Consider the following 144179-nt stretch of genomic DNA (forward strand, 5'->3'; position numbering starts at 1 on the left):
AAAGAAGAAGAAGAAGTATTATAGAAAATTTAATTACGCAACTTTTATGTCAGCACAACTTTTCTCTGAACTGAATACTTTTAAAGTTATAATAAAAAAACCAAGAAAATAATCGAATTTTTCCTTAATTTTTTGACATTTTGATTATTTAAACAATGTTCCGGACCTTTTTGGGAGGGAGGATAACTCAAATATTATTATTTGAGATATTTTCAAGCAATTTCTGCAAAAAAATTTGAGTCACCTCTCAACGTCCAAATGTACTAATATTTTTACAGATGCGCCCTGGTCTAATAGTAATTATTAAAGTAGGGACAGATAAGAAGGGACAAAAGGGACCTGTGCAATTTGTTTTGTTTAGAATTTGAATGCACAGATGTTTCCACTCTGATCCAATTCAAATTTCAAAAACAGCCGATTTTATTTATGGGTTTTTAGTCATTAAACTTATCATAGCTACTGCACGATTTAGTTATATTTTAATTTTATATAGTGCAGCGCTTAGGTAAACGTCTGTTGAAATAAATTTTGGTTTGTGAAAATACTTTTCTATAATTGATAAATGGTAAAATTAAAAAATAAAGCTATTATAGTCGGTTCGCTTAACTCAGACAAAAGTGGCTACTGATTTTAGTAGGTATTTTTTTTGTTTTTTGCCAATTTTGCCAGACTTGGCAAAATTACTAACTATTTAGTAATTATTAACTGTTTAGTAATTATTTTTTTCTTGCCAATTTTACCAAATTGGCAAAATTACTTCTGGTTACGCCTATGAGCGTATCTTTTCGTGACAAATCGGATCTTTTTCGAACAATCCTCGGATAATCTAGAGAAATGCGGTTGGCAACACTGTTTAGTTCTTATCTTATTGTAGCGGAAAAGAAATCTTGGCCGATCCCCGTATAACAGTAAACACCTCGAGAATGACGTAATCGGATGTGCTAGGCCTCGCCGGAGAATTCTGGAAGGTACGTCACGTAGGCGGAACAAGCCGATAGCTCGATATGGGAGTCGATTGTTCCAGAATAACAACTGGGTATAAATACGGGCATATTTTGTGAATAAGTTTAGTGTATAAGATAAATTCGTCTGTAACTTATATAAATAAAGTCGTATATAAATTACGAACCGCTAGTTTTATTGTAATTAGAAGTAATTACACTAATCACGTTACAGTTGGTGTCGGTGTTCGGTAAACTTAGTGCGATATAAATAAGTGAATTACAGAGAGACTTTAAAAGACTTTTGGACTTTATTCGTCGGGAATAGTTAAAGTGCGTTGATTGTTCGGTATTCGGAAAGACTTTTAAAAGACATTTTGGAAAGTACGTGTGTGCCGACCAAAGATGTTGCTACGAGAACTTACAGTAAAACAGCTCCGTGAACAGCTAGAGGAACGGGATCTGGACAGCAGTGGGCTCAAGATAGTCCTACAAGAACGACTCGAGGAAGTCCTAACGAAGAACGGAGATGATCCAGAGACGTTCCACTTCCAGTCAGCAGAACAAGCAATCTTATCGAAATTAAAAACTGTTTCTGAAACGATTGATGATACTTCTAAGATAAGCAACGAGAAATTTGAAAGTGTTTCTCAAAAGATCGATGAAACTTCTAGACAGAACAACGAGAAATTTGAAAGTGTTTCTCAAAAGATCGATGAAACTTCTAGAAAAAGCGACGAAAAACTTGAAGAAGTTAGTAAAAAAAACAATGAGAAATTCGAAACCATTTCTCAAAAGATCGATGAAACTTCTAAAAAAAGCGATGAGAAATTTGAAAGTGTTTCTCAAGTAATAAAAGACGTTTGTAGACAGACCGACGAGAAATTTGAAGAAGTTTCCAGAACATTCGATAAGATACAGAAAAGTGTAGACGACAATAAAGAAATGCTAGAAGAGAAGATCAAACAACTAGAGAGCATGATAACTGATACAAAAGTACAACCATCAGTTAATGCAGTAGCTTTAGATCTTGTAGTGAAGGATGAAACACCGAGAGACGAAACATCGCATCATATGAGATTTAAATTACCACCATTCGATGGGAAGTCCTCTTGGTCCATATACCTTAGACAATTCGAAGCTATTGCGACCGCCAACCATTGGACCGAACAAGAAAAGGCTGTTTCCTTGACTGCTGCTTTGCGAGGTGATGCTGCAGATATATTAAGATCAATTCCTAAGGGTCAAGAAAATTGTTACCAGACCTTGTTCACTCGTCTAGAAAAACGCTATGGAGATGCCCATCTACAACAAGTATACAAAGCACAACTGCGAAGTAGAAGTCAACGAGCAAGTGAGAATCTGCAAGAATTTGAAGCAGATGTGGCTCGTGTGGTGCGGTTGGCTTATCCAGAGATGCCAGACAGCGTTTTAGAAGAAATTGCAGTAGATACCTTCGTCAATGGGCTGAAAGATAATGAACTACAGAAAGCTTTACGACTAGCAAGACCGAAAGTTTTAGATGAAGCACTTGCTATTGCCTTGGAACACGAAGCAGCTAGCCAAGCTTCACGAAACAATCGAGTAATAACCGTGGAAAAAGGCGATAAGAGAAAAGATGAACGTTTGGTGGAAATGGTACGGAGGGTGATTCGTGACACGATGCCGAAGAGACGCATGAAGAGGGCTGGAAGAGTTGGTTCAAATACAGATGCTTCCTCGATACGGCCATGCAGTGAAAGTTGTAATCACCGGCTTAAACTAGATGAACAGCTTTGCCCTGTGAGACGAACTACCGTCGTTAATGAGCAATGGCAGCCCCAACAGTTACAAGACGCCCAAGAAGATGATCCATGTATAAAAAGAGTATTGGATTGGATGCGGCAAGGTGAGAGACCTAGTTGGCAGAACATTAGTGCATGTAGTCCAGAAGTCAAGGCCTACTGGAGCCAATGGAATTGCCTGGTACTAAAAGATGATCTTCTGTACAGAACCTTTGAGAACGATGATGGTACAGAATCTAAGCTTCAGTTAATTGTACCTAAAAGTAAAGTGTCAGAAGTATTGCGTCAGTTGCATGACGGTACATCAGGTGGACACTTTGGTATTACGAAGACTCTGCAAAAGGTTCGAGAACGGTTCTATTGGGTGAACTGTAAAGATGATGTAAGAAGATGGTGCCGAAAATGTGAACTGTGTGCATCCGGTAATGGTCCGGTTGGTAAAAAGAGAGCACCCATGAGACAGTACAATGTTGGAAGTCCTATGGAAAGAGTAGCTATCGACATTGCAGGTCCATTTCCAGAAACCGATGCTGGAAATAAATACATCCTGGTAGCCATGGATTATTTTACAAAATGGACTGAGGCCTATGCATTACCAAATCAAGAAGCTGCTACCGTTGCAGAGGTACTTGTTAAAGAATTCTTTAGCCGATTTGGTGTTCCCTTGGAGATCCACTCCGACCAAGGGCGAAACTTTGAGTCAGCTCTTTTCCAAAACGTTTGTAAATTGATTGGTGCCAATAAGACCAGAACAACACCCCTGCATCCTCAATCAGATGGGATGGTCGAGAGGATGAACCGAACGATGGGTAAACACTTGTCCAAAGTTGTATCTGAACATCAGCGAGATTGGGACCAACACATTCATTTATTCCTGATGGCCTACCGCTCGGCCGTAAATGAAACTACAGGTCAAACACCAACCTGCCTGATGTTGGGTCGTGAAGTTCGGTTGCCCTGCGACCTAGAGTTTGGCTGCGGACCTTCCGAGGAACATGTTGCAGGCGAAGACTACGTTGACCGCCTGAAATTACGAATGAACAACATTCATGAACTTGCCCGACAACACATCCAGATAGCCAGTGACAGAATGAAAGATCAATATGATTCTCGATGCAAGAATGAAAGCTTCGAAGTAGGTGATCTTGTCTGGCTTTATAATCCGCAACGTCATCGAGGCTTATGTCCTAAACTGCAAAGACAATGGGAAGGTCCATATGAAGTTAAGAAGAAAATAAATGACGTAATATATAGAATTAAGAAGTTGCCAAACGGTAAACCAAAAGTTATTCACATAAATCGTCTTGCACCATATGCTGGCTCAAATGAAACAGAAGAAGCACGAGTCCTCCAACAGGAGATGAAAGATGTCGCACAGCCAAGTTTTAATCAATTTATGTCAAATTACGCAGCGAGAAAGAGTGCTAGATTCGGCGTGACCACAGAAGTTCAGCAAGATCTGTTTGGTGTTCCAGAAAACGTCTCTCTGGCCCACTGTGTTGCCCAAGACCTCGAGATAACTAAAGGAATATCGTCCGTATTCAATAGAAAGTTCGGCCGCCTGGACGAGTTAAGAAATCAGCAGCCTAAAATTGGAAGAGTACTGCGATTGGAAGATGGTCCTCGATCTTTGCTGTATATGGTGACCAGAAAGTCTTATACGGACACGCCAAGCTACGAGAACATATGGCGTGCTCTAACTAATTTGAAGAAAATCGTGTGTAATTATGACATCAAAAATTTGGCTTTACCAAAAATAGGCCATGCAGTAGAAAATCTGGATTGGAAGATTGTGAGAAGCATGCTTGAAGTGGTCTTCAGAGGAACTGGTGTACAAATCACTGTGTGTTGCATGAATCCGAAGATGTCGTACCCTTCAAAGACAGTAGACTGTTATTTCTTCTTGAAGGGTGTATGCAGAGCTGGAGAGTCGTGTAGATTCCGCCATCCTGGGCCTTCATTTAGAGTTGCTGATCGAGACGCTCAGATCTTAAGAGGGGAGCAGTGTAGCGGAAAAGAAATCTTGGCCGATCCCCGTATAACAGTAAACACCTCGAGAATGACGTAATCGGATGTGCTCGGCCTCGCCGGAGAATTCTGGAAGGTACGTCACGTAGGCGGAACAAGCCGATAGCTCGAGATGGGAGTCGATTGTTCCAGAATAACAACTGGGTATAAATACAGGCATATTTTGTGAATAAGTTTAGTGTATAAGATAAATTCGTCTGTAACTTATATAAATAAAGTCGTATATAAATTACGAACCGCTAGTTTTATTGTAATTAGAAGTAATTACACTAATCACGCTACATTATCTTTATTTATCTTAGTTGTTATATTTAATTGTTTAGAACTGTGAGAAACGATTATATATTATTGATTTTATTGACTAAAGCCAGTCATTTGATATTTGATACAAGGTGTGTAGGTACCTACATCAGTTTTATTATTTTCTCGGTAAGTTAACAATAAATTTTATTTTAATAAATTAGCAAAATCATATTATAACAGCATATAGGCCTGGGTCCCGCGTACCAAAAAAATATGAATAATAGCAAGGTGAAAATTTGTTAATAGCTTAACGGTGTCTAGTCGGACAAACTTTGGTGTATGTGAACGGGAACACTGGAACAGGGGAAGTTTTAATTATGGAACTTGCATATATTTTTAAATATTAAAATAATATTAAAAAATATAAGGTAAAAGGTAACATGATCATAAAACGCATGCATGCAAAAAAAAAACAAATATTGTTAACCCATAGGCTTATTACGAGACATTGAAAAAGCTATAAAATTTAAATTTCTTCAGATAGCCCAATAAATGACCGGTTTGGAGTGTAATTTTCAGGGGCAACTCCGAATTGCATGAAAATTTGGATTAAGGTTCTACTTACCCTCCACTTCAAAGTTGAAATTGTGCCGTTGGTTGCTTTTACTTGGGGGGTGAGAGTCGCCCCTTCTCGGGGGGTGAAAAACGCTTGTTTAAAATAACCCCGGAAATAGATAAATTGACATATTATAAGCAACTTTAGTTCTATAAAGTTTTTTACGTAAGTCAATACTTTTCGAGATATTCGCGATTGAAAATGTTGATTTTTCGACAAAAAAACTACGTTTTCAGACTGTTTTTCGCAAATAACTCAAAAAGTAAATATTTTATCGAAAAAAATATTCCCAGTAAAAGTGTACCTTATAAAAAATAGAAAAAAATGATGGTATCAGTAAAGTCTATAAATTGAGTAAATGCAAAGTTGTAGCTTATGAAAAATTCGTTCTTATTCGTCTAATTCCAAATCGAATAATTCAACGCAAAATCGCCGAAAAATCAAGCACTTTTCGGGAAAAGCCTATTAACATTTTTAAAGTATCGAAAAAAGCTTTATATTATTTGTTTTTTTACAAAAGTTTCTAGCATCAAAAATAAACGAGTTACACTGAAAAAAATAAGTTGGCCCATTTTTTTTGGTAAAAAAATCGTGAAAACCTGCCTCTATTTAGCAGCCTAAATAAAATTAATCGTTACCGCTTTACCATTTATTTTAACTCTATGTGGATTGTTAATATGATCTGTAAGTTTTATTGGTTTGAAGTACTTATTTTAGAAAAAATTTGGTTTTATAGTAAAAAAAAAATTTTCTAAAAATTTTTGAAAAATTTCATTTTTTCAAAATAACTTAAAAACTATTAGTGGTAAGAAAAATCTTAACGAGTAAGAAAATGTAGGTTTTGTTATTGTTAATATGCTTGTTTCATTTTGTTTGTCCGTAAGCCAAAAATTGGTTAAGATATGGCTGTTCTAAATTTGCATACTCTCGTGATTAGTGACCCGTTCAAACTTTTTCACCTATAACCCTTTCAAAAATAAGCACTTTAAAACGGTGAGACCGACAGGTCATATAAAAAATAGATAAGTAAGTAAATTGTTTGTAAAGCGGTAGCGATTAATTTCATTTGGGGAGCTAAACACGGGGAGATTTTGATAATTTTTTTACCAAAAAAAGAGGGCCAACTTAATTTTGAGCGTAACTCGCTTATTTTTAATGCTAGAAACTTGTATAAACAATTAAAATAAAGCTTTTTATAAACACTTTAAAAAAGTTTGACTGCGTTTTTCCCGAAAAGTGCTTAATTTTTCGGTGATTTCACCTTGAAATATTGAATTTGGAATTAGACGAATAAGAACGTGTTTTCCATGAGCTACAACTTTGTTTTTACTAGATTGATGGACTTTACTTATACACCTTTTTTTCAGTTTTTTATAAGCTACACTTTTGCTAGGTATATTTTTTTCGATCAAATATTTACTTTTTGAGTTATTTGCGAAAAACCGTCTGAAAACGTAGTTTTTTTGTCGAAAAATAAACATTTTCAATCGCAAATAATTCAAAAATTATTGACTTACTTAAAAAACTCTATAGAACAAAAGTTGCTTAAAATCAGTCAATTTATAAATTTCCGGTCTTATCTTGAACGTATGTTTTCTCACCCCCGATAAGGGGTGACTGTCACCCCCCAAGTAAAAGCAACCAACGGCACAATTTCAACTTTGAAGTGGAGGGTAAGTAGAACCTAAATCGAAATTTTCATGCAAATCGGAGTTGCCCCTGAAAATTACACGGTATCGTCGTATCTCCCGTTCATTTACTGGGCTAAGAGGCGCGTAAACGGGTCTGACGTCACGACTCACGTCTACCTGCTAGATTTCTATGAGTCGACAACAAAGCCGCTAGGATATTTCGAAATTATTTACAAATCCATTCACATTTACTTAAAACTCTCATGTAGAAGTTGATTGTAAATAAAAGTTCAAAAAAAGGTTGTTTTGGGGATTAGTCCTGTCGCCAGGGGGGGTACAACGGCCTCGTTAATTCAGATGGACTTACCCAAGTTTTTTTTATGTATTTTGACCCGTAGAACCCGAATTTTTTGGGTAACAGTTGATCCGGATGTCGATAAGATTGTTATAGACCAAGAACTTGAGGAATCAAATAACAGCGATTTTTGGCAAAACAAAACAATATTTTGTATTTTTTGGGTCATTTTAAGCAAAAAATATTTCTACAAGTTTTTTAGTAGGATGCACAGTTTTCGAGATAAACGCGGTTGAACTTTCAAAAAATCGAAAAACTGCAATTTTTAAACCCGAATAACTTTTGATTAAAAAATAAAATAGCAATTCTGCTTAGCGCCTTTGAAAGTTCAAGTCAAATTATGTCGGTTTTGATTATTTGCATTGCTAAAAATTTATTGTGTTATTGTTAAACAAAGCTACAAACAACTAGTGCGTGAGTGATGTTTCTATGATTTCTCATTTAAAATCGAACGAGTAGGTAGAATAGGTACTAGTGCAATCAAGACTATTTCTACGTTACATGCGTTAAAACGCATGTAAAAGCACGGGAAACCCTACGTGTTTATAGCTTTGTTAAACAATAAAAAAATAAATTTTTACCAACGCAAATAATCAAAACCGATATAATTTGACTTAAACTTTCAAATGCGGTAAGCAGACTTGCTATTTTATTTTTTAATCAAAAGTTATTCGGGTTCAAAAATTGCAATTTTTCGATTTTTTTAAAGTTCAACCGCGTTTATCTCGAAAACTGTGCATCCTACGAAAAAACTTGTAGAAATATTTTTTACTTAAAATGGCCCAAAAAATACAAAATATTGTTTTGTTTTGCCAAAAATCGCTGTTATTTGATTCCTCAAGTTCTTGGTCTATAACAATCTTATCGACATCCGGATCAACAGTTACCCAAAAAATTCGTGTTCTACGGGTCAAAATACATAAAAAAAACTTGAGTAAGTCCATCTGAATTAACGAGGCCGTTGTACCCCCCCTGGCGACAGGACTAGATTGTATTAATTCCATTTTAATCATATTATTTAATTGGAAATTCCAAGGTATTTGTGTTCTTGTATAGTTCCATAATGAGTATATTTAGTTTTAGTTTCAAACTGAAATTGATCATTTTGAGGGCTACTTTATAAAGTAGTGTTTTTAAATGTATAATATGACTGACTAAGGTTTTTCAAAAAGTTAATCTGACAATCTACAGTAGTTGATTTCTTCATGGTGGCAAATTTTATAAAAAGCAGTGAAAGTTATTCTATTGGAGAAACGCGAGAAGGCAAATAAGTAGGTACCTATTATAAGTATTATTAATAAACACGTTTAAATTGTTTATAACAATAGTTTTTAGTTACTCTGACTTTTATTACTTTGTTTATTTTTAAGTTATTTTTATTTTCTTCTTTGTTATGAATTTAAAATATTTTTAAATTATAGGTTTTAGTTTTGTTGAAATAGGTTCAGATGCGGTCGTTGCATATGCGGTCAAGGTAATTTTCGTTGCAAAAGCGGTCAATCCAAAATATTTTGGCAGGTAACGTTGCACTTGCGATCAGACATTTTACTAAAAGCTAGAAATTTAAGAAGGTCGTAAATTAGTAACCACCCGAGTTATTAGCAGGCCAGGTCGACCCTATTGAAATATTTTAATCCGCTTATCTATATTTCGAACAATAGGTAATGAAAACAGTAATGACTAAACCACAATAATCCCCTCATTACGGATTTTTGGAAAGTTTGTATTTGCATAATTATAAAGGTTGGGGGAGAATTACCAAAATCTAAATATAAAAACAAATGCATATTATTTGTATATTGTTAGTTTGAGAGATTGTTTATTGCAGTAAGTAACAACTTTTAATAATTGAAAATTTTGAAGTGATTGAAACCACCAAGGGAAAACCTTCTGCTCTTCACGCTGGATATCCACTTTTAAATTTTTAATACTTTTTAACATTTGACACAAACAGTAAGGAATTTATATAGAAATAATCAACAATTCGCTAATATTTTATTTATGTGACACTAAGGTTTAGTAAATCAACTATCTTCATTTTTTTTAATTAGTGCAGATAATCTCACTAAACTCTCAAAAGAAGCAAGTTTTTCTATATCAAAATACTTTTTGCCGTAATAAAATTATTAGTAAGCATTTTCTCCTCTTATCAACGTCTATGATAAATATTATTTAAATCATACAAAAATTTGGTTATAGAATTATTCATGTGATAGTGGTAGAAAAAGGTAAAAATATTATTTGTTTATTAGGCAATGACCGCACATGCAACGATACAATCAACATATTTTTGTATGACCGCAAATGCAACGATAATAGCCGTGATCGCAAATGCTACGACCGCATCTGCAACGACACCAGTTTTGTTTATTACAAAATATTACGACCAGAAGTACATATATTTTGGAACATTTAATAACCAATAGACAACCAAATAACCAATGTTACAATGTACAATGCAAAAACACAGTTGCAAATAATGTTTCTATTTAAAAAAAGTGTTGATTTTGCGTATCAGATACACACTTTAAAAATAACTTTAAATAAAATTTACTTATATTTGGATAGAATAGGACGCAGATCTTATCGACAGTTTGATTAGTATAGCACAAGACTTTTGGAGTGTAAATATTTTCCCGCATCTATTTGGATCTGATAATTATTAAAAATAAATGGAATAAAACTTTGATAAAATAAAGTTTCATCCATAAAATATTTTTTATTTCTTTATGTGAGAATGAAATTCATATTTTAAACTAAATTTATATTTATATATTATAATAAAACATTCTTTCTTTTTCTTTTTATAAGTAATTTTTTAGTAGTATCTATGTACTTACATTTTTTAAGAAATATGATATTAATGTAGGTATTTAATTTTGTTCAAACTTTATAATATAATTTGACATTTGAGATACTATGTTGTAAAATAAAAATTTATTTCCCTAAATTAAAAATAATATTATGAATGCATGAAAATCTTTACCAAGATATTATCTGCAGAGTGCACGTCTGGCACTAGGCAGTAGCCAAACGAGAACAGTGGTAAATATCATGGTTGGTGACGTCAGACCCAAGCGCGCGCTTTTAAAGTTGTTTAAAAACGGTAATTTCGGGCGCGGAATTATAATCAGTTGTACGTACACTATTAATTGTTAAGAAGTAACATTTTGCATTTATCATTTTTAAACATAAATTAACAATTTTATGCAAAAATATTTTTATGTGTAAGTTCCCTATTATGGAACGTGTCATCCTGACCTGACAAGTATATGATTATGAAAATTAGCAGGTTGTTTTTAAGTTTATTCAATAGCAAACTTTAATAATACATATAAAAATATGAAAAAATGTTTGTTCGACAAATATGCTGGGTATTCTAGTAAGTCATGACAGAAATTATATTGGTGGTAAATAGCAGTTTGATTTTTGCATAAGAGTTTAATAAAAGATAACAAATCAACTGAAAATTCTTTCCGACAAAATAAGTGGGATGTTTTCGTAGTCTGACAATCTAACCTGTAACCTGTTCCACAATTAAAACCTCCATTGTTCCAGTGTTCCCGTACATCACAGTTTGTCCGACTAGACGCCGTTAAGCTGTTAAGGGGATAGGCTCACAATATCGCCTGTCAAAATTTTCAATGTTTTAAATGTATTAATTTTTTTCCAATCCTGAGAAAACAAATAAGTAGGTACTTTTGAAAAATTTAAACGTAGAAAGAAAGACTACATTATTACCGAGGTCAGAAAGTTCCTTAGAATAAATACAAATTTTCTTTTGAATGAAATATTTGCAATTAAAAATCACACTAAATTTTCTCTTTTATTTTCACCCCTGTATCTTATTAAAATAAACATTATATGTATAAGTTTTCAGGGACTTTCGGCCCTCAGTAATAATGTAATCTTTCATTCTGCGTTTAAAATTTTTAAAAATATTTATTTTTTCTCAGGATTCGAAAAAAATGAATACCTTTAAAACACATTGAACATTTTGACAGGCTACTTCTGCGCCTCTCCCCAGGATCCAGTGGTGGATCTAGACATTTGTCTTACTATGGATAATAGATAGGAGGACATAAATAATAACTTATATGCATTTATTTCCCTTAATTTTCCTTACTAGCATGATTATTGGGTTGAATTTGTCTGTCTTTGATTTAAGTTTCATGTCAGGTAATAAATTTTTATGATTCAACGCTATTTTTCTTTAATTTTGGACCTTTTAGGGGGAAAATTTCCCCCTTTTCCCTCCCCGTAGATCCGCCACTGGCAGGAACCAGGTCTAATGTTGCAGAGAATGTGCTGACAAAATTTGATTTCCTACCGGTATTTTATGTATGGACTTTTTTAACAATGTTGTCTAATAATAATAATTATTACAATGCGATTTTAGCTTTTAAACTGTAATATTTACTTGGGGGTTACCTTTTCTTATTTCGTTAACTAGAAATAAAATCAAAGGTAAATATTTTTACGTAAAAGAGTAGACCTTGAAAATGCCGATTTTTTTTGGGCTTAGCCTTAATAGTGAAAAAAACTCAAATTTTACTGTTTTCTTTGGGGGAAACTACATAGTAAAATTGTTCAAAAATCAAGAAATACAAGAAAAAAAATCTAAAAATGTAATAATAACCAAGGCTACAAAACTATAATATGTCTTAAAAAAACGTAACTGAAACATAATAAATATCACTGATTTTTACAATTAAATTATGAAATCATTCCTATTTCAGAAGTCAACGAGTAAAGTTCGCTTAGCTTATCGCTTCTACTAATAGTATTTTATATAAAAACTAGTTAGTTAATGTGTTGTGTTTACCAAATAAAAATACTGGTAAGTCGATTTTAATTAACAGCGACTATCGACAACCAAAAAATTAGGCCAGTTCTTACTGGCCATACATATTTAATATTTTGGCATCCAGAATATTAAAATTAAATTATGGCATCATCATCATCATCACAAACAGTACAACCTAGCTTCGCTGCAGTAACCAAAATCACACCGAAAAAATCTACAATAGCACCATCTTGTCCCAGTAGAAATCTCGCCATCGTAATGAACGCTCTTCCAGACGTCGTGCTATTTGATTATATCAAGGCAATTGGCGAAATTGTTACCCCTAAAGAAATAACTTTTGTTTCACGAATTTCTAACCAGAGTATATGCATCTATCTCTCGTCCGTATCCGTAGTTGATAATCTTCTGCAAAATTATCCGACCATTACTGTTAGAAATCAAATAATACCTATTCGCAGACTTATTACACCTGCAAAGAGGCTACTACTGTCCAACGTATGCCCTTCGATCCCGAATTCACTCATAGAGCAAGCACATAAAGACGAACTTAGATTACAACTTGCTTCTCCTATCTCTTTTATCAGATGCGGTACACCTGACGACGAATACTCTCACATTTTCAGTTTTCGACGCTCTATCTATATTATAACCGGATAAAGAAAACTTTGAGTTAAATACCTCAATTGTAATATCGCATGAAAATACTAATAATAGAATCTTTATCACTTCGGATAAACTTGAATGTTTTTTATGTAAACAATCTGGACACACTGCAGACTCCTGTCCTCACCCTCAAGAAATTTCTAGCAATCCCTCTCAAAATACAACTTCTAGCATAATCCCATTTGAATCTCCTTCTACTATATCTCCTCCTTCCTCCTCCTCAAAAGCAGAAATCAATAAAACTAATACCGACCTAACAAATCCAAACGAACTCTCTAATGTCAGTGTCCTTGCCTTCAAATCCTTGCATCAAAAGAACTTACTCTACTGACACAACTCTCGAATCACCCACTTTGTCGGTTACTTCTAACCCCCCAGACTTAAACCCTATAAATTCTCAATCTACCACAGCCTTTGCAGCTCCTAAAAAGAAATTAAAAACTGATGACAAAGAACTTGGTAAAATTACTCCCTCAGCTCAATCAACTATTGAACAATTAATTAGTGCTAATCCAGAAATATTTTCGTTGACAGCATTACAACTTATTGCCTTCCTAGAAAATTCCTTTGGTAGCAGTGATCCTCTTAATGAAGCTCATAACTTTACCACCAACATTAAGTCTCTTCTAGAAGATCTTACGCAAATATATCAAACTGTATCTGATAGATCGCTTAAAAATCGCATTACAAAAAAAGCTAAAAATCGCATCTAAAAAGCTAAAAAACACATTAAATCCCGCAGACGCTGACGAAAAGCCGATTGCCTTGCCAAAAAAGCTGCATCATCGATGGATACCATACTTAATGTACAAATCTGCAATGACCTAAAAGCCAGACTGAAGAAGCACAATCTATCCACCTGGCAAATTCACTGGAATAAAATTACTTCAGCGCTGCATGAAATTAAGCCCTCAGTGAACCTATTTACCTGCCCTAGTTTATCTCGGAAAAACATGGCAATCGTACGGAGACTGCGTATAGGACATACCCGTTTAACACATGGCTATTTGATGACATCATCTCCACTACCAAAATGTCAACACTGCAATACTACTCTCCGAATCAGACATATACTAATTGACTGTCCTTTTTATGCCAAAGAACGCCAACAGCTTGGTATCAGTCCTAACTTCAAAGATGTCCTCAACAGCACAGACCAAATCAACAAGGTTATCAAATTTCTCGAGAAGAATCAACTGTTAAACAAAATATAATTATTGTTAACCTTTTTTCTTTACTTATGTTAAAAAATGTTAACTATACTATTTGTAATTTATAATAATATATATTACCATGTAAACTGTAACTCGTGCTAATGACCATAGATGTCACATTCACGTTAATTTAAATAAAAAAAAATTATGAAACAGTACGCAATAGGTATTGGTTAAATTAATCAAGTTTTATAGGTATTTCAAAACAATATGGAGGAATGGAGGACATGTGCTAAGAAGTTAAATTTCCGTTACATTTATCATTTAACAGTGTTGCCAGTTTCAATCTTTAAGGCCGATGCCGCAGTGCAGGAAGTTTGCTAGGATGGTGGATGGTAGATACCCGCCTGGCGACCATCCAGCTACTTATACCACGAATAATACAACGACGGTAGCCGCAGTGGCCTCCCACTGCCATCTACCCACCCGGTGGTCCGCCAGGCGTCTATCCACCCATATCAGTCGTGTTTGATAATCCATCCGGGTAGCCTCGCTATGGATGTAAGCGTAATAAGTGCTGTGTATAAAAGAAGGGCAATTTGGGACCCAGCAGACCCACTAGGTGACGAATCATGGCTTAAAATATCTGTTTTATTTATTCTTTGCAGTTGCATTAAAAAAAAATCCAATATTCAAGTCAGGTGAATTTAAAAAACAATGTTTGCCTTTAAGTCGATTTTTATCCACTTTCTGAAAAGTTTAGTGAGTGAGTTTTACCTCTAATATGACGATATGCTAAAAAACAAACCAAATGTAACGTAACAAATAAAACAAACGATTCCTCAGCAGTCAGTTGGATACTGACTTCTGACTTCATTTCACTCTTTCACTGCGTCCAGGATGCAGCGACCCTCCACCATCCACCTTTAAAATCCACCCTCCAAGTCACCATCTAGCATCCTGCAGTGCGGCATCGGCTTAAGGCCGATGCCGCAGTGCAGGAAGTTTGCTAGGATGGTGGATGGTAGATACCCGCCTGGCGACCATCCAGCTACTTATACCACGAATAATACAACGACGGTAGCCGCAGTGGCCTCCCACTACCATCTACCCACCCGGCGGTCCGCCAGGCGTCTATCCACCCATATCAGTCGTGTTTGATAATCCATCCGGGTAGCCTCGCTATGGACGAAAGCGTAATAAGTGCTGTGTATAAAAAAGGGCAATTTGGGACCCAGCAGACCCACTATGTGACGAAACATGGCTTAAAATATCTGTTTTATCTATTCTTTGCATTTGCATTAAAAAAATCCAATATTCAAGTCAGGTGAATTTAAAAAGCAATTTTTGCCTTTAAGTCGATTTTTCTCCATTTTCTGAAAAGTTTAGTGAGTGAGTTTTACCTCTAATATGACGATATGCTAAAAAACAAACCAAATGTAACGTAACAAATGAAACAAACGATTCTTCAGCAGTCAGTTGGATACTGACTTCTGACTTGATTTCACTCTTTCGCTGTGTCCAGGATGCAGCGACCCTCCACCATCCACCTTTAAAATCCACCCTCCAAGCCACCATCTAGCCTCCTGCAGTGCGGCATTGGCTTATAAGTTCTAAAAATTCATAATTCCAAATAAAAATTCGAGAAATTTTATGAATTTTTATATGCTTGTATATTTCTAAAATATTGAATATTACAATTAAATTGAAACAGTAGACGCTACTATTTATTATAGAAATACACAACGAATAGACAGTTTAAGACAATTTAATTCATTTTTATTATTTTTTTTTTGAATTGTTTCATGTTGGTTTTCATAAGCCTCACCCGTGTGTTTGTGTAATTTTATTTTTCCCGTCCGTAGGGGGTTTATTTGTACTATTATAAATTTATATTATTATTTATGGTAGTGGAGCAAAGTATGCTAAATTTGCAGTCACTCGAGCGTTATGGGGACCTATTGGGTTGTGAACAGTAGGTCCTTGAACCAAAAAGAGTTAGGTAAAATTTTCCATTTTAGTCGGGACTTTCCATTTTTTAATTGAATTTTCCATTTCCAACAATCGTTTTTTCCGATTATAGCGCCATCTACCCATATTTCCAAAAAATATCTCGAATAAAAGTTGCTTATTTTTACGTAAAGAATCCAAATCTGCAATAAAATTTTTGGGGGTCCCATATAAGCTTTTAAGGTAACCTCCACCCCACCTCCGTGGGGGGTCGTGTTTGGTACCTTTCGATAGATTTTTCAAAAAAATTTTGAAAGTGTATTTTGCAGTTTTTCGATCTGATGTTCATTTTGCGAAATATCGCAGGGTTTGTACTTAAAATTTTAAATTTACCCCCCACCCCTCTCCGTGGGGGGGTCATGTTTAGTACCATTCGATAGATTTTTGAAAAATATTAAAGACATAAATTTTAGTTTTTCTATCTGACGTTCGTTTCGCGAAATATTGGCTTTTTTGTGAATCTTTTTGACTCACCCATTTCCTTACGCCTCGCTCAAATCGTCAGATTTTTAAAATATGTATATGTTACAGTTCAAGTTGATTCTCAGTTAGAGTTGACTCCAACTAGTTGGAGTCAACTCCAACTGAAACGAGCAGTAAAAGTTGATTTTAAAAATTTAAATCAACTTTTACTAGTTGGAGTTGACTCTTCCTGGATCGATTCAGTAAATGTTGATTATACGAGAATCTCAAGTGCATTTTTGATGAGTGTGCGTTTCTTTGTTTTGATCGTTTCAACTACTTATTAGTATAGTCAGTAACGTCGCCCTCGTTAGGTAAATTATTCTGATTCGATTTTTTGCACAAACTTACTCAAAGAAATACATCCGTATAACAATCCCTATAACAAATACACAGGGTGTCACGCGGTACCGCGGTCAAAAAATTGGTTAACCAATTTCAGTAAAGTCAGTCAGTAAAGTGACTCTTTATCGAACGAGTCTGATATTACGAGCAGAGGAACAGACGCGTTCGATAAAGAATATTGAGGTGGTGCGTACAAAATTGTATCGTTAATCATAAAAAACATTAACACTTACAACTTTGAGGAAATTTTTTAAATTTTAGACGAAATAAAAAATTCGTATGACAGTAATGACAGATGACTTTTGCATGATGGCCGTTTTTGATGTTTAATCGATAGTTATCAATATTGTACACCTACCTAATTACTAAATCTGTAAAGTTTTGATTTATTTTGTATGAATATAATTGCGAAACACTACAGAATTTTACTTTTTTGACATAAATTTTATTAATAATAAGATAAATTTTGTAAAATATTTTTAATAAATAAAGTAAATAAATTTTAATTTCACTCAAATAAATAATCGATTGCTGCCATTGACCACTTACATTCAATCTCGGTTAATTTGATTAATTATCGCCGCAGGTAAAGTAACATTCTTCTTTCAATACAACAAAGTGTTACTTTACTGCCGAAAATGATGGCAAATGAGTACAATAATGAATGATTTTAGTGAAGTTTGGCTATAAACAATGATTTTAAACAAATTCGCAAAAATACATAGTCTTTTCACTTCGTACAATTTTTTTTAGATCCGTTGGGCCTTTTTTCTCTCTAAAATTGACTGTTGTCGAGTTATTAGCGACTTAAAATTTGAAAAACGCCATAATAACCATTTTCAAGGTTTAATAACTCGGTTAAAGATAATTATTGTGAAAGTCGAGCGAGCGGCCGTGGAGTAACGGCATAATCGCTGGCCTCATACGCCCGTGAACGTGGGTTCGAGCCCTGCTAAAGACAAACCATTTTTATTTTCAATAATAACACGAGCCGTCTCACCGTGCCTCGGAGAGCACGTTAAACAGTCGGTCCCCCTGGGCTAGTGTACATCGACACTAGTTACTTGAAACAGTGTTAAAGATGTCCGAAAGGCAAAAATGCCATACGATATTATATATTATGAAAGTCAGAAACTACAAAAAATCTAAGATTAAAGCTACCTCTAAAAGATCCTGAAGAAATTTTTGTCATTATTTCATTAATAAGATATTATTTTTAATCATCAACAATGAGCGCTAACCGTGTATTGAGGCGGCCGTCAATGTGAGTGTGAGTGAGATTCACCATTGGATGGCTGGAATGGTGCATCTCTTTAGCACTCACCATAGTCACCATTGACGGCCGCCTAATACGCACTTAGCGCTCATTGTTAATAATTAAAGATAAAGCTTAGTAATAAAATAATGACAAAAATTTCTGCTGGATCTTGTAGAGGGGCTATAAACTTTGATTTGGTCACTTTCTGACTTTCATAATAATGGATTTTAACCGAGTGATTAAGCCTTGAAAATGTCTATTTTCGCATTTTTCAAATTTTAAATCGCGTATAACTCGACAACAATCAATTTTAGAGAAAAATCACAAAATACCTTTTTTGCTCAGAATAACCCAAATGATCTAAAAAAAAATTGATCGAAGTGAAAAAATTATTTTTGTGAATTTGTCTAAAAAAAATTGTTTAAAAAACAATTTATCGATCAAGGTACTGCCTGGCACCCAGTAGATTTGTTATAAGGACCTCTTTTTGAGTAAGTTTGTGCAAAAAATTCGAATGGGAGTAATTTACCTAACGGGGGCGACGATACAGCCCAGACTAATTTGAACATATTCAGTAACATTTAATTTCTAGAATCGGCTGTTTGTGTGAATCAGAATCAACTTTTACTAAATGGCATTGGGAAGAGTATACTTTTCCTAGTTGGAGTCTACTTTTACTAGTAAATGTTGAATATAAATCTTCATTTTATATTTATAATCAACTTTTACTGAAACCAGCCGTTAGAGTTGACTCCAACTAGTTGGAGTCAACTCCAACTGGATAATCAACTTGAACTGTAACATATACACTCTTTTGCATGTATGTACTTAACTTACCTTATCTTAATCTGACAATTTCGAGTGTTTTTAAGGATAGATTTTTTTCGGGCCCCCTTCACGAACTCCCCTGTGTTAAGAGCCAATATATTATGGTAGAGTTACATCTGCAGAGTACCAGGTTTTTTCCCATATTATGATAATCTGACGCGATCGAGTAACTGCAAAAATCACCGCTTGGGCTCTACTACCATTATACTACATAATCTAATCTAATCTATGGTCAATAATTTGATCTATTGAGTGTCTGAGAAAGAGAATGGATTATACCACAAAATTTTTGAAGTTATACTTCTTTAGGCGCGATTGAGAGTAAAATTTCATAATACTGCGCGCATGCGCACACAGACAGTATGGCGTTTAGTTGCTAAATCTTTCTAGATATGTATAAATATATCAGTGCAAGAAAAGGTGTAAAAAGAATATATTAGTGTTTTTAGTAAATATATTGATTATAATTTTTGTGTCTTTGGATTTGTCTTCCTCAGGAGTAAGATGAGTATTATTAAAACATTTTATTGTATATTTATTCACCTTGTCTGTTTGTTACCGTGAATTGTCATTAGGTACGTCCGAACCGATACAGACACAATCTCCGTAGCGTATTTGGTATAGCATTCGGCCAGAGATCGAAAGGTCTTGAGTTCGAATCCAGTCCAATCCTATTGGGACCGTGCAAGTTCGGCAAAGCGACCCCTATTTCTACGCTCTGTACTTTTATTCGCACTTTTAATTATATTGGCCAATTATATTAGTCCTGGTCACTGGATAATTGTCAAGGCCATAGTCCAAAAAAATAATAAGAAGAAAAAATAAGATTCAGGTTATGTTATGAAAACGTAAACAATTGTAAGTAGTAAATAAAATTAGTTAATAAAATGCAGTACCGCAAGCAAAATAGTCCTGTCGCCAGGGGGGGTACAACGGCCTCGTTAATTCAGATGGACTTACCCAAATTTTTTTTATGTATTTTGACCCGTAGAACACGAATTTTTTGGGTAACAGTTGATCCGGATGTCGATAAGATTGTTATAGACTTGAGGAATCAAATAACAGCGATTTTTGGCAAAACAAAACAATATTTTGTATTTTTTGGGTCATTTTAAGCAAAAAATATTTCTACAAGTTTTTTAGTAGGATGCACAGTTTTCGAGATAAACGCGGTTGAACTTTCAAAAAATCGAAAAACTGCAATTTTTAAACCCGAATAACTTTTGATTAAAAAATAAAATAGCAATTCTGCTTAGCGCCTTTGAAAGTTCAAGTCAAATTATGTCGGTTTTGATTATTTGCATTGCTAAAAATTTATTGTGTTATTGCTAAACAAAGCTACAAACAACTAGTGCGTGAGTGATGTTTCTATGATTTCTCATTTAAAATCGAACGAGTAGGTAGAATAGGTACTAGTGCAATCAAGACTATTTCTACGTTACATGCGTTAAAACGCATGTAAAAGCACGGGAAACCCTACGTGTTTATAGCTTTGTTAAACAATAAAAAAATAAATTTTTACCAATGCAAATAATCAAAACCGATATAATTTGACTTAAACTTTCAAATGCGGTAAGCAGACTTGCTATTTTATTTTTTAATCAAAAGTTATTCGGGTTCAAAAATTGCAATTTTTCGATTTTTTTAAAGTTCAACCGCGTTTATCTCGAAAACTGTGCATCCTACGAAAAAACTTGTAGAAATATTTTTTACTTAAAATGGCCCAAAAAATACAAAATATTGTTTTGTTTTGCCAAAAATCGCTGTTATTTGATTCCTCAAGTTCTTGGTCTATAACAATCTTATCGACATCCGGATCAACTGTTACCCAAAAAATTCGTGTTCTACGGGTCAAAATACATAAAAAAAACTTGAGTAAGTCCATCTGAATTAACGAGGCCGTTGTACCCCCCTGGCGACAGGACTAAAATACAATTAATTAAATTTACCTTTATATAATAATTGCATATTATATCAATATTGTGGAGTAATATATAATTTTTCTGCTTCAATGACAGAAGGTATAATATATACGTCAATTTGACAATTTCAATTGACAATATGAATTATTTAAGATACAGTGGAACCTCGATTATCCGTCAGGGCACCGGACCAAGGGTATGACGGATAATCGAAAAGACGGTTAACAGAACATTAACAAAACTTAATTGATCAAACGACTAAGTGACACAATCAATATTCGAATTTGAACCAAATTTAATTATGGTGACACACAGATGTTGACTGTAATAATTATTGTGCTGTGCATTTTTATTTTCGGGTTGCGATTCTAAAAATAGAACTCTAAAAGCATGGTATCATTTATCACCTATTTAAATTGAAATTTAATCCAGAGTCCTGAATAAGAACAAAAATTATTTACATAAAAAAATGCGGTGGTGGGGCATAACTGCACGTGTACATTTCAACGAATTTCGTTTGGCTTATCGCAATGCTCAAACAAAATTAATTGATGACTAAATTTTTACTTATGTAGTCAATATAACTTATGTAGGTATGGACCCTGACGGTTAACAGAGGTGATGGTTAATAGAGAGACGGATAATCGAGGTTCCACTGTAGTTGCAATATTTCTCCGCGACTTGCGCACGGTCGTATCTCGTTTCCCTTCCAAGTACTTGCACACCGCGAATATTTTTTTTATTTTTTTGAAAGCGGTAAGCACAAAATTAGTTTGGTGTTTAAAAAAAATTAAAATAAACTGTTTAAAGTATATTTATTTTTTAAAAATCATATAATAGAGTATGTATAACTTCTTACGTGCGTACAAAGTACACACACATTCTTTTTTTGGGTAATTAAAGATGTTATCTTTCTCAACAAACAGCTGACTCTCGATTGTCGGATTTTCAATTGCATTTTTGACAAACAATGGGATATGAGACACTTACAAGAAATGTATATTTTAGTTCCTTGATGGCAGCACTTTGCAGAACGACAAAAAACCAAAATCTCAAGTTTTGTGGCATAGCTCCTTCTATTACTCAGGCACTCTATTGTAAATTATTAGTATATTATTCAACGAGCATATGTAATGACGGCTAATACTCACGATGATGAAGTTTGCGACACGAGTCGTAGGCGAGTGTCGTAATTCATCAGAGTGAGTAATAGCCATTACATGCGAGTAGAATACTATACTTTTTCTACGACCTTTTTTTTATTTTAATTAGTAAAAAATATACTGGGATAAACTACTCGATATTTAAATTATAATAATTTACAAAAATTCCTAAATGCTGTTTACCCCTAATACGTGGCGGTATTGTAAAATTCTAAATTCTGTTTCTAAATTCTTATGTATTGTAAAAATACAACAAGAAATAGTCAGTCCAAGTTCTAGTCGTTTCAGAAAAATTATAAGCATAAATTTGTACCTACCGTCAATGAATCTAATAAATAGCAATTGGCTATTATCGGTGGACGTATTTCATTAAAGTTATAATGTATATATTTACATTTACCTATATAATATAGTAATATAACTATAAATACAATATGTTATCACATATTTAACACAATATGGTTTAAAAAATAAACACAATATTAGTTAATTCCAATTAACACAAACAAAATGCGCTAATGTCACTGTCACTAAAATAAATTAATGATAAACGTCAAAAATTTGAGTAAACAACGATATATTCTTGTTCTCATGATCATTTTTCAGTGCGTCACAGTTTTTAGATTTCTCTCTAATGCATTAAGTTAGATGAGATGGAAAAAGCGGTAGCTCCGTGATTAAACACAAAAATAATGCAGCATTACAATGGTTATATACATAAGATGTCTATTCCTAACCTACGTTTGATTCGTTGATATTTAGAATGCGCGTTTTTTCTAGCCAATCAAATACTCGTATTACGAACATTTGACGAAAACTTCGTCCATTTTGGCCATTTTTTAGAAGTGTCAAAGAGTCAAGTGACGGTTATTATTCAGGTCAGTATTTTGTGTACCTGTCATTTTGAAATTCGAATTCGACTTCCCTTGTGTTTCACAACGTTTTTGTGCATTATTTTGTGTTTTGGTTTAGAATTTAGTTCGTTAAAAGTTAGTCATTGGCGTGAGGAGACTAGAGACATTCGAGATGTACCGAAGAGTGCTAAAAATCTCATGAGTAGATAGAATAGCCAACGTGGAGGTAATGAGACTTACGCATAGGGAACGAGAAGAACTAACAAATAAGAAGAAAACTGAGATATATGGGATATGTGATGAGAGATGTATATCTAATACTCCAGGTCATTATGCAAAAAAAAAGGTCCATAGTAAGGAGACGTAACTCATGGCTGAAGAACCTTAGGAACTGATTTGGATGTAATAACAATGAATTATTTAGAGCCGCGGTTTCAGAAATAAAGATCTCTCTGATGATTGCCAACTTTTGAAGCGGAGACAGCACCTAGAGAAGAAGATAATAACACAGTTTATGGATAGTTTTGTGTCATTTTTTAATGTTTCCATATTTATAAATTTAATTAACAATATTGTTTACTTTTTAATTTTATTCCCCTTTATAAAAAATACCTACATGTTAACATATTGTGTAAAAATCAAATCTACTAAATTACTAATTAGTTTAATTCCACAAGCTTTTCACCTATGGCCAAGTACGATTCTGGCATCTGTCAGATTCGTCAATAATTACATGAAATAAGTCTCGACACACCCAATACAGTATGTGACGTCATAATTAATGACGCACTGAAAAATGATCATGAGAACAAGAATAAACGTAAAAAATATACTGACATTGTTACAGTTAAAATTCCTTTAAAAATTTTTCGAAGATAATTATTGATATAAATACAATAATTATTGTATTAAATAAACAAGTTTAAGTAATTTTATTTGCAGTTTATATACGATTAATATTAAAAGTGGCATGCGCCACTTGCATCTAACTTCAGCCCGTGAGTAATGACCCGGGAGTAACTTCAGCCCGTGAGTAATGAAATATTACTCACGGGTAAAGTAATGGGTGCTATTATCTATGGAAAAATGGGGAATAATGAGCATATTATTAAACGGTCGTAGAAAAAATTATTTTTGGAACAACACTGCTACATTACTCTATTTTTTTCAGGTCTATCTGTTTGCATTGGCAATAATTAAACGAAAAGGGTTTCTGTGGATGTATCTATTACTACTAAAATTTTGAAACAACATTCCTACAGCACTCTATTTTTTGCAGGTCCATCTTTTTACATTGACAATATTTAAACGACAGAGTTTGATGTGGATGAGCCTATTTTTACTAGGTACTAAAACTATAAAGTATAAAGTCAACATAACTGCTTATGTTTTAACACACAGACGATATATTATAATAGTGTTGAGAAAAATATTGGCTCTGGAAATCAATATAATTGCCCAATCACAACAAGGTAAGTTATTAACAAAAAAACATTTTTAATTATTAGGCGTATATTTATATTTTGAATTTGAACTGCCTTATCCTATTTTTCTGTTTCGTTGTCTCTACCTCACTGTATTATTTATTAAACTGACCTAAAACAGCAGGCTGCGATAATATTCAACAAAGGATCAATAGCAATAATCACGAAGATCATCATCATCAGCCTGTGTTAAGTTCACTGTAGGACGCAACAGTAGCGTACTGATAGATCAGCGGGCCCTGGTTCCAGTTGGCTGCGGGCCCCCGCCCAATAAAAACACACATTGTATATTAAAAGTTTTTAATAAACATTAAAAATATAAATCATATATTTATAAAAACTCTAGCTAATTTAGAACAGTAAATTAATATTAATTCTATCGTTTTTCATACTGACATAATCACTTTACTCCAGCCGTTTTTATAAATAATGAAAATCAAAAATTTTCTGCATATAAATCTCCAGTCATAATTAAAAACCTTAATATAGAAAAACTAAAACAGCTTTTAAAAAATGAATATTAGAATGCAAATTACATCATCAAAATATATTCTCAAATTGCATATATTTATATTGCATATACAGTGAGCACGTAAAGGTTGGAATAAATTCATTTTCTCGAGAATGGACGACTTTGAAAAAAAATCCCGAAACAGGTCAAATTTTGTTTTTAAATTACGACTTTTTGGCATATATATCATACTAGTGACATCACCCATCTTGGCGTGATGACCTCATCAATGATTTTTTTAAATAAGAATAAGGGTCGTGTGATAGCCCATTTTAAAGGTAATTTAATTATCTATTCAGTAATATAAACATTAACATAATTATTTATACAGGGCGTCTAAAAAAATATTTTTAATTAAATTTATTGACAGAAAAAAGAATGTATTTTATTTATTTAATTCAAAATACATTTTAGTGCTCTCAAAAAACAAGAAAAAAAATGTTTATTTGAAAAATAATCATTGCTTTTCGCTTAAATTAAATTTCAAACTGTCAAGAGGCAAGTGGATGGCTGCTTTAATATTGAATTTAAGTAAAAGACAATATTTATTTATCAAATAAACATTTTTCCTGTTTTCTAATAGCAGTAAAATGTATTTTGAATTACATAAATTACACACATTCTTCTTTTTGTCAATAAAGTAAATTCAAAAAAAAAATTTTGGACACCCTGTATAAATAATTATATTATTGCTTATATTACTGAATAGAGAATTGAATTACTTTTCAAATGACCTATCACTCAACCCCTATTCTTATTTAAAAAAATCATCGATGATGTCATCACGCCCAGACGGGTGACGTCACTAGTATGACATATATGCCAAAAAGTCGTAATTTAAAAATAAAAATCGACCTGTTTTGTGATTTTTTTCCAAAGTCGTCCATTCTCGAGAAAATGAATTTATTCCAACCTTTACGTGCTCACTGTATTTATAAGTTTAATCAAACGACGAGATTTTCTTAAAAACATTAATAAAGCAACTTTCGCCAAGACTTAAATGGATAGGCGCAAATTTAGGCTCCAATGCATTTTGAAGGCATTCATTTTTTTTTCGAATCCTGAGAAAACTAATAAGTATTTTTAAAAAATGTAAACGCATAATGAAAGATTACGTTATTACCAAGGGCGGAAAGCCCTCAAAACTTCTATAATGTTTATTTTAATAAGTTACAGGGGTGAAAAAAAAATTTAGTGTGATTTTTAATTTCAAATATCTCATTCAAAATAAAATTTTTATTTAATCTAAGGGACTTTCGGTACTCGGTAATAGTATAGTCTTTCATTCTGCGTTTAAATTTTTCAAAAATATTTATTAGTTTTTTCAGGATTAAAAAAAAATGGACACCATGTCTGTGGTGATACTTTTCAAATCAAACATTCGCTATCTTTGTCATACAACGCACTCAGTTGAACAGAATGTGGTGACAAGATAGTGACAAAAAAGGTTACTAAATATTTGACACTGATCCGGCTTTAGGAATATTTTGAGTTGTTTATTAAAGTGTATTTTTGATACATCATTGATTTAAGACGTGAAATTAATAAAAAGGTTTTTATTGTTTATTATTTATGGAAGATCTAAGCAGAGAGTAGGTACACCAGGATATATTTTGTGATCCAAGTATTTATTTTGTCAAAGATGTTAAAATTTATCTAAGCGTTCCATAGTAACAATTTACACATTACTAGTGACCTCGGTCTGTTGGACCGATCGATAGAGACATATCGCTTTATATATTCTTATGAACATATATTTTTCAAATAATTATACTTAATAAAGGGCTTAGATGTAATAGTTTACAAAAATTTTTAATAAAAAAGAATGTGTGTGTACTTTGTACGCACGTAAGAAGTTATACTTCTATTATATAATTTCAACGAAACAAATAATTATCTTAACAGGTTAGTTGTATTTTATTTAAATATTAAACTAACTTTCTCGCCTAACACTTTCAAAATTTTTTTATTAAAACAACCAAAAATTAAAAAAAAGATATGAATCATCCGGGATTGGAACCCGGGACCACTCGATCTCTGGTCCTATGCTGTACTAACCAAACTATCGAGCCCCTTGTAAGTGACGTCTCGGATATAATTACACAACACGGTGACAAATAGATCAAGTGAAGTATAAAAATGTTATACCTACATATTTTATTATCATACTCCCAAGGAAGACAAATCCAAAGACACAAAAATTATAATAAATAATACATTTACTAAAAACACTAATATATTATTTTAATGAATTATTTGCGCTGATATATACATACCTATCTTGAAAGATTAGCAACGAACTACATACTGTCTGTGTGCGCATGTGCCAGGGAATTAGAAAATTTCACTCTCGATCGTAAAGAAGTATAACTTCAAAAAACTCAAAAAAGTAATAGAACAAGTAATTGCTTAACGCGTCATAGGTTTTTGTGTAGTTCCATCGATCTGGTCATCGTCATGCATGGAAGATACTAGAAGAACGTTTTTCTTCGGTTTTGGAACACGTGATGCTAAAGTACAAGTTTTCCTAAATGCTAACATACTTGGTTGACTTAGTCTACTTTGATCTTCAGTAAACTGGGTAGGTAGAGGATTTCGGTAACGTGCGATTTGAGACCCCGACACTTGGGTACTAACACTAAAGAACTTAGTATAAAACTGGGCCGTCACGAGGAAGCAAAGGACTTTATTTGGTACATGTAATGATGTAATTATATGAACGAAGCGCTTTGTTGAAATTTGGCACAATAAAATATGATTCACCTCATAATCGGAATGGTGGATCGCACATCACCGCTGGAGGGTTAAAGAATGTAGGGTAAGGAAAGGTATATTGGTGATACAAGTAATTTGGTGATAATTTTTAATCAGATTACCACACAGTTCCCTATGCAAGCACATTCATGACACAGCGCAAGCACAAAAAGGGAAAACATACTTCTAAGCAATATAGCACTTGATAGCACTTTCTTAGAATATTCTTAAAAATATATATTCTTCCCATACAAAGATGTGCGGTAGTACGTTCTAAGTATATAAATAGAAGGTTTATAGCACTTCCTTGGAATTTTCTAAAAAGTACCTTCTTGGTATATACTGAAAAGAAGTGCGGTAGTAGATCCCAAGTATATACATAGAACGTTTAAGTACTGTAATATAGTATATACTCAGTACAGTGCCGGTTTATCCACTGGGCGCTTGAAGCAGAGGGGCCCGAAGATGCCTGTTCCTTTTAATTATAAAAAAATAAAGTCGCTAAATAATTTACATATTCTCCGAAAAAATCTCATACGCAGATACTCCAATACACTGCAAACGCCTTTGTTCTATTGTTAGATCCCCGTATCAGTGCTTGTGGCGGGGCCTTTTTCCAAAAACTACAGAAAGTTGTCAGATTTCGCCATGTCATTGATTACAAACTACCCAGGTAGTGAGTAAAAACTGCGTAGATTATTAATCATGGCCATGTCTCGAATTGTATCCAAAATAATCGCACAAACGGAGTTTTTTTAGTTTCTAATAATTTCATTTTGAATTGTGGGGCTTAAATAATAATTTATCTCACTTTTCGGCTTTAAAATAAGTTGTTTTAAAATAGGAACAAAATTCTTTTAAAATAGTTAAACGAAAGACAAAAATAGATATACATAAATCTAATTTATAGATAAAGAATAGATTATTCTCGAATATGCCAATATGTACTCAAACAATAGGTACATACTCTTTCAAACATTCAAAAGTGAAGCGATTACAAAAATTGCAAATTGGCATTATACAGTGGCCTCTAAGGCTAGCACTCCACTTACGATGAAATTTTCGCTGTCGCAGAAAATCTAGAGTCTAGAAAATTAGTTGCTGTTTTCAGAATCGCGAATTGAATGCTACAAGGATGTAAAATCAGCTTTTAGATGTTTTTTTTAATCTAGAGATAAAGAAGAAGTCAAGACGTCAATTAATACTTTATGCGAGAAACATAAAAACGATGTTGATGAAACCAAATAGAAATTGCATTTTGTAACGTTATGCGGGAGGTAAGGGATCGGACTTAACAACAATACATCAATCGATCCAAAAGTCAACCTCACCTGCACGAGTGGTAGTCTAAAATTACCTGGTGCCTCCTGCTACATAACAGACGAGGCTCTGGCGACCGAGTATGAGCGGGATAACCATACAACAGTTACAGGGAGTCAAGGAAATGTGATCCCTACAACTCACCAACCCGCCTGGCCAGCGTGGTGTTTTATGGCTATTTTCCCCAAACTAGCAATGTCGAACTTACAACAAAGCGGAAATGGACCCCAGGTGGGTAGGAGAAATCCGGAGTCCCACATCGGGAAACCGATCAGCCTCATGGATTCTGGGGGAGGCAAAAGCTCGACAAGAACGAATAAGAGAAAACGGAAAAAGAAGGAATGCAACAGAATACATATAGCCACATATAATATCAGATCCATGGCTCAAGATGAAAAGTTGTACGAACTCGAAGAGGAATTAACTAAAATCAAATGGGACATTGTAGGATTGTCAGAGGTCAAAAGAAGAGGAGAAATTTGTATAGACCTAGAATCAGGAAATCGCCTCTATTACAAAGGAAAGGAGGACGAAACATATGGAGGAATATAATTTCTGATCAAAGAGAAAATTAAACAAAACGTAATCGAGTATAAGAGCATATCAGATAGAGTAGGATATATCATACTAGAAATTAACAGGAAGACAAGAATGAAACTAATACAAGTATATGCTCCAACAACAACACATGATGAGGAAGAAATTGATAACTTTTATCATGACATCACCACAGCAATGGAAAACAAAAATATAAAAACAACAATCGTTATGGGAGATTTTAATGCAAAAATCGGAAAGAAAATGGAAGACTCAGAAAACAAAATAGGAAACTACGAACTTGGATCAAGGAATATTAGGGGCGAAAGACTACTAGAATATTTGGAACAACAAAACCTTCATGCAATAAATACATACTTTAATAAGAAGCCAAACCGAAAATGGACATGGGTCTCCCCAAATGGGGTGACAAAAAATGAAATAGACTACTTCCTCTGCCAAAATAAACAAATCTTCGAAGACGTAACTGCACTTAATAAATTCTCAACTGGCAGCGACCACCGCATACTACGAGCCAAAAATAAGCAAACTAGCGACGCAGAAATCTAGAAGAAAACCAACGGCTATTGACCATAGCAGAATAAGACAAAACGCAGAAGAATATAGACAGACTTTAAGGGAAAACTATAATCAACAAGTAGCAAAGGAAGAGTCAGAAATTAATAAGATCAATGAAGAAATGAAAGAAAAACTCTTGGAAGCGGGAATGAAAACTGCCAAAAAACTAACAACAAAAGAAAATAGATTAAGTAGCGGGACAGTTAAATTAATGGAAAGTAGACGAAAACTAATAAGCGAAAACAAAAGAAACACAGTAGAATACGTAGAACTAAACAAACTTATTAGAAGAAAAACCAGAGAGGATCTAAGAAAACACACTGAAAATAAAATCGAGAAAGTAATTGAGAGAAATAAGGGCCTAAAATGCTTACGACCAAATTTAGGGAAACCACTACTCATTTCAATAAAGGATGAAACAGGACGGGAAGAGAGGAGAAAAGATAAGATATCAGAAGAAGTAGAAAGGTTTTATAAAGAACTATACACCTCAAAGAAAGACGCAAACTTCAACACTCAGGAATATATCAAGAAAACAATCACGAATGTAAACTCAGAAACACTACCAAAAATAGAAAATTATGAAATAGAAGCAGCACTATCACAATTAAAGAACAACAAAGCATCAGGACCAGATGGAATCCTTGCTGAAATGTTGAAAGAAGGGAAATAAGAAATCTTACAAACATTAAGAAATCTATTTAATCAGTGTCTACATAAAGGAGAAATACCCGACGAATGGAACGAAAGTCTTACAATCCTGCTATTTAAGAAAGGCGACAGAAAGGACATAAAAAATTACAGACCCATCTCACTGCTGTCGCAAACGTATAAACTATTCATGAGGATTATCAACGACAGACTAACACACAAATTGGACTCGTATCAACCCGTAGAGCAGGCAGGATTCCGAAAGGGATATAGCACCACTGACCATCTTCTAACAATTAGGACACTAATAGAAAAAGCTAACGAATACCATATAGATCTGCACTTAGCGTTCGTTGACTACGAAAAAGCATTTGACAGCGTGGAAATGTGGGCAATAGAAAAAGCAATAAACAACTGTCGAATAGATTCCAGATACAGAATGCTAATACATAATATATATATAAGAAAGCAACAATGACAGTACAATTGGAAGAAACCACAAAACCCATACCAATTAACAGAGGAGTGCGACAGGGAGATGTTATTTCTCCTAAACTATTTACATTAGCACTGGAAGATGTTTTCAAAACAATGGAATGGACAAACATGGGAATAAACATAAATGGAAAGAAACTAAACCACCTAAGATATGCAGACGATGTAGTAGTCATAGCATCAAGTTTTGAAGAACTACAAACCATGCTAACGGAACTAGCAAATGAATCCGAACAAATAGGTCTGAAAATAAATTTTGCCAAAACAAATCCATGACAAACACACAAGACAATAGAAACGTAATACTAAACGACACCACAATAGAAGCGGTTAATGATTATATATATTTGGGACAGATTATAAAAATAAATAAGGAAAACCAAATAGCGGAGGTAAAAAGAAGGGTCAGATTAGCCTGGGCAGGATTTGGAAAATTAAAATGGGTCCTAAAGAATAAAAAAATACAACAATACTTAAAAACAAGAGTGTTTGACCAGTGCATACTCCCAATTCTCACATACGCATGCCAAACATGGACCTTGACCAAGGCAAATATGGATAAAATAATAAAGACACAAAGAGCCATGGAGAGAGCAATGTTAGGAGTAAAATTGACAGACAAAAAGCAAAACAACTCGGTCAGAAATAGAACAAAAGTCAAAGACGCAGGTCAACATATAACCAGGCTAAAATGGAGCTTCGCAGGTCATAACGCTAGACAAACGGACAATAGGTGGAATAGCACGATACAACAATGGAGACCATGGACAGGAAAGAGAGCAAGAGGACGACCCCAGATGAGATGGGGAGACGACATTAAAAAGATAGGAGGAACGCACTGGAAACAGAAAGCACTAAACAGAAGCGAATGGAGGAAACTGGGGGAAGCCTATGTTCAGAATTGGACGAATTAAAGGGCAAAAGGAGAAGAAGAAGAAGAACGTTATGCCAAAATTTGAATAAACATCATACAATTTATTAAAAATTTAATTCTTTCAGGATGTAAAAGCAACTTTTCCCAATATTTTAACTTTACTGCAAACTTATTTGACGATACCAATTTCTAATGCGTCAGGCAAGCGGTCTTTTTCGGCTTTAAAAAGAATAAAAACATATTTAAGGTCAAATTTGGGCCAAGAAAACCTAGACGCATTATAACTATTGTATATAGAGAATGAAGAACTGGAGAAACTGAATTGTAATAATATTATATGGCAGTTTGCGAATGCCAAGTCAAGAAAAAAAGTGATCTAAATTTGTCTTTATGTATTTTTTAGAATATGTTTTTTGCTTGTCATGTGTTGTTTTGTGGAAGTTCCTGTTTTTTATTTATGTTTTTAAATGTATTTTTTGGATTATTTTCTACGTTTGCTATTCTTCTTGCTTTATAGTTAATGCATGAGCTCTCTTGTTAAAAAAACTGACAACGAATAGCATTGAAGGGGGCCCCTAAACCTCCAGCGCCCAGGGCCCGAAGTTAGGTTAAACCGGCACCGACTCAGTATCTGCTCTGCACATTCGCATCGGCAATTACGCATATTCGTATATATTACGATAATTACGTATGTATTACGCAGTATATACTTTTTCTGAAAAGTATGTTCTATGAATCTACTAAGAAAATGAAATTGTTATGTGGGAAGTAGGTCGCTCTTAATTGTTTGATGGCGCTCAAAAAGTTTGTTGTCATCTCATTATTCTACAGTTTGACCGAGTGACGCAAGCACTCCAATACATAGCGGCGAACGCATAAACTAATATTTAGTGGCATTCCCAATAGAGTGCAGCGCATTGGTGAATCAAAATGGATGACGGTCCACTTCGGGGCCCGTGTCCGAAGTTAGGTACTTTCCTCTAGAATGCACAAATTAATAAATCATCTACCAGTAATTCTAAAAAAGCGGATATGTTATCTTGGTTGACAGTAAAATATACCATTAAGAGAAGGTTCTTCTTTACATGACCCCTATCATGAATAAGCTGTAATTCGATCCCTTTAGATAACATAGGTTAACTCATTTTTGTTTTTGGACAGATTGTGTTAATATTCTTTATGGCTGATGAAAGATTGCTTGCATGTTGCTGGCTAATGTGATTTACGTATTTTCAGTTTCAGTTCAGTAGGCATTTTAGTTTCAGTTTTCAGTTCATTCAATGATAAACTTTTAAGGGTAATACATGTAGTATTTTTGAGACGGAACTTATATTTTGTTTTGGAAAAAAAATAAGGAGCAAGTCTTTAATTACATTAATAATTACAACAAGACATTAATAATAAAAATATTTTATATCTTTATAATGAGAATAACAGAAATTATTTTGAAATAAACGATATTTCTCCTAAGTAGTCCTACTTATAGTAGCCTTATTGCTGACTCAGATTTTGAAAAATAGGTAAAATCAAACAACATCAGTGCCTGGAAAATTTTAATATTTACACCTTTTCCTTTTTGATAAACAAAAAAAATTCTCACTATTATAAGCTTTATTTTAACTGGTAAAATTCTAAATACACCAAAATCGATATTAAATACAGGACCGTAGGTTATTCATTCTTGAAATCAATGAAACCAATAAAAGTCTAACATTTAAGTTGGATAACGAGTATATTCGCAAATTTCCTTTTAATGTAAAATCATTTTATGATGCGATTAACTAAACGAAGTTGAAGTGTAACACGGCAAGTAGTAGATATGAACTATGATTATACATATTATAAATGAATTTAATCAGTAATAACTGCAACATATAATTCGATTACCTTGTGGTACACTTCAACTGCACAAAAGTAGAATGAGTTATTGCCGGTTGGTTTCTTTGTTTCATGTGTGCCAGGAGCATGAAAGGTTTTAAGAAATTTTGTATTCATTAATTTAGAATTAAGTAGCATTTTATGTCTCTAACTGTTAACATCTCAATAAATATGTGCATTTCCTTCAGTAGTTTCGTTACTAAATTCTCCAAAGAACACACCTCATTTTATAAAGAATATAAGTGACTTGCGTACTCGCCGAAAAAAATATACATTCAATTACCTATAACTCACTTTCAGTTAACATTAAAAGGTTTTCATAGTAAGAGGATTATTTGATTTTTTATTAACTTTAATTTTGGTAATAATAACTTTTTTACAAAAACTTATAGTTTTTGAGTTATTTATGAAAAGCGGTTAAAAACATGCATTTTTCTCACGAAAAATTATAATCTTTGATATTTAATAACTCACAAAGTTTTGTTTTATTTTGTACATTTTTCACGGTTTTTGCTCTAAATTTTAAAGAACCGCTTGGATTTTGGATTGACATGAAATTTGGCATACGCATAGCTTACATGTCAAAGAAAAAAACTGATATTGTGCCGATGTGTGCTTTTGTTCTGGGAGTGACTTTCACCCCCTCTGGAGGGTGAAAAAGTATATGTCCAAAATAAGTCCGGAAATGGATAAACTGACTAATTTTAAGTAACTCTTGTTCCATTGAGCTTTTTCGCCAAGTCAATACTTTTAGAGGTATTTGCGAGTGAATATGTTCCTTTTTCAACAAAATTACTACATTTTTAGACGGTTTTTCGCAAATAACTGAAAAAGTAAGTATTTTGTCGAAAAAAACGTTCTTAAAAAAATATAGCCTGTAAAAAAGTAAAAAAATGGTGTACGCGTTAGGTCTCTAGACCTCGTAGAACCAGAGTTATAGCCAATGAAAAATAGATTCATATTCACCAAATTTCAAATAGAATATTTCGAAGTGAAATATCCAAAAAATTAAGCACTTTTTGGGAAAAAACCCATTATAACTTTTTTAAAAGGTTTAAAAAAAGCTTTATTTCTGATTTTATAAAAAGTTTCTAGCATTAAATTTAAACAAGTTACGCTCAAAATAAAGTTGGTCCCTTTTGTTTTGTCAAAAAAAATCGGGAAGACAACCCTCTAATTAGCAACTTAAATGAAATTAATCTGTAAGTTTCATTGATTCAAAGTGCTTATTTTTGAAAAAAATTGGTTTTAAGGTAAAATTTTTAAAAAATTTAATTTTGAAAAATATGTTTTTTTCAAAATAACTTAAAAATTGTTAGAGATACCAAAAATCTCGAAAAACAAAAAAAAAGTCAGCATTGCTTTTCTGAATATCATGTACTTTTTTGTTTTTCCGTTAGACAAAAATTGATTAAGATTTGGTGTGCCTAAATTAAGAGTCAGTGACTCGTTCAACCCCTTTTAAATACAGCCCTTTCAAAAATAAGAACTTTGAACCGATGAAACTTACAGATAAACAATATAAACAATACATACACGAGTCAAGAAACTTGTGAAGTCGTAACGATTAAGTTCATTTGAGATACTAATTAGGGGGTGATTTTCCCGATTTTTATACCAAAAAAAGGGACTAACTTTATTTTGAGCGTAACTTGTTTACTTTTGATGCTATTCATTTTTTTATAAATCAAAAATGAAGCTTTTTTTTGAACACTTCAAATAAGTTGTAATGAGTTTTCCGCAAAATGTGCTTCATTTTTGGTTATTTCACGTTAAAGTATTCCATTTGGAATTTGACGAATATGAACCTATTTTTAATTAGCTATGACTCTGCTTCTACTAGGTATAGAGACGTGATATATAAACCATTTTTTAAAATTTTTTACAGGCTATATTTTTGCTAAGAATGTTTTTTCGACAAAATACTTATTATTTAACTTATTTGCGAAAAACCGTCTAAAAGCGTGGTTATTTTGTTGAAAAAATGAACATATTCACTGGAAAATAACTCAAAAAGTATTGACTTAGTGAAAAAACTCTATAGAACAAAAGTTACTTAGAATTAGTCAGTTTATACATATCCGGATTTACTTTGGACAAATATTTTTTCACCCCCAAGAGGGGGTGAAAACCACCCCCAGGGCAAAAGCACATATCGGCACAATATCACGTTTTGTCTTTGACGTGTTAGCTATGTGTATGCCAAATTTAATGTCAATCCAAGCGGTTTTTTAAAATTCAGAGGTTTTGCAATATTTTACCGCTAAAGAACGTACTAATATAACAAATTTTGCTTAGAATTTGTCCCTCTATCGACTTATGGGATTATTTTTAATAAAATAATTTTTACCCTCGAGAAGGAGTGGCACCCAACCCCAGGGTAAAAGCGCAAGTTAGCATTAGATCACCTTTGTTCCTTGAGATATCCTCTAACCACTCATCAATTTTCATTCAAATCGCTGGAGGTTCAACGAAATCGGAGGTAATAGCTCATATTCACCTTCAGTGACTGCACTAAGGTCTCTCTAATTGTACTTATACTCGTACAATCGTAAACCATATACAAATATTTGGTAGATTCGACAAATACTCAGAATATCTCGATACATGCTGGCTTATCGAAAAAGTACTAAGAGGCAAAAAAGTTTTAGAAATATTGTGTTTAACTAATGATACCACAATAATAATTTAATTGGAACGTACACAAAAGGTTGGGGGGTTTAAGTGAACAAAACCCCCATAAAATTTTTATGGGGTGCACAAATTTCACTATAATTTTTTTAAAGATGTTATTATCATAAGAATGCCACATGTCCATTTTCGATAAAAAATCTCTAATAGTTTTCGATATATTGAAAAAAATCGATTTTCATTTTATAATTTCAAAGGGCTGTAACTTTTTTTATGTGCTCATTTGTACTAAGGTAAGTTAGGTTCAATCGAATTATTTTTGGTCCTAGAATATGTGATTTAATTTATGACCTGCATTTTTGTTACACCCTGTATACTTTATACGAAAATGAAGGAAAATGGCAACTTTTTGTTTGGCATGTCTAATTTAACGATATATAATTATAAAAATACTTTTAACCACCAGATATGTACCTCTAAATTATTAAACGATTTCAGCATGGCAGATAACGAAACTTTGGAGACCTTTCAAAAAAGCCTTATTAGCAAATTCGAGTGCCCTGTTTGCTTTAAATACATGCATCCTCCAATAAGACAATGTGTGTCTGGACATAGCTATTGCACTTCCTGTTTTGAAAACATTGAGAACTGTGCTTTATGTAGAGCTGAGAAGAGCCCTAACCGATGCATCCTTTTGGAGCAAATACATGATTCTCTCGCATTTCCATGCAAATATGTTGACGAGGGTAAGTATATCAGGTACTTTGTATACAGGGTGTTTCATTGGGAAAGTAACATACGTTAACTGTAGAAAGAGGACACTTAGGCGGTCTCAAAAATACCATACTTAATGGGTCTTACTCCATTAATAACAGAGATACTGGGTGTTTTATCTATTTTGCCATTTTCTTGTTTGGTTCATAACTTTTTAACCACACCGTATATTTATTTTATATTTGGCACGCAAATATTCTTTAAGGTGTGCAATAAATAAATTTATTTACAAATGTAAAAACTCCAGGCCCGGATTAAAAAATATTAGAAAAATATTCCGACCCAAAAACAACACCCTGTACATTAAATTGTTTTAAAACGAATTTTTTAGCTGAAAATAGGATGAAAAACTAAATTTAGTGGTGTACTTTGAATTTTCGGCAAAATGATTTTTCTGGTCAAATTTTGAATTTGAATTCTGAAATTATGTGAATTGCGAGAGCTCTAAGTAGAAAAAAAATTAAATACAACTTACAACTTGTTAACCGCACTGTATATTTATTTTATATTTAACACGCGAATATTCTTTTAGGTGTCCAATAAATTATTTTATTTACAATTATAAAAAATCCAGGTCTGGATTAAAAAATATTGTAAAAATGTTCCGACCCCAAAAAACACCCTGTATATTAAACTTTTTTAAAACGGATTTTTTAGTTGAAAAGAGGATGAAAAACTAAATTTAGTGGTATACGTTGAATTTTCGGCAAAATGATTTTTCTGGTCAAATTTTGAATTTGAATTCTGAAATTATGTATGTGAATTGCGAGAGCTCTAAGTAGAAAAAACAATTAAATACAACTTACCACTTGTTAGCCGCACTGTATATTTATTTTATATTTTTTAGGTGTCCAATCAATTATTTTATTTACAATTATAAAAAATCCAGGTCTGGATTAAAAAATATTTTAAAAATGTTCCGACCCAAAAAAACACCCTGTATATTAAATTTTTTTAAAATGGATTTTGCATTTGAAAAGAGGATGAAAAACTAAATTTAGTGGTATACTTCGAATTTTCGGCAAAATGATTTTTCTGATAAAATTTTGAATTTGAATTCTGAAATTATGTCAATTGCGAGAGCTCTAAGTAGAAAAGATTAAAATGCGACTTAATTTTAATTAATACCATTATTTAATCTAAATTGCTAAAATGTTAAAACATTTCAGTGTTTTTTTATTATCTGTGACAAATAGTTTATGGCGAATATTCATCTTTAAATAATGAATAAATAATAAAGAGTCAATAAAGAATACATAACTTTAATCAACAAAGTATCTAAAAATTATAACAAAACAGAGAAAATGTGCAGCATAACTGTTCAAAACTAAAGTACTTATTCAAAATTACCACCATCAAAAATTATTGTTATGTGTCAAAATGTTAATATTTTACCAATTTAGATTAAATAATGGTATTAATTAAAATTAAATCATAGTTTAATTTTTTAATCAATTTTTTACTTTGAGCTTCGCAATTCACATAATTTCAGAATTCAAATTCAAAATTTTACCAGAAAAATTATTTTGCCGAAAATTCAAAGTATACCATTAAATTTTGTTTTTCAGCCGCTTTTCAAATGCAAAATCCATTTTAAAAAAATTTAATATACAGGGTGTTTTTTGTGTCGGAACATTTATACAATATTTTTTTAATCCGGACCTGGATTTTTTTTATTTGTAAATAAGTTAATTGATTGGACACCTAAAAGAATATTCGCGTGTTAAATATAAAATGAATATACAGTGCGGTTGACAAGTTGTAAGCTGTATTTAAATTTTTTCTACTTAGAGCTCTCGAAATTCACATAATTTCAGAATTTAAATTCAAAATTTGACCAGAAAAATCATTTTGCCAAAAATTCAAAGTACACCCCTAAATTTAGTTTTTCATCCTCTTTTCAACTGAAAAATCCATTTTAAAAAAATTTAATGTACAAGGTGTTGTTTTTGGGTTGGAATATTTTTCCATTTTTTTTAATCCGGTCCTGGATTTTTTACAATTGTAAATAATATAATTTATTGTACACCTTAAACGATATTTGCGTGCCAAATATAAAATAAATATACAGTGTGGTTAAAAAGTTATGAACCAATTAAAAAAATGGCAAAATAGATAAAACACTCAGTATCTTTGTTATTAATGGAGTAAGACCCATTAAGTATGATATTTTTGAGACCGCCTAAGTTTCCTCTTTCTGCAGTTAACGTATGTTACTTTCCCATTGAAACACCCTGTATATTTTTTATAAAACTAAAAAAAAAAAAACAATACTTTGAATAAAAGTGTTTTGTTTTTGGATTTTTATAAATAAAAAGTTAAAATAGGAAAAGAGGTGTCTAATGGTTTTCAGGTAACAAAAGGACCGAAGCAAGGTTGTTTATCTCCCATACTGTTCAACATATATATCGATGAAGCACTCAGGCACTGGACGAAGAAGTGTAAAGGGATGGGGCTATCTATTGGGGATGAAACGTTATATACGTTGCACTATGCAGATGACCAGGTAGTTATTGCCCAAGACAAAGAAGACCTGGAGTATATGGCTAGAAAACTAATGAAAGAGTACAAAAAATGGGGCCTCGAAGCAAATGTCCAAAAAACACAATATCTTTGCGTAGGAGGAGAAAATACTGCAGATGACCTCGACTTAGAAGATGAAACTATTAAGAAATGTGACCAATTTTGGTGCACACGTAGCAGAAATTGCTTTCAAATAACTCATATAATAATAATTGAATTAGCCTCCCAGTCAAAAAGGTCCGAAACATTATTTAAATAATCAAAATGTGAAAAATTGAAGAAAAAATTCGAAGTTTTTCTTCGTTTTTTGATTCTAACTTAAAAATTATTCATTTCTGAGAAAATTTGCACTAACTTTAAAGTTGCATAGTTGAAAAACAGGATTGGTTAACAATTTTAAAAATTGTCACCCTTGTTGCAAAATAACAATATTTGCGAAAAAAAAAACAATAAAAAACAAGTATTTGCATTTTACTTTCTTCCATCGTTTGTGCTACAAATAGGACCTTCATATTTCATCCAGACTAACTTTGTGATATATAGTAAAACAATAATGTAAGTGTAAATTTTATTAGGATCGGTTCAGTAGATTTTGCAAAATAATTTTGCAATCTAGCTTAAAAAAACGCATTTTTTCAAAATTTTGCAGGACTGAAAATCAAGCTGATAGCAAGTTGAAAATATTTGAAAATCACAAACGCCTTAAAAAATTATTAATAGTCCGGATCAGTAAAAAATACTAATAGTCGGAGAGATAGAAGCGGATTTTGTGCGTGATAAGTAATATGGAAAAACTATACGGGGATATGTTGAATTGGTTGTGTACATCACTTTCACCAACGGCCGGAAACCAGAGGTGGGGCCGAAGGTAGTTATAAGGAGTCAAAGCCGCGGAATTTATTATTTTTTTTATGACGCTTATGATCGAGATAGTGCACCAAAATTTGGGAATAAGTAGGTCATGACGTAACTAAGTAAAATCTCTAGGGGCGGAACGCTGCGTGGCCGACAAAGGGGTGAGGGTAGGGGAGAATATAAAAAATATAAAGAGTTTTTTGCGACGTTCGTGATTGACAGAGTGCACCATAATTTGGGAATAAGTAGACCAAGACATAACTAAGTAAAATCCTCAGAGCCGGAAACCAGAGTTGGGCATGAGGGTAGTTATAAGGGGTCAAAATCGCCGTTTTTATTATTTTTTTTGTGACGCTCATGATCGAGATAGTGCACCAAAATTTGGGAATAAGTAGACCATGACTTAGCTAAGTAAAATCCCCAGAGCCGGAAACCAGAGTTGGGGATGAGGGTAGTTTTAAGGGGTCAAAGTCACAGTGTGTATTATTTTTTTTGTGACCCGGCACAACATTTGTCCCCCACGCAACGTTCCGCCCATGGAGATTTTACTTAGTAATGTCATGATCTACTTATTCCCAAATTTTGGTGAACTATCTCGATCACGAACGGCAAAAAATCCCCCATATATTTTTATACTCACCCCTGCCTACCACCCCTTTGTACCCCAAGCAGCGTTCCGCCCCTGAAGATTTTACTTAGCTACGTCATAACCTACTTACTCCCGAATTTTGGTGCACTATCTCCATCATGAGCGCCACAAAAAAAAATAATAAGAACCGCGACTTTTATCCCTTATAACTACCCTCGTCCGCCACTCTGGTTTCCGTCTCTGGGGATATTACTTAGTTATGTCATGGTCTACTTATTTCCATATTTTGGTGCACTATCTCAATCACGAACGTCACCAAAAACCCCTTACATTTTTTTATATTCACCCCTGCCCCACCCCTTTGTCGACCACGCAGCATTCCACTCCTGGAGATTCTACTTAGTTACGTCATGATTTACTTATTCCCAAATTTTGGCGAGCTATCTCGATCATGAGCGTCACAAAAAAAAATAATAAAAAACGGAACTTTGACCCCTTATAACTACCTTCCTTCCCCACTCTGGTTTCCGGCTCTGGGGATTTTAATTATTTATGTCATGGTCTACTTATACCCAAATTTTGGTGCACTATCTCAATCACGAACGTCGCAAAAAACCCGTTATTTTTTTATATTCACCCCTACCCCCAGGCCTTTGTCGGCCACGCAGCGTTGAGCCCCTAGAGATTTCACTTAGGTACGTCATGACCTACTTATTTCCAAATTTTGGTGCACTATCTCGATCATGAGCCTCATAAAAAAAATAATAAAATCCGCAACTTTGACCCCTTATAACTACCCTCGGCCCCAACTCTGGTTTCCGGCCGATGGTGAAAGTCATGTACACAACTAATTCAACATATCTCCGTATAGTTTTTTCATATTACTTATCACGCACAAAACTCGCTCCCAGCTCTTAGACTATAATTATTGGGATGAGAAAAAAGAATGAAATTTAATTTTCAAAATGGAAAAATTAAAAAAGTTGCATTCTCTTGGGTTCTAGTGAAGCGATTTTTATCATTTTTTTAAACCGATGTAACCCGAAGCGAAAATAACAAATAACGCGTTAATAAATTTTAATTTTTAGTACGATATTTCGATATAAATAAATAAATGTGTTTATTGCAAAATAAAAACTCATACTCTGTCCTTTGAAATATATTAGTTTTTTTTTATAAAAAATTTTCTTTGTTCATATTTTTTAATTTAGAATTTAGAAAATAAAAGTACATTAATATTTTTTAAACATAATATTAAACGAATTAATTTAAACGAATTCAAAAATATGTTCTCTCAACTCTTAAACCAAAATAGCATGATTTTAACCATGTTAACCACAGTCATTAACAAAGTAACAAAATAATGACAAAGTCGTTACGAATTGCGTCGTGGAATGCTAATGGCATTTCAAACCACATACTAGAAATATCACTATTTTTAAAAATGAATAATATAGACATTCTCTTAATATCTGAAAGCCATGCCACAGAAAGAACGGTTACTAAGATACCTTACTATACTGTGTACTACGCAAACCATCCAGACGGAGGAGCACATGCATAAAAATTAAACACTATGCAGTCCAACCTTACATCACGGAAAAAATCCAAGCAGCCATCATTAAACTCGAAACAAATACCTCTCTTAGTGTAGCATCTATCTACAGCCCACCTAGACATCCCATTTCAAGCGAAGAGTATCATGATTTTATACAAACTCTTGGATCCAACTTCATAGTAGCAGGAGACTGGAAAGCCAAACACACCACATGGGGTTCCAGATTAATCACACCTAAAGGTCGAGCATTAATGAATACTATTCAACAAAATAACTTAAGATATTTATCAACAGGAGAACCCACATACTGGCCTACGGACCCCAACAAAATCCCAGATTTGGTAGATTTTGCTGTAACAAAAGGGATATCTGACATCCATAGTGCAATAGAGCCAAACTTCGATTTAACATCAGACCACAGCACAATAATAATAACTTTAAGCACACACATAATATGGAGAAGAATACCACCCAAACTGACAACTAAAGAAACAAACTGGGATATTTTCGAAAATTCTGTAAATACAAATATTAGACTAGATTTTAGCATAAAAGAAAACCAAGAGGTAGAGGAAGCAGTAGACTATTTAACAACAGTTTTACAAACAGCAGGGTGGGAAGCAACACAGCAGCATAAAAAAAGTGTGCAAGAAAACCATAATATTCCCCTCCATATAAGATAACTTGTAGCAGAAAAGAGAAGAGCTCGACGCATATGGCAACAAACGAGAAATCCATTAAATAAAACGTACCTTAATAGGATAAGTCATAGACTAAATAGAGCACTACATGAGGAAAAAAACGACTCCTTCCAGTTTTATGTTTCGAACCTCTCACGTGAAGACCACTCTATATGGAAAGCTACAAAAAAATTTAAACGGCCGACAATAACAAATTCACCTTTAAGAAAAACAGATATGACCTGGGCCCGCACAAATGAAGAAAAAACCACCGTATTCGCAGAGCATCTTGCAACTGTATTCTCAGCACCAGAAAACAATGATGATGAAGATGACGATATAAAAAAGTACCTCGAAACTCCATGTCAACTATCTCTTCCTCTGACAACATTTACTCCGACAGAGGTTCGACAACAAATAAAAATGCTAAATCCTCAGAAAGCTCCTGGCTATGATTTGATAACAGGAGAATTACTTCAGAAGCTACCGAGAAAAGCAGTGGTGTTATTAACAGTAATATACAACAGCATACTACGTCTTCGCTATTTTCCAATACAATGGAAATTAGCTCAAGTTACTATGATTCCGAAACCTGGTAAACCCGCAACACAAGCAAATTCATATCGCCCGATAAGCCTACTCCCAATAATGTCGAAAGTATTAGAACGGCTACTATTACATAAAATCGAGCAAGTTGTCCCCATAAACGAAATTATACCACAACACCAATTCGGATTTAGACGTGAACACTCAACCATACAACAATGCCACAGAATAGTAAATATAATTAAAACAACTCTTGAAGAAAAAAAGTTTTGCGCTGGAGTGTTTCTCGATATACAACAGGCATTTGATAGAGTATGGCATCAAGGTCTCCTCTATAAACTAAAATTACACATGACAGACCAACTATACTTTATTCTAAAATCGTATCTGACTGACCGATATTTCCAAGTCAAAATTGAAGACAACTTCTCAAATTACCACATCATCCAATCTGGCGTACCACAGGGTAGCGTTCTCGGCCCATTTCTGTATCTGATATTTACAGCCGACGTTCCAACCAGAAATGATACCTTATTAGCTACTTTTGCCGATGATACGGGAATCTTAGCAGTGGATGTCGACCCTAATGTAGCATCACAAAAAGTTCAAAATCATTTAGACCAATTACAAAACTGGCTCAAGCGATGGAAAATAAATGTTAATGCCAGCAAATCAGTACAAATTACTTTTACAACCAGAAAATCTACATGTCCCCAAGTTTCTATAAATAATACTCCGATTCCCATCAAGCCAGTTGTCAAATACTTGGGATTGCATCTGGATGAAAAACTCATATGGAAAACGCACATTAAAATTAAACGTAAACAATTAAATCTTAAACTAAAAAATATGAACTGGCTATTTAACAAGAAGTCTCAGTTATCTCTTGAAAATAAACTGCTTCTGTACAAAGCTATACTTATACCAGTTTGGTCTTACGGAATAGAACTATGGGGCTGCAGTAAACCTTTAAATACGAAGATACTCCAAACATTCCAATCCAAAATTCTCCGTATGATAAGTAAAGCTCCATGGTATGTATCCAACCAGACACTCCACAATGATCTAGACATCCCACTAATCAAGGACTTAATAAAAAATCGTTCAATAAAATATCAAAATCGCACCACTGACCACACCAACGACTTGATAAATAATTTATTCACCCAACCACTTGCTGAAAGAAGACTAAAGAGAATATGGCCAGACGACCTACCACAATAAAGAATAATACTTAGAGAACCGTCACTGGATGGTACCTAATTCACGTTAATTTACTTACAGACTATTTACTTATTACTTTGTGTTTAGAGTAGATTGTAAAAATGCAGTATATAAAAAAAAACATAATATGCAATTGTTTCAACAATATTTTTTTAAGCAAATTAAAAAAAAATAAAATAAAGTATGGTATGTTTAACAGTAAATGGTTTAATTCAATTGGTTACCACTATAAACATCCTGGATTAACCGATAATAGTATAAAAGGCCCGGTTTCAGGTAAAATTTATTTCAGGCTTTATTATGGGAGTACCGTCTAGTCAGTGTTAATTGCAAAATACCAACTCTGTCTACCTCGGTAGCTTATCGCTTCGGATGGGTCTTAACAATGGGCCAGGTCAGATCAATTTAATAATATTTACGACCGCACTAATTGAACTCAACCATTTACTGTTGAACAAACCATACAAAATTTTTTTTGGTTTATAAATGAAAATTATGATTAATTTATGTAAAAAATATGTATGACATTACAGCTATATATTTATCCCTATTATTACTTCTCTCTCTATCTCTTGTCTTTTCATCATTGCTAAGGATCGTGATTTCTTTCAATATTCCTAACAATGTTTCTCCATTGGTCTCTATCTTCAACCGCTCTAAGAGCTTCGCAGAATGAGTTTCCATCTGAATTCTTAATTTGGTCGGACCATCTAGTTGGTCAGAATTTGATACTTCCTGGTAACCTCATTTCAAACAATGTTTTTTCAACCACATATTAGTAGGTGCCTTCATCATCATCAACCCGTACGCGTCCACTGCTGGACATAGGTCTCCCTCAGCTCTTTCCATCTTTCTCTGTTTTGTGCGGCTTGCATCCAGTTGCCGACAATACGTTTCAGATCGTCAGCCCATCTGGTTGGTGGTCGTCCTCTGCTCCGTAGTGCTTCTTCTCGTGGCCTTCACTTGACAATACGTTTTGTCCATCGGTTGTCTGACAATCTGGCGACGTGTCCTGCCCAATTCCACTTAAGCGACGCGATTCTTTCGACGGCGTCCGCCGTTTTTGTTCTACGACGTATTTCTTCGTTTGGGATTCGGTCCCTCAGGGAGACACCCAACATCTGGCGCTCCATAGCCCTTTGAGTTATGCGAATCTTGTTCACTACCTTTTTTGTGAGTGTTAATGTTTCCGCTCCATAAGTGAGTACAGGCAATACACACTGGTCAAAGATTTTACTTTTCAGGCATATGGGTAAGTCCGATTTAAATGCATAGCTCAGTTTACCAAACGCTGCCCAGGCTAATCCTATGCGACGTGGGAGCTCGCACGTCTGGTTGTCTCTTCCCAATCGAATTTCATGTCCCAAGTACTTATAAGATGCAGTCTGCTCAATATTCATTCCATCAAGAACAATATTACGATTTAGCACCAGATTAGTCATTATTTGCGTCTTGTTGATGTTAATCTTTAGTCCGACCTCTAAGGAAGCGTGATATAATTTGTTCAACATTATTATTGCATCATCCATACGATCGGCTATAAGGACGATGTCATCTGCGAATCTCAAATGACTGAGCTTCTCTCCATTTATGTTGATACCATATTCATTCAGATCTGCCTTCTTAAAACTGTGTTCCAAAAGGGTTGTGAACAGCTTTGGTGAGATGGTGTCTCCTTGCCGTACTCCTCGCTGTATACAGAATTTATTTGTTTGTTGATCAGATAGTCTTACGCTAGCCGTTGCGTTGTGGTAGATATATTTTATCATGTTAGTATAGCGATAATCTATTCGGCATTCTGTCAATGATTTTAACATTTTCTGCTGGTTTATGGTATCGAACGCTTTCTCGTAGTCCACGAATATCAGTGCCAATGGTTTGTTGTATTCCGCAGACTTCTCAATCAAGTTTTTTATTACCAGTAAGTGGTCGTTAGTGCTGTATCCGGATCTGAAGCCAGCTTGTTCTCTAGGCTGATAGAAGTCTAACTTAGCCTCCAGTCTCTTTTTGATAATTTTTGTGAAAAGTTTATATATGTGTGATAGCAGACTGATAGGACGGTAGTTTTATAAATCTGTTATGTCACCTTTCTTGTGCAATAAAACAATGACTGCATTGTTCCATTGAGAAGGCGTTTTTCCTTGGTAAATGCATTCGGTGAAAAGTTTGGCCAAAACCTGGATAATTTTATTTCCACCTTGTTTGATTGCCTCGATCACTACTCCGTCATCGCCAGAGGATTTATTATTTTTCAGTTCTGAAAGTGTCTTTTTAACTTCGTATGGTGTTACTTCTGGCATTAATTCTGATCCCTGGTTTGTGATTTTGGACAGGAGCTGATCTTGCCTTGCGTTGGTGCTCTCATACATTTCGCGATATCACGATTCGACAACCTTAAGGATTTAGGCTCTATCCGTAGCAATGCTGTTGTCTTTATTTCTTATTCTGTACATATTTTTGTTGCCAATGTTATTCGTATTTCGCCGCAAAACTTTTAAACTGTTGTTTTCTTGAATTATTTGAGTTATTTCTCTTGTATTGTTTTCTCATATGTCTTTTCGGATTGACCGGTGGATATCTTTATTTAATTTCTTCAGTGTTGTGTAGTTGGAGTCGTATTTTTCCGTCAGTTGTCTTCTTTTACTTATTAACTCTTTGGTATTTTGGCTTAATTTTTCTTTATGGGTCACGACCGTCGGGCAGCACTCCCTTTCGGTTTGTTTAAGTGCCTCCGTTATGAGATTATTTGCTAGTTCGATGTCTTCTATTTCATTTTCTAAGTCTTGTATACGTCTGGTTAGTATATCTTCATAGAGGTAGTTGTTTTCTGGGGGAATCCATTTCTTCTTTCGTGTTTTGAAGATCATCTTTGTTCTTTCCAAGTTGACATCTAATTGTATCCTTGCTCGGATTAATCTGTGGTCGCTTCCTATCGAAAATTTGTTAAGTACTTCAATATCTTTAATTATTTCTTTTCTGTTCGTTATGATAAAATCTATCTCATTTTTGACACTGCCGTCTGGGCTTATCCATGTCCATTTACGCTGAGGCTTTTTATCGAAAAAAGAGTTCATCACGGATAAATTTTCCTGGTGTAAGAAGTTAAGCAGTCTTTGCCCTCGTTCATTTCTTTCGCCGTAGCCATACTTGCCCATTGCTACTTCTGCATCATCTTGTTTAAAGCCCATTTTCGCGTTAAAGTCGCCCATAACTATTGTGTAGTATGCTGGTGTAGTATGTAATGCTGTTTGTAGGTCGTCATAAAATATTTCAGTTTCTTCATCCGAGTGGCTAGTCGTTGGAGCATATTATGTCTGGATTATCTTAAGGTTATATCTTGCATTTAATTTGAAGATGAGGTACACAATCCTAGGACTTATGCTGTTAATTTTATTTATATTTTGGGCGTGCATTCTATGTATAATGAATCCTACTCCACCATTTGAAGTGTCTTCTTCTCCTCTAAAATGAAATAAGTGCCCCGATTTAAGGGTAATTTGCGCTTCTCCTCTTCGTCTGATTTCACTGAGGCCGATGATGTCCCATTTTATTGTTTTCAGTTCTTCCTCCAGTTCCATCATCTTCTGGTCCGATATAAGAGTTCTAACATTATATGAGGTCATATGCATTTGTCGTTCTAGGGTGCTAAAGGTGCCTTAAGGAGGCTAAAATTTCATTTTTAAGGAAGATCAGGTTGAGAGGATTTTACCAGAATTTTCAGACCTAATTTCCTTTTCTTAAGTTTCTGAGGACGACTGCCTGAATGGAAATCGAAACGTCAAAGAATTTTTATTTAAGAAATGCAATTGTCATTACACCAAAAATTGTGGACCAATTCCATAAACATATTAATTTTAACATGCCACAAGAAAACAGTTCAGAACCATTAATTTTATTATTTTTAGGATGTAGTTACAGTGAAAAGTGTGACACACTGACAGTCCATCAGGAATATTGCGAATTTTCGACAGTTTTATGCCCACTGAGGTTAGTAGACACTTTTTCAGATATTTGATTTAACATATATTAATACGAAGTAAAATATATTCATTGTTGGAGAAATAAATTTCCAACGCTAATATTTAGTAAAACTATATTTGATTTAAATATTTTGTTTAGTGGTTTGCACCTTGTGTACAAGTTACAAAGTTTTTCTATGTTTTATGTTCTATGATTCGAAGCAGGGCCCCCGCAAGGCTGATTGGCGCCCGCGTGCGGGACATATTTTAGCGCCCTTTAAATCTAAACTTTAAGATTGTATAATATACGTAAAAATAATCAAAACTAACTCATATGTTGTTATCCGATTTTCATTTGTTTCCGGGATACGGGGTGTTAAATTTTTTCTTACAAACTGACGATTTATTTATTGCTCTAAAACCGGTTGAGTTGTGCAAATGAAATTTGGTGGGTTTTAAGACATAGTTGGTGCACATATTTTGACACACAATTAAGAATTTTATATTCACCATTGGCGCGCGTACTGGTAATAGTATAAAATATTTTAAAGATAATTATGAAAAGTTGTTCAGTATTAAAAACTATGTTTCTATATGCAATTACATCCTTCTAATTGAAACATATTGTGATCTCGAAAGGCACTTTACTTTTGATCAAAACTCATATTTTTTACATATAAGTATATCTCATATAAAATTAAAACAATTTGATAGGATTTGATGGTTGATCTTAGACCATGCAAATCTTTTTAGAAAGAACTTTTTATCGTACATTAATTGTACTTTTCAACAACGGCCTTTTCATTTATTAGAAATAATGTGATAAGTCTTTTATTATTAATAATTAGCCCTTTCAGTTATTACAAATAATGTGATAACTTTTTTATTATTATTCATTAATTAATCAATAACAACCCGCAGGCAACCAAAGTTAATGCTTATAATGTTTTGTATATTGACAAATTTTTCATTTATTGTTTACGTGCTTTGTATGCTAAAATAAGACTTCATTTAGATATTTATGGTAGGGGAGCCCAAGCGGGGATTTTTGTAGTTACTCGAGCGCGTCAGATTAGCATATGGGAGAAACCTGGTAATCTGCAGATGTACGTCTACCATATATTGGCCCTTAACACAGGGGAGTTCGTTAAGGGGGACCCGAAAAAAAAATCTATCCTTAAAAATACTCGAAATTGTCAGATTAAGATAAGGTAAGTTAGGTATATATGCAAAAGAGCGTATATTTCAGAAATCTGACGATTTGAGACGGGCGTAAGGAAATGGGTGAGTCCCAAAATTTTACAAGAAAAAAGCGAATATTTCGCGAAATGAATGACAGATCAAAATACTAAAAAATAAGTGCCCAATATTTTTTAAAAATCTATCGAATGATACCAAACACGACTTTCCACGGAGAGGGGTGGGGGGTAAATTTAATATTTTAAATGCGAATCCCGCGATATTTCGCGAAATGAACATCAAATCGAAAAACTCTAAAATACACTCACCCAATATTTTTAAAAAATCTATCGAATGGCACCAATCACGACCCCCCATGGATGTGGGGTGGGGGGATACTTTAAAATCTTAAATAGGAGCCCTCATTTTTTATTGCAGATTTGGATTCCTTACGTAAAAATAAGTAACTTTTATTCGAAACATTTTTTCGAATTATGGAAAGATGGCGTTATAATCGGAAAAAACGATTGTTGGAAATGGAAAATTAAATTAAAAAATGGCAAGCGCCCACTAAAATGGAAAACTTTACTTAATTTTTTTTTATTTTAGGACCTACTCTTCACAACCCAATAGGTCCCCAAAGCGCTCGAGTAACTACACATTTAGCATACTTTGCTCCCCTACCATTAGTTAAAGAAACGTGTAAATTAAGAGATTCTTATTCGTTTTTCTCAAGTGAGTTAGTTTAATGCAATAGTGTTGTTCTTCTTGAAAACGGTTTGAGGTTATGTGTTTTGTTTTTTTTTTTGAACTGATTGTGTTATCGAGTTTAATTAAATTAATTTGTTAATAAATTATTTATTAGCTTATATGTTGTTTCAGTTTTGACACAGTAAGTATACCTAGGTATATATAAAGTGAAAATTCTCTCTACCTATATCATTTTATATAATATAAAGTCTCCCATTTGGTTTTACTTTTTTTTAGCCCATAAGCTAAATTTAAAACAGTTAAATAAAAAATTGCAATACCAACAAATCCCATAGGAATAATTAGATATTATTGTGTATTTTTAAAACCATAAAATGAAAAATAATCTAAAAAAACGACATAAAAACTACGTTTTTATATCACGTATTTACAACGTGATAAAAATGACGTCAGTTATGGTGGTACATATTCACGTGACTTTCTACGTCGAAAAAACGTGCCCAACTGACGTGGTTTGGTGATAATTATAACGCCTTTTCAACGTTTTGTAAACATTATTTGGTTGGCTGGGAATAAAAGAGTTATCGCATTATTCGTAATAAATGAAAAGGGCGTTGGGTATCTGTAATTTGAGAAAAAAAAATTTCAATTAAAAGGATGTAATTGCATATTAAAACATAGTTTTTAATTAATTCCAAACAACTTTTCATAATAATAATTTTCGATATTGTGAAATATAAGGTACTCTTGATCGAAATTCATATTTTTGATACTCATAAGATTGACACAATTTTATATTTGGTTGCATTTTAGTTTTTAGACTATGCAAAGCATTTTATGAAGAATGCATTTTTTCCGTAAAATTAATAATAAAAAAGTTTTCTATATGGTTTCAAGTTACGCAGACACAATGTCTTAATTATTTTCTTTTTTTTTCAAAATAAATTGTATATTGTGGATTTTATTAGAGGAAACCCGATTGTAACTATTTAAAATGAATTATAATTATTCTATGCAATGATTATGATATAGTCGATTCCCTAATCTTAGACACAACTGTCTACACTACAATCACAATAAAAATGCACTATATAGAACTCAACAAACCAAGACACGTTGAATGTTCGAGGAGCACTCCCAAATCATCATTTAGGAGTACCCCTCGTGCTTGTTTATTTCTATTGCATCTTTATTGTGATTGTAGTGTAGACAGTTGTGTCTCAGATTAGCGAATCAACTATACTTACCATTTTCACAATTAATTTAATCTCCACACCACTTAAAATAACAACATATAAAAAAGATTGTCTAATGTTTTTTACACGAAAACACGAAAAGTTTAAATTCGTGGCAGACCAAACCCAACGGATATTGCAATAATAGTCGTAGGTAATTATTAACACCAATATAAATTAAATTGTTAAACCTTCCACTGCAGGAAACCACCCGTTCACCAGTAACACTAAATAATGTGTGTGCCTAATAAACGCATAAACAAAAATGGAAAAGATACTTAAGTCAAATACATCATAATTCATAGAGTATTTGTTTATTTAAGAGTAATTATCATAAATTCGAGTAAAAGATTCATTTAGTAAAACTGCTTGATCCATCAAGTTGTCTATTTGTTGGAGTAAAACTGCTAAGTGGCGTTTTATGGGTGTTAATTTATGTTTCTACTCGTCAAGGAGTGTGATTTGATGTTTATTTGATTATTTTGAGTATGTATGAGTTTACAACATAAAATCGATTGGATGGTATGCCACCCCTGATTCAATTTACTTCAAAGAAAAAAATTAGGAAGGAACAACAAAATGTAATATATTTTTGACAGAGTTAGTTCAACATTTCGGGACAGGAATGATTATTTTTTCCGCAATAACACAATATTTGATTTTTGAGATTTCTCTAGCTGTTCATGAAATAAGTAAAATTGTATATAAAAAATGAATATCTCGTTTAAAATTAATATTTATTATTTACCAAACCTTCGGTTTGGCGCCCCTTTGGGGTTACGCCTGTGTGCGCCGCACGCGTTGCACGCCCGGTTACGGGGGCCCTGACTTACTATACTTACCATTTTCACAATTAATTTAATCTCCACACCACTTAAAATAACAACATATAAAAAAGATTGTCTAATGTTTTTTACACGAAAACACGAAAAGTTTAAAATCGTGGCAGACCAAACCCAACGGATATTGCAATAATAGTCGTAGGTAATTATTAACACCAGTATAAATTAAATTGTTAAACCTTCCACTGCAGGAAACCACCCGTTCACCAGTAACACTAAATAATGTGTGTGCCTAATAAACGCATAAACAAGAATGGAAAAGATACCTAAGTCAAATACATCATAATTCATAGAGTATTTGTTTATTTAAGAGTAATTATCATAAATTCGAGTAAAAGATTCATTTAGTAAAACTGCTTGATCCATCAAGTTGTCTATTTGTTGGAGTAAAACTGTTAAGTTGCGTTTTATGGGTGTTAATTTATGTTTCTACTCGTCAAGGAGTGTGATTTGATGTTTATTTGATTATTTTGAGTATGTATGAGTTTACAACATAAAATCGATTGGATGGTATGCCACCCCTGATTCAATTTACTTCAAAGAAAAAAATTAGGAAGGAACAACAAAATGTAATATATTTTTGACAGAGTAAGTTCAACATTTCGGGACAGGAATGATTATTTTTTCAGTAATAACACAATATTTGATTTTTGAGATTTCTCTAGCTGTTCATGAAATAAGTAAAATTGTATATAAAAAATGAATATCTCATTTAAAATTAATATTTATTATTTACCAATCCTTCGGTTTGGCGCCCCTTTGGGGTTACGCCTGCGTGCGCCGCACGCGTTGCACGCCCGGTTACTGACTTACTGCACGCCCTGACTTACTATACTTACCATTTTCACAATTAATTTAATCTCCACACCACTTAAAATAACAACATATAAAAAAGATTGTCTAATGTTTTTTACACGAAAACACGAAAAGTTTAAAATCGTGGCAGACCAAACCCAACGGATATTGCAATGATAGTCGTAGGTAATTATTAACACCAATATAAATTAAATTGTTAAACCTTCCACTGCAGGAAACCACCCGTTCACTAGTAACACTAAATAATGTGTGTGCCTAATAAACGCATAAACAAAAATGGAAAAGATACTTAAGTCAAATACATCATAATTCATAGAGTATTTGTTTATTTAAGAGTAATTATCATAAATTCGAGTAAAAGATTCATTTAGTAAAACTGCTTGATCCATCAAGTTGTCTATTTGTTGGAGTAAAACTGTTAAGTTGCGTTTTATGGGTGTTAATTTATGTTTCTACTCGTCAAGGAGTGTGATTTGATGTTTATTTGATTATTTTGAGTATGTATGAGTTTACAACATAAAATCGATTGGATGGTATGCCACCCCTGATTCAATTTACTTCAAAGAAAAAAATTAGGAAGGAACAACAAAATGTAATATATTTTTGACAGAGTTAGTTCAACATTTCGGGACAGGAATGATTATTTTTTCAGTAATAACACAATATTTGATTTTTGATAAGTAAAATTGTATATAAAAAATGAATATCTCATTTAAAATTAATATTTATTATTTACCAAACCTTCGGTTTGGCGCCTCTTTGGGGTTACGCCTGCGTGCGCCGCACGCGTTGCACGCCCGGTTACGGGGGCCCTGATTCGAAGTTTACACAAAGGCGCAATATTAAAAAAAAGAAAGTTCGTTACTGTTACTAAGGTTTTGTTGATAGAATAAAAAATATAAAAACGGGAAGTAGGGATTGTGTCCGATCCCGATCCCACATAAATTATTACTTTAATACCAAAAGTATGTGTTAGTGTAATAAAGTTTATTTGTGAAAAGTGTCTTAGTTATTCCTAGCTTCCAACGAGATTCAAAACCAGCGAAAAGTCTTCCTTAATATTGAAAAAATCCCAACATTCATGTTTGTCAAATCCTTTAAAACATACAGGCCGTTTAACTTACTGTGATGAAATATAATATATTTATTCTCCCTATAGTCCAGGGCGCATCTGTTTTGAGATGGACGTTGAGAGGTGACTCAAATGTTTTTGCAGAAATTGCTTGAAAATAAATCAAATAATAATATTTGAGTTATCCTCCCTCTCAAAAAGGTCCGGAACATTGTTTAAATAATCAAAATGTCAAAAATTGAAGGAAAAATTCGATTTTTTTCTTGGTTTTTTGACTATAACTTTAAAACTATTCATTTTCGAGAAAAGTGTACTAACATAAAAGTTGCGTAATTAAATTTCCTACAATATAGAATTGGTTAAAAATTTTAAAAATAGTCACCCTAGTTGCAAAATAGCAATAATTGCGAAAAAACCATACAAAAACAAGTATTCGCATTCTACGTTTTTCAACCATTTATGCTACACTTAGGAACTTCACATTTCACCCAGAAAAACTTTATGATACAGTAAAACAATACTGTAAATTTCATTAAGATCGGTTTAATATATTTTGCAAAATAAATTTTGCAATCCGTCTTTCGCAAAAAAAATTCATTTTTTCAAAATGTTACAGGACTGAAAATAAAGCAGATAGCAAGTTGAAATTTTTTTTGCTTATAGAAGTGTACTGTACCTTTCATTTGCAATTTTCAAAATTAAAATCGATTAATTACCACGGCGTCAGAAAATTTTTTAAATAAACAATAATTTTTGGTGCTACGCGCAGGACAGCGGTGTTCGATTCACACAAGTTGATTTCCACCAAAATTTCTTCCAATCTTTATCTAATATATTATTTTCTTACTCTATATTTTGTTGTATTTTAATATTTTAATTCCACAAAAATCAAACTAATTTTATTATTGTTTGTGAAATATTGTTTAAACAATTGCATATATTTAAAAATAATATACTTTTATTATTTAAGTTAAAATATATGAACAAAGAAAGTTTTTGCTAATAAAAGTGTTATTTCAAAGGATAGAGTATGTGTTTTTATTTTGCAATAAACAAATTTATTTATTTATATCGAAATGTAATAAAAATTAAAATGTATCAATCATTATCAAAGGTCATTGGAATGCCCAATCAGAGCAAACTATCCGCTGTCCTGCGCGTAGCACCAATAATTAATGTTTATTTAAAAAAATTCCTGACGCCGTGGTGTTAATCGATTTTAATTTTGCAAAATTGCAAATTAAAGGTACAGTACACTTCTATAAGCAAAAAAATTTTCAACTTGCTATATGCTTTATTTTCAGTCCTGTGACATTTTGAAAAAATGAATTTTTTTTACGAAGGCTGGATTGCAAAATTTATTTTGCAAAATCTATTGAACCGATCTTAATGAAATTTACAGCATTGTTTTAAAATATCATAAATTTTTTCAGGGTGAAATATGAAGGTCCTAAGTGTAGCATGAATGGTTGAAAAACGTAAAATGCCAATACTTGTTTTTGTATGTTTTTTTTTACAATTATTGCTATTTTGCAACAAGGGTGACTATTTTTTAAATTTTTAACCAATTTTATATTGTAGGAAATTTAAATACTCAACTTTTATGTTAGTACAACTTTTCTCGGAAATGAATACTTTTAAATTTATAATCAAAAAACCAAGAAAAACGTCGAATTTTTCCTTAATTTTTTGACATTTTGATTATTTAAACAATGTTCCGGACTTTTTTGAGAGGGAGGATAACTCAAATATTATTATTTAATTTATTTTCAAGCAATTTCTGCAAAAAAATTTGAGTCACCTCTCAACGTCCAAATGTACTAATATTTTTACAGATGCGCCCTGGTCTACTAATAATATAACCTAATTAACGTTCTTATGACAAGTAGACAGCAAAAAGTCAAAATCCGAATCAAGTTCTCGGAGACCTTAACCTTTAGGTATCTGTACGGTGGTTTAAAACTGCTCACGAATTCTAAGATTTATTTATTTATAACCTTATTTAAAGATCTCTGCTTTCTTGAGGTTTTCAATTATGTAGAGCCACGGTACTTTAATACGTTAAAGCAGTATTTTGTTCACAATAGGGAAAATAAGTAAGCGTGTAAGTTGGGTCCCTAACTTATTTCATGCAAGGGGCTACTCAATTCACCCCCGGCCTAGTGGGTCCTCGTCCATTTACTGGATGATAAACGATATCACTGGTCATCAGCTAAGCCTCAATTATAGAATATAATAGAAATATGCTTTATTGTCATGAAAAATTGTACAATTTTATCGACAAAGCTTATAAAAAGTCAAGAAAACCAAACAATAACAATCCAATTTACTAAGATTACATAAATCGTCAATATATTTACAATAATAACAATAATTAAGTTAAACAGAAGTAATCAATTGCAAAATTTAAGTAAATTGCAAATGCATAGTCTACCTAGTAATTAATAAGTTTAAAAGTTAAGCTGCTGCATATGACACCCAAATATAGACAAAAACATGATAATAAAAATACTACTTGTGCAAAGGGTACTGTAATTTCTTAGTTATTGATTAAGAAAATCTTCTACTGAATAATATGTTCTTTCAGATAGGTAGGCTTTTGTCAGTTTACGGAATTTGGGGAAAGATGCTGCAGATTTAAGTTGTAGAGGGAGATGGTTGTAAAGTTTTTTTGCGGAATATAATATAGATTTCTTTACTAACTCAGAGGACGGGATCGGCATATAGACGTCAAACGTAGAATTTCTCGTGAAGTAGTCATGATTAGGTCTTGGTGGAAAGACATGTAGATGTTTACGAATTAAGCTAACAGTTTCTAAAATATACAAAGATGGAAGGGTTAAAACTCTGTGATCTTTGAAGTAACTTCTGCAATGTGTTGTTCTTCTGAGGCCAAACAGATATCTAATTGCTCTTTTTTGTAATTTGAAAATAACATCGAATTGGGCAGCTGTACCAGAACCCCAAAAAGGAAGACCATAACGAAGATGTGACTCGAATAAAGAAAAATATGTTATTTTGGAAGATGCTAAATTGAGTTCATTCGAAACAGATCTTATAGCATAGCAAGCTGAGGATAGTTTCTTCCTTAACAAATCGATATGGTGGGACCATTTAAGGTTGCTGTCTAAAAAAAAAACCAAGAAATTTTACAGAATCAACGGTACTGATTTGGCTGTTATTAAGAGGCAAGGGTTGAAGGACTCCTTTATAAGACAATGCTACTGTTTTATCTACGTTAAACGAGAGTAAATTAGAGTCAGACCAGGTTTTTATTGTAAGTAGATCAGAAGTTATAGTAGCATGAAGAGTTGCAATATTTGAGTTGCTCCAAGTGATACTGGTATCATCAGCAAAAAGAAAGACTTTTCCATCGATTTTTAAACTAGTGATGTCATTAATAAAGATAAGGAAAAGTAGAGGACCCGATATTAAACCTTGAGGTACCCCACATACAATGTTTTTGAGACTAGAGTCTGTATCATTTGCTCTAACCAGTTGTTTCCTATCATCCAAGTAAGATTGGAACCAATCAAAAGAAATACCTCGAATTCCGTAGAAATTTAGTTTTCTTATCAAAATGTTATGATTTACACAATCAAAAGCTTTGGCGTAGTCACAAAAAACGGTGGCAGTGTGAAGATTATTGTTCAGTGCTTGATAAACCTCATGTAGTACAGAAAAGATGGCATCAGTGGTGCATTTATTATTTAAAAAGCCGAACTAATTTTGCGATAAAATGTTGTTTTCAACTAGAAAGGACATAATTCGGGCTTTTATGAGTCTCTCAATAATTTTGGAGAGTACCGGTAGTAGTGCAATAGGTCTATAATTGCAGGTATTAGATATTTCACCACCCTTATGAAGAGGAATAATGATGGCTGTCTTCAGGCACTCTGGAAATTTACCTTTCTCAAAGGAATCATTAATTAGTGAGATGAGGACTTCTAACACATTTTCTGGGAGATTAGAAACAATTTTTATCGATAGACCATCAGTACTACAGGAGGATTTGCTTTTGATACTATTGATTATTTGGATCAGTTCAGATTTATTGACTGGTTTTATAAAGAATTAATTCGAGACCTTTCTTGAATTAGGGAGATAAGCAATGGGATCTTCTTGTGGCAAAATAGTTGATGTAATATTTTTACTCACATTAACAAAGTATTCATTTAGATTTTCAGGGTCTTGAAGGGAAATTGTTTTAGCAGTGTGGGTTTTTTTTCGAAGATCGTTTATTATGGACCAAGTTTCTTTTGCAACACTTTTTGAGATAGTCAAATGGTTATGGTAGTAGTCTTTTTCAGCTGATTTTATAAGTTTAAGATAGGTTGCCCTGTACTTGGTGATATATTCAGTGATAGAGACGTTGGTAGTAAATTTCCTGATATAGAGAAGAGAACGCATATTCTTGGAAGATATTCGGATACCTTTAGTAGTCCAGGGTTTGCGATGTTTTTGCTTAATTGCAATAAAGGAAATGCTTTATTGAAGATACAGACAAGCTTATCCAAAAAAGCACTGAAATTATTATCCACGTCCATAGCAGGAAAGCGCCACTCAGAGGTTAAACATAAATTTTGGAAATTACGAAAGTTCCGGGTGGAAAAAAATCCTGCCTAAACGTCGGGTTTTCGAGGAGGGTTTGCTCAAGATATTAAACTTCGTATAAACTGCTTCAATTCTAACAAGAACTAAGGCAAAGGGGCTTTCACTGAGTTTTGACAAAAACCATTTCTTACATTACGACAGAAACCTAAAATATAAAACGTACCTAAAATATTGACTGGTTCTAAAAAAACCAGTCATTTCTAACATTACGAATTTGCAGAAAGAGAAAGCAGGATACTGGACCTGCAGCAAATAAAACAACTTCCAGTCATTTCTAACATTACGAATTTGCAGAAAGAGAAAGCAGGATACTGGAACTGCAGCAAATAAAACAACTTCTTAGTTTGTTCGAAGGACCCACTCACGATGAGGATAAGATCAGAGTCCCAGCTAGCAGGACCAATGGTTCAGGTGACTCTTGGAGGAACCTGTGTGGACTGAGATACCAAAACTTGGAACCACCAGTTTTTATAAAGCGTTCAGCGCGTTGTAACCGGAAATTCCAAGATTTCGGTCAATAGAAGAAACGGACGGTCGGGAATCCCAAGATTCCGACCAATCTGCGAGAAAAAGGGAGGGGCGGTGCACAACGCGAATGTCGCGGTCGGCTGACCAATGACACGCGATAACAATATGTAATCATATCATTTAATTGCGGAAAACTAAAACGCATTTTTCCCAACCAATACAATTAATATAAAATATTATTTATTAATACTGCTTCATTTCTAAAATTTCAATATAATAAAAATAAATTAAAATTCACTTTTTTTTTATCTAGAAAACATAACGATTGCAAATGGACAGGATTGCGATATAAAATGATAGAACACTCCAAAACTGAACATCTGGGCAATATATTTTTCCGAAACGTAAATATATTTGTCGACGATTATAAACGATCGAAAGGTTACTACTTCCTAGTGTACATACACGACACTCTGTTCCGTTACTCTTTGAACTTTAATAAAGAAAGCGGATTAATAAGGTGTGCAGCGTACAGTTTAGGAAAACCATCGTTGGACAAAACTTTTCGCTATAGAATTACGTTTTTGAAAAATAAAAACAAAGAAGCCGTTTGTATGAGCGGACCCTGTTACCAACTCAAGAATGAAGACGAATCCCACAAATTCATAGGAAAAAAGTATTTAGTAGCAAATTTTGATATGATTAAAGATCTTGTTGACCATGATGGTAATATTTATTGCACAATATCAATTAATATTGATCAAAATCTTGTTCTACCACAAACTATTGAAATTGAGGGGGTCAAACGTAAAAGGGTTCAAGTGCAAGTTTGATAGTTCTGAGATAATCAATTTCAAAGTTGTTTAAGTTTTATAAATTCTGGGAGTCATTAAACATCATGTGACGTGCAAGATGTAGTAAGTAACAGCATCAGCTATTATCCACAGTGTAACTACAACTGGCACGTTGCATAATACTTTTGCATAATTAGTCTTCAAAATTCGGTACAAACCTAATAGTGTACTTGAAATTAATCCTGTATTAACATGAGGTTTTTACAGAGTACTGAAAATAGTTTTGTGGTAAAATGATTCAAGCCCACTTACCTACATCCGTTTACTACTACAGTGGAACCTCGATAACCCGGATTAATCGGGTTATCGAAAATCCGGGTTAGCCGGAGAGCATGGTAAAAGTTAATAAAATACGGTATACTTATAGATAAAGTCCGTTATAATTAAAATAACATGAAATATATTATATATGCACAGTACACATCAACCTTACCTATAGTTGTATATAGTATAGTATATAGAGTATTGTTCATTTCTAGGTAAAAAAACTCAGTCAGTTTCGGTTGTGCCAATAGGAACGATGTGATGTTATTTTAGAACATTGGCTCTTTCATTGTTTAAAAGACCATTGTAAGAATTTTTTAAAAGACAGTTGGAAATAAATCAAAGAATATCAGGTGCCTGTTGTTTGCGATAGCCCGAAATAATGAACGTCGCTCTACCGCCGCAGCCGTGTGCCATGAGTCATTTTTACAATCGTGTAGTTCAAATTACACAAATACCCATTATCTCTCAAATAATATACTCTGGTGAAAGCGAAGTTTTATCAATGAAACTCGATATTTTTAAGACATTCTAGAAGAGGCTACAGATAAAATGTTTTAACATAATAGTACATACATTTTTATTATTGAAATATTTGTCTGATGAAAATCGGTCCGGGTTAGCCGGACTTCCGGGTTATCGGGGGCCGACTTATAGAGGTTCCACTGAACTTGTTTTTACAGAATATTAAAAATAGTTTTGTGGTAAAATGGTTCAAAAACACTTAAACCCGTTTTCTACCAATGCAAAATGCAATTGTTTTCATTAAAATAAATGTAATGGCGATAGGTGGCGACTGTAGGGCGAAATATGCTTGGTATTTGGTATTATACTGGTATTATAATGGTACCTATTATACCACCAACTTACAATACCATTTAAGTATACGAATCTGTACTTCGAGCATATTTTTAGAAAAGTGCACTTAAACCCTTTTACTTCAAACCCCTTCAATTGAAAGTAAAAATGAACTTGAATCAGAGTAATCAGTAATAATTATTTGTGTCTAATTTTTTTTGGACAAATTTGTTTAAAGTTATCAGCATCAGCTAAAAACAGAAAACATACATATACTACATTCGCTCTATACAGATTTTTTTTGACACATTCGGAATAGGAAACATACAACACAAAAATTCCTACCTCACACTATTAACTGCTAAAATTAACTCAAATCAACTTAATCTTTCATTAAAAAAAGAAGAATTATTAGAAATAGTGTGAGTGTCTACTAATCTCGTAAAATTTTGTGAAGTTTATTTCTACGAAATATTTTTATTTTGTACAATAAATAATTTTCTCATTTTTGTTACATTATAATGGTGCAAATAAATAATTATTCATTGGCGTAAGGTTTATGTTATTTTTATGTCTGTTTACTATTAATAATATTGGATATGAGCAGGTGCGTTGGTTTTGTAGTAATTTCCAGTCACTTCTGACAACTGAACTTTTCAAAAAAAGGAATTACTACAAAATAAAATACCAAACGTCAGACCGCGTATTTTAAATTTAAGAAATATTTTCCAAAAATTTAATATTTCCAAACTAGACATTACGCTTTCGAGGTGTGAACAGTTTCTGTTTTGCAGCAGTTAAAGTTTGCCACTAGTTTAGGGTCTTAACCTAGCTAACAACCGCCGGTGTTGTTGCTTAAGTGTTTGCATATAGGTAAGTTGAGCATTTTTGCTTATATTTTTTTTAAGCGGCTTTCTTTTATGCTATTTTGCTTGCTCTTTTTATTTCTTTTTGCTTTCTAGTTATTAATACTTCATTGACTGGTTTTTTCTTACAATGAGTGAGGAAAAGGGGGGCTCAGTCCCCCCTTATCCTGATACTTCTTCTCCGGCTAAAATTGCAATGACTAATAATTCCGAAAAAAATCAAAATCAGACTTCCGACAATAATTCTCAGGAAGAAAAAAAGGTTAATACATACTCCGAAAAAGATCATGGACCTTTTGTAGTATATCTTGAATCTACAAATATACCGAATATAAAAATTGGCACATTCAATACAATTAAAATAGCTCGAGATATATTCAACCTCAAACTTAATGACGTTAAAAAAATAGATAGTAAAGGACTCAATAGAGTTTCAGTTGAATTTGCCAATTTTCACTCGGCTAACATGCTACTTAAGAACACTCAACTTCTAAATCAGGGATACAAGATATATATACCTTTTAACTTCGTAACCTGCAAAGGCATCGTCAGACAAATTGATACAGATATTGATGAAAAAGAACTTCTTCGGTGTTGCGATACAGGAAATGACATTGAAATTTTACATATAAAAAGATTAAATAGAAGAGTAATTAAAGATGGAGTAACTTCTTATGAACCCACAGGTACGACACTATTTACATTTCGAGGCGTTCTTATGCCCAAAACTGTGTTTTTTTATGGCATACCAAGACTAGTGGACACATATATTGCCCCAGTGACACAATGCTATAACTGTCTTAGATTTGGCCACACAAAAACAAACTGTAAAGGGAAAGAAAGATGTTTTAATTGCGGGGAAAACAAACATGAAGACGTATGCATGACAAAATGTTTTTACTGCAAGGACTCTCACAAATCTATTGACAAGAGCTGCCCAGAATATACAAGGCAAAAGAATATTAAAGAACTGATGGCGTATGAAAATTTGACATTTTTTGAGACAAGTGAAGCCATTCCAAAATCATACATCTCAAATAATAAATTTATTTATAACCCGAGAGATTTTCCAAATTTTAAAAATAACAGCAGCCCATTAGAAAATACTCCAAGTACCAGTACAAATAATTCTAACACCATAGAACCATCGCAACGAAGAACAAACAATTTTAGATCATCTACAGTAAAACGTTCCTTTCAACAGGTGGTTCTGAACTCCGACAACAAACGGAGAGTCGTGCAAAAACGTCAAGATAAGCAACCAAATGAAAAGAGTACATATACACAGCAATTAAGACCAGAAAAGCCAACCTCTTCCCCCACTAGCTCATTTTCTCGTTCAGAACCTTTCAAATCAAGAACCTCGGCTAATTTATCACAAAACTCCAATCAAGCCTGGCAATCTAGTGCATCGCAAAACTTTCAAAATATTGATACCTTTTCTTCAAATGACTTTTTAAACTCATGCCTAAATTTTTATTAGTAATACATCATCAGAAAACTTAAATTTACTTAAAAACCATTTATTTTCCCGATTAAACGTAGAGTCCTATATGGACCAAGAGGATAAATCTGATTCTGATTTTAATTAATTAAACATATCAAATCACATATTCATGAATTCAAAAAAGAAATTAAAAATTATTCAGTGGAATATTAGAAATATTAAATCAAACAGGGAAAACATAACGAACTTAATTTTCAAAGAAGACCCTGACATAATTGCTATTAATGAAACTTGGCTTAAACAAGATTTTAATTTTTCTTTGAAGTATTATAATGTTGTCAGACAGGACAGAGATGACGGATATGGTGGAGTAGCTACTTGTATCAAGAAATCTATTATTTTTTCTACAATTCAGAAGTACAACTCAGACCAAATCCAATACATAACAACAAAAATTGGTAACTTATACATAATAAACATTTACTCCAATACAAATAATGCCATAACTCTTCCTTTCTTGAGCTCAACAATAGAAAACATACCTACAGAAAACTTAATTATACTAGGTGATCTGAACTCTCACCATCCCCTATGGGATAAATGTCCTACCAATAATGGAGGAAAAAATATTTATGATTTTATTTTTGATAAAGAATTAATTATCCTAAATGATGGGTCAGCAACATTGTTTCAACCTCCTAATAATAATCTTAGCGCTGTAGATCTAGCCATAGCAAGTAATAATATGGCTCTATGTTCTACTTGGGGTGTCATACAAGATTGTGGAAATAGCAACCATTTCCCCACCTTTGTCATAATAAACAACTGTGAGTTTAACAAAAATGATAGCATCTATACAGAAACATACAAAATGAGAAATATTAAAAGAGCAGACTGGTATACATTCCACACTGGGATGATAACAGGAATGCTTGATTTACCGGTAAACTATAATTACAATGAGTTTTTGGAGGTAGTTAATCAAGTAGCAGATAACTCAATTCCCTATAAAAACTGTAGAACACAGGGTAAACCTTCAAATCCGTGGTGGGATGAAGAATGTTCACTTTGGATTAAAAGCCGCAAACAGGCAATTCAAAACTTTAAACAATCTGTTTCCTTAGAGAACTATATAAACGCTAAACGTATAATCGCCCAAACTAAACGAAACCTCAGAATTAAAAAAAGAAATAAATTCATAAACTTCTGTGAATCATTAAATAAGGAATCTAACACTACCTATGTCTGGAACAAAGTTAAAAAATTCTCAAATAACAAAAATTACGGCCAGACATTTCATAACCCCGCAGATAACATTAAAACAGAAATTCTACAGAACATGTCTGCAGTTTTTATTGATCCAAATTTTGAGCTTGACGATATAAACGAGCAAGTTTCCCCGTTTACAATCTGGGAACTTAACAATGCTGTAAATAATAAAAAAAATTCGGCACCAGGTATGGACGACATTCCTTACCTTATGATAAAACATCTACCACTACAAGCTAAACATTTTCTGTTGAATATCTACAATAATTGTCTAAATGGTGACAACCTGCCTGAAGATTGGAAAAACCATAATGTTATAAATATCTTAAAGCCACACAAAAATCCACTCTTGGCCAGTAGTTTCAGACCAATAGTTTTATCCTCACGTGTGCTTAAAACATTAGAAATATTAATCAAGAATCGCCTAGATTGGTCCTTAGAACATAACTGTTCATTCACCAACCATCAGACAGGTTTTAGAAAAGGAAGAGGCACTGCTGACAACTTGACCCTCCTTCATTCCACAATTGTGGAAGCCTTTGAATCCTCCCAATCGGTTTTGGCCATCTTTCTTGATATCAAAGCAGCATATGATAATGTCAATATATACAAACTTTATAGCAAACTAAAACTTCGAAATATTCCATCTGCAATAAATAATATTGTGTTCAAAATTTTACAGAACAGACTTTTATATTCAAGATCTAATGATGGTGACTTTTTGGGACCTTTCATGGCAACTAAGGGGCTACCTCAAGGTTCTCCCTTAAGTACCATTTTGTTTAATATTTATATAGCATAATTGTTTTGTATTAGCAATAATGAAGTTAAAATATGTGGATATGCAGACGACTTGGTTTTGTATATTAAGGGATATGATATCCAAAACATGGTAAGTAAAATAAACAAAGAATTGGAAAACACATTACACTGGCTTGCAGAACATGACTTGTCCTTATCCAAAGACAAATGTGAAGCTGTATGGTTCACAAAGGGTAGGCGAAGAGATAATCTAACAGAAATCAAAATCAACAACACAGCCATTCCTCTAAAAAATGAAGTGAAATTTCTAGGCATAATTTTTCATAAGCATCTATCATGGGACTTACATGTTGACAATATTATACTCAAGGCAAAGAAAAATATTAACATCCTACGTGCAATATGTAGAGTCTGGAGGGGAGCTGACCCACGAACACTCCTAATGGTTTTTAATGCCTTGATCAGATCTCACCTCGATTATGGTTCCTTCCTATTCAACCCAATATCACAAAAATGCAACAACAAACTCAATGCAGTATTTTTTGAGGGACTTAAGATATGTTTGGGGTGCATGAAGTCTACACCAAATTTGGCAATCTTGGCAGAGTCTGCCCAAATGGACCTAGAACATAGAAGATTATTGTTAGCCTCTAAATTTTTAAGTAAAATCATCATTATTGAGAATCATCCCATAATATTACTCCTAATTGAAATACGTAAAAGACTTATAAACAAACCTAATTTTTATACAAGGCATAATGTACCATACTTGGTTTCGGCATTAAAATATTTTTTTCCATATTTTAAAAAAATATACAAAAGCCCAAATTTTCCATGCTATGAATTAAACTATGATACACTAGTGAATCCACTTCCAATTCTAAATTGTAATATCAAAAAATATGACCCGATGATTAAAGAAAAATTCCTTATGACTACTGAACAATATGGGAAAGACCATACCTTTATATATACTGATGCCTCAAAAAAACAAAGAAAGGGTAGGTTTTGGGATATGCATCCCGAGTATTGATTATAATTTCTCCTCAAGACTTCCTGGAGCTCTAAGCATAAGCAAAGCAGAGAGTATAGCAATACATCAAGCGGTGGAAGTCGCAACTACAAAACATCTAAAGAAAGCTATAATATTTTCTGATTCGCTCAATGCAATAACCAATATTAAAACATGTAACATATCTGCTTCAGCAGATATAAGGGCCCTAAAAACAAAGAAACTTATATCTTCAGCCAATGAGAATGGTACCAAAATTCTCCTTTCCTGGATACCTGGACACTCCAATATATTTGGTAACACCCAGGCTGACATACTGGCAAAAATAGGAAGAGACCTGAATGTACCCATGGAAGTACAACTGAATTCCCAGGATGCCCTATCAATCATCAGAGGAAAAATTACAAAAGAGTACCAAGAAAAATGGAAATCTTTAGTCCAGAAGAAGACTTCGCAATACAAAACAATTCAAGACTTCTTTCCTACAAAACCTTGGTATTCAAATTTTCCATATAGAAATAGAAGACACACTACCACCATCATTAGAATGCGCACAGGCCATTGTTTAACAAAACAACATCTGTATAAAATGAATATAAAAGATAATCCTTTTTGTGAATGTGGTCGTCTCGAGGATCTAAACCACATCTTTTTTGAATGCCCGATTAATGTGATTCCTAATTTTGATATATACACAAAATTTATTTCCATGAACTTCAAAACACCGCTCTCTGTATACAATATTCTAAGTTTTTTAACGGAAGAATCAGTCAATGTAATTATGCGTTTTCTTGCAATTAACCAAATAAGCTTATAAACTGCAATGCGTTTTCTAGCAATTAACAAAATATGCTTACAAATTGCAAGGCTCAACTGTTTATATGTATCCGTGTTATATTATGTTGCTATTTGTCATTTAATTTATGTTTTAATTTTTAATCATACTGAACCTGACCCAATTAATCTCATTTAATTATAATCATCACACCTCATCAAAAGCTTCCTTACAAGAACATAGTCAGCGATTTTGGTATGGCTTAGAGCCAGACTACGTCAAGATCGCTTATAAATCGTGCTGGTAATCGCCTTGCAGCGAAACCAAAAACAAAAAAGAAGAAGAAGAAGGAATTACTAACGTCAGTGCCAAAGTGAATCTCGATAGAGCGAATTTAGTGGAGTCACTGAAGGTGGATATGAGCTATTACCTCCGATTTCGTTAAACCTCCATCGATTTGCATGAAAATTGGTGAGTGGTTAGAGGATATCTCAAGGAAAAAAGGTGACATGGTGCCAACTTGCGCTTTTACCCTGGGGTTGGACGCCACCCCTTCTCGGGGGTGAAAATTATTTTATTAAAAATAACCCCATAATTCGATAAAAGGAACAAATTTCAAGCAAAATTTGTGATATACAGTTATTAAAAAAAATCAAAACTTTTTCAGTTATTAAAGATCAAAGATTTTAATTTTTCTTGAGAAAAATTCATGTTTTTAACCAATTTTTCATCAATAACTCAAAAAGTGTAAGTTTTTACAAAAAAGTTATAATTATCAAAATTGAAGCTAATAAAAAATGAAATAAACTCTTTACTACAAAAACCTTTTAATGTTAAACAAAAGTGAGTTATAGGTAATTGAATGTATATTTTTTCGGCTAGTAAAAAACTCTTAAGTATTCAAGCTGAAATAACGGGAAATTTATGCATTTTATAACATAAACTTATTAAACATTTGTCAAAGTACTTAAAAACATCTATTAAATGAGCCCCCGAACATGTAGATAGCGTTAAAATTTATGCTCCAAAATTTTTTCAAAATTTATCTTTTAAAAATTTTTCCAAAAAACGTTATTGTTTTTTTTTAATAACTCCGTTCGTCTTTAAGACATCAGGTTCGTCTAAAACTGTTTGAAAGCTAATTCCAAGTGCTATTTAAGCACGTTAAACCTAATCTTTTAAACCTCTTACTTTTTTTTAAATAAAAGGTTAAATGACCCCGGTTGCATGGTTCCCACAGCAAAATTTAAGATTTAAACGTTTATATCTCGGTTATTTTTTACTCTATAAAAATAGTAGAACAGGTAAAATATTTTTTATAGAAAAAACTAAAATTTGGTTATATATCATTTTTTACGTATATTAAGTATTTTTGGAGTTATTATCAAAAGAATGTGAGAATTACAATAATTAAAAAAATATGATTTTTTTAAATTATATTTTTTTTTTCAAAAATATGCATTCTAAACCGGTCAAAATTATCGAAAACATTACTTATGCCAATATAAAGAAGTTCTTGTAAGGGTTACTATAAATATAATAATTTTTGTGGAAATGGCGTATGTTTTATTTTTCACTTTTTCCTAAAAAAAATCGAAACGGTTCTTTTATTTTCATTATAACTTGCTTAATATTGACGCTATTGCCTTGTTCTGAAGCTCATTTGATAGGTATTCCGAAGTACTTTAGCAAATGTTAAACAGGAATATTTTATTCATTGCATCGTTTTCCCGTTATTTAAGCTTGAATACTTAGATTTAGTACTCGTCGAAAAAAATACACATTCAATTGCCAATAACTCACTTTAAACTAACATTAGTTTAGTTTTTTTATATAAGGAATATATTCATTTTTTTATTATCTTCAATTTCAGTAATAATAACGTTTTTGTAAAAGCTTATAGTTTTTGATTTATACGTGAAAAACCGATTTAAAACATGCATTTTTTTACGGAAACATAAAATCTTTGGTCTTTAATAACTCAAAAAATGTTGATTTATTTTAATAACTTTATATAATAAATTTTGCTTATAATTTGTCCCTCTATCGACTTATGGTATTATTTTTAATAATATAATTTTCACCCCCGAGAAGGGGTGGCATCCACCCCCCAGGGTAAAAGCACAAGTTGGCATCATGTCACCTTTGTTCCTTGAGGTATCCTCTAATTATTCACCCAATTTTCATAAAAATCGAATGAGGGATAACGAAATCGGAGGTGAAAACCTTCAGTGACTGCACTAATTCAGTACCTATATTATATTCACTGAAGAGACGTCGAAAGAGCATTTTGTCTATTTAATATTAGTTTTTTCAACTTACTATTAAGAGCGTGCAAAATTTCGGATCAAGGGTTTTTAAATGAATTCAATTTTTTCGAATCCTGAGAAAACTAAGGAGTATAGACCATCAATGCAAGACTATCACATCTCAAAAATTACCATTTTTTGTTTTTTATGAATCTGTAATGGTAATGGGTAGTCTAATATAATGAAAGAGTATTATAACTCAAAATTTAATATAAGACATTATTAAACAATATTAATGTTAAGTTATAATACTCTTGCATTATGTTAGAATACCCATTATTATTACAGATTCATAAAAAACAAAAAATGGTAATTTTTGGGTTGTGATAGTCTTGCATTGATGGTGCTGAGAGATTAGCTTATTACCTAGGGCCAAAAGTCCGTTAAAACTTCTATAATGTTTATTTTAATTAGTTACAGGGTTGAAAAAAGAAAAAAATTAGTTTGATTTGTAGTTTAAGATATATCATTCAACAGAAACCTTTTGTTTATTTCAAGAGACTTTCGACCCTCGGAAATAATTGAATCTTTCATTTTTTTCAAAAACATTTTTCAAAAATATTTCTACTAGTTTTCTCATGATTCAAAAAAATACGTTTAAAAGGCATTACTCAGAAATTTTGCCTCTAAGCTCTCAAACATAGGTGTATGTAATAAGTTTTTTATACAAATTTTAACACTAAGAAATTTTTTTTACTTAGGTATTTTTTAATTGTATCTAGATTTTAGTGTATCTAATATTTTAGATTTATAAACCTTGTCGGTGATTTATTTTTCATAATTATTCTTAATTTTTTTTAATTGAGTTCGTAGGTATTTTTTTCTCTTATTTTTAAATATACAGAGTTGTATATAAATAATATTTTAGTAATTCGAAATAAATATGATAGTATAAAAATTACACAAGAATAAATTTTAAGACGTGAAAATTTTTCAATACAGTGGAACCTCTATAATTGAAATAATATGAAATATATATGCACAGTACCTACACATCTAAATTATTAAAAACACGCAAACACAAACCTAAGCAAACGGAAGCAAACAATACAAGACTGTACTACACACAATGCAGTCACAATCGGAACGATGTTATGAACAATGAAAACTAAGACCATTGTTTAAAAAATAATTTTTTAAATAGTATTTTAGTCTTTCTTAAACAATGCTAAGACAGTTTGAAATAAATAAAGGAATAACAGGTGCCTGTAGCTTCCGATAAATCCGAGACAATGACCGCCGCTCTGCCGCCGCCGCACAGTGTTCAAAAATGAATAAAACGTGATCGTAAGTACAAAAAAAAATAAATCTGAGAATGCCGAAATTAAGGGGTTTGTTTGTACTACTCACGATGCAACTTCTCAGCAAAAATTGATTTTTTATGTTTGTTAGGGTCAGATGTAATAATTATTAATGATCAAAAGTACAAAATTCGGGCAGATTGCAATTGCGCGCAGCGGTCAGGGTTCTCAACAGGGTGTCTAAGCCAATGGTGCAATTGCGCGTACGTCTTTAAAAAGGTATGCTCTGATTGCGCACAAAGTCGTAAATTATAGTAAACGGAAGTTTTATTTACTTCTTATTCGTTTTGAACGGAATTTTTGCTAATTTAAAAAAATTAAGATAATAACAAATGAATACTACATTGAAATAGTTGTGATAAAAAAAACTAAATAGTGTTTCTTTTATAATTAATATTTATTGTATTAAATAATGTACATATGTAGACATTTAATTTGAACATGCCTTATAACATATAGTTTTAACAAATTCTATTCTGGATATTTCTTTATTTTTAAATTTCTCTATCAAATTTGTTACATATTTTAATGTTCTTTCATAATTAATATTTTTAATTTTTTTTGTAAATGTAAGCTATTTAATTGCACATAATTAATTAAAAAATTAATATATTATATATATTATATATTATACAGTACACTTTTCAAAGGAGGGAGACCTAACCCTTCGGTCCAAACCTAACTTTCGGGTATTAGAGCTGCTGATATATACCGCTGCGCGCAATCACAATATACCGTTTTGTTTATCTGCCTTAATCCTTCCGTTGCGCGCAATCACAGCAACCCTCTTACGGCCGGTTTCACAAGTCGAAGTTAACTTGTGGTTAAGAGATAACCAGAAGTTACCCCGAAATATGTGTTTCACAATATCAGGTCAACGGCGAAGTTGTGGTTAACCGACAGAATTTTTAACCAGAGCTTGGAGTGATGGTTAAGCTCTTAACCAGAGGTTATCCTAACCTAATTTCGTTTTATTGACAGGACAGAGTGTATACACGTAAATTATTAATTACAGATATGAATTTATATGATGTACTTAAATGCGTTTAGCATTTCGGCGGCCATTGTTCGATTTTTAAATGATTTGCTTCCTGGGGTAATTATTAATACATACTATAGTCTCTTGCTTGCTACGTTTTTATATTAACAATTTAATTTTAACAATATTGGCGAAAGACCTCAAAACAAATATTATTCTTAAACAAAACTTAAAATGTATAATGTGCATATAATATACAGTGTGTGTACTTTAGTTGGCCACGTATGGGAAGCATTTTTAATATTAATTTTACGAAAAAAAGATACTTCAAAAAAGTTTTGCATAGTAATTTTTATGGTCCAAAATCTAAGATGCAACCATCATGTATCAAATTTTATTAATCCCATAGGAGGTATGTTAATAAAGCAAGGTAGCAAGAATCAACATCAAAAATATGATTATGCAAATCAACCACAAGTCTGACTGAATATCCTAACCACACATATACACACATTTACATTTCCTTAATCTGCAAAATAAACTCCACAACTAAATATAAAATCCTTCAAAAATATATACAACAAATTAATAGTCATAAAGCAATATAACAATTTATTGAATTTATCCTAATAAAAATCAATCTAAACTCATCTGACTGATCAGCTGATTTGATAATTCTTCCATAAAAATGTTATTTCTGGTGATCATTGTCCATAATTTCCTACCAACATAAGAAAAATAAAACAAAACTTACGGTCAACTAACCATGATTGAATCTGTGGTGGTGAAACAGCAACTGTCAGTTAGACTGTGGGTAAAGGTTAGTTGACCGCTAGGGTTAACCACAGATTGTGAAACCGGCCGTTAGGGTCGATTTCTCATACCTGCGTTAATCTATGGTTCAGTTGAACCGGGTTCACGGGTGATCTCCGGTTCTGTTTGGAATGCATTTCTCATTGCGCGTTCATGTCAGTGCTCGTTCTACAGCTTTCGAGAAATGCCAATAGATGGCAAAAGGTAAAAAACTGTCGCCATTTTGAACTACCTTTTTTATGCTGTTTTTGAATAAAGTTAAATTTAAGTATTTATAGTCAAATAGTAATTTTAATAATTATAAATAAATATTATAAAAACACAAATAATGTTATCGTTTATCGTTAGGCTTAATATAATAAAATAGGATATATTTATATTATGACAGCGTTTCGTGTTAATACAACGCATGCGTAGTCCATGAAATCATCTGAACTGAGTTCTGAAATCTTTGAACGGCCGAATTCCACCGTTCAAGCATCGTTCAAGTTTAAACTGCCATCGGTTGAACGGGAATTGAGAAAGACGATTTTGACTTTAAACTGACGTTTACTAGAAGTTCAGGTTAAACTGGAGTTGAACTCGATATGAGAAATTGGCCCTTAAAGGTACGATTCCGAAAGAGGCTGCAGACTGCAGACCGCAAACCGCAGACTGCAGCGACAGTGTCGTCTGCTGTCAGACCAATTCCGAGCAGAACTGCACTTCATCTACATAATATCGACAACAGCATTGCACGATGGGAATTTATAATAGTATAATATTAAAAGTCGTATAAGTAGGATGTCAGACGCAATGAACAACGATGAATTAATGTTATATCTTTGGATGGAAGAAGAAGATGACGACTATCTTTTACTTTTGCATTATAAAAAAAAGGAAATCAACTAGGTCCCTATTTAAAAGTAAACAATTTGAAGGAAGCTTGCCTCGTAAATAACTTAATATTTTGCTAAACAATTAATTAATTGCCCTTCTTATTCATTTAAAATACTTATTTTCAAAAGAAATTCAATTCTTTTCAATTTAAGTCAATTTGGAAACAGCAAAAATACGTGTCGTCGATCTGCGGTCGGTGACACTACTGGTTCTGGTGCAGTCCTGCGGTCTGCGGTGGCGACGTTCTGCGTGCGGTGGCGACAGTGCCGCTCTACTCGACATCAACCTCATAAGAAACCATATAAACCAGTAGGTCTGTCGCTGCGGTCTGCGGTCTGCGGTTTGCGGTCTTGTTCGGAATCGTACCTTAAAGGTAAATTTCAGTACCCCAGGAGGTATTTGACCGCTGCGCGCAATCACAACCCACCCATGAGCCATTCTGTTAAACCGCACCTGACTGAAGTAACCATTTCACGCGCTGGAGCGTGATAGGCAGCGAATGGGTTAAATACGACAAGAATACAGCCAAAAACACTTATGCCTAGTTGCACAAATTGATCTTAAGCTCCAGATTTCATGTTTTTCGATTCTTACCTTATTATCAATTATATCTATTACTATATTATGATATTTTTATTATAATATATTATAATTATATTATATTAATTCTCGTCTTAAGCTTAAGATCTGTTGGTGCAACCGGGCATTAATGACCGAAGAAACACTAGATGACATTGTCATTATAGCCGAGAGTTTAGATGAAGTTCACAAAATTATGGAAGAGCTAAAACAGGCAATAGAACAAGTAGGCCTCCTAAATATAAACTTTCAAAAAACAAAATACATGACCAATTTAGTTCCAGTTGAAATTATGAGAATACACACACCCAAACTTATAAGGAATCACCTGGTATTTCTTATTATTTTGGGCGAATTTAAAAAAACGAACACACGAAGTCAAATAATATTTATTTTAAAGCAATTTAATAACAAATACATAACAATTAAATAAAACAATAACGTATTTAACAAACAAATTGAAAGTGGTTGTTTTAAAGTAAATAGCATACAAAATTTCAATGTAAAACGAATAATGTTTAGCTTGTTTTTATTTATTTTTTTTTGTATTTTGTGATAGTCAGTGTTATCACCTCTAGTCCTTATGCAAGCTCCAGTTTGCGTGGGCACGCTCCTAATCAAATTATCAATATTTTGTTGTGGTAGGTTGCTCCATCCTTTAAAAGCAGCTTGTACTAGCCGTGCGGTTTTTTGTAGATTATACCGGCGAGCTCTAATTTTTCTTTTAAGCATATTCCACAAATACTCTATAGGATTAAGCTCGGGTGAGCAAGCAGGCCAGTCTAAACAAGGGATACCTTCTGCTTCAATGATGTCTGTAGTCACTCTAATGGTATGTAGAGGTCCATTATCATGCAATAAAATTAAATTGTCTCCTGTTGTGCCTCTCCAGAGCCTAACTACAGGTTATCAACATACCTGTGAGCAGTTACAGTTGATTGAATGAAAATTAAAGGAGTTTTTTTACGGATCACAACTCCTTTCCAGAACATTACACTTCCCCTTGTATATTTGTGAACAGATCTAACAGTTTTCGTTCTTGCTTGTCTTCCTCGACCTTTAAGTACACGATTTCGTGGGTCGTCTGATTTTCCATCTGATTACATTAAATTCTGACTGTTTTTGAAAATAGCACATTTTGTCAATTCCCAATGTTCCAGTTTTGGTGGTGAAGACACCAATTTAGGCGATCAATCTTGTGCTGCCTGGATAACTCGGAAACTCATAACTGTCACCTGCTGTATACTTCTTGGTACGAACTCTTCTTCTTATCCTTTCAACTGAAACAGTTACACATGTAGCTTCCAAAAGCTGCCTTTGGAGCTGCAGGTGAGAAATGGTTGGGTGTCTTCCAGCTGATTGGACAATTAAACGATCGTGGAGAGCCGTTAATACTTTTGGCGACTCTCCCTTGCTTTATTTTTGAGCTTTCCTAGTTCCTATTACCTGTCATATGTTTTGGACAGAAAGCCCTGTATTACGCCTAGCTCTGCAGCTATGTCCATCTGAGAACATTACTTTCTCCATAAGACCAATAAACTTTTATCGTTTTAAGTTCTATAACCCCACATGAGGCATATTTTCGTTTTTGGACGCAAAAGTTAGTTTATTTATTTTCGTTCAATTTGCAACTCAAGCAAATAATCTATACCGTACCGGGCTGTACTATCCGATCGTCTTGTATATTTGTTTTTTTTTTCAATAAAAACCTTTAATCTTCGCAACAATAACAAGTTTTTTCAAAAGAAATAAATATTACTTTGAAATACATGGTGATTCCATATGTTTGGGTGTGTGTAGGTGGGCCAAGCGCGGATTCAAGGGGGATTGATAGAGTCAATTGCCTCCTCCTTGAGACCTCGCCTGACGCCTGGTGTCTACTGATACTGTTTTTAAGAAAGGGATTACGATTGTGCATAAATAGTGAATTTTGTGTCCTGTTGATAACTGAATAACTGAAACATAAATATGGCAGAATTTTTTGGAATCGAAAATTATTAAAAGTCTTTGGAACATAATAAATAAAAAAGTCCCACAATAAATCTATTTAATTGCCATCTATTCAATGCAATGCCAGAGACCAGATAAAAATAGTAATTGCCGGTGCTACGTTATAGTTTAGGGTGGATCTGTTTTGAGATGGACGTTGAGAGGTGACTCAAATTTTTTTGCAGAAGTTGCTTGAAAATAAATCAAATAATAATATTTGAGTTATCTTCCCTCTCAAAAAGGTCCGGAACATTGTTTAAATAATCAAAATGTCAAGAATTGAAGGAAAAATTCGATTTTTTTCTTGGTTTTTTGATTATAACTTTAACAGTATACATTTCCGAGAAAAGTTGTGCTGACATAAAAGTTGCGTAATTCAATTTACTACAATATAAAATTGGTTAAAAATTTAAAAAATAGTCACCCTAGTTGCAAAATAGCAATAATTGCGAAAAAACCATACAAAAACAAGTATTCGCATTTTACGTTTTTCAACCATTTATGCTACACTTAGGACCTTCATATTTCACCCAGAAAAACTTTATGATACAGTAAAACAATACTGTAAATTTCATTAAGATCGGTTCAATAGATTTTGCAAAATAAATTTTGCAATACAGGTTTCGCAAAAAAATTCATTTATTCAAAATGTTACAGGACTGAAAATAAAGCAGATAGCAAGTTGAATTTTTTTTTTGCTTATAGAAGTGTACTGTACCTTTCATTTGCAATTATCAAAATTAAAATCGATTAATTACCACGGCGTCAGAAAATTTTTGAAATAAACAATAATTTTTGGTGCTACGCGCAGGACAGCAGTGTTCGATTCACACAGGTTGATTTCCACCAAAATTTCTTCCAATCTTTATCTAATATATTATTTTCTTACTCTATATTTTGTTGTATTTTAATTTTTTAATTCCACAAAAATCAAACTAATTTTATTATTGTTTGTGAAATATTGTTTAAATAATTGCATATGTTTAAAAATAATAAACTTTTATTATTTAAATTAAAATATATGAACAAAGAAAGTTTTTGCTAATGAAAATGTTATTTCAAAGGATAGAGTATGTGTTTTTATTTTGCAATAAACAAATTTATTTATTTATATCGAAATGTCATAAAAATTAAAATTTATCAAATATTATCAAAGGTCATTGGAATGCCCAATCAGAGCAACCTATCCGCTGTCCTGCGCGTAGCACCAATAATTAATGTTTATTTAAAAAAATTCCTGACGCCGTGGTGTTAAGCGATTTTAATTTTGCGAAATTGCAAATGACAGGTACAGTACATTTCTATATGCAAAAAAATTTTCAACTTGCTATCTGCTTTATTTTCAGTCCTGTAACATTTTGAAAAATTGAATTTTTTTTACGAAAGCTGGATTGCAAAATTTATTTTGCAAAATCTATCGAACCGATCTTAATGAAATTTAAAATATTGTTTTACTGTATCATAAAATTTTTCAGGGTGAAATATGAAGGTCCTAAGTGTAGCATAAATGGTTGAAAAACGTAAAATGCGAATACTTGTTTTTGTATGTTTTTTTCACAATTTTTGCTATTTTCCAACAAGGGTGACTATTTCTTAAATTTTTAACCAATTCTATATTGTAGGAAATTTAATTACGCAACTTTTATCTCAGTACAACTTTTCTCGGAAATGGATACTTTTAAAGTTATAATCAAAAAAACAAGAAAAAAATCGAATTTTTCCTTAATTTTTTGACATTTTGATTATTTAAACAATGTTCCGGACCTTTTTGAGAGGGAGGATAACTCAAATATTATTATTTGATTTATTTTCAAGCAATTTCTGCAAAAAAATTTGAGTCACCTCTCAACGTCCAAATGTACTAATATTTTTACAGATGCGCCCTGGTCTATTATGGTAATTTGATCATTTAATAAAAGCTTCGAATCCCGAATAAGAGCCGCTTTTAGAAGGATGTCCAAAGTATTATGAAACATACCTAAAATTGGCCTCCTTCCGACTAATTCGCTGCTACGTGTTTTCGGTCTTACTGTATGGTGTCGAGTCTTGGACTGTGAATAAAATCGCCTTGAGGCTCTCGAAATGTGGTGCAAGAGAAGAATTTTAAGAGTTTATTGGAAGGAAAAGATTCGAAACTACACAATACCAGAATGTCTCAGCAAGACTACTACGATTATAAAAAGCATCAAAAGAGCTAGCTGGATTATTTTTGACATTTAATGAGAGGTCCCAAATATAGGTTGCTACAAAATATTATTCAAGTGAAAATAACAGGCAAACGCAGTCCAAGACGAAGAAGAACTTCATGGTTGATTTAGGGTGGCAATAAATAAAATTAAGATACCTATGATGGTAACCACCGTTCTGAAGGGACATGGAACATGAAGAATGAGGAAATAACAGCCCATCCCGAAAAAGAATCCTGCGTACGTCAGTCACGAGAAGATTTTTATTTCATTGCCCCCACCTTGCAAGGTTGCTGGATCCGCCGTTGAGGTGGGCACGAAGTATGTACATCAGGTAAACTTGGAGAATAACCGAGAACAACATCAAAATATTAGAAGCTATATTAGAATATTAATGGATGTTTTTTTAGAAGATCGTTAGGTATATGGTATATCCCGCAATCCCGCAGGGAAAGAGTTCGAAATGAGGAAGTAAGACGACGAATGGGAATAGATGGTTATATAATTAACAAGATACTATTGGGTTTCAATTTATCAATCAAAGATAGAATAAAAATTTTTATTTTTTTTTATATAACGCGGGCACATAAATTTGATACACCCTGTATATTGATTTATAAATATTTATTAGAAGTTAGCTTTCACGCAAGGTTGTTTCTCCTTAATGAATTTTTCCAGGAAGAATTAAAAACATTTTTGTAAATAAAAGTGAAGTGAAAGTTATTTAGGATTATTATTTTAAACCGATTGTTTGTTACGGGAAAGGTAGAAACCATAGGTAATTAGTTCTTAGAAAATTAAGGTAAAGAAAGTTTGGAATTTTAATCTCTTTTTGTTTAACCCCGAGTAAATTTTGCAGAATTTCCCGAAAGTAATTATTATGATGGTAGGAATAATTTTGAAAGTATGAGTGGGTTTTCGAATGAAAAAAAGAATGGGGAGAGAGAAATGTTTCTGATTGGCTTGGCAATTTGGAATGGGGAAAGTTTTGTTTGAATGTTGAGACAGTTTGGAAAAGAAAAGATCAGTGTGTTACCGGCAGCCGAGAGGAGCAGTCAAAAGTTTTCGTGAGTAGTTCAGAAGCAAGTACTAGTGGTGGTTTTGATAGTGAGAGTAGCTGAAAAGTGGAACGAGAGACAAATCAAATCGAGAAGAAATACCTCTTTGATTCTGTAAAGCCCAAGAGAGTAAGTTACAATAATTATCGTTATTAAAATTATTTGTGACACCAAGTAAAAAAAAAGATACTTGGGTCTCAGGAGATTATTGTTGAGAGAAAGAGAGGAGAGAGTTTTGGAGTTTATTGAACGAGTACTGGCAAAAAAAGAGGCCTGGCTTGTGTTTTCGGAGAAATAGTTGCTGGTATCCTGCTGGATTGTTTGCTGAGAACGGAGAGGGCTTTGATTGGTAGCCTAACATAATCAACAAGGAGGAGCTGTTTGGGTCAAGAGGAGACATCATTGTGTGTGAATCAAAAAGATCAGTCAATAACCTATGTGATAGATTTTTTTATAATCAGAAGTTAATTTTTTTTTACGTAAAAGCATATGAATTTAAGATTCCAACATTTCAAAAATTTAATAGGAAGTATAAGTAATTTTGCGAATACCAAATTTGTTTGTTTAGCTGGTTTTATTAATGGTATCAAGAACAAAGCGGTAAATATTTGTTTGAATTAGATAAATTTATATGGTAAAAGTTTCTTTTGGACAGTTATGCCCACAGAATTTAATTGATAAATTTACAGAGCATTGCTTTTGATAATAAAGGTATTTGTATGTGTTTATTTAAGGTATTTCTATTTATTTCCTTTTCCTATTTTTATCCTGATAAGGATCAACTAAGAGATACTAAAGCCACGAGAAAGGATAAGTACAATCTAAGATAATTTAATTACTTTTTTTTATGACAAAAAGGCACCCTGAGAATTTTTATTAATTTTTATGTATGATTTGCGACAATTAAATAATTAATCAAATAAATAATAATTAATATCAAAGTAATAGAAAGCAGATCATAACAATACATTGAGAGGAAACAGTTGATTTGGTGTGGTCATGTTCAGAGAATGGAAGACACAAGATTGCCCAAAAAGATTATGCAGTGGGTAGCACCAAACCGTAAAAACGAGGAAGACCCAAGAAGACATGGAAAGAAGGGGCAACCAAAGCAATCAGTACAAGATATCTTAGAGATGGTCAATGGAATGATAGAAGGACGTGGAAGTTAGGCATCGGACAAGGTGGAAAGACGTTCTAAAACCGATATATAGGTAGGTAATATTTAATAAATAATATCTCATATGCTTTATTTTTTCAATTTTGTGTTTTCATGTCGATAATTTTTTATAAAAATTGGTGATTCTTTTATACATTTTTTTTTATAAAAAATGACTTCAATTTTGTATGTAAATCGGGATTATCTCGTATAAAATTCGTAAGGTCTTTGGACACGGCCCTTTTAAAGTTCAAAGCTTCTTAAACCCCTTCTGTTTTATTGCTTAATTTACCTTATAAAAAATTATGCAAAGTCTATTGTAGGCACTGCACTATAATAATAGTGAATTTATATCTGTTATTTCGAAACCACAAAAATGTATTAAAACGCTGCAAGTCTATGTTGGTATTATTCTATTACATAATTTTAAAGTTGGCCGAGTATACACAGAATATACCCATTTAAAAATACGCTGTGTCTAGGTACACGCTAACGTGTACGCAAATAAAAAAGACACGCGAAACGTCATCAAGCCAGTGACGTCGCTATTTAGCGTGCACTCAGCGTGCACTGTTATTTAGCGGTTTTTTGCATACACGCTAACTTGAGAATACCGCGAGTATCAGAGTGAGGTAAGAATTTGTCTAAAATCGTTGTGTGTACACTTTAATATTGATTAGTAAAGAGATTTTTTATTTTGTATAGTGTTTATTTATAAATTAATAATGGAGTGTGGACAATTATTTAGTTCTTTTAATGAGTTTAACAACATTTTAAAACACTATGAAAAAAAGAGACTATAAATTAATATATCGGGTGTCAATTTGAACTTGCCATCCCCTATAATTTGGTTCCAATAGAAAATCTAAAAATATACAGAAACACGTCAAATTTATTTGTGAAGGGGACGTTTTGTAGACCAGTTTTCAACTAAATTACATTAACCCTCTAACTGGGGCGGACACAACCCCCAAAATCTTTAATGGAAAGGGGGTTTGAGTGATACCTTATTTTAAAGATCGTTCGATTACCTTTTCAAAAATGCCACATACATTATATTTATTTTCAGCACTTTTGGAAACATTAAGTGAAACCACACAGATATTAAATATCGACTTCAGAACTCCAAAACTTTTTTTGGAGTATTGAACTCCAAATTGATTTTTTTTGGGTATTGGAGTATTTACAGTATTTTTAGATTCATTTTTTAAAAAGCAAGTAAAACCGTAAAGATATTAAGTATCGAGTTCAGAACTCCAAATTTTTTTTAGAGTATTCAGTCCAAGATTTTTCCAAAAGTACTGAAAACAAATGTAAGGTATGTGGTATTTTTAAAAAGGTAGTTGAATGACCTTTAAAATAAGGTGTCACTCAACCCCCCTTTCCATTAAAGATTTTGGGGGTAGTGTCTGCCTCCGCTAGAGGGTTGATGTAATTTAGTTGAAAACTTGTCTACAAAATGTCCCCCTCACAAATAAATTTGTCGTGATTTTTCATATTTTTAGATTTTCTATAGGGACCAAATTATAGGGGGTGGCAACTTTTCAAATTGACACACTGTATATATTTTTAATTAGAAGTGAGACAGTATTACCGCTCAAAATTAAAATAAAAGGAAGACTTTCACAATAATAATTAACTTACCTATAAAAATTATTTTATTATATGGGCTATTCCACGAACATACGCCTGTTTTTAATTACTTCGACAACGAATATTTTACTGTGCAACATAAGAAGTACGAAAGTAAATGGCGCTAATAATTATTCCAATAAACAACAATGTAATTTGCAATTTACTTTCGTTCTTCTTATTTTGCACAGTAAAATATTCGTTGTCGAAATAATCCAAAACAGGCGTATGTTCGTGGAATAGGGTATAAAAGGGGTGATACACACGCGAGTAAATACGCGAACTTATGGCTCGCGACCTTTTTCGCGCGTGTATCACCGCAAGTACGCGTACTTTAAGTCCGCCGAGTAAGTACGCCGTCGATCCAACAAGTTTGAAATTTTACTCGTAACCCGTACGTGTATCACTGCCACGAGCCACGAGCTTCGAGCCATCATGTTATTGCGTTTAAAGTTACACTTATATTTTCACTAATTAAGCAAATTGCCTAGAAATAATTCAATCGTTTATTGTTGAAAGGAGACAAGTTACATTTTATAAGTTTTGAGAAACCGTAAAACACTATTTTAAGCTATACTAAATTATTTTGATTATTTGTTTTTGAGTAAACCTAATTATTTATAGGCTGTTTTATCCTCCTGATGAAATTTTACCGTCTTATCTATGATATTTTGTTTGTTTATGCCTACCTTGTATTAAATTAAAATAGATCTAAAACAAGTGCTATACTTCACATCATGATTTTGACAGCTTACCACACTTATAAAAAATCAAATTATTCTTCTATTTAACAAAACCTGATCAAAAAAATAATCAAACTCTACTAAAAAACATAAGATTTCAGCAAAAGTAGGTACACAGAAAATAAAAAATTTAACCACGAGGACAGTTTCTAAATTTTTTGCTACCGACGGCGACCGCGATCTTTAAAACCGCGTACTTTAAATCTGCCGTGTATCACTGACGGCGAGCCGAGTAAGTCCACGATCTTTAAACCCGCGTACTTAAAGATTGCGTGTGTATCACGCGCTTAACAATATTTTGTACATGTCATGTCAACTAAATACATATTTATTTTACTAATCTGAATATATACTTTTATATACATTGATCTATTACAATTAAGTTTCAAACATCTGAATAGTTCAGCTTTCCTTCCCTTAATAACAAATATTTTTCTATCAAACAAACACTTACGCCCGATTTCATAATAACGTTAAAGGAGGCTTTTATCAATACATAACCAATTAGTTAAAGTCTCTTAATTTAAGTCCCCTTTAACTTTATTATGAAATCGGGCGTAAAAAACATATCAAAATAGCGTGTACCAAATATACAGCCACTGCGCACGTGCGCACGCTAAATAATGACGTCACTGGCTTGGTGAAGTTTAACTCGCGTGTATGTTAACCAAACTTTTTTATTTGCGTACACGTTAGCGTGTACCTAGACACAGCGTTAAAAATATTATGTCTAACTTCTTTGCTTATTCAGCGGCAAGAGACCTATACATTTAATTATCAATTAATTATACATTTTATTATCAAGAACATACAGTGCTCACCAATTGAAAGGATCAAAGTATGTAATATTTTACGTAAGAAATAGTCGGATTTTGTAAAAATTTAACAGAATTAAATTAATACCCCGACTTTGTTATCAATTTTAAATGAAATAAATTAAATTTTGGTATTGTGTCCATGCATTTTTTCTTTTTTTTTTACTATCTTTAGCCAAATGCAGCCGCCCTGAACATTTCTATGGAGGTTCCATTGTCGTGGGTTTGATTTTCATTTGATATTAACGCTGTTTGGGTTCCGTTGTTTCAAATAGTGGAGCATTTTTATTAATTAGTCATAAACTATGCATTGAAGGCGTTTAGATATTGTTCATGTTTAATTTTCGTTCAAAAAAATATTATAAACCAAGAAGAAGTACGTGTGATCATGACTTTAAAGTTTTATGCCGATTTAATAAAGAAAATAAGGGACTTTGAATTGAAATAACTTTTTGGACACAAGGGTTAACGCAACGTGAAGTGGCTCAACGTTTGGGGTGTTCACAAAAAGTTCTAAATAAGCTTCTAATCGTTTTGTCACAAATGGTGTAGCCTCATATGTTCATGGTGGAGAGCAGCAACGGAGTACCAACGCTGTTGATGACCGATATATGCGAATTATTGCTAGAGAGAACCCAACAACTGCTTTTCGCATTAACAGAACATTGCGCAACGCCAATGGAGCACAATTTATTTCAAACCAAACCGTTAGAAGAAGGTTACATGTGACTGGCTTAAAATCAATAAAATGTCCATCTCATCTAGTACTAACCAGGGAATATCGCGGATTGAGAAACTATGGCTGAAAAACACCGCAAGTGGACAATCAACGAATGGAGGAACTGTTTATTTACAGATAAGTATAGATTTTGTATAGACAATTCCGGTGGTCGTATTTTGGTTTAAAAGGAACCAGGAGAGGTATAATGAATATTACTGGGTGCCTAGAACTGCTTTTGGGGAGGCTCTATTTGCGTTTGGGATGGTATTTTTCGTGATGGCTGCACCGACTTCGTGGTTCCTGGGATATAGAGATACGGTTGTAAAATGTAGAACCAATTGCGGGTGCAATCGGATAAAGTTTTGACCTTACTGACGACAATTCCCCCGTCCCCACCGTGCAAGAATTGTGAACGAAAGATTGCAGCATCACGCTATTGACAGAATGAAGTGGCCCGGTCACCAGATATGAACTGTATAGAACATGTCTGGATAGCTATAACACGACAACTAAATGTGTTACGATAATTCTCTGAATACGCTTCAATAGTTAAGTGAATTTTTGAAGCACATGTGATTCATGTGAACAACATTGGATCTAAATTTTTTGAATGAATTAATTGAGAGTAGCCTAATAGAGTAAGAAGTTTAATTCGTTCACGAGGAGGTCAAACAAGAGATTACGTCCCCCTTTGTAATAATTGTGAACGAAAGGTTACAGCACCACGTTATTGGCAGAATGGAGTGGCCAACCCGGTCACCAGATATGAACTGCACAGAACATATCTGGACCGCTATAACTATAGATATGAAGGTAAGAAAGATACGAGGTACGAAAAATAGCGTAACGGTTAGCAGTTCGGATGGGTGGTCTATCTATCCCTCTCTACCGGCGCTTGGCTTTCTCTAGCATATGATGGCCGCTGCCTCTGTGTCTGTGTCGTTCCATTACTCCCACCTCTTGGTAGATACGCTCACACTTGTACCACAGACAAAGATAGCTAGACCACTGTACTTGATATTGGCGTTACACCTCGATGCATTGAGCGACCTGTAACTAGCCTGATCTATTGTTAATATATCTATGGCTTTAACACGACAACTAAATGTGTTGTTGTGAAGAACATATGAACAACTTCGGATATCAAAATTTTTCGAATGCATTCATTGAGGGTAGCCTAATAGAGTAAGAAGTTTAACTCGTTCACGACTCACGAGGAGGTCCAACAAAAAATTAGAATGTTTATTTAAACTTTGTAGACCAATAGGTAATTGTCTTATTAATTTGGATTTTGTAGAACACAATTTTATGGTACTTTGTACTTTATTTCAATAAATTGTTTTTCTTTTGATTATTTATATTTCAAAAAATATATACATTTTCTAATTATTATACCTAACAACGAAAAAATACTACGACGTGTAACAAACCTTTAAAATATTTGAAATAATAATTATGATCCTTATCAATTATTGTTGAGCAGTGTAAATATCTCAGTTTTGACAATTTGTTGACGCGCTTATTCACAAGAGTCCGACTTTAACCTTCACTTCACAGAAAATTGCTTGTGTAATTCCCCGAAAGTCGATAAGTATGTAATGTAAAGTATACCATACATTTTTTAATTTCCTTCCATTTATTTTAGTTCTTATCTTATCTTTATCTTAGTTGTAGGTTGGGGTTGCATACGAGCGTGTTAACCTATTGCTTTGCATATATTTAATTGTTTAGAACTGTGAGAAACGATTATTATTGATTTTATTGACTATATAAATATATCCAGTACCCAGTCATTTGCATTTGATACAAGGTGTGTAGGACATCAATTTTATTATTTTCTCGGTAAGTTAACAATAAATTTTATTTTAATAAATTAGCAGAATTTATAACAGCATGTAGGTAGGCCTGGATCCCGCGTACCAAAAAAGTTGATTAATAGCAAGCTGAAAATTTGTTAATAGCTTAACGGTGTCTAGTCGGACAAACTTTGGTGTATGTGAACGAGAAGCATATTTACAGATGCTAGCGTGTATAGACCACCAGACACCAGGGTGTTGAAATCAGTTATGGTTTGGAATTTTGGAAAAACACTAAAAACAGTACATTTACAGATGCTAGCGTGTGTAGACACCACAGTGTTGAAATAAGTTAGGGTTTGGAAAAACAGTACATTTACAAATACTAACAGATTTGGCACCAGAGTGTTGAAACCAGCTAGCTTTTTTAGTGGCTATATTATTATATGCATAGATGCTAACGGCTATTGACATTGATTTTATATACCTACTTCTGTGGAAAAATGTTTAAGTGATTTAGTTATTAATGAATAATTAAACGTTGTTGGGATATGAACAATATAAATATATTAACACAAAAGAACAACATAAAAAATAATATTAGGTCCATGTCCATTAGCAGATCCATGCCCTTTAACGTTAGGTTGGTTCTGTGTGATGTTTCTCATCAGGTTTCTACTTCTTTTTTTCCTTTTGTTGCCTCGGTTTTGGACGAAGTGACGTCCAGATTCTACGAGATCTGCAAGACAATCCTTCACGATCAGAGGCGGCTTTACCTATTGTGCAGGGTGTGCGGTGCACACGGGCGCCGGGATATTGGGGGCGGCGAGCGCCAAGGAGCTGGTCCTTTACTTTGTTTCAACATAAAATATGCTTTAAAACGATTAAAGAAAATTTACATTGGCACTTAAGTGCGATTTATAGATTACTGCCCGCCTGGCTGTCCGTCCAACGGACGGGCGGCAATCCTTTGATTCGTTTGAAGACATGTCCTGTCCCGAAAATAATATGTGCGTCCTGTAATAATTCGTTAATAAATTATTATTTTTTTTTAAATAATAACAAAGTTGTCCTTTTTTATATATCTAACCAATTCCTTCCTAAAAGTACTATTTGCTCATGTACTCAAACCTGTCAAATTTCCTCAACCAACTTTCAGCCTTACCTCATAGATAAAAAAGTTAATTTTTAATTAAATATTTTTAACAGATTTCAGTAGGTTGTTCTGACGCCGTGAATACGAATACGTATTGGCTCCCGACATGATTTAATATTGTACTATTTGCATCTGGATTTCTGTTTACATTATAAGCGTACCTAATATCCTATGTACTAGTACTAGATAGGTACCTATTCGACTATTCCATTTTGACTACGCATCTACCAAAGGGCGCCATGGCATCGACTGCACACGGGCGCTACATGGGCTAGAGCCGTCACTGTTCACGATGCTTTCTTCTGCTGACAGCAGTTGGTTTTGGTTGAACCTTAATTTTTATGTCTTTGAATAGGAGCTGTTAATTGAATAACGTACAAAAATCAAAAAAATCTGATGGATTTTCGATTTTCTTTAACTTATTGTTAAGTAGCCCTAGCATTTTCTTCAGGTGACTGTATTAAATATATTATAAGTTATAAGTTATATTGTATTATAGTTATTTATGATATAAGTGTTAAAAGTACACGTTTAAGGCACGCATGTGAAAGTTTGCAGAATGAGCGATAGCGAGTTCTGCATTTCACATGAGTGCCTTAAAAATGTACTTTTTAACACGCATATCATACAATATTTTTTCTACAAACGTAATTACAGGACAATATCTACAAAAACTTTTACTTGAACTTGACTGACATTCCATTTTTATATTTTTTTGACATTACATCAAAATTGTCTATACAGTCAATATGAACTGCAGTGCCTTAAAAATATTTTAAAGCACTAGTGCCTTAAAGTAGCATTTTTAACGCACTCATGAAGTGCTAAAAATTGCATTTTTAACACGGTTGTAGAAAAAATATATTATATTACATAAATTATTATATTATATTATATACACTCAGGTGCAAAAAGTCGATCCACTAAAAATTTGGTCATTTTTGATGATCAAATTTCCTAAACCTGTTGTCCGAATTAAGTGATATTTTTACCATGTTATAGCGTACTTATAGGTCTGGATCCCGCGTATGAAAAAAAAGTTGATTAATAGCAAGCTGAAAATTTGTTAATAGCTTAAGGGTGTCTAGTTGGACAAACTTTGATATATGGGAACACTGGAACAGGGGAAGTTTTAATTGTGGAACAGTTTAAAAATTTGGAACGGTCAGACCACGAAAACGGCACATTTATTTTGTCCGACAGAATAGACTTAAACTCTCCGAAAAGAGGTTAAACTCTCATGCAAAAATCAGACTGCTATTTATCACCTGTCATAGTTCCTGTCATTTGACATATTCTACATGTTCCACTCATTAAAACTCCCATTTGGTGATAAATAGAAGTCTGATTTTTGCATGAGAGTTTAATCTCTGTTCGGAGAGTTTAAGTCTGTTCTGTCGGACAAAATACATGTGCCGTCTTCGTGGTCTGACCGTTCCAAATTTTTAAACTGTTCCACAATTAAAACTTCCCCTGTTCCAGTGTTCACACATATCAAAGTTTATTCGACTAGACACCCTTAAGCTATTAACAAATTTTCAGCTTGCTATTAATTAACTTTTTTTTCATACGCGGGATCCAGACCTATTATCCATGTTATAACGATATCGCTGTAATAATATTGTTGCTAGAGAGGTAAAGTGTCATTGTGTACTGGGTGTACGAATCAAACTGTGTTTCTTTCTCAAAGTTCGCATCTGGACTATTTTAGCATTTATAAAATACTGAAATTAAAACCCAACTATAGCCTCAGGTTCTCTTAACATTCTGTTTTTAAATTCATGTTGGATAATAAAAAATAAAAAAGTTAGGTACTTTAACAACTGGCCATGTTCGTCATCAGTACAGGTTGTTTCTAAATAATTGCGACAAACTTTAAGGGGTAATTTTACATGAGAAAATAATGTTGTTCTGAAGCTATTTTCTTGTGGCATTTTTACAATTTTAACTATTTATAATGGGAATAGGCCACAATATTATTAAAAAATGATTTTTATTAACGTTTCGACGCGCAAATCGGGTGCCGTTGTCAAAATACAAAATACTATTAACATAAACAAAAATGTTGTTGCTTAGTAAAAAAATTCTTCTAATAGACCAGTGCAAATAGCAAAAAAACAATAAAAAATTAATAGCAGGATGAGACCAATTCCAAATGAAAGTACACATATTAGATAACATGTGGAACATTTTTCACCAAATCTGGATGAGGGGAACATGGGTTGGGGGAGCGCTTTTAGGGGTGAAAACGGTTAATTACGATTTGCGGCAAAACGGCACATCCTATCGAAAAAAGTTAAATCGCAAAGTTGTAGGTTATAAGAAGATCTATAACTTTTTGTATATAAACATTTTTCACATAACCTCAAAATATCCGAGCAAATTGGAAAATTCGATGTTTTTGATTTTATTTTTTTTTTCTCACTGAAAAAAATTTTTTTTTTAACAAATATGGTGGAAACTTACCTCTTTATGTCCCAAACACGCTGTAATTTTTTTGTATAAAAATATTTTTTAAAACTCTTGTTTTTTATGTTTAAGAGAAAATGTAAGCATTTTTTCAATTGAAAAATCTCCCGAAATTTTTTTAGCTTTTTTAAAGAAGTTGGCATTTTTTTGTTTAATGAAACCTCTATTTTCTAATGGTGTAAAAAAATATATACGTTACTGTGGAAAATTTTGTCACAAAAGGCAAAAATCGGAAATTTATTTTCAACCCCTCACCATTTTCAGATTCTCAGACGTAATGTAAGTTGCATAGCTGCGGAAAGCTGCATAGAGGAAACTGCAGAATCTGTAAGCATTATCGAATGTGATGAAGAAATGCCATCAAAGAAGCAAAAACTTAATTAATTGATGAAAAATTGGCCATTAAAATTATAATAATTACTTTCTTTTGTATTAAATAAACTTTTTCGTTAAAAAAGTTGTTGCGACTTTTAATTTGGTTCATGAGAAAAGAGTTTAAAAAAATGTAGCTTATAGGTAAGTAGGCCGACTTAAAAAAATATATAGTTTAAAAAAAATAAAAAACACGCTTTTAAAGCACTAAAAATTTAAAAATAACTTTTAAAATTAGAGCTAGTAATATTTTATTTTTAAATGGTTAGTGCTTTAAAAGCGTGTTTTTTATTTTTTTTAACTATAATTTATTCACAAAATTAAAAATCACAGACAACGGCACTAGTGTAGTAAATTTTTAACAGAGGTTCGTTGGTTCCTGCTCGCTATGCAACTTATATTACGTCTGAGAATCTGAAAATGGTGAGAGGTTGAAAATAAATTTCTGATTTTTGCCTTTTGTGACGAAATTTTCCACAGTAACGTATATATTTTTTTACACCATCAGAAAATAGAGGTTTCAATAAACAAAAAAATGCCAACTTCTTTAAAAAAGCTAAAAAAATTTCGGGAGATTTTTCAATTGAAAAAATGCTTACATTTTCCCTTAAACATAAAAAACAAGAGTTTTAAAAAATATTTTTATACAGAAAAATTACAGCGTATTTGGAACAGAAAGAGGTAAGTTTCCACTATATTTGGTAAAAAAAATATTTTGTTTCAGTGAGAAAAAAAAATAAAATCAAAAACATCGAATTTTCCAATTTTCTCGGATACTTTGAGGTTATGTGAAAAATGTTTATTTACAAAAGTTGTAGATATTTTTATTGCCTACAACTTTGCGATTTAACTTTTTTGGATAGGATGTGCCCTTTTGCCGCAAATCGTAATTAACCGTATTCACCCCTAAAAACGCTCCCCCAACCCATGTTCCCCTCATCCAGATTTGGTGAAAAATGTTCCACATGTTATCTAATATGTGTACTTTCATTTGGAATTGGTCTCATCCTGCTATTAATTTTTTATTTTTTTGGTCCATTTTAGAGCTATCTGCACTGGTCTATAATAATTTATTTAATTTGACTCATTTATATCGGCAATTCAGATACATAATATGATACATTTTAAAGTAGAAGACTTTAAAATGATATTGCCAGAAATTTGGTATTAATTTTGAGAGTAAATTAAATGTAAGACCAAATACTTACGATGTCGGGATAGTATCACGAGGTTTTTTTTCCTGGTTTTCCCTCATGATTTACTATGAGATCTCTAACGCGAGAATTTTAATGTCACCGTTGCATATGGTTGTCTTTTTAAAGACAGATCATATGCTATGATTTTTTTTTGTGACGGATATTCTTGAGTTGGGGTTGATTTCATGTAATCGAATGAACTATCTTTCAGTAAAGTCGTCCCAGGAACGCAACTCATAAATATTGGCAATATCATTTTAAAGTCTTCTACTGTAAAATGTATCATATTATGTATCTGAATTGCCGATATAAATGAGTCAAATTAAATAAATTATTAGAAGAATTTTTTTACTAAGCAACAACATTTTTGTTTATGTTAATAGTATTTTGTATTTTGACAACGGCACCCGATTTGGGCGTCGAAACGTTAATAAAAATCATTTTTTAATAATATTGTGGCTTATTTCCCATTATAAATAGTTTTTTTTTGGCATAGGCTTTTGCCATTCAGCCAGTCACAACCTTTTTAAGTTCTTCCTAAAGAAAAGAAAAGAAAGTAATTATCACAATACCTATTTGATTATCAGTAAGGAATAACATGGTTACTTGCTTCTCGTCTAGGGTACATTATAAATAGTTAAAAATGAGAAAATAATGACAGTTTATAATCATACGTCCGCAAACGCTTTGTTTCCGAGATGCGGGATGTTCAATTTTTTTTACAAACTGACGATTTATTTATTGCTTTAAAACCAGTTGAGATATGCTAATGAAATTTGGTGGGTTTGAAGACGTAGTTATTGCACGTTTTTTGACATCCAATTAAGAATTTTATATTCACCATTGGCGTGCATACGGGTAATATGATCGGTCATAATACCCGTTTGCGCGCCAATGGTGAATATTAAATTCTTTATTGTATGTAAAAAATGTGCAATAACTACGTCTTAAAATCCACCAAATTTCATTTGCATATCTCAACTGGTTTTAAAGCAATAAATAAATCGTCAGTTTGTAAAAAAAAAATTTAACATCCCGTATCTCGGAAACGAAGAGTTTGCAGACGTATGATTATAAAGCAAACTGTCATTATTTTCTCATGTAAAATTACCCCTTAAAGTTTGTCGCACTTATTTAGAAACACCCTGTACTGATGACGAACATGGCCAGTTGTTAAAATACCTAACTTTTTTATTATCTAACATAAGCGAATGAATCTGAAAACATAATGTTAAGAGTACCTGAGGCTATAGTTGGGTTTTAATTTCAGTATTTTATAAATGCTAAAATAGTCCAGAGGGTGATGCGAACTTTGAGAAAGAAACACAATTTAATTCGTACACCCGGTATACAATGACAGTTTACCTCTCTAGCAACAATATTATTACAGCGATATCGTTAATGAATAACGCTCTAACGTGGTAAAAAAATCACTTAAATCAGACAACTGATTTAGGAAATTCGTGACATCAAATTGACCAAATTTTTAAGTGGATCGATTTTTTTGCACCCGAATGTAGTTTAAAAACGTACATTATAACTTTTCTAAAATACGTCCAGCCATTTACTATTTATAACATTGACAATAGGTACAAAGTTGCTGTTTATTTTAATAGACAGCATTTGCTGTTTATTTTATTTTTATAAGGCAACATTTATTTTTGTATACATATTATAATTTTAATCTCGAGTAGTTGATAATAAATATGATCCATAGTAGCCATCATTACATGCTCGTTGAATAATATACTATTAATACAGTAGAACCTCGATTATCCGTCAGGGCACCGGATCAAGGGTATGACGGGTAATCGAAAAGACGGTTAACAGAACATTAAAAAAAAATTAAAAATTCATAGTTCAACTCTCAAATTTCATTTGTATGGTTTGTTTGACAATATAAGAGGGATTTGTGTTCGCACAATCGAATCAATTTAAAATATTCTGAAATGTGTGTTTGTTTTACTGTTGCTTCACATTTTGCGACGGCTGAATTTCTTCATCGGCATAAGATCATGCAATCTACTTTATTGGCTTCTTCTTGTTGAGAATACCACTCCATGAATTATTGCATATGCGATGCAGCTTTTCTAGATTATTTACGCAAATCTTTGTCAGTTACAATAGGTTCATCAACATAGCTACAATTCCAAGTCTGTGTCAGCTTCTGAATAATTTTGGTCCGCCTTTGTTGCCATTTCAGCGACTTCTTTATCTGTCAGCAATGGATAGCCGTTTGTGTCCTCATCACAAATCAAATTAACTTTTTTTTTATTTTTTTACATTAAAATTTTTGCTTATGTAGTCAATACAACTTCTGTATGTACCCTGACGGTTAACATAGGTGACGGTTAATGGAAAGACGGATAACCGAGGTTCCACTGTAATAGCAAAATTAAGTAGATAACTAATAATGATAAAAGTCTAAATATTTTATCTCGCTTATTGATGAATGTAATTAATTTTGTTTATTATCTACTAATTCTTTATACTCATTTATGTAAACTGTAAATACAGTGCGCTGGAATAAGTGTTACCCCCCCCCCCCCCACATATTAACTCATTTATTTTTAGCATATAAGCCGACCGCTCGGACAGGTCAATTTTTAAATTAAACATAGTATATTATAGCATCAATGTTTCGACCTTTACGCAATTCCTCTTCAGGTGAGAGTCATAACTTTGATTTTTTTAAATGGTAAAGTACATTATGTGACATCTCATTTAAAAGCTTTTGAAATTCTGATTACAAAAATGTATACTACTCGGGCAAAATTTCGGTTAAATGATTTTAAAATGCATTCGATTTTTTCGAATCCTGGGAAAACTAATGAGTATTTTTGAAAAAGTTAAATGCAGAATGAAAGATTAAATTATTATTGAGGGCCGAAAGTCCCTTAGAATAAACAACACGTTTCTTTTGAATGATATATTTGAAATTAAAAATCATACTAAATTTTCTTTTCATTTTCATCCCTGTAACTTATTAAAATAAACATAGAAGTTTTTAGGGTTTTTCGGCCCTCGGTAATAATGTAATCTTTCAATCTGCGTTTAAATTTTTCAAAAATTCTTATTAGTTTCCTCAGGATTCAAATAAAAATTAATACATTTATAAAGCATTGGACCGAAATTTTGCGCAAGTATTGTACATTTTTGTAATCAGTATTTCAAAAGCTTTTATATGAAGTGTTACATGTTGTACTTTCCCATTTAAAAAAATCAAAGTTTTGACTGTCACCTGAAGAAGAATCGCTTAAAGTTCGAAACATTGATGCTATAAGATACTATGATTATTTTAAAAATCGACCTGTCCGAGCGTTTTGCCTATGTGCTAAAAATAAATAAGTTAAGATGGGGGGGGGGGGGTAACACTTATTCCAGCGAAATGTATACGTATATCCTCCCAATAAACCAGCCAGCAACGCGACAGCCGCCATGCCAGTAGCATTTAAAAGCAGTGTCAATACCCGTTAAAGGGGTGATACACACGCGAGTAAATACGCGAACTTATCGCTCGCGACCTTTTTCGCGCGTGTATCACCGCAAGTACGCGTACTTTAAGTCCGCCGAGTAAGTACGCCGTCGATCCAACAAGTTTGAAATCTTACTCGTAACCCGTACGTGTATCACTGCCACGAGCCGCGAGCCTCGAGCCATCATGTTATTGCGTTTAAAGTTACACTTATATTTTCACTAATTAAGCAAATTGCCTAGAAATAATTCAATCGTTTATTATTGAAAGGAGACAAGTTACATTTTATAAGTTTTGAGAAAACCGTAAAACACTATTTTAAGTTATACTAAATTATTTTGATTATTTGTTTTTGAGTAAACCTAATTATTTATAGGCTGCTTTATCCTCCTGATGAAAATATTACCATCTTATCTATGATATTTTGTTTGTTTATGCCTACTTTGTATTAAATTAAAATAGATCAAAAACAAGTGCTATACTTCACATCATGATTTTGACAGCTTACCACACTTATAAAAAATCAAATTATTCTTCTATTTAACAAAACCTGATCAAAAAAATAAAAACTCTACTAAAAAACATAATATTTCGGCAAAATTAGGTACACAGAAAATAAAAAATTTAACCACGAGGACAGTTTCTAAATTTTTTGCTACCGACGGCGACCGCGATCTTTAAAACCGCGTACTTTAAGTCTGCCGTGTAGCACCGACGGCGAGCCGAGTAAGTCCACGATCTTTAAACCCGCGTACTTAAAGATTGCGTGTGTATCACGCGCTTTAGCGTCTGTGAATATAAACCCATACCCACTACAAAAGCTAGCTGGTTTCGTTTCAACACTCTGGTGCCTTATCTGTTAGCATTTGTAAAAATGTAGTGTTTTTCCACACCCTAACTGATTTCAACACCCTGGTGTCTACACACGCTAGCATCTGTAAATATGCGAACGGGAACACTGGAACAGGGGAAGTTTTAATTGTGGAACGTGATTTTTATTGTGGAACGTGTCATCCTGGCAAGTTTATGATCGTGAAAACTAGCAGGTTGTTTTTAAGTTTATTCAATAGCAAACTTTATATAATAAAATGAAAAAAAAAAGAATGTGTGTGTACTTTGTACGCACGTAAGCAGTTATACTTCTACTACATATTATGTGATTTTTAAGACAATACCAAAAATTTAAAAAATAAAAGAATAAAACGCACACAAACACATTGAAAAATGCCACAAAGAAAAAATGATTTCTGAACGATAATAATTGTTGGCAAAAATTTTAAATACGCATTTTCTGAAAAAAAATTATATAACAAATATTGTACTTACAATCATAAAATGCATAAAAAAATAAAAAAATAAAAACTTGCATCGGGAATCGAACCCGTAAATTTCGGGGCGCTTTGATTCGTAATCGAAGCCTAGACTCACTCGTCCAATTCCACATTATTTGTCATGTGGAAAAATAGGGTAACTGAACGTTTTACTGTTTGACAGTTGTTTTGAATATAATTATATTATGTAGTTTAAATTTTGTGGAAGAAAATATTAAAATATAACAAAACAGTAAGAAAACAATATATTAGATGAATATTGGTAGAAATTTTGTTGGTAATCAAATTAAGTATGTAAATCAAAGCATTACATACCTACTAGATAAATAAATCTACGCCAAAAAATCATAATTTAAAAATAAAAATCGGACCTAATTTGGGATTTCTCTCTAAAATCCCCATTCTTGAGAAAATAAATGTACAGTAGAGCGTCGACTCCCGCGTCCCGCACTCGAATACCGAGCAAGCGTTAGTAATTGACGCTTAAAATATCTTCAATTTTCTTCAATATTGTATCCAAAAATAATTATGTTGTTGCAAAGACTGCATTTTTTTGTTTAGTTGCTAGTTGTCATTATCAAGATATAAATAAATATGTAGGTATATAAATATGGCTTTTATTCACTTGTGGATAAATATGTATGACTATAAATATGTATCAATATATTGTAGTTCGATTATCCGAACAAATTGGTTTTCCGAACACCTATGTCCCCCAATTAGTTCGGATAATTGACGCTCTACTGTATTTCAACCTAATCCAAATGTATAATTACAATATGATTATAATAAAAACTACTTACCAAATTAGAATGAGTTTTCCTTTTCCAAAATAGTCCAAAAGTCCAAAAATATAGGTATATGAAAACTATTTAAAAAGGCAGTATAACTATTAACTAACTTTGTTTCTTTTCACACAAATTTTAAAACGCAACAACCATAAATAATCAAACTACAGCTGTACCACAGAATCGTTAGTATAGCTAATTTTGAAATTTTAGTATACAGGGTTGGTCGAAACTCGGAATGAATATTTTCTGAGTTTTCTTAAATAGAACACCCTGTATTTTAGTATTGCAATGAAATGATATTTCATAGTAGTTTTTTATTTTATAAGTATTCCCTATACCTAACTGCTTTAATTTGTGAGTTATTGGTGATTCAAGCTAAACATTAATTTCAACAAAAAATACGTAAAATTTTATTAGGTTGGTCGTGAAAATATTCAATCACAAATAATTTGTCAGAAATAAATACATATTAATCCAGACTGATCCTTAAAATTACCAATAATGGTTTAGCTATAAAAATACTTGCGTAGTTAAGATTGTTGGTGCGACTAACAATTAAGCAAAAATTAAAACAGTTAGGTATAGGGAATGCTTAAGAAATAAAAGAGTACCATAAAATATCATTTCATTACAATACTAAAATACAGGGTGTTCCATTTAAGAAAACTCAGAAAATACTCATTCCGAGTTTCGACCAACCCTGTATACTAAAATTAATAATTTAGCTATATTAATGATTCTTAACAATAGTAGACTATATTAAAAATCATTCGAACGTAAATAAAGTTTTAGTTGTCAAACTACTGCAATTCTACAGGGTGTGAATATTGCTACGAAATTAATAAAAAAAACCTAATTATCTTTTAAAATACCCTGTATAACATTACAAATCCTCATCTTTTAAGAAAGAAGACATCGAAGAGAATCCAAAAATGTAAAAATATACAGGGTGTCCCATTTAAAAAAAAACAAGTTATAAGCAACTTCCGGTGTAAGCGGAAGTTTCAAAGAGATGAAAATATTTTGATTTAATAGATTATCCTTCAAAACCCCTGTATTACAATTTTCATGATTCTGTTGCCTTTAGTTCTCGAGATATTTCTAATAGGCCAGTTATCTTCCTCACCCTGTATATCAATTCATATATGAATTTATTAAAAAATCCTTAAAATTTATCCACGAAGGAGTGGAAGTACAAAACGTTTTCGGTCAGATTGACCCTCATCAGTGTAAACGTCCAGTGTACAAGTAGGTACATAATTGTAACTAGCCACTTCAATAGGTATAAAAACCTCTAAAATACATTATTGTTACATTCTATATTGAAAAGTGGTCGACATTAAGTCGATGTCTTAAGATTTAAAGATCACATGTGAATGTATTTCATCCTTGCTCGAAAATTGCACAAGGTAAGTACTTGTGTTCAGTTTAGAGGTTACGAACCAACTCTACGTATTTTTTAGTTTTTCGATTTGACGTTCGTTTCGCGAAATATTCGCTTTTTTTGTGAAATTTTTTGACTCACCCATTTCCTTACGTCCCGCTCAAATCGTCAGATTTTTTAAATATACACTATTTTGCATGTATGTACTTAACTTACTTTAATCTGACAATTTCGAGTATTTTTAAGGATAGATTTTTTTTCGGGCGCCCCTTAACGAACTTCCCTGTGTTAAGAGCCAATGTATGGTAGAGTTACATCTGCAGGGTACCAGGTTTCTCCCTATATTATGATAATCTGACGCGCTAGAGTAACTGCAAAAATCCCTGGTTGGGCTCCCCTACCCTTATGCTACATATTTAATCTAATCTAATCTATTGTCAATAATTTGATCTATTGAGTGTCTGAGAAAGAGAAGGGATTATGCCACAAATTTTTTTTGAGTAATTAAAGGTGTTATCTTTCTCAACAAACAGCTGGACGCTCGAACTGTCGGATTTTAAATTGCATTTTAGACAAACGGGGGGATATGCCACACTTACAAGAAGTTCATATTATTGTTCTTTGATGACAGCACTATGCAGAACAACAACAAAAAACCAAAATCTCAATTTGTGTGGCATGTGGCATAGCCAGGGCCGTAACTACGTTGTTGGGAGCACCGGGGCAAACGTGACCTGGGGGCCCCTACCGAGGGGTTTGTGGTTAACCCCCCAGCGGAATGGGGAGGGGGTCCGGAAAAGTGTTTGATATTTAACCTCTTGAAAACTCATTTTAATGCATTTCATGAATGAAATTTCTTGTAAAGTTCTTACGATGTCAGTTGGACAATTATAAAAACAAAATTTGACACCAAGTGTCGGCTTCTTCTGTAAAACATAGGCGGCGCAATAGAAATTAATAAATTTTTATTTTTAAATTATTATTAAGGTCTAATATTTCTTAAACAGTAAATATTCACATTTCTTTATGAAATTGCCATCAAATATGATTAAAAATACATAATACAAATGCAATTTAATGTGCAAAACTAAAGAAATGAGACTACAATTTGAATACAAAAATAAAATACTTACATGAAAACGACCAATTCGCCTTCCATATTGTAATACACTTAGAATTCTAATGTTCAACAATATGCTCATGCATAGGTAGTGGTTACATATTGTAGTTTCTATGACTCATAAGCAGTGGTACTTATTTTTATATTGACCATTAGCTCCGATGATGACAATTTTGTCGAAAGCGCTTAACAAAGGAAATAAAATACTACTTTTACACACTTTAATACATAATATATATCATACGAGTGATGTCATCCCTATTCGTGTGATGACGTAATCGATGATTTTTAAAATGAGAGTAGGGATCGTATGATAGCTCATTTTAAAGGTTACTGAATTTTGTATTCAGTAATGTAAATACTAATACAATTGTTTATATAGGGTGTCCAAATTTTTTTTCAATTAAATTAATTGACTCTACTTGACAAAAAAATTGACTAAAAGAAAAATGTATGTAATTTATTTAATTCAAAATACAATTTTACTGTTGTCACAATAGACAAAAATGTTTATATAATAAATAAACATTGTTTTTCGCTAAAATTCAATGTTTAAACCAGCTCCCGCAAACCACCTACCTCTTGGAAGTCTGAACATTTAATTTAAGCGAAAAGCAATGCTTATTTGTCAAATAATTCTTTTTTCTATTTTCTGACAGCATTAGAATGTATTTTGAATTAAATAAATTAAATACATCCTTCTTTTTTTGTCAATTTATTTAATTTAAAAAATATTTTTTGGATACTCTTTACAAATAAATATGTTAATATTTATATTACTAAATACAGAATTAAATAACCTCTCAAATGAGACATCACGCGACCCTAGTCTCATTAAAAAAAATCATCGACTACGTCATCACACCCATATGGATGACGCCCCTCGTATGATATATATATGCCAAAATATCAAAGTTTAAAAATAAAAATCGACCTGTTTCGGGATGTTTCTTTAAAGTCGCAGGTTTACGAAATAACGAATTTATTCCAAACATTTGCACCATACTGTATTTATATTAAATAACAATTAGTCCTGTCGCCAGGGGGGGTACAACGGCCTCGTTAATTCAGATGGACTTACTCAAGTTTTTTTTATGTATTTTGACCCGTAGAACACGAATTTTTTGGGTAACAGTTGATCCGGATGTCGATAAGATTGTTATAGACCAAGAACTTGAGGAATCAAATAACAGCGATTTTTGGCAAAACAAAACAATATTTTGTATTTTTTGGGCCATTTTAAGTAAAAAATATTTCTACAAGTTTTTTCGTAGGATGCACAGTTTTCGAGATAAACGCGGTTGAACTTTAAAAAAATCGAAAAATTGCAATTTTTGAACCCGAATAACTTTTGATTAAAAAATAAAATAGCAAGTCTGCTTACCGCATTTGAAAGTTTAAGTCAAATTTTATCGGTTTTGATTATTTGCATTGGTAAAAATTTATTTTTTTATTGTTTAACAAAGCCATAAACACGTAGGGTTTCCCGTGCTTTTACATGCGTTTTAACGCATGTAACGTAGAAATAGTCTTGATTGCACTAGGACCTATTCTACCTACTCGTTCGATTTTAAATGAGAAATCATAGAAACATCACTCACGCACTAGTTGTTTGTAGCTTTGTTTAACAATAACACAATAAATTTTTAGCAATGCAAATAATCAAAACCGACATAATTTGACTTGAACTTTCAAAGGCGCTAAGCAGAATTGCTATTTTATTTTTTAATCAAAAGTTATTCGGGTTTAAAAATTGCAGTTTTTCGATTTTTTGAAAGTTCAACCGCGTTTATCTCGAAAACTGTGCATCCTACTAAAAAACTTGTAGAAATATTTTTTGCTTAAAATGACCCAAAAAATACAAAATATTGTTTTGTTTTGCCAAAAATCGCTGTTATTTGATTCCTCAAGTTCTTGGTCTATAACAATCTTATCGACATCCGGATCAACTGTTACCCAAAAAATTCGTGTTCTACGGGTCAAAATACATAAAAAAAACTTGGGTAAGTCCATCTGAATTAACGAGGCCGTTGTACCCCCCCTGGCGACAGGACTAAATTATTGTTTTAATTAAATAAGAATTTACATACCTAAATCTTCCATTGGATTGTCACTAGTATTCTCGTTGGTATCACATTCAAACGGTCGCCAAAAAGCCATATTTAATAAGTATTTACAACAACTTATTCCTACTGTATAACTTAAAACACAAGCCTGCCTTTTGCAAAAAAAAAAATTAAAAATATACGTGCGCTTACTGTCGCATTACGACGATACTGGCAGTGTTGCCAGGTCAAATTTATAAAAGTTACTAGATTTCACTGAAAAAAATCACTAGAATTTCACTAGATTATGCGCATGCGCAATAACGTATAATTATGCGCAGTAACACATTTTTCGTTACTGCGCATACTCGTAACTATAGGGCTTTCATAAAATTTTCAGGGGATTTTCCCTATTTTTGACTTATCCTGGTTCGTTAAAACGCAAAAAGACCTTACAATTTTATGCTGAAGTAATTATTCCGAACAACCATAATTTAAAATTAATTTATAAATAAAGAGCTAAGTGATTTTTACAAAGGTAGCCATTATGATGAAACATTTTATTTTGCGGAATAGCGGGAATCGGTAACTAGGACATGGATGGAGATCATAATACTTATTAAAAGTTTATTTATTCATCTCTTTGAAATAGATAAGACAAACGTGATTTTCTTATTAGTTGGGCTAATGGATTGTCAAAGAAAACCGCACAACTATTATCTTTTATTTATGTCCTTCTCTTGACACTTGAAACTCTTGAGTTGAGGAGAGTGTGGTCATCATGAATTGACTCATCACAGTCATCACTTTTTTAGGATTGCCATGTTTATGTTATGTTATGGTATGTTATGACTAGGTATTAAATTGCCATCACAAATTTCTGGGGATTTTTCTTTCTTTGCAAAGAAATTTTTAAACAATACAGGGAAGTATTAAATGAATTTTAAAACAAACGTATTAAAAATACTACTGAAAATTTTTTTTTTTTTGGTATAATGTAGTAAAAATATTCAATATAATGGAAATTTCCAAAAATCACTAGAATTGTGCCTATTTTGAAAAGTTATCACTATTTCACTAGATTCTTAAAAAATCACTAGATCTAGTGAAATTTCACTAGACCTGGTAACACTGGATACTGGTTATATCGCTGAGAAACCCGAGATCGCATTTTTTGCCAGATAACGATAAAGTCTTAGCGTAAGCACTTCTGAAGAATTTGACTAATTACACTTCAGCAATGCCCAATAAGATAAGTTAGACAGCAATATGTCACAGCTGCGTCCATCTGGATAATACCTGTAGTGATCAATTACAAAAATGTTTATATTTATTTCTATGCTCGTCGTAGAATCAATGACTGGACCCCAAAAATTCGTCTGTTCCAGTTGACATCGTATTAACTTTTATTAAAATTTAAAATTAGTAATTAAAAGTACACAATACAAATGACATTTAATGTACTTATTAATTTGAAAACTAAAAAATAAAATACAATTTTAATAATTACGTATTTTTTATGGGAAATAAGCCACAATTTTACTAAAAAAAAATTTATTAACGTTTCGAAGCCCAAATCGGAACGTTAATAAATTCATTTTTTAGTAAAATTGTGGCTTATTTCCCATAAAAAATACGTAATTACAAAAATGCCAAAAGGAAATAGCTTCAGTACAATTTTAATATAAAAACAAAATAATTATAAGTATATCACGACGGACGACGACACTGTTTATTTGTGTTTATATTGCATGCCGGCTTTGAAAAATGAGAGGGCATTTTTGAGAGATAACGATATGCTTTAAGCCTAAGTATATCCGAAAAATTTGACCAATTACATTTCAGTATTGTCCAATAAGATGCGTTAGAAAGTAATAAGCCACACCAGTGTCCATGTGGACAATGTACGGGGAATGATCAATTACAAAAATGTTTATCTTACACATTACACATTATAAATCTCTATGCTCGCGTAGAATTATTGACCGGACCCCAAAAATTCGTCTGGTCCAATTCAGATCGTATGAACAGTACCTACATATTGCTATTTTAGTTGACCAATACAAAAAATTTTGAAATCACCTTATTTTAAGCTAAATAATTTTGCAAGTACCATCAATATAACATATTTTCTGTTTTCATAAAAATGTACTATAATGTTAATTACATTGTTCAGCTACAATGTGGTTCCTTTCACGTACCAAGACGTAGTCTGGGTTAAATTGGTTAAGACAAAGTAGCTGGGACCGGGGGGCCCCTATTCCGGTTGCATTTTAGTTTTTATTTCGCTAAAATCACTAATTTCCTTAGTAATAATTTCAATTTTTATGTTAAGGTCTCGGGGGCCCTAGCTTAACCCCCTCAACTTTATGTTGAGGTCTACGGTGCCTCTGTAAGTTCTTTTTAAAATTGTGTCATTTGAAAATATTTCGTTGGGATCGGCTTTTAAAATACATATTTTTATTTTTCTCGTTAAAATCTATGCACGGCCAACCAACGAGGGCCACCCGGGGCGCAGCCCCGGTTGCCCCATTGGTAGTTCCGGCCCTGGGCATAGCTCCTTCTCTTACTCAGGCGCTCTATTTTAAATTATAATTGTAAATTATAATTATTTTTTTAACAACACTGCTACATTACTCTATTTTTTCAGGTCTATTTGTTTGCATTGGCAATAATTAAACGAAAAGGGTTGCTGAGAATGTATCTATATTTTCTACTAAAATTTTGAAAAAACATTCCTACAGCACTCTATTTTTTGCAGGTCCATCTTTTTACATTGACAATATTTAAACGAAAGAGGTTGCTGTGGATGAACCTATTTTTACTAGGTACTAAAACAATAAACTATAAATTCAACATAACTGCTTATGTGTTAATAAACTGACGATATATTATAATAGCGTTGAGAAAAATATTGGCGCTGGAAATCAATCTATTGCCCAATCACAACAAGGTAAGTTATTAACAAAAAATCATTTTCAATTATTAGGCGTATATTATATCTTGAATTTGAACTGCTTTTTCCTGTTTCGTTATCTCAACCTCACTATATTATTTATTAAACTGACCTAAAACAGCAGGCTGCGATAATATTTAACAAAGGATCAATAGCAATAATCACGAAGATCATCATCAACAGCCTTTGTTAAGTTCACTATAGGACGTAAGACGTAGGCCTTGTTTGTATCTAGAGTGCACTGCAATATGGATCCAATTTTTTGACATATTTGACGAAACTTTCGTCATCTTTCACACAAAGCCTATCTATTTTCTTCTATTTTGAAAATAAGCACAATCTGTTTGAACTCTCCAGATATTGATTTTTTTTAACACTGTCTCTACAAAAAACGTTTTTCGTTTTCTTTTCGCACTTGCAACCATGGTGAAGATCTTTTAAGGTTGTGGTCTAGGTTTATATTTTGCGACCTGTGCTTCGCTATCTACACTTTTGTGTTTTTCAAAAATGACTTGAGTTTTGTCTCGCTAACAAATTTTGTATCTTGATGACCTATTCACCATGCACTTTTATAAATGGATTGAACTAGTCCTAAAGGGCATGCAATGGCTTTTTCAGCAGTACAATAAGCGTCTAAATTAAATAATATTACTTGATTTATATCTATCTCTCTATTTTTGTTGCATTTGGGTACCATTAATTTGCAACTGATTTTAGCATGGCAAGTAACGAAACTTTGGAGGCCTTTGAAAAAAGTCTCATTAGTAAATTCGAGTGCCCTGTTTGCCTTAAATTCATGCAGCCTCCAATAAGACTATGTATCTCTGGACATATCTTCTGCACTTACTGTTTTGAAAACATTGAGAGCTGTGCGTTATGTAGAGCTGAGAAGAGCCCTTACCGATGCATCGTATTGGAGCAAATATATGCCTCTCTTTCATTCCCATGCAAATATGTTGATGAGGGTAAGTATATTACTTAATTATATTTATAGTTTTCCAAGGAAGTAAACCAAAAACTTAAATAAGAAACTAGAGTAGTATATATTTTGAGCGGGATCATTAAAATGCCTGGCCCAACAGATCCTAAACTTAAGACGTACCTTAAGCTCAGCTTACTAAACATACGTGTTGCACCATTGAGTCTTAGATCAATTTCCAGCTTGCCACAATGGAAAGCCACATGGATTGCATCTTAAACTTCGTCTCAGTTAAGATGTGCTAAGATAAAGATCGAATATTATGGATCTATAAGCTGAGCTGTGCTAAGCTGGAGCTTAAGATTTGTTGGTGTAACCAGGCAGAAAATATACAACACGTCACAGGGCGTTCTTCATTATACTAAAATAATAATGACTAATACGATTTTTTAAAATACATTAATTTTTCCTTATATATTATAGGGAAATTGGCTAAATACGTTTCAACATCGGTATCTGTGTTTATGATACTTTCCCAAATTTACTAAAATTTGTGATTTTTTATAATTGTTTTATTTAAGTCAAGCAAAGCCACAGTTATCCGTACCTACAGATCACTCTTTATAGTAGTAACTCTTCGGTTTTATTTTTAAATACATCTACAAAAAAGTTACTACATATTTGATTCATTCATGACTTACAATCTGAATTTTTAAAGTGGTTAGCAAAACTGTATGCCTATTTCGCCTATTCAAGTTCATACAGGCAACCCAAATTACACATCACAAAGTAGTGGGTCTGGACCCGGCTTTAGAATCTCAGAAGCATTGCTGCACTCTGTGAGAATTTCACTATATTGTAGAATTTAGATACTGCACCGAACAGAATTGAGTCTTCACTGCGCATGAGAAGTTCACATCCTATACTACACCACATAGATTGTTTTTTGTTTTCTTAGGCCGCTATTAAATTAGGCAACTGGTGACGCCACCAAGTTGATCCACCAGTGACTCATGACGTCACGGGGCATTTAAGTAAATGAGACCTATTAGACTACGGCAACTGGTTGCGCCACCAGAAATTGTTGTCGATCTGGTGGCCGAACCAGTCCACCAGCCGGGTAACCGGGCCTGGTGGCGCCACCAAGCCGGGGCATTATGTTATATGGACCCTATTAGACTGAGCAACTGGTGTCGGCCACCACTAGTTCATTTGTATTGTAATTGAGTGCTTCGTATTTCTTTTCTATTAACTTCTACATTTTCTATTAGCAAGCGTATATTTTTCTAAAACCCTTTTTGTTAATTTATAAATAAATATGCTATATTAAAAAGTTCTTCTCGCAGATTTAGCCGTTAATTGTTTATTCATTGTTTAAATAATAAAAGCTCTTTTTATATTTTAGAATATCGGTGAATTCATCACTTTACCTTGATCAAAATGTTTCTATTTTGTTTTTAATTATGCTGAATCCGAATGTGACGTTAATTGGAAAATTTAAAAAAATTGAGCTTTTATATATAGGTACAGTATGTCTGCGTAACTTGGAACCATATGGGAAACTTTTTTCTTATCAATTTTACGAAAAAAAATCTTTATAAAATGCTCTGCATAGTCTATGTTATACGAGGTATGTCAAAAAAATTGTATGTAAAGTACCTTTAGATTTCACAACATCGAAAATTGATATTATGAAAAGTTGTTAAGAATTAAAAAAACTATGTTTTGGGACGCATTAATTTTATTACATCATTCTAATTGGAAAAAAAAATGTAATTTTTTTTAAATTACGGATACCCAACATCATTTTATTACAAATATCTATAAGTATTTTATTATTAATTTTGCGAAAAAAGTTATTTTTTACAAAAAGCTTTATATGGTCTATAATCTAAGATACAATCATAATATATAAACTTTTATCAATTCTATACGAGGTATGTTAAAAAATATGAATTTCGTCCAAGAGTAAAGTACCTTTACAGTTAGAAGAATGTAATTGCATATTCAAACATAGCTTTCAATTCCGAACAACTTTTTATAAAACATTTTTCGATATTGTTTAATATAAGGATACTTTACTCTTGAGCGAAATTCATCTTTTTTGACATACCTCGTATAAAATTCACAAAATTTGAATCTGATGGTTGCATCTTATATTTTATACTATTAAGAGCATTTTATGAAGAATAACTTTTTTTCGTAAAATTGATAACAAACAAGTTTCCAATTGCATTTAATTATTTTTCCAATTCCAATTCATTTTATTATTTTTGCTGGTGGCTATTCTCGGCCACCAGTTGCCCGTGCTCACAATTTGGTGGGCTCACTAGTTGCGCCACTACTTGCGCCACTAGTTGCGCCACCAGTTACCTAGACTAATAGAGCCCTTAAGCGTCTCACTTCTCTATTTTTGTAGGTCAGATACCTTCTGACGGTAATGTTACTTCGCCTCTCTTTTTAAATACAACTTCTCTGTACGATAAAAATAACGAATTTTATTATTTTTAGGATGCATTTTCAGTGGAAAGAGTGACTTACTGACAATCCATGAGGAATATTGTGGGCTTTCTACAGTTGATTGCCCATTGAGGTTAGTAGATACTTTTTCAAATAACTGTTGATTTAATAGTTATTAAGGGGTACCAAGGGTATTATAAGGATAATAACGCTTGAGGTCAATGGTGTATATACCGAGGGCATATATGGCCCGAGGTATATACGTTGACCGAAAGCGTTATTATCTATAATACCCGTGGTGCCTTCAACGTTTAATATCCGACTAAATTCTTCTTTACATGCAAAAAATTTGAATGAATTTTGAATTAATTAGTTTTCAAATAAGTACATTTAGCAGCAATTGTCGTATCGACCATCAAGCAGTAATGTGGTAACCATAGTTTTACTTAGGTTTTATTTTTGTCAACTTGACAGTATTTTTTAACTAGTTATTTAAATTTAACGCCCAAGGGCGTTATTTCATATTTAACTGACTTCGATATCATGCCATTATTATTGTCAAATATAGTTTTGTTCTAGCAATCAGTTAAACTAGTCAGAAACCGTCAGCAAACAGTTGGTCAGTGAGAGAACATAATACAGTCACCAATACTATCCCCTCTACTCGCGCTGGTCGACTATTGGCTGATGGTTTCAAACCGTTTGAAACTGATGCTAGAACAAACCTATTATACCAGTTGCCAGTCGGACATTAAAATCTTAATACCTACAAAGTAAAATACTTATTTATACCTGTTTATATTTATAAACAATAGTAATAAAAAAATACACTTCATGGTGCACATATTTCCATAAGCACCAACAAGACACGTGTAATAAATGCTCTTATCTACTTATTTCCTTATAGCCTTGCTCTTTCCAAAGACTTCCCATTCTTTATAGCCATATCGTCTCTTTTTGAAATTCTTTCTATATGCTCCATTTAACTGGCCATTTAGTTACTGTAGGTAATAATAAAATCTAATACTCTTTATAACAATATAACATAATATTTGTTATAATAAAATCTAATTGTATTAATTTTCTGTTTTTGGGTACGAATTAACGTACCCAAACTAATTTCGGCACGTACGTAGAGCCTAAAAAATCCAAATCCGGATCAACTTGTTCTTGTTGATCTTTATATGTACGGTGGTTCAGAACTTGTAATCATTTAATTATAGAAACCTAAAAGTCATGTTCTCCCAACCAATATAAATAACATAAAATATTATTTATTAAGACTGCTTCATTTGCAAAATTTATTTATAATCCCTACTCTAATTTATGAAAAAAAAATTAAAATTAAATTTTTTTTATCTAGGTACAACAACTGCATATGGACAGGATTCCGATCTGGAATGGCAGAACACTGCAGAGCTGATCATACAGAAAACATATTTTTTGAAAACGAACCAAAACTAAAAGTCGCGAATTTTAACCTACGGGCAGGTATAGAGGAAAGCATATTATTGTGCATACACGACACCCTTTTTCGTGGCTATTGGGACTTAAATGAAGAAAGCGGCTTAATGAGGTTTGCAGTGTACTATTTAGGAGAACCATCATGCGACAAGACCTTTTACTTTAAAATTACAATGTTTTGTACAGATTCAAACGAAGAAGTCATTTCCATGACCGGGCCCTGTTACCCACTCAAGAATGATTCATTCGATAACAGATTCATCGGGAAAAAGTATCTGTCCACCAATTTTGACATGATTAAAAATCTTTATAACACTAATGGTGATTTTAACTATTCTGTAGGAATTATTGAACGGAATGTTGTTCTACCACAAATTATTGAAACTGAAAATAAAACTGAAAATGAAAATGAAGAAAATGAAAATGAAAATAGAAATGAAAATGAAAATAGAAATGAAAATGAAAATAGAAATGAAAATGAAAATGAAGAAAATGAAAATGAAAATAGAAATGAAATTGAAAATGACAGTGACATTGAATGAAAGTGAAATTGAGATTAAAACATAGAACCTATCTTTTACAATTTTCTTCAGACTTTTCAGTGAATATATTTATGATCGGTCCGTGTTTTTCTTTCATTCAATATGTACCAGTCAGTCTTCTTTAATGCGTAGAATGCTTTATTTATACTCTCTATAAAAGCAGTACATAACATCCACCTTTGAATAAACCCCGCCCCTCCATATTTCCTCCATTGTTCTCAATCCTGGGCTGTTTGCATGCATCCATCTTGGTCGAGCAATTTATTTTATGTCATCTGACCTTATAAGGTACCTATCGTCTTCTTTGCTGTTTGTAGCTCCATGGTCTCTAATTTAAATTTAGAAATATTTTGTTCCACCTGTCATCATTTTGTCCCAGAAAATGTTCGTTTTCTATTTAAGTTTTTCTGATTGATTTTCTATCATTTTTTTATACAGCATTGTCGTTCCATAAATCATTATGAATTTGTTATCTCTTCATTATGTTGATATTATCCTTGGTACTTAAGGATAACATGATAAATGATAACATTTTATGTTATGATTGTCATGTAAGTATGGTGAAGATATTTAAGTTAGTCTGTGTGTTCTGATACCATTGAATTCCCATTCCACACAACTGGAGTTTTCGCTTAGCGCAATGGTGGAAGGCACAGGCACAAACTTGAGTCTTAATATTAGATGTAAGCGAATTTTGCAGGTAGTAGGCAGTCATTTTTTTAAAGCAAATTTCGGGTTTTTTTTTAAATTCTTCAAAACTTTTTCCTTGGGTAGATATGGTAATGTCAGCATAGAGAAAGCAGTTGGTTTCAGTCAACGTGGGTTGGTCGTTTGTAAATATATTGAAAAGCATTGGTGCTAAACCACTTCCCTTTGACAGGCTGTGATTTTGAACTCTCCCCATACTTACTTGGCGTTACAGCATAAAGCAAAAACATCTGTTTTTGTATAAAATAAAGTACTATCCTAACTCGATGATGGTCATTGAGATTGTCGTACAGTTTGTGAAGCAATATCTTATGCTTCTAGTATGTCAAAGGCTGCTGTCAGATCAACGAAAGCAGTATCTGTTTCTCTTCGAAGCCTCTTCAATGTTTTGTTATTATGAGGACTTAGCCAGTGCAATGGTCTGAAATGAGGTGCTTGTTAACATTTTTTTTTCTATTCTGAGCAAGATGCGTATAACTTGAAAACTATATGAGATAAAGTTTGGTGAAATAATGGCCACTCTCGAATAAGTTTGCAATTCCAGTATATCTATGTAATTAATTACTTGTTGACTGACATTTTTCTTTTCACTTTTAGCCAAGCATACACTTTTGTATTGTCTTGACCTGATGTTTATGATATTATCCATGATTGATCGGCTTTTGTTTTATATCTCGTAATCAACTTTCTAACTGTTTTCTTTTTTTTGTTTTTCTATTTTTCCTGCTTTTTGCGTTTCCGTTTTTTCTCAAATTATTTTATTGCTGTTCCTCGTTTTCATGGTAGGATGAATATATAAATATAGGGTGTTCGGTAAAGAATGGACCATAGCTTAACCTTAGATTCCTGAGGTTAAAATAGGTAGATCTAAGCTAACTTACCTTAGTACAAAAGTTGATAATAACTGAAATACAGGGTGTCAAATTTAAACTTTTATTTTATTTATTTATTATTTTATTTATTATTAAGGGCCGGCGCAGCGCAGGTGGTAGTGTGCTTGCCTCGCATGCCGGTGGTCCGGAGTTCAAATCCTACCGCCGTCAAGAACAACTAGACATTTTTAAAAAATGTCTATAGGCCCCAGGTCGACTCGGCCTGAATAAAATGGGTACCTTGGGTAAAACCAGGGGTAATAATAGGCGGTTGAAGCGTAGCACTGGCCCTGTTACCTTCCTTGTATACCGTAGGCCCTAGATATAGCAGACTACCCTGCTATACTCCCAAAAGCCGCGTGTGGTATAAAACGGGAGACTATTATTATATTTTATTTATTTTTGAATATTTCCTGACAGGCATTTGACAACAACACGAAATTTGGTAAGTGGTGCTGGTACTGTCCACCCTACTAAATTATGTTAAACGTTTCTGGCTACTACCAGAGGCGTACGACGGTGGAACGTGAATGGTTTACCCTTCCCAAATTCTACGCCACTGCCGGAATTGCTATTTTGGTGCAACTTTTTGATTCTCCAATACTTTCCACGTAAATAACATACTCTTCAATCGTAACGATACAGCCATTAGTTTTCGAGATACTTGAAGCTAAAAACGAAGGAGCATAATACATTAATCAAAATAAGTGTGCCTTTTCATTTTTAACTTCAAATATCTCATATATGACATGGATATGTCAAATTATTTTAAAGTATTCTTTTTTTTTAAATAATTTATTCTTTATTTAAAACTTTAAGAACTATGTGTGCCCGGTACTATAAAACTATTTGACATATCCTTAAGATACTTGGCAGAAAGTGTAGGTAATTGTCATCCTACTAAATTATGTTAAATAATCGTTTCTGGCTACTACCAGAGGCGTACAACAGGGGAAAGTGAATGGTTGACCCTTCCCAAATTCTACGCCACTGATGAAACTGCTATTTTAGCATAATGTTCAGATTCTCCAATACTTTCTATGCAAATAATATACTCTACATTCGTAACGATAACGTCATTAGTTTTCGAAATATTTGAAGTTAAAAATGAAAAGGCACACTTATTTTGATTAATGTATTATGCTCCTTTGTTTTTAGCTTCAAATATCTCGAAAACTAATGGCTTTATCGTTACGAATGAAGAGTATGTTATTTACATAGAAAGTATTGGAGAATCAAAAAATTACACTATAATAGCAATTCCGCCAGTGGCGTAGAATTTGGGAAGGGTCAACCATTCACGTAAATTTAGTGTTGTTGTCTCAGGCCTGTCAGGAAATATTCAAAAATAAATAAAATACAAATTTAAATTTGACACCCTGTATTTCGGTTATTATCAACTTTTGTACTAAGGTAGGTTAGCTCAAATCGATCTATTTTGACCTTGGGAATCTATGGTTAAGCTTTGCCCCATTCTTTACCAAACACCCTGTATAGCTTCCTTCTTGAATAACGCTGTGTAGATTATTAATTTGTTATCTATTTTTTTCTTTGTTATCTATTTTTTTCTTTGTTATCTATTTTTTACCACTTATCTTTATGCATTATTAAATGATATTTGGAATAATTATAGAAATTATCATTGTTTTACAATTTTATTTTGCGATTTTTTGTCCTATTTTAAAATTGAAACCTTTTTCAGAGAACTTTTCTAAACGTGAAGAAGTATTTTCTTTAATAATATTTTATGCTTTTTCAAAATAAACATCCAAAGTCTGCCTATTCTTATCTTGAACTATCTGGGTCTGGATAATATTTACATTTTGTTAACATAATGGTCATTGTTCTTCTAAAATTCATTTTATACAGGGTGTCCAGAAACTCTACCGACAAACGAAGAAAGGACAGTCCTCAGATAATTTTAAGACAATTTAACCCAATTCACCTAGTCCGAAAACGCTTCTTAAGGGAGGTAGAGCTCTTTGAAGATGGCGTCATGAAATTAGTTTTTATTAAATACCAACAGAACGCTTCTATTTAGAAAAACGAAAATTGGAACGAATATTTATTTTTCAGAGATGAATCGATTCCATCCATTGCAAATTTCTTGTACCGGTCATAGGCATCCGTTTTGGGTAGAGCAAATGGTACTTTATCGCATAACTTTTTTGTCCTTAACTTTTATGCAGTTTTGACACCGAATTATTCAATTGTGAGGTATTTTAGTACTAAAAGGTACTCCTGCTTGAAGTCCGTAGGACACACCGTTTTCTAGAAAAATCGATATGAAAGTTTTTCGTTTTTGGAATTTGAAAAAAAACTGAAAGAATTTTTCAACAAAAAACGAAGTATTTTACCAACATAAAGTAAGAGTAACTTTTAGTACTCGAATACCTCATAATTTAATAATCTAGTGTCAAAAATGCTCAAAAATTCAAAACAAAAAAGTTATGCTATAAAATAACTGTTGACCTACCCAAACCGGACGCCTATGACCATTACTAGAAATTCGCAATTAATGAAATCGATTTATCTCTAGAATATAAATAAATGTACCAGTTTTCGTCTTTCTAAACAGTTTTTGTTTGATTTTTTTTAATTCAAAAAGCGAAAAAATTTTTAAATCGATTTTTCTAGAAAACGGTGTGTCCTACCGATTTAAAACAAGAGTACCTTTTAGTACTAGAATACTTTACAATTTAATAATCCAGTGTCAGAAATGCACAATGGTTAAAGATAAGAAAGTTATGCGATAAAATATCCGTTGCCCTACCCAAAACGGACGCCTATGATCGGTACTAGAAATTTGCAATGGTTGGATTAGATAGATCTTGAAGATAAATACGCGTACCAATTTTTGTTTTTCTAAATAGAAGGGTTCTGGAGGTATTTAAGAAAATCTAATTACAAGACGCCATTTTCAAAGAGCTCTAGCTCCCTTAGGAAGCATTTTCGGACTAAGTGAATTGGGTTCAATTATCTTAAAATTATCTGAAGAATCTCCTGTTTCCGTTTGTCGGTAGAGTTTCTGGACACCCTGTTTAAATGTAAAACATAACTTCCAAAAAAAAAGTGTACAACATATTGATTTTGAAACAGACTAAACTTTTATCTGGGCATTCATCATCATCAGCTAAGAAAAGTAAACACATATTCACTGAAGAGGCATTGATATCGCATTTTATGTCAGTTTAGTATATTGTAAATCATTTTATCAACTCAAACACAAGTGTAATGTATTATGCTTTTTTTTTCAAATTCTAACTCTAATGGCGCATCTGCATTGGTAAATTTTTCGTGCGTATTGAACTAATGGTTCGTCGCAAGAATTTGCGCCGCACATTTTTACCAGTGAGGACGCGGTGCTCAGATCATTTTGATCTTCGCTCAAAAACGCTAACCTATGGAGAGTGTGATTATGCGACGAATCGCATGATCACACGCACGAAAAATTTACTAATGCGGACGCGGCACAAGAACATTTATTTAGGCATTTACATAGGTATTTTTTTGTTTTATCTAGATTTAAGTATTATTCTATAATTTTAGATTTATAACCTTTGCCAGCGGTATTTCTTCTTTACTATTTAATGTATAATAAATGGATACTGCCCATTAGGGTGCATCGAAAAAGGCGAAAAAATTTTTTTTTTGCGATGGGAAAGTAATACCCAACAAAAGTTGCCCAATCAACTGTTAAGTATTTTGGTAAATTTTTTTCGAAATTGGAAAATATCTTCTGCCCCCCCCCCAAGGCAATTAAAAAATTTGAAAAAATGTTAACAGACGAAAAAAAATTTCATTTCGAAACGAAAATGCAATAGCTCACAAAAGTTGCCTAACACATTATTTAGTATTTTAGTAAAATTGCGTTGAAATAAAAAAAACTTCTGCCCCTCACGGCAACTAAAAATTAGAAAAAATACATTAATATGCGAATTTCTTTTGTAAGGGAAATGTAATAGCTTATAGAACTGGAATAAATAAATTCGGTTTAAATTGGAAAATATGTATTTTCTGGTTTCACAAGGCTATTAAAAATTTAACTTAAGAAAAGTATACTAAAATATTCTTTTTATAACAAAATAGCCTAACTGATCCGTCTCCCTGACGTCACCCAAGTTTTTGAAGTTGTACTTCTTTACACGCGATATGAGGGGGAATTTTTATATGTTAAAAAGTATGATCCGGGCGCATGCGCATTATAACTTTGTTCTGATTGGATGTTCAAATGACATGTCAAAAATTATCCAATATGGCAGCTGTAGCACAGCTGTGGTGTGGACGGTTGACGGTTTGGTTATGTAATGTATGGTTGTTGCGTGTTAAAATTTGTGGGAAGAGAAACAACAAAGGTTAGTTAATAGTTATACTGCCTTTTTGAAGTTATACTTCTTTAGGCGCGATTTCATTGAGGGTGAAATTTTAGTAATCTGCGCACACAGGCAGTATGGAGTTCGTTACTAAATGTTTTAATTTATGTATTTATCAGTCCAAAAAAGTTGTGGAAAGAATATATTAGTGTTTTTAAATATATTTTTCTACAAACGTTTTAAAAATGCAATTTATAGCGCTCCATAGGAGCGTTAAAAACGCTACTTTAAAGCACCCGTGCTTTAAAAATTTTAAGGCACTGCAGTTAAAAGTAAATTGTAAAATTGTGAAACGTTAAAATATTTATATTTCATTTAGTAACATTAATAGATATTAATAATACCTATTTACGAATGTTTCTTCTAAAATTTAGGAATATATTAATTTTATAATACATTTAAGTATGTATAAGTCTGTTCGCTAAACTCAGACGCAACTTTCTAGATATTTTAGTCGGTAATTTTGCCAATTTTAGTAAAATTGGCAAAAAATAATTACTAAATCGTTAATAATCACTAAATAGTTAGTAATTTCGCCAATTTTTGCAAAATTAGCAAAAAACAAAAAAATTATCGACTAAAGTATGTAGCCAGTTGCGTCTGAGTTTAGCGAACAGACTATAGTAATTTTCTTTACAATTTTTACTTACCAATTTGTTTTGTTTATACCTAATATCGCCGTTGTCTAGCAAGTGTTTGCGTAGTTTAGCGGTATGTGTATTTAGCTAAGGACCCGTTAGTACTTGGTTCAATTCCCACATAAGGAACTTTTTTTTGTTTATTTTTAATGGTTATTGTCATCTTAGACTATTATTATATGGACTTATAAATGATTAAAAATAATTAAAATATTTACCAGGTTGCAAATTTATAATAATTACCTATTTCAAAATGCACTTTTGAAATTAATTTTTCTTATGCACAAATGCAATTTCAGATTTCTTATTCATTACAATAGTTCACAAAATTTCATGACATTCTCACGAATCCAACGCACCAAGCTGCATTAAAATCCGTCTTACTGCGCCAAAAATCGAGAGTAAGGCTACGGCTCCACGGGCGAGAAATTGACGCTAGCAGTAGCCGTAAAGCGAACTTAAGGTTCAGCGCAACGGAAGAGGAATAGCCGAAATGAACCGACTACAGGACTTGTGCGTAGTCGGTTCAGTTCGGCTATTCCTATTTCGTTTCGCGGAACCTTAAGTTCGTTTTACGGCTACTGCTAGCGTCAATTTCCCGCCCGTGAAGCCGTAGCCTTAGGCCTTTTTTGTGCTTCAATGCCTCGACTAATTCGGCCAGAGATCGAGAGGTCGTGAGTTCGAATCCAGTGCAATCCTATACTTTTTTTTATTTTTTTGAAAGCGGTAAGCACAAAATTAGTTTGGTGTTTAAAAAAATTAAAACAAACTGTTTAAAGTATATTTATTTTTAAGAAAGCATATAATAGAAGTACAACTTCTTACGTGCGTACAAAGTGCACACACATTCTTTTTTTAATTCTAAAATAAATATAAAGCAAAGTAAAAATTAGGTATCTAAATATTACAAAAAAATATGGTAAAAGTATTCTATTCGAAGATGTCTTCCGATTTAGCATAGTGAGGCATAGTTTTTCTGGAATCAATTCGAGTTTTTATAAATCCATCCCTCGAATACGCTCCACAAACTGCTAGAGAAGCTTGTGTCACAAGCTTGACACATCGTTCTACAATTGTTTGTGGTAGTGATATTTCTCAATCTCAATGTTAAAAGGGTCTAAGTTAGGGTTCTTAATAAAATCTCGAAAATTTAGAGATATAGGTGGTTCTGTAAGGTGATATTCTTGTTAGTTAATTAACTCAAAGTAGTCGTTTGAATAAAAATTTTTATAGGAGAAAATTTGAAGGCCCTCACGTTTTTTGATTTGGTCACAAGCAAACTTCTTTTGATGTCCAAGGGACCAAGGGATAGATCATTTGAATGTCGCAGACATACAAACCACTGAAGCGGTTTTTTAAGATGTTCTAAGAACCGTATTATATCACCCTTACCGCCAGTATTTACGACTGTTTCGTTACATGCAATAGCTGGATTTGATACTTTCTGATATACCAGGCAGGGGATACCCATATCCGAAATATTTGCACCCTGGCTCATGCACAAGTGTTATGTGTTCTTCCACGATCGATTGACAATAAAACTTGGTACTGCTTTTTACTTGAGCTAAAGTTTTGTCTTTGCGTCGGTAACTTTCTTCTTTTACCGTTGTTATCTCTGATTATATTTGTTTTTGTTTTCCCTATCAATCGAGCTTATCACCATTTTTCTGGGACCTCTTTGATTGATTGATATAAATTCGCACTCATCCACATTTTGAGATTTGCTACAAAGACAATTAGGTAATCAGAGTGTCACATTTTCATGCTACAAGATCAAAACGTGTAGTTTTACTTTTGTTCTTAAAGCATTGAATTTTATTTTTGTAAAATTCACTGTTTTGAATGTTCTTAAATGGTTTCACCTGTTTCATATATTTGTCATGATAGGCTTTTAAAAGCTGAATAATTCTTGTACGTTAAATTATTGGAATTAAAGCCTTTTTCCATATTTCCTCCAATTTAATTGCAACCTGTTCAGCAATACCAGAAAATTCTGGCTCTTTCTTGCTGAGTTTTTATCCGCTTGCAACCACAAAACTTTATCGCTTGTTTGTATTTCGGTAAAACATTTTCAGGTATGCTTGGTGGTTGCCCAAAAATGGTGCGGTCCACAGCACATGTTGATTTTATTCCCCAGGGTCCTGGTTTATCTATTTTAAAAATCTTTAATTTACAAACAACAATAATAACAAAGTAAGGCATCGCACCACACATAAGTGAAAATTACACGCACTGACTCACGAACCTGGACATTTCAAAGGGGTTGGGGAGACTGAAAAAACAAATAAAACTTTAAATATCGTTTAAATTTGTAATTGACAACATTTTAAGTTTTCTTTAATTGATCTTAGATCGAGCTACCACATATTTTATTCTAAATAATATAAATTGAAATTTCCATAAAAATCAGATATTTAATAAAATTCAAGGTCATTGGGGGAGCAGAAGATTCGCTTAGAAAAAAAAAATTAAAAATACTAATATGTTGAAAAATAACACTAGCAACCTTTTCACACTATTAGATATAACATTTCCAACTTTTATTTTTTCGATGCACCCTACTGCCCATACTATTGTCTATGCAAAATATCTTAATTTTTATATTCAATATAAATTTTAGTATTTAAATAATAGTGCTCAGTAAACTGTAATTAAAAATAAACATAAATTTACCAATTGAGAAATTTTCATTAGATTCCCTATAAATAGTTAACAATGCACAACAAGATATGCAGAGTGTACCACTGAAAATGATCTCCATCCATTGATATGTGGCAGTAATTAGGTATTTGGTTTTTGTAAAAATGCTGAAACAGTTATACTTTTCTTCCAAAAATTAACATATTTTCAAGGATCTCTCCCGTATCTCTCCCTTCAGTCCTGACCCCCGGAGGGAGTGTTGTGGTCGAGGTGATGTCGTGTATTGTCCGTCTCCAAAGATCTCTGTCTCTGGTCATGTCTTTTAACTCATACGTAAGTCTTTTGCATATTCCTGTAATTTGATCGATCCATCTTGTTGGGGAACTTCCTCTGATCTTCGGATTTCTACCTTGCCTTGTATAATGAGTCTTGTGTTTGCTCTCTTAACATGTCCAAATTATTGTAATTGCTGGAATTTGTCTTCACCAGAACATCTGTGGATATATTGATTCTCTAATAGAAAACGAAATGCAAACGTAAGCAAAGTAACAGAGGAATTCAAAGGAAACAGAACCTACTGGAAATACAACTTCCTCAAAGGTAAGAAGCTTACCCAGAATATAGTAATCACAGTAATCAGAAAATTTACAGAGAAGCAATTGACCATAATCACTAGTGCGTTGGCGAATTATCTTAAAGTCAGACGTCTGTCACTTGCGGCATGCAAAAGTTCGTCACTGATATTTATGCATGACCAGTTCTTTATATTTCACAGCCACGACATTCGTTTACAACCTACTCCGCTCTTGCCATCAATCTTTCCTTGGATAATTAGTTGAGAGATTGCGTATTTTCTCCTCTCAGGATATGACCCAGGTATCCAATTTCTCGTGCCTTGATCAAGTTGAGCAATTCTCTCTCAGTATTTCCTCTTTTTAAGACTTCCTCGTTTCTCACCCTATCTGTCCATGGTATGCGGAACATTCTTCGCAGGGTCCACATTTCAAGGGCCTCCAACTTATTAATGAGATATTTTCAACGTCCATGTCTCCCTATCGCACCCCTCTTAAGATTTCAAAATTCCTCTGTTCGTTGGTTTATTTAGCGTCACTCGTTCTTTTTGATTCCATTAGAGATTCTGGATAACTCTTATATTTTTAGGCAAGCCCACTAAACTTACTTAATATTGAATATAGAAAACTGATGAACCACGAAGTAAGAGAACTTTTGAAAGGAGAAGACGTCGTCAGATTTATCAAGGCACGGAGACTCATATGGATGGGGCAAATAAAAAGGAGAAATCCAGAAGCCGTTATCAAGAAAATTACCAAATGGAGACCTTTACCAGGCAGACCACAAGGAAGACCCAAAACCAGAAAGGAGAACCAGATAGTCGATGACCTTAATAAGATGGGAGTCAGAAAATGGGTAACCATAAGCGAAAACAGGAACGATTGGAGAAAAATTGTAGAAGCTACACAACCAATTGTTAAAACCAAAATGTTAATGCGGACTGATTCCCCGTGACAAATGATTTGGAAGAGGCCAAAGAGGGCGGCAATCACTCCGCTAGGAGTGTAGATGCCATGATGTTGATGAATAGAAAACTAAATGCCAATCACAGCGAGGAGGAATACACTACGAAATAATAATATATATCGGCTTTTTTAAGCTACTTTTATGTACAGAGTAGGTTACAAATATGCAACTGTCTTTTGTTTAGAGGCCAACAATTAGCAATTCAAACATTGATCAAATTTACGGGGGTTAGACATATCCTTTATGATAAAACCTTATAAATGATTAGTTAAGGGATTGCGTATTTCCCCCTCTCAGGATATGGCCCAGGTAATCCAATTTTTCGTGCATTGATCAAGTTGAGCAATTCTCTCTAAGTATTTGCTGTTCTTAAGACTTCCTCGTTTCTCACTCTATCGGTTCATGATATGGGGAACATTCTTCGCAAGGTCTACATTTCGGAGGCCTCCAACTTATTAATGGAAGATATTTTCAACGTACATGTATCCATGCCGTAAAACAATATAAACCATACATGGCACTTAACCATTCTGTAACGGAGATTGAAGGAAATATTGCGGTAACAAAGTAGCTGTTTAAATTTAATAAAAGCTTGTCTTGCTTGTACGGTATGGCATTTTATTTCTTGTTGAGGATCCCATTGGTCATTCACCATCATTCCCAAGTATTTTAATTCACTTGCTTGATTGGGGCATTATCTACATGCAATTGAACTCTTATAAAGTGCGTCCTTTCTTATTGCCATGCATTAAGTTTTTCTACCATTTATCTTCAAGGCACATTATGTTTTTCCTGAGGTATTTATTTTATATGCATCAACTGCATATCATGTTCGTTATCTGTGATTAACGCGGTGTCGTCGGCATAACGGATGTTACTTATCAGGTACCCGTTGACCTTTATACCACAGTCAGTGCCTTTAAATGTACATAGAGGTTGAACAGCATAAGAGACAAAATACATCCGTGTCGCATCCCTCCTAAAATTTCAAATTCATCCGTGTTCGTTGGTTTATTTAGCCTCACTCGTTCCTTTTGATTCCAATAGAGATTCTGGATAACTCTTATCTTGAGGTAGGCCCACTAAGCTTACTTAATAATAAATTTACAAAACTGATAAACTACGAAGTAAGAGAACTTTTGAGAGGCGAAGACATCGTCAGATTTATCAAGGCAAGGAGACTCGGATGTATGGGACATATAGAAAGAAGAAATCCAGAAGCTGTTATCAAGAAAATTACCAAATGGAAACCTGTACCAGGCAGACCACAAAGAAGACCCAAAACCAGAAAGGAGAACCAGATAGTCGATGACCTTAATAAGATGGGAGTTGGAAAATGGGTAACAATAAGCAAAAACGGGAACGATTGGAGAAAAATTGTAGAAGATGCCAAGTCACACAACCAATTGTAAAACCAAAATGTTAATGCGGACTGATTCCCCGTGACAAATGATTTGGAAGAGCCCAAAGAGGGCGGCAATTACTCCCCTAGGAGTGTAGATGCTATGATGATGATAAATAGACAACGAAATGCCAATCACAGCAAGGAGGAATACACTACGAAATAATAATATTATAACCAATGGAGAACGGCAGCCAGATGGTTGGTGGAAAGCGAGTTGTGGGTTCGAAACTAGATTTTGGAACGTGGAATGGGACCAATAGAAGAAATAGGTGAAGATAAGAAAGAGAAGGTAGATTAGAGAAGAGAGAGAAACAGATAAAAAGATAGATAGGTAAAATTACCAAAGATAAGGGAAGATAGAAAGAGCGCGCCACTTAACTTTTTGGGGTTACAAGGGGAAAATTAAGAAATCTTAGAGACGGAAACATGTAAGAAAGATAATTAGGTTCTGAGACCAAATACCAGAAAAGATATGAATAGTTAATTAGTAAAAGAAATAAATGTTGTCAACAGAGTACATAAAGAAATAATAAATATATTCGGTGACAGTCGTCCACCTACTTACCTATAAAACTTATTCTGCGGGATCTTTCTTGTGGTCGAAGATAATATAGTGATTATGTTACTTAGCAAATATTTAGAGGTAATCTATTATCAGGAAACTTATTAGGAGTAGATAAATAAAAATCTTGAAATAAACAAAAACAATATATTGAACATTAGATGGTTCACCAGATGGGTGAATCCCAAAAAAATCAAGAAATAAATAGGAAACAATATACACAAATCAAAACTGCACCAACAATTAATGTGTGGTTGGGTACAGGTAGAAATAAACGATAAATATGATAAAAGAAATACAAGTATCATATGGTAAAATCATGCACAATTAAACGCACAGTAAAGAGAGCCTGGTTATTAATTAAAAAAATCAAATTAAGCATCTATCATGAAAAATCTCTCTTTACTGTTTTAGGGCTTATCTCGAGATAACTGATATAGTAAATTTAATGATGGATAGAAAATATAAAGAACAAATATATAATGAAATTAAATGCAAAGCATACAAAGTTAACAAAAGTTTATAGTTCAAAATTCAAAAACCACCCCGCACTCGGTTTTATAAAAAAATAGCCAATCGCACAGCTTTTAATTAAATGGTTAATGTTTGTAATCAATGTTTGATAATGAAAAGTTCTTATTTAATGAATAAAAAGTTCTATTAATGGTTCTAGGTTACATCGGTGGTTAGCCTTCACCACAGATGAAAAAAAATTTTGAGGTAGATAGCCCGTAGATTAGCTCTACTTTTGGAAATAATTGGATGTATGTTTAATTAAGACACTTACAGTAACTCTGAAGATGTTGCTACTTAAATTGCACTGAATCTAACTTTACTTTAACTAGTAGTCAAGCACTGAAGTTACTTATATGGTAATTTGAATCTAATCGGATGTTAGAGCCAAATACAGATACGATAATAGAGTGAATACCACTCAGATATGATCATAAGATAATAGTCAGTGGTGTCATGGTGCGGGAACGCCGTTCCGGCACTGGTTAAGAAAAGAAAAAAAAATAAATAGAGAATTTAAGCTTTGTAAACAAAAATTAGCAGTGCGTTCCCGCACTGCTAATTTTGCCATGGCACCACTGATAATGGTGACTTCTCACCCCCAAGATATATTGCAGATAAGATATTAGATACGAGACAGACACGTCTCTACTCCAAGATACCCCGCCAGCAAGCCCATTTCTATTCGCAATCCTTGCGAACTTTTTCCTCTAAAAAAGTGGGGGTATACCTATCCCCTCTCAAAAAATTTCAACTCTTAAAAAAGAATCGACCTATTTTGGTTTTTAGCTAAAGTAACAATATTTTAGTGTTCAAAAAATATAGATCCTTTGAACTAGGGTAGCGCTTCAAACAGGCCGCAAAGGAAAGCAAGGAACCTAACGGTTGTTTTCAGAAGGGAAAGTTATTCAGTCAAAAAGTCTCCTTTGGAAACGGAAAGTAGCAGTTATAAAATATGGCAATAAACACATAGAGTGGAGTACCTAACGGGATCTTAGTAGTGAACTTTGGGAGGTTTCTTAACGGTACCCTTTATACTAACAGATTACTATAACAGGAACTATATAAAATAAGAGACTTTGGGTCTACTTCCAAAACACTGCGTTTCGGTAAAGCTGCAATAAAAAATGGTCCCGTTTATTATGATAAACTCAGTTATTTGTAGATACGGTCATAGGCGTACCCGTAATTAGTGCTAGTGGGCTTAAAAATTACTCCAAGAGGTATATTAATTATTTACTAATCATATTATATAAAAAAATATTACAATATATATCTGCTCTTTTAAGATACTTTTATGTACAGAGTAGGTTATAAATATGTAACTGTCTTTTGTTTAGAGGCCAAGCTAGAATAATTGACCTGTAGGAATTTGTCATCTATCTATTTGCATTATTGTCTAAACGGAATGAGCTTATCGTCACCAGAGATTATCTTCTGATTTCAGTTAGTAAGCAATTTGTAACAATTAGCAATTCGAACATTGATCAAATTTACGGGGGTTAGACATATCCTTTGAAATTGTAGCCACTTCGGTTGCCCATCGACATATCTCTGGCGGTTCACGCTTTCCTGCAGATATATAATGCGCCATTAATCTCACAATACCTTCAGGGAGTGCATTGTCAATACCAAGTTGATTGTAGTCGTAGTCGTAGTCATTTCAACAAAGTATGTCTTATTCGGTAAATTCTATTCCAGTTTAACATCACGAATATGTAGTCAAAGAGCAGACAACATTTCATACCGGAGGATCTGCATTTTTATTGCTTTACAGAATATACAGTGTGAGCCACCACTAACGGGTCCGAAGATTACAGGGAAAGGGTAAAGCATTTTAAGAAAATTTTACATTCCTAGTTTGTAAGTTGATGAAAGCACCATTTTAAAATTATTTTGACGTAAAAACCATTAGGGAACTGAAAAACGTCAACTATTTTGACAAATAACCATATTGTGACGTTTGAATTTTAATCTTAACATTAATCTTAGTTAATTGAAATTAATTATCGGACTGGCTATCTGATACCCCATTTTTTCCGACAGTGCTGTATTTAAATAAAGACCCTCCAACATATCACTTGTGCTTGTGATTCTTGCCCGAAATTTTTTAATCGCCAAACATAACCTGTCATAATTAACGTTATTTATGCTGTCGCGCTAAGGATACGAGGCTATAAATTTGTTGGACAGGAGATCAAATAATTCACAAATAAGAGAATTCAATAATTCACGAAGTTAGAAAACAACATGGATACCGGATGGGAGCTGGGAGCACATCAAATCACGATATTATGCTATGCCGTTGATGCAGTACTAATTGCTGATAACGAGAATGACCTACAAAGGCAGCTCCACACTTTCAATATCACAGCAAACAAACTTAATATGAAAATATCAGTAGAAAAAACTCAATGTATAGTGATCAGTAAAGAGCCGCGTAGATGCAAATTAGAAATAGACGGCAAAATTGTAGAACAAGTAATGAAATTCAATTAACTAGGAGTAGAGATCACTAGTGACAGGAATCCAAGAACAGAGACCACAAGGCAAGCAGCAAAATCGGCAAGAGTCAGTGGTTGCCTCTGAGAAACCATATGGAGAAACAAATATCTGACCACGCAAAGCAAAATAAAAGTATATAAGACAACAGTAAGAGTAATCCTAACATATGCAGCTGAGACAAGGACACGATACAAGAAAGACGAAACAACAAATCAACAATATCGAAATGAAAGTATTAAGATCAATAGAGGACATATCATCAAAAGACAGACAAAGCAACAGAAGCATACGTGAACAATAATACATCAAGGGAAAAGCAACTTCGCTGCGGGAGGCTACACTTCATAAACATAACGTAACTATTAACGGTATTTTTAATTTTTGGTATTTTATTTTAATTGTTAAAATTAGTTTAATATTTAAATAAAAATACAATTAACTATAATTATATGTATTATAATACATTTAATAGAAGTATAACGTCTTACGTGCGTACCAAGTACACACACTCTTTTTTCCTCAGGATGTAATTAAGTAAGTGTTAATGTTTTTATGATTGGCGATAAAATTTTGTATGCACCACGTCAGTAAAGACTCTTTATCGAACTCGTCTGTTATTGGCCTCGCTGGCTAGGCTCGCTCGGTTCATAATATCAGACTCGTTCGATAAAGAGTCACTTTTGTCAGTTAAATAGTCAGTTTTGAAATCACAAAACATAACCGTGCTAGAGCTATAGGTTTAGTTTAGTTTAGCTAAAAATTTTCAGAATGTAGTAGACTCACTCAAACGAAGCAGTTAAAACCATTTTTAAGACTTTTGTAATTATTTCCAAAAAAAGGGTGTACTGGGAACTGTATCTTATTTTTGTTATCTAAAAAACTTATAAGGTAAAGTACGAAATAAATCTTTGGAAAACTAGTGATAATTGAGTAAAACGCAATAGAACATTACACAAAATCAGTTAAAACATTAAATAGATTAAGTATTCATTAAGAAATATAAAATTAGCTTAAAATACCATTACTTCGAAAGGGATCGACCCTTTCACAGATCATTCACTAACGTAGATCGGATTTACATCTGAAATTAGCCCAAATAGCCTTACACCTCGCAATTCTCAAAAACCCTTTTTCGTGCATTAGCGATACCATTTGCTAAATCATAATGAAGCCTTAGATTTCATAATAGAATTTCAACGGTACAAAAAGGCATAAATTAAACCCGAAACCAAAGGTCCAAAGACCGACTAATTCAATTAGACCCTCGAAATTAGCACGCACGACGATTCGATGGTCAGTTATTTTGATTAAAAATAACTGGTGTGTTGCAGAATCCTGTTTTTAATGCAGTTTTGTAGAAATTAACCTATTATTATTCTTTTTGAATAAAATTTATTTAATATTTTGCTTATTTAGTCATATTTATATAGAGAATGTATGAAAACAAAGCAAAATTTTAAAATAAATAACAATAAAACACTGAAAACTTTTGTTTTCAATCCTTCCACAAAATTTATTACAAGTTAATGTCACTACAGAACTACAGGGTGTAACAAAAATACAGGTCATAAATTAAATTACATTTATTCAAGTAAGTACACAATTTATCAATCTTTCAACTGTTGCCTTTTTGGATGTTATTCGTTGAAATAGAAATATTGATTTTTTGGAAACACTTTTATTGTAAATATTACAAAATAAAATACTGAAATAAAAAACCAATCGTAGGTAACTAAATTAAAACTTTATGATAGCTGTGATGTAGAAGGTGGAGCAGAACTGGACTTTGTGGGGATATGTGACATGTAGAACTGTTTTTGTTTGATTTCGTCGTAATTGGGAGGCTGAAATTTTGGATAATAAAAAAGGTGGTCATCCAACAGCCTATTACGAATACAATGTTTTCTTCGCCAATTTGTGACGGGTAGCCAATCGCCAATTTGTGACGGGTGGCTCTTTAAAGACGACAGACTCAGTAAAACACAGTTTAAAGTCAAAGAAAATATATTTAAGGTATTTATGTACAGATCAAAATAAGTAAAATAAAATTAACCCTGTAACAGGCCAAATCGTAAAAATTATCTGTTGAAGTTGATATTTTTTTTTCAAGTAAATATAGGCAAAAATAACTTATTTTTAAATTTTCTGCTAAAAATCTTGTCTAGAATAAGTGCTAGGTGAGAAATAGTGAAGACCCTCTACAGACGGTCTTGTCGGGTTATGAGTAAAAAATAAAGTTGGTAGATGTTTATTATAAAACAAGATTTATTAAGAAAAATAAGTATATAATATGTTATTTTTGATGGTGGTAATCCCAAAAACAATTTTTACCGACTGTGCCGCATAAATGGAGGTCACATTTGAAACAAACAAGCTGCGTATCAGATTTTTTACACAGCTTACACCTTTTCTTGCCTTTTCGATCAACCCAAACTGGAAAATGGTTTTCACCATCAAAACGTACATCAGCAACTTGATGAACCGCTCTTTTTTCAACACCAGATGAACTAGTTTTACTAGAGGAACCAGGTTCGCCATTTAGAGCTGATGATGGTCGACCTACATTTCGTTTTTCCTTGAACGAAACAAGGCCAGATGCTATCTCTTCACGGAATTGTGAAAGAGATAGAAGCCTCTCCTCTTCGCAACAGTCACTGGAGTTATTTGCCTTTTCGGCACGTATACGTTTATATAGTATGAATGCGTTTGTGACGGCCATGTCGACAAAGTGATAGAATATCCGAATCATAATATTTCTGCTTTTAGCTCGAATGTTATATCGACCCATAAGGCCATCCATCAAATCGACTCCACCCATCAATTGCGTGATGTTTCGGTCGCTACATCATCCAAAACTAATGTTGAAGAAGCTGGTGGTTGATCAACATTACTAATATCCATTGACAAATTTATATCATTTACAAATGCATCAGTTGTCTCAGCTTCAAGCATTTCCTGAATGCAGTCGTCAAAAACTGGTGATTTAGCCTCTGATACCTCGGATAGGCTGTAAGGCTTTTCAGGCTCAATACTATCATCAACATAGTCGGGATCCACAATACTATCGTCACTACTATAAATGCTATCGTCGATTTCAACGGAATCAATAAAGTCGAATAATTGTTCATCAAACAATTCTTCCAAATTGATTTTGTTCTTATGGTTACGATTTAGACGATGCATCTATCACAGAAAAGAAATATAATAGAACAACAGGAAAATAAGTATGTTCCTACGCACAAAAAGATAACAAAATTTCATACTAAAGGGGATATTTTTTATATTATGTAAACCGGCACGACCGTCTTGAAACTGTCTTGATATTTTTGTTTATAAAGCCTATTTACACAATAGTTTTTACTAAACTCTTATTATATTACTGAGACATGAAACATAATCTACTTACCATAAAATTATCAAGTTGATCACTTTGATCTAAACGTGTTTTTTGACGATTTAAAAATAATGTTTAGGAAGAAATAATTTTCACTGCCATTTTATGGGATGTTAGCACTTGACTAACGATAATAACGTAATCGCGATGCCAGAATGTGTTTAGTTGTATCGAATAACGTCAAGTAAGGTTTTTTAAAGATGCATGTCGTTACTGTGGCAGCAAAAACCATTCGGTATAAGTTTTATAAGCTAAAATGCAAAGACCGTCTTAAGACGGTCTTGCCTGTTAGAGGGTTAAGTATAATATACTCGAACTCTATAAACTCGAACTGTAACATAATATGTAACATAATATATTATATTATATGTTACAGTTCGAGTTGATTCTCAGTTAGCCCGACCGCACATCAAAGAAACATGAAACGTAAATTACGTTTCATGGAAATAAACCACTGCTAAACAAATATACGTCCGGCCATTTATGAAACTCTCCGAAAATAAAAATGTGTCATGAGCATGAATCACACTCGTTTCATTGGTAGGCGGACTTTGAGATTTGTTTAGCAGTGTTTTAGTTTCATGAAACATGTTTTTCGTTTCATGTTTCATGTTTTTCGTTTCATGTTTCATGTTTTTCGTTTCATGTTTCTTTGGTGTGCGGCTTGGCTTAGAGTTGACTATTCCTAGTTCGAGTCAACTCCAACTGAAACGAGCAGTAAGAGTTGATTTAAAACATTTAATTCAACTTTTACTAGTTGAAGTTGACTCTTCCTAACCCTTGTTAGTAAAAGTAGATTGTATACGATTTATACGAGTATAATCTCACGTGCTTTTTTGATGAGTGTGCGTCTCTTTATTTTAACCGTTTCAACTACTTATCACGATATAGTTCAGGCTGTATCGTCGCCCCCGTTAGGTAAATTACTCCGATTCGATTTTTTTGCACAAAATTACTTAAAAAGAGGTCGAAAAATTATTTTAATAGTTATTTATGTACCAAGTCAGTAAAGTGACTCTTTATCGAACGAGTCTCATATTACGAGCAGAGGGAGCGAAGCGAGTAACAGATGAGTTCGATAAAGAGACTTTATTGACGTGGTGTTTATTGCCAATCATAAAAAACAATAACATTTATCTACACTGTGGCCCCATTTACCTATACTACGTTACTGTGGCCCCAGCATTACAATTTCAGAAATTTTTCAATTTTAGACGAAATAAAAATTTTGTATGACAGTAATGACAGATGACTTTTGCATGGTGGCCGGTTTCGATGTTTTGATTTATTTTATATGAATATAATTGCAAAATATTACAGAATTTCACTTTTTGGCATACATTTTATACTAATAAGGTAAATTGTGTATAATATTTTTAATAATTAAAGTAAATAAATTTTAAGTTCACTCAAATAAATAATCGATTACTGCCATCGACCACTTACATTCAATCTCGGTTAATTTGATTAATAATCGCGGCAGGTAAAGTAAAATTCTTCTTTCAGTACAATAAAGTGTTACTTTACTGCCCTAAGTGAGGGCAAATGAGTACAATAATGAGTAACTTTGGTGACGGTTCGCGATAAACAATTTTTTTAAACAAACTCGCAAAAATTTTTTTTACTCGGACAAATTTTTTTCTCTAAAATTTACTGTTGTCGAGTTAAAATACCATTTTCAAGATTTAATACCTCGATTAAAAATACTTATTATGAAGGTCAGAAACTGACCAAATCAGATATTAAAGCCCCCTCTATAAGATCCTGAAGACATTTTTGTCATTATTTCATTACTACGATGCTATTTTTAATTATCAACAATGAGCGCTAAGCGTGTGTTGAGGCGGCCGTCAATGTGAGTGCGAGTGAGATGCACCATTGGAAGGGCGGAATGTTGCATCTCTTTCGCACTCAACTTTGACGGCCGCCTAATGCGCACTTAGCGCTCATTTTTAATAATTAAAAATAACAGCTTAGTATCAAAATGACAAAAATTTCTTCAGGATCTTGTAGAGGGGGATATAAACTTTGATTTGGTCACTTTCTGATTTTCACAATAATTATTTTTAACCGAGTTATTAAGCCTTGAATTTTTCAAATTTTAAATCCTTATAACTCAACAACAATCAATTTAAGAGAAAAATCACAAGATACCTTTTTTGCTCAGAATGGCCCAAATGATCTAAAAAAATTGTTCGAAGTGAAAAAAATATTTTTTTGAATTTGTTTAAAAAAATTGTTTAAACAATTCTTCGACCAAGGAACCGCCTGACACCCAGTGGATTTGCTATAAGGACCTCTTTTTGAGTAAGTTTGTGCATAAAAATTCGAATCAGAGTAATTTACCTATCGGGGCCGACGATACAGCCTAAACTAAACTAATTTGAACATATCCAGTAACATTTAATTTCTAGAATCGGTTGTTTGTATGAATCAGAATCAACTTACTAAATGGCATTGGGAAGAGTATACTTTTTTAGTTGGAGTCTACTTTTACTAGTAAATGTTGAATATAAATCTTCATTTTATATTTATCAACTTTTACTAAAACCAGCCGTTTGAGTTGACTCGAATTAGGAATAGTCAACTCCAACTGGACAATCAACTTGAACTGTAACATATATAATGCCCCGTTGCAGAGAAGTCGCCCTGGATGGACGTCTGCAAAAGAAAACAAAATTAATAACAAAATGGAATATCTTACACCTCACTCCTGTGTAAGATATAAACAGTCACGCGATCAAAATATTAATAATTTATCGGGAGCATGTTCACTTCATGGCTACCGTTTAATTACGAGTATGCAAATCAGGTCCTCGCTACTCAGGTCGGCCTGCCTCGCTCACTTTGCTTGGCTGGCGTTGGAGTCCAGAGCTGTCGCTTCAAGACTGGATAATCTAGAGAGGATACGAAATACTAGGAACGAGTATTTGGTAATAGCTATGAGCATATAACGTAACGTAACAGTTACCGATTTTCTAAAATACTAGTTCCAGTTCCATTTGTTCAACGACACGACGGACACGGGACACAGAATGAATAAAGCCGGTAACTGGTACTTGTAGACAATACAATAACGTCTATAATCGTTACTCGATACGCGCTGATATTTTGTTACATATTTGGAATAGGTACCTGGATACTGATACTTGCTGATAAGCACTGGGAACAGTTTCAGTTACATTTTGTGGGTAGGGTATTAATAGTTTGTGTTTGTAGGTAGTTTTACTAAGGATTGGCGGGCCCGACGAGTTCGGGATTATTACAGTGGAACGTGGGACTGGTGTATGACAGATGTGCAACTAAACGTATTAAATGTCAAATGTATTAATATTGGTCCCTGCTTTCTACTATTCTACAAGTATTTTAGTTTTACTTTGTTTGAGTGAAACACATATTTTCAATGAAACTAAAATAAGAGAGTGTATAAATTTTGTGTATGTGCAAATAACTTTTTAGTTTATTAAAAATTAAAAAAAGCAAATAAAGATTACATTCGATATGGGATAGTAGGACCTTTACAATATTGTAAGTCATTATTAGTATGGTATAGTTAGACCCAAACCCAGACATCCAAAGTGAAAGTTATCCTCCAACACCAAATTGTTCTATATGGTCCACATAATGTTCAGAAAAAAGTCCCACCATTTTGAGCGTCGGGTTTGGGAAGGAGAGGGGGGAGAAATCTGCAAATTCGTAGTTTTTTAGGTTTTTCTTCAATATTTCTAAAACTAAGCGGTTTAGCATGAACAACCCTCTACACAAAATTATTCTACATTAAATTTCAAATAAAAAAGGCCCTATGCATAACCCTTCTAAAATGAACGGTTCCGAAGTTACGGAGGTAGTATAGTATAATTGGTCCAAAAAAAGGCCTAACCCAGACATCCAAAGTAAAAGTTTTCCTTCAACACCAGATTGTTCTATATGGTCCACATATTGTTCAGTAAAAAGTTACACCATTTTGAGCATCCGGTTTGGGGAGGAGATGGGGGAGAAGTCGGTAAATTAGTAGTTTTTTTAAGTTTTTCGTCAATATTTTTAAAACTATGCTTTAGCGTAAGGGATGTTCTATAGAAAAATGTTCTACATAAAATTTAAAACAAAAAAGGTTCTATATATAATTGTTATAAAATTAACGGTTCCAGAGTTACGGAGGGTGAAAAGTGGAAATTTTTGATACTTTTTATATTTACCGATTTCTTCCACCTCTCCCCCCCACCCCAAACCCGAAGCTCAAAATGGTGTGACTTTTTTCTGAGCATTATGTGGACCATATAGAACAATTTGGTGTTGAAGGATAACTTTCACTTTGGATGTATGGGTTTTTGGTATAGTTATATCATAAATATTGCCCAAAAAATATAAAAAGTATCGGAAACCTCGAATTTCACCCTCCGTAACTCTCGAACCGTTGATTTTATAACAATTATGTATAGAACATTTTTTGTTTTAAATTCCATGTAGAATATTTTTTATATAACATTGTTTACGCTAAAGGATAGTGTTGGAGAACTGTATTCTCCACCCAAAATAAATTCTATTTCACCAACAACAAATTTCCGCGCCGCCTCTGTAACAACCATAAATAATTTCATTACGCAGTGCCCGAAGAAAACTTCCAAGAATGTTAATCTCCGCCTCCAAAAACCCAAACACCCCAACGGGAAAATTTGTTAACGGTATGCAAGAGCGGGGTGCAACAGTCAGTCAGTCAACTATCAACACTCATTAAGAACCTACGCAAAAACCTCTTTTCATTTACGCTTTTTCGAAGAGAATTCTTCACGCCGCAATTAGCAAAAAGCCGGTACAAAGTGTAAATATATGTGTAGTGGCGTCTTTCACGGATAAGTTGTTAACTCAATTGTTCACATGTAAAATTCTATTTCTTGCCCTTTTCAACTTCATTACAGTCATAGCAAAATAGAAAGTGTTTTATTTACATTAACAATTCAACAGGCCAGAATTACAGCATCTTACGGTTCATTAAAAGTTCTCCTCTTAGCTATCGAAGGCTTAGCGACACATTGAACTTACTGCAAGTGCAAAACGCTGGAAAGAGACATTGGAACTACTCCAAACTCTCCATGGAGGAATGTTGAACACCGGCGTCCCTCCATTTTGTTCCTCCGAGACCGGATTTTATTTCTAAGAGCCGAATTTGGCCCTTAAAGCCACATTTGATCCATCGACCGAACTTTTCTGGCCAAAAAACACTCAATTCAAGTTTCTATCTAATTCTATTATTTTGTTAAAAAACATTTCTGGCTAATGCCAACTCTTTCTAAAAGACATTATAAGTGTCGCGTTTTTCGGATATTCTCGTCGAATAGACAATAATTCCAAGAGACAAAGTGATTGCGTTATTTATTCTACGGACAAATAAACATTCTGTGAACAAAAACAGTGATAATAGTTTACTTCAAGAAGTGGTGTTCAAGGACTAGCTGATTCCAGGAAAAGCAGCCCACATTCAAGTACCAAGAGCCCAGGGGTGACGTACAAAATAAACTTTTCTATATATGTAAATTCAAAAAGTTAATTTTCAAAGATCTCTTGCGAAATGTTACTCTAATAAAGTTAAACACTATTTAAAGAACTATTCAGGGTTGAATTTTTGGTTTAATATTGCATGCTTGTTAAAATTCAAAAATAAATAATAATTTTATTCAAAAATAAACAAATTAAAGTTATTACAATGAGCAAAAAAGGTTTAAGTAAATTATTAAACAAAAAGCATTCCATTCTAGATTCTGTTAATAGAATTCAAACGTGGCTAGAAGCAAACCATGACTCGGAAAAAGATGTTTTCTCATTCAAAACAAGAGAAGGTCGATTACAAGACCTGTTCTCTGATTACAATAACGTACAGAATGAAATTGAATTCCTGGACGATTCTCAAAAATGTGATCGTGCCATATTTGAAGAAAATTATTTTGCGGTTCTGTCAAAAATACAAAGTTCGATTAGAGCATTGGATATTACCAATACAGGGAGCGTCGCTGCCGCTAAGCAAGTGGCCGTAAAGCTCCCGGCAATAAGCATATGCAAATATTCCGGGCAAATAGGGGACTTCGAAAGTTTTTTTGAGCTCTTCGACACACTGATAATACAAAATCAGTCCCTTTCTGACATCCAAAGGTTTCTTTATTTGAAAAGTTACCTACAGGGTGATTCTCTTAAGTTGGTGGATTCTTTGAAAGTCACAAATGAAAATTTTTCGATTGCTTTAAATATTCTAAAGAACCGCTATCAGAATAAGGTCACAATCATAAATTCTTACTTAACAGAAATTATAGACATTCCTACACTGAGAAACAGCTCACCGCAAGCCCTCAGAAATTTTCTAACTACCGTAACAAAAAATATGCAATTGCTAAAAAATTTGCAATTTTCAAGTACAGAGCTCATTGATATAATTTTAGTTTTCCTGCTAGAAAGCAAATTAGATTTTTCAACAAGGAGACTTTTTGAAACTGAGCGAAATCATTCAGATGTACCAAAATTAGATGGTTTTCTTAAATTTCTTGAAAAAAGGTGCATTGTTCTGGAAAGCCTGGAAAATACAAATCCTAGGCAAGCCAAAAACGTAAAAGTTTCACATCATGCATCCAGTAATAACACATCAGAGGATTCAGATAAAAATAATACGTCAAATAATTTAGTTTCTGACTTTTATTGCATTTTCTGCAAAAAGCAAGGTCATAAAATTTACAAATGTCACTTTTTCAAAAACATTCAGCATGATGACAAAATAAAATTCGTGAATTCAAAAGGTCTCTGCGTAAACTGCCTAGGTAGGCATAATTCTAAAGATTGTTCATCAAAACATGCATGTACCGTTTGTAAAAGGCGCCACAATACAATTTTGCACATTCTGGCACCAAATAATAATTCGGGTAAACATAATACTTTTTCTACGACCCATAAAAATGAAAGTCCGTCCACTTCTACAAATTCAAACAATTACGAACGCGAACATTCGTCAGATTCAAACTTTCAAGGTCCTTCGTTTCAAGGGCAAGAACCGTTTACAAATTCCTTTTCTGCTTTGTCCGTAAAAAATTTAAATATACTTCTAGCTACGGCCAAAGTAACCATTTTCGACAAAAACGGGAAACCTTTAACGGCCCGATTGTTACTCGATACGGGAAGTCAAAATAGCTTTTGTACCCAGTGTCTCGCTGATAGGCTGGGCTACAAGCCATATGACATATCTCTAAACATTTCTGGCATAGGCCAAAGTAATTCGGTTTCAAAAAAGATGGTCAACATAAAAATGCATTCTAACTATAATAAAAAGTCTTTCAAAATTTCATGTGCCATCTTAGAAAATATTACTTGCAATCTTCCACAGTTCCGCATTCTTACAAAAAAATTACCAATTCCAAGGGACGTTTTTCTCGCCGACGATTCCTATCACAAACCTAGTCAGGTAGACATCTTGGTTGGGGCTGATTTGTACTACGACTTAATTCTTCCTGACATAATTCCTCTGGGCCCTAGGCTTCCAATTTTGCAGGCTTCTCATCTGGGGTACCTAATAGCCGGCGTGATTGCTCCTCACTTGACGGCACCTACAGTAGCAAACAATGCTTCTGGAGATGTTGCTCTACTTTCTACGTGTAGCACGGACGAGCTGCTCACGAAATTCTGGAACATGGAAGAACTTTCTCAAAAACCTATTCTGTCGGAAGCTGACGAGCTGGCCGAACAAATATTTCAAACTACAACAAAGATCCTTGAAAATGGACGCTTTGAAGTAGATATTCCATTAAAAAGTGCACAAGAACACCAATTACTGGGTGATTCATTTTCTATAGCCAAACGGCGTTTTCTTTCACTCGAAAATAAATTCCAAAAAGATAAAAAATTATTTTTCGAGTACAAAAATTTCATTGACACATATATTTCTTTAGGGCATGCTGAATATGTACCTCTTTCGTTCGTAAATGAAAATTCGGACAAAAAATATTTTATTCCACATTTATGTGTCATCAACGAACAAAATAAAAGTACAACTTTGCGTGTCGTCATGGACGCTAGTTGTAAAAGCTCTACAGGAAAAAGTCTGAACGACATTTCATTAAAAGGGTATCAGGTTCAACCCGATTTATTCGACATTCTGGTTCGTTTCAGGCAATACAAATTCATATTTTCCTGTGACATTCAAAAAATGTTTCGACAGACGTGGATCAACAAAGATCAACGCTTTCTACAAAATATTCTATGGAGGGACGATACCCACGATTCTATAAAATGTATTCAATTAAATACTATCACATACGGGACGAATAGCGCCCCGTTTCTTGCGACGAGAGTCTTGCAAGAAATTTCAAATAAAAATAAAGTTCAATTCCCATTGGCCTCGCATTTTCTCGAAAACCAATTCTACGTAGATGATGGTTTATGTGGGTCAAATAATATTCAAGAATTGCTCGAAATACTTCAGCAATTAAATTCTGTTCTAAACCGCCATGGGTTTACTTTACATAAATTCCATTCAAATTCATCCATATTCCTACAACAAATCAACCCAGAACATTCAAAAAATACTACTCAGGAATATGACCTAAATTTCGATTCCACTTCCAGTAAGGTTCTAGGCCTAAAATGGGACCCTGCGGAAGACCAAATAACAATTTCCGTCCCCGAAAATAATTTCTGCCCACCAATAACAAAAAGAAAAATCCTATCTGCGTTAGCGCAATGTTTCGACCCTCTGGGACTCATCAATCCGTTTATTGTTAAAGGCAAAATGCTTATGCAGAAACTCTATCTGCAAAAAATTCACTGGGACACAGAAATTTCGGACAAAACTATTCTAAACGATTGGAACAACTTTCTACAGGACTTGTCACAATTAAAACAATTAAAAATTCCTCGTTTCTATTTTTCTGAAAAAATAATTCTGAAGGTTGAGCTTCATGGATTTGCAGACAGCAGCATGGCAGCTTATGGCGCATGCGTATACCTAAGAACTTTCTATTCGGATGAGACCATCTCTTGTGCATTAGTTTCTTCCAAATCAAGGATAACTCCGTTAAAGACGGTAACACTTCCTAGGCTTGAGCTGTGCGCAATGGTTCTTCTTTCAAAACTTGTTGCAAAAATAATTTCTATCTTTGAAAATCAATCTATAAAATTTCATTCAGTCAGCCTCTGGTCAGACTCCCAAGTAGCTCTGTCGTGGTGTAAAAGTCATCCAAGTCGGTGGTCGGTTTTCGTGGCTCACCGGGTAGCTCTTGTCCAAGAGTTGACTCAAAACTTTACATGGCTTCACATAAAGTCTGCGCAAAATGCCGCAGACCTTCTTTCTCGAGGAATGTCTGGTTCTGAAATTCTCAATAGCGACTTCTGGTGGCAAGGTCCCAAATGCTTGCGAGATAAAAATTTCAATGTTTCCAATCTAGTAAATGACAAAGTTCTCGAAAACCTACCCGAGAAAAGAAAAATAAGCCTCGTGGTAAATTCTAATGTGGAAAATTTCTGGATAAAAATTTTCTCACGTTTCTCAAATATTTCACGCTTAAAACGTACAGTAGCGTACGTATTTCGTTTTATTTCTAATTGTAAAAAACAAAAATTTCTGAACCTCTTTCTGTTGCGGAGTTAAATTATGCAATGGATTTCATCATCAAGAAAATACAGGGTGATGCATTTTCAAAAGAAATTTCGGCGCTTAAAAATAACAAATTTATTTCGAATAAAAACTTCATGTCACTAAAACCATTTTTAGATTCTTCTAATTTTCTCAGAGTTGGAGGCAGACTTACGAACTGTCCCGACATAGACTATTTGCAAAAACATCCGATACTGCTCCCATCCAATAATCCTATCGTCAATCTTATCATCAAAAATGAACATCTCAGATTGGGACATGCTGGTGCGCAAACAGTTCTCTCAAATCTTCGTTTGAAATTCTGGGCTCTCAATGGTCTAAAGGAAGCAAAACGAATCATTCGCAACTGCACCATATGTTTCCGATTTTCGTGTGCTCCTGCACAACAGCTTATGGGTAATTTACCTGAAGATAGGTTGTCCATTACAACAAGACCTTTTCAAAAAGTGGGTGTAGATTATGGTGGACCCTTTCTGTTAAAATCTTCTTCACTCCGAAAAGCGCCAAAAATCAAGGCATACATAGCCATTTTCGTGTGCATGGTGACCAAAGCTGTGCACATTGAGGTTGTTTCTGATCTAACAACTTCTTCCTTTCTATTAACACTTAAGAGATTCATTTCCCGACGTGGTAACCCAACCGTCATTTACAGTGACAATGCCACATGTTTTTCTGGTGCAAGAAACCAACTCTATGACTTATACAAATTTTTTCAAAATAAGTCTAATTCTCAAACCATTATGGAATACCTTTCTGAAAATCAAACCTCATGGAAGTTTATCCCCCCTAGATCTCCTCATTGGGCTGGGCTCTGGGAAGCTTCAGTAAAAAGCGCAAAATATCATATGCGTAGGCTAATAGGCTGTTCTTCTTTCACTTTCGAACAGTTTTACACTGTCATGGTTCAAATTGAAGCTGTGATGAATTCAAGGCCTATCTGTTCCATGTCTAGCGACCCTTCAGATTACACCTTTCTCAGTCCTGGGCATTTTATAATTGGCTCCAGCCTGTCAGCGCATCCTGAGCAAAACTTACAAAAAATTCCGGAAAATAAACTATCCATGTTTCAGCAAATTGCAAAAATACAACAAAGTTTCTGGAAAAAGTGGTCTGTTGATTACTTGAACCGGTTACAAAATTCTCCAAAATGGTCCCGACCAAGGGAAAACGTAAAAGTCAATGACTTAGTTCTTCTGAGAGAGGATAATGTACCTCCTCTAAAATGGCCTTTAGCACGGGTAGTTGATACAATGCCCGGGCAAGATGGCAAAGTCAGAGTGGTCAAGTTGAAGACCATCGATGGTCAATTCACAAGGGCAATCTCTAAAATTTCGGTTCTCCCTGATCAAGGTAAAGAAGAGTAGGTTAGACCACAAGGCTCTAACGGCGGGGGGAATGTTGGAGAACTGTATTCTCCACCCAAAATAAATTCTATTTCACCAACAACAAATTTCCGCGCCGCCTCTGTAACAACCATAAATAATTTCATTACGCAGTGCCCGAAGAAAACTTCCAAGAATGTTAATCTCCGCCTCCAAAAACCCAAACACCCCAACGGGAAAATTTGTTAACGGTATGCAAGAGCGGGGTGCAACAGTCAGTCAGTCAACTATCAACACTCATTAAGAACGTACGCAAAAACCTCTTTTCATTTACGCTTTTTCGAAGAGAATTCTTCACGCCGCAATTAGCAAAAAGCCGGTACAAAGTGTAAATATATGTGTAGTGGCGTCTTTCACGGATAAGTTGTTAACTCAATTGTTCACATGTAAAATTCTATTTCTTGCCCTTTTCAACTTCATTACAGTCATAGCAAAATAGAAAGTGTTTTATTTACATTAACAATTCAACAGGCCAGAATTACAGCATCTTACGGTTCATTAAAAGTTCTCCTCTTAGCTATCGAAGGCTTAGCGACACATTGAACTTACTGCAAGTGCAAAACGCTGGAAAGAGACATTGGAACTACTCCAAACTCTCCATGGAGGAATGTTGAACACCGGCGTCCCTCCAGATAGTTTTAGAAATATTGACGAAAAACGTAAAAAAATTCTAATTTACCGGTTTCTTTCCCATCTCCCTCTAAAACCGGACGCTCAAAATGGTGTAACTTTTTACTGAACAATATGTGGACCATATAGAACATTTTGGTGTTGGAGGAAAACTTTTACTTTGGATGTTTGGGTTAGGCCTTTTTTTGGACCAGTTATACTATACTACCTCCGTAACTTTGGAACCATTCATTTTAGAAAGATTATGCATAGGGCCTTTTTTATTTCAAATTTAATGTAGAACAATTTTTTATAGAAGGTTGTTCATGCTAAACGGCATAGTTTTAGAAATATTGGCGAAAAACTTAAAAAACTACGAATTTACCGAATTCTCCCCCCTCCCCCCCCAAACCCGACGCTCAAAATGGTGTGACTTTTTTCTGGACATTGTGTGGACCATATAGAACAATTTGGTGTTGAAGGATAACTTTCACTTTGGATGTCTGGGTTATGCCATCTTTTGGATCAACTATACTATACTATATTGCATTAAAAAATATCAGAATAATAGGGAAAATTAAGAATTCTGATTTTTCGGTGGAAAAAAAAGAAACTTCGGTAGATAGGTAGATTTGACAGGAATTCGGTAGATCTACCGAAAAATCTGTGGCTGTGGCATCACAACCAACGGCGACTCTGTGACAGGAAAAAGGAAAATATGAAAAATACTAGGTTAAAAAGTAACCAGTATTTGGAACAAGTACGAATATGGAATCGGAACGTAACGTAACTGTTACCGAAAAATACTCATTTGTATCATTCCTAGGAGAATCTCTGCTTAGCAGAGGCTGCTACGCTCTCTGTCTGGGCTGTTTTGAAAAAGTGGAAATGAGTGAGGCCTCGTGTTGCGCGGATTGTGGAACTTCCACGGTACTATCTGTCGATGCCCTGTTTACGGCGTATCATTACACCCCCTTCTTTTTGAAATAAAAAGCAACATACCTTTTTCTGTGGCGTCTACAGCCGTGTGATGCCATCTACCCTTTGCGGTATCGTGATGATAATCCTCCTCCCATTGTGGGCGTGAGAAATCTAAAAAATCATCTGCGTTTCATTGCGGAAAAAACTTGGTGGAATTGTTGGGACATATACAAAAAATTGATTGCTTACAAACGCGCCACGTTCCTCGAATTCGTGTAATGAGTTGCAAGTGGAAAGTGCAGAAATTATGTAATTAATTTAATTTTAATAGTAAAAACATCTTGGTCTGGAAGATGCAGCCAAGTTGAGAGCGCCGTAGCATCACGATCAAACTGCGAATTTTGTAAAAACCATTATGCCATCTAAGTGGTTAAAAAGTCAATTAGTTTCATTGATTGGATAGACAACTGCTATATTATTTCACGAGCTTAGCCAGGTATTTATAGCAGGGGGGTATCCGGAACATAAATTAAAAATTACCCATATATTTATAAGAAAAATATTCTTCTTTTAGTGCCTAATTGTTTCGAATATTGGCGATCATTCTGGCTATAATTATTTTATTAACTGATGCTTTAAATAGATTAGTTGTTGTTGTGGAGAACCATTTCCTCAGGTTCTTTAACCATGATATTCTTCTTCTCCCAATTCCTCGCTTTCCGAATACTTTACCTTGAAGGATTACCTTCAATAATCTGTATTTAGTGCCGTTTTTCATTATGTGTCCGAGATATTCTAACTTTCTCTTTTTAATGGTATACATCACCTCTATATCTTTCCCCATTCTTCGTAATACGGTCTCGTTTACGGTGACACCTGTCACCGTAAACGAGACAGGTTTACGGTGACAGTAAACTTGTCTCGTAGGTTTACTGTCCTACACCATCTTGTCATCAAGGCTACCCTATCAGGGTAGCCTTGATGATTTCCAATCTCCGATAGGAGTGGCACAAGAAGAAGAAGATACCATCTTGTCCATCCATGATATCCTTAGGATTCGCCTGTATACATCTCGAAGGCTTCAAGTTTTTTCTTCATTGGTTCAGTGAGTGTCCAGGATTAAACTCCGTAATACAATATTGAGAAGATATTACATCGTAGGAAAAATCTAAACGATGTAAAATACAGATATAGAAAAACGCTCCTGGAAAGAGTTTTGGAAGTCCTTTTTCGAACAGTGGGACGGTATAGGCTAAATAAAAAAATAACAAAAGCTTACATTACATGTGGTTGGAATTTAAGGATGTGGATCAATCCATGTGGGAATCCTGTGTTGCCCTGGGTAATATCCAGGAACATTTGCAACATCACTAATAGTCCAGGG

The 144179-nt window shown here is 33.3% G+C and overlaps 1 protein-coding gene and 1 long non-coding RNA gene across 5 annotated transcripts; both read left to right on the plus strand.

Annotated features, from left to right (window-relative positions):
- The first annotated feature begins 4952 nt into the window (after window positions 1-4952).
- LOC114330275 (uncharacterized) lies at window positions 4953-111190 on the plus strand. Of its 4 annotated transcripts, none has more exons than XM_050655167.1 (6): window positions 87105-87224; window positions 87302-87475; window positions 105530-105721; window positions 106442-106689; window positions 109155-109236; window positions 110467-111190. In XM_050655167.1, exons 4-6 carry the CDS (start codon window positions 106443-106445, stop codon window positions 111107-111109), a joined length of 972 nt encoding a protein of 323 aa, XP_050511124.1. In that variant the 5' UTR covers window positions 87105-87224; window positions 87302-87475; window positions 105530-105721; window position 106442; the 3' UTR covers window positions 111110-111190. The 4 variants fall into 4 exon arrangements, with proteins under 4 accessions (XP_050511150.1, XP_050511141.1, XP_050511124.1 ...); XM_050655173.1 differs by having other exon boundaries at window positions 87302-87443; XM_050655193.1 differs by lacking the exons at window positions 87105-87224; window positions 87302-87475; window positions 105530-105721; ... (1 more) ...; window positions 109155-109236; window positions 110467-111190 and adding exons at window positions 4953-5182; window positions 24344-24536; window positions 37277-37524; window positions 49433-49514; window positions 60737-62888.
- Window positions 49521-55270, plus strand: LOC126887543 (uncharacterized). The gene is made up of 2 exons (XR_007699112.1): window positions 49521-53595; window positions 54435-55270. It is a non-coding gene; the product is annotated as an uncharacterized LOC126887543 (long non-coding RNA).
- Window positions 111191-144179: the final 32989 nt, after the last annotated feature.

The sequence above is a fragment of the Diabrotica virgifera genome, chromosome 1 (genome assembly GCF_917563875.1).
Source record: "Diabrotica virgifera virgifera chromosome 1, PGI_DIABVI_V3a".
In the NCBI taxonomy this organism is placed as follows: Eukaryota; Metazoa; Arthropoda; class Insecta; order Coleoptera; family Chrysomelidae; genus Diabrotica; species Diabrotica virgifera.

Excerpts from the sequence above, each read along its gene's own strand:
- LOC114330275 (XM_050655184.1), top strand. The coding sequence starts at position 106,443 with ATGGCAAGTAACGAAACTTTGGAGGCCTTTGAAAAAAGTCTCATTAGT. Across the intron at positions 106,690-109,154 it reads ATGCAAATATGTTGATGAGG|GATGCATTTTCAGTGGAAAG; the intron begins GTAAGTATATTA and ends TATTATTTTTAG. Across the intron at positions 109,237-110,466 it reads ACAGTTGATTGCCCATTGAG|GTACAACAACTGCATATGGA; the intron begins GTTAGTAGATAC and ends TTTTTTATCTAG.